This window comes from Zonotrichia leucophrys, chromosome 23 (assembly GCF_028769735.1).
Source record: "Zonotrichia leucophrys gambelii isolate GWCS_2022_RI chromosome 23, RI_Zleu_2.0, whole genome shotgun sequence".
NCBI lineage: Eukaryota > Metazoa > Chordata > Aves > Passeriformes > Passerellidae > Zonotrichia > Zonotrichia leucophrys.
This window is the reverse complement of record NC_088192.1, coordinates 2,034,289-2,174,630: the sequence shown is the minus strand read 5'-3', so window position 1 is coordinate 2,174,630 and position 140,342 is coordinate 2,034,289. Positions and strand designations below refer to the sequence as shown.

Genomic DNA, 140,342 nt, shown 5'->3' with positions numbered 1-140,342 from the left:
AACGGGGCTGTCACAACCACAAATGTGACACGCGTGGGGGTGACACGCAGCCTGCCAGACCCCCAGGACCTCAGGGGGCTGCAGAGCTGTGGTTTCACACCCAGAGAGGGAGCACAGGCAGGATAAACTCGAGGATTTGGTGGTCCATGTGCGACTGAGCCACTCCACTGCAGCTGGGATCCTGCTCTGGCTGGCAGGGGATGGGGTGTCAGGGCCACGGAGCCCCGGGCGTGCGGGAGGAGCTCAGCAGGATGCAGCAGGGCCTGGCTGCCACGCTGCGGGAGCAGCGCAGCTGGAAATGCAGCACATTCCCTCTGCTGCCTGTCCACCTCTGCCGGACACATCCTGCCCAGCGCTGCTGCTGCCAGCGCTGCTCTCAGCCCAGGGCTGCTCTCAGCTGTCTCAGCTCACAGCTGTCCCCTGTCCCCTCCATCCAGGCTGGACACCATGGATGGACAGGCCAGGATGCAGCTCTAGCACAACTTGCAGCATTCTGGGGATCTGTGCTCAGCACCAGCTCTGATCCACCCCAGTGCTGCTTCAAGTGTAGGATCTCATCCACCCCAGAGCTTCGTGCAGCTCAGCTCCTTCCCTTCCTGGCATTCCTATGCCAGGGCTGCTCTCGGCTGTCTCAACTCACAGCTGTCCCCTGTCCCCTCCATCCACGCTGGACACCATAGAAAGTCCAGGATGCAGCTCTAGGACAACTGCTCAGCACCAGCTCTGATCCAGCTCGGTGCTGCTTCACGTGCAGGATCTCATCCACCCCAGAGCTCCATGCAGCTCAGCTCCTTCCCTTCCTGGCATTCCCTATTCCCAGTGCTTCCCTGCAGTCTCTGGGTGCCTGACCCAGCGTCCCCAGACAGACACTCGTGCCCTGCAGGTCAAGGCTGGGAGGAAGCAAACCAGCTTTTCAGGCTGGTCTTTATCCCGAGGAGAAAAGCAGCATTAGCTCTGCTGGAGCTGCAGGATATTCCCGGCCCTGCCTCTGTAAATACAGCTCAGCACAGCTCTGTGGATGAACAACCCCAAAATTCACGGCTCCCTGGGCCATTCCCGGCTTCCCATGAGGTGTTTGCTGCCTCAGCCAAGCAGCCCAGTGTGGGTGAGGGAATTGGGGGTGTCCAAAGGGGTCTCCTGGACTGGCTGCCACTGCCCTCTGAGGAGTGCAGGACACGGTGTGGGATTGGTGTGGGATTGACGAAGGATGCAGGATGCAAGGTGGGATTGATGGGGAATGCAGGATTTAATGTGGGATTGATGGGGAATGCAGGATTTAATGTGGGATTGCTGTGGGATGCAGGATTTAATGTGGGATTGCTGTGGGATGCAGGATGCAAGGTGGGATTGGTGGGGGATTGATGTGGGATGCAGGATGCAAGGTGGGATTGATGGGGAATGCAGGATTTAATGTGGGATTGCTGTGGGATGCAGGATGCAAGGTGGGATTGATGGGGAATGCAGGATTTAATGTGGGATTGCTGTGGGATGCAGGATGCAACACGGAATGCACTGCAGAATGCAGCACGAGATGCAATATGGGATGCAGGATGCAATAATGGGTGCAACAGAGGGTGCAGCACAGGTTGTGGTGCAGGATGGATGCGATGCCCATGGGGACACCCCCAAAGCTGTGACACATCCTGGCTGGTGTCACCCTGTCCCACAAGGCCACCACCCCCTGTCCAGCCCAGGAATCATTCCCATCCTCCCATCCCTTCCCTGCCAAGCCCCCTCAGCCCCAGGAGGGCAAAGAGGATCTGGGGGGGCTCCATCTCTGGGGGGGCAGAGCTGTGGGAGCGGGAGGCACCCACTGTTACCAGGACAACTGGGTGCTGCTCTCGGGAGCTGCCTGTGCTGCTGCTGCTGCTGCATCCCTGCAAACCTCCCCCGGCACCGCCGCTGCCACCAAATCCTCATCAGGGGGGTGCTCATCCCTCCCAGCCCCCAGGAACAGCTCGGAAAAGCATCCCCAGGGTGAGGGGTGCGAGCCTTCATCCTCCTCCTCATCACTGAGCTGCTGGGATGTGGGAAAACAGCGATTGGGTCCTGAAGGATTGGGATTGAGGGGCTGGGCTGAGCAGAGCTCCTCGCAGGGTGTAATTAGAGCAGCACCGAGGTGGTGACACCGGGCCTTTCCGGCTCGCTGGCAATCAGAGCCGTCCATTAAGGCCACAACAACCCCGCCAGGCTGTGACACGAAGTGCCCCGGTGCCACCGCTGTCATTAGCGGGGACCGGGCACACCGGGACAGCCGAGCAGGGCAGGGCCTCCCCAGGCACCCGGCGCTGCTGCTGCTGCTTCCAGCGCAGAGCTCTCGTTTCCCCTTCATTTGGCACAGAAATCAGGGCCAGGCAGAGGCACCGAGGTGGCAGCTGCTCTGTGCCCGGTGAGGATTCGGAGAAGAGTTGAGCGCTCCTGGGGATGCTCATCCCGCTCTCTCCGGGCTCCATCCCCAGGGATTGTCTCCCCTGAGCTTGTGGATGTTCAGAAAGGTTCATCAGGAACACCTCGGCTCCAAAAAGGGGGTGAGGAGGGAGGGGATGCGGCCCCCGAGCAGCCGGTAACGACAGGCGCTTGTCGGAATCGCTTCCCGTAAACTCGGCGGGCGAATTGCTCCAGCGGGAAAACAAAACCAGCCGTAAACAGGCGAGTTTGGGGCTGCAGGATAATTTAATCCGCTCTGATGGGAGCCCTGACGGCGATGGAGGGACCTGCTCTGCCCAGGGACCTTCACGAGGAGTTCTCTCCCGCTGGTGTCAAGGGAGAAAAGCCCAGGAAATACGAGCGAGGTGATGAGAAACAAAGGACAAGCCATGGAATAAATTTCGCTTTGTGGTTGTTCCAAACCGTGGGCACAGCCAAAAGCCCTTCCCAAGTGGCTCCAGGGCCTCTGGATGTGTTGGTGTGCCCAGTTTGATGGATTTCAGCTCAGCATTCCCATTTTGGTATTCCCAGGCTCTTCAGGGATGGATCAGGGATGGTCCTTGCCATCTGTGCACAGGGCAGGGCAGCAGGAAGGACAAGCCATGGAATAAATTTCACTTTGTGGTTGTCCCAGACTTCCCAAGCCCTTCCCAAGTGGTTCCAGACCGTGGGCACAGCCAAAATCCTTTCCCAAGTGGCTCCTGGGCCTCTGGATATGTTGCTGTGCCCAGTTTGATGGATTCCAGCTCAGCATTCCCATCTTGGTGTTCCCAGGCTCTTCGTGCAGTCAGGGGTGGATCAGGGCTTGTCCTTGCCCATCGGTGCCAGGTGATGCTGTGCCACAGGACAGGGCACCAGGAAGGGCCAGGCTGGGGAGAGTTTTGGGGAAAATTGGAGAAATTTCAGCTGGATAAGGTGCTGACCTCCCTGCTGGGCCTGTAGGTCAGGGATGGATCAGGGCTGGTCCTTGCCCATCTGTGCCAGGTGATGTTGTGGCACAGGGCAGCAGGAAGGACCTGAGGTGCCAGCCTGGGCACGCTGGGGAGAATTTTGGGGGAAAATTGGAGGAATTTCTGCTGGATAAAGTGCTGACCTGCCTGCTGGGCCTGTAGGACTGAGAGATGAGCACAACACCAGTGGGATTTTCACCTCCTGCTGCTTCCTGGGCGATCCTCTGTGGTCCAGAGCAGCCTGGCAAGGAGCAATGCCACCCTCAGCCCCTTTTACACCGGAGCCATGCCACCCTCAGCCCCTTTTGCAGCGGAGCCATCTCACTGCCCAGCCCGATCACGCCTGCATTCGAGCAGCAGAAGCTGGAGGAACTTTGCATAAATATTCATGGCGATTAATAAACATGAGGGCTGCAGAAAGCCCGGCTGCAGCGGCTGCTCAGCCTGCCAGCAAGGAGCTCAACCCCCGAGACCCGATGGGTTTTTGCACAGCAGGAAAAACCCAGAGGTTGGATGTTGGGAAAGCGCTCAGCCACGTCCTTTGTCACCTTGTTAAGGAGGAGGTGGCATCTCCCCAAGGGGCTGGAGATGGAGAGGACCTAAATGGGGACACTGGGAGGCAAGGGAAGGTGTCCTGGTCACCTTTGTGACAACCCCACGGAGACAGCAGCCAGGCCAAATCCCCTTTGGGTGTGGATCTGGAATAGCCCCAGGGGGAACATTCAGGGCCAGCTTTGAGCAGTGCCAACCCTGCACAAAGCCATGGCAGTGGGGACAGGGACAGCACTGGTGACAGCCCCACAGAGATACAGGAACAGCAGCCAGGCCCAGTCCCCTTTTAGGTGTGGATCTGGAATAGCCCCAAACCCCCTGTGGCACCATTCAGGGCCAGCTTTGAGCAGTGCCAATCTTGAAAAGCCATGGCAGTGGGGACAGGGACATGCCCAGCACTGGTGACAGCCCCACAGAGGCACAGGGACAGCAGACAGGCCAAATCCCCTTTGGGTGTGGATCTGGAATAGCCCCAGAGGGAACATTCAGGGCCAGCTTTGAGCGGTGACAATCCTGCACAAAGCCATGGCAGTGGGGACAGGGACAGCACTGGTGACAGCCCCACGGAGGCACAGGGACAGCAGACAGGCCCAGAGGCCCAGTCCCCTTTTAGGTGTGGATCTGGAATAGCCCCAAACCCCTGTGGCACCAGAGGGGAACATTCAGGGCCAGCTTTGAGCAGTGCCAATCTTGAAAAGCCATGGCAGTGGGGACAGGGGTGTGCCCAGCACTGGTGACAGCCCCACAGAGGCACAGGGACAGCAGACAGGCCAAATCCCCTTTGGGTGTGGATCTGGAATAGCCCCAGGGGGAACATTCAGGGCCAGCTTTGAGCAGTGCCAATCCTGCACAAAGCCATGGCAGTGGGGACAGGGACAGCACTGGTGACAGCCCCACGGAGGCACAGGGACAGCAGACAGGCCAAATCCCCTTTGGATGTGGCTGCACCAGGATGGTGGATCTGGAATAGCCCCAAACTCTACATGGCACCAGGGGGGACATTCAGGGCCAGATTTGAGCGGTGACAATCCTGCACAAAGCCATGGCAGTGGCGACAGGGACGTGCCCACCACTGGTGACAGCTGGCACTGAGGCTGTGGTGCCAGCACTCCCTACCCCAGGGGGATGGATCCAGGTATTCCCACCTCCTGCGGGGGAAACTGAGGCACAGGGACCGCGGCAGGTGGCAGAGGCAGCGCTCCGAGCCAGGTGACGCGCGGTGACACCTGCGGCACGCCGCCTTTGTCACTCCGCCAGCAACCCGGGGCACAAACAAGTGCCTGACATTTCCACACCGCCGCCAGGCCCTGGGATTAAAGCAGAACATAATTAGCAAATTAATCAGCAGACAATAGCCGGGGATCTGAGGCTGCCGAGCTGTCACCGGCTCCGCACGGAGCTGACCCCGGCCATGTTCGGGGCGATGGCCACGACTTGATGTCCCCATGTCCCTTCCCTTGGATTTTCCCATCGGGGCAGGGGTTAACCGGGATTCCCTGTCCCGTCAGGAGCCTGGGGATGAATTTCCAAAGGGCAGCACCTCGGTGAGGCTCAGAGAGAACAAGAGGAGCAAAGGGGAATTTGCATTCCGCTTATTAGACACCCTGCAAATACGGGCGGGCCTCGTTCAAACACATTTGGGTGATAAAATGATATTGACTCTGAGTAATTAAAAATCATTTCCATATTCAAATACGCCCTGATTGAGGAGAAATAGCTTGCCTTTAATTGCCTGGAGGGGGAGAGGAGCAACTTTCGGAGCGTGCAGCCCCGGTAAATTCAGCTCCGCTTGGCAGCGTGCGAATGGCCCGGGGAGGAGGAGGAGGAGGGAGGAGGAGGAAGAGGAGGAGGAGGCAGCACAGAGGGTGAAGGTGTGACCCTGCCACCCTCGAGAGGCTCTTCCCTCTCCGGTTCCCAAGGATCAATCCCAGAACAAGGCGCTCCTTCCTCCCCCTCATCCCGGGGTATTCCCAGGAAAATGGGAGCAGGAATCCAGGCTTGGGGTCACCGGGACAGCCCCCAAAATCCTTGTGCCTCAGGAGGGGATCCTCTGGGTCATCACGGGTGGGGACAGCCCCAAAAATGCCCCTTTTCCAACCCTCCCGAGTGCCACCACAGAATTCCCACACCTCCCCGAGTGCCACCACGCTGTCACTGTCGCGGTGTCCCCGCAGCAGCGCTGGGACAGCGAGGGGCAGAGCTCTCCCAGCCTCCTCCTGGAGCCCCTCCAGCGCTTCCCTGCGGGATTTTGGGCTCTGCTTGGTTTCCTAGGGAAACGGGGCTGCAGCTCGGCTCAGCCCCCGCGCACGGGGGTGTGCGGGGAAACGGGGGTGTGAAGGGAAATGTGGGTGTGCAAAGGAAATGTGGGTGTGCAAAGGAAATGTGGGCGTGCAGGGGGGGATGTGGGTGCCCTGCACCCCCTCCCAGCTCTCTCTGGATCCTCCCAACCCCCCCAGAAAGTGACTGCAGCAAAGTCCCCACTGCTGGGTGTCCCTTGGGCACGAATCCTTGGGGATGATGCAGGTCCTGCATCCCTGAGGATGCTCCAGTGTGCAAAGGAAATGTGGGTGAGCAGGGGGGGACGTGGGTGCCCTACACCCTCTGTCTCCTCTCCCAGCTCTCCCTGGATCCTCCTGAACCCCCAAGGAAGGGATTGGAGCAGAGTCCCCACTCCTGGGTGTCCCCTGAGCAAGAATCCTTGGAGACGATGCAGGTCCTGCATCCCTGAGGATGCTCTGGTGTGCAAAGGATGTGCAGGGGGGCCATGGGGGTGCAGGGAAAGATGTGGGTGCCCTACACCCCCTCCCAGCTCTCCCTGGATTCTCCTGAACCCCCAGAAAGGGGTTGGGGCAGAGTCTGAACTCCTGGGTGTCCCCTGGGCATGAATCCTTGGGGATGATGCAGGTCCTGCATCCCTGAGGATGCCCCAGTGTGCAAAGGAAATGTGGGTGAGCAGGGGGGGGTGTGGGTGCCCTACACCCTCTGTCTCCTCTCCCAGCTCTCCCTGGAGCCTCCCAAATCCCCAAGGAAGGGACTGGAGCAGAGTCCCCACTCCTGGGTGTCCCCTGAGCAGGAATCCTTGGGGATGATGCAGGTCCTGCATCCCTGAGGACGTTCTGGCATGCAGGAGGGACCTGGGTGCAGATGTCACCAGCATGCAGGAGGGACCAGAGCTATCCCCATCCTGGGATCCCAGTGGGAATGGGGTCACCCCCACAGGACCAGGGCTATCCCCATACCGGGATCCCAGTGGGAATGGGGTCACTCTCACAGGACCAGGGCTAGCCCCATCCTGAGATCCCAGTGGGAATGGGGTCACCCCCACAGGACCAGGGCTATCCCATCCTCGGATCCCAATGGGAATGGGGTCACTCTCACGGGACCAGGGCTATCCCCAAACTGGGATCCCAGTGGGAACGGGTCACTCTCACAGGACCAGGGCTGGGATGCATACTGGGATCCACAGGATCCATACTGGGATCCCAGTGGGAATGGGGTCACCCCCACAGGACCAGGGCTGGGATACATACTGGGATCCACAGGATCCATACTGGGATCCCAGTGGGAATGGGGTCACCCCCACAGGACCAGGGCTATCCCCATCCTGGGATCTGGGAGATGTGGAAAGAGATCTGGGAGAAGATGGGGACCATGATCCTGAACATCCTGAGCACCCCAATCCTCTCCTGACCTCACCTTTGTGCTCCTGCAGCTCCAGGAATCCACAGGGAGAAAACTCCGAAGAATCACCAATTCCTTCCAATTCTCTCATCCCCAATCCCAGATCCCCATCCTGGGATCCCAATGGGAATGGGGTCACCCCCACAGGACCAGGGCTATCCCCATCCTGGGATCCCAGTGGGAATGGGGTCACATCCACAGGACCAGGGCTATCCCCATCCTGGGATCCCAGTGGGAATGGGGTCACATCCACAGGACCAGGGCTGGGATACATCCTGGGATCCACAGGATCCATACTGGGATCCCAGTGGGAATGGGGTCACACTCACAGGACCAGAACTACCCCCATACTGGGATCTGGGAGATGTGGAAAGGGATCTGGGAGAAGATGGGGACCATGATCCTGAACATCCTGAGCACCCCAATCCTCTCCTGACCTCACCTTTGTGCTCCTGCAGCTCCAGGAATCCACAGGGAGAAAACTCCGAGGAATCACCAATTCCTTCCAATTCTCTCGTCCCCAATCCCAGATCCCCATCCTGGGATCCCAATGGGAATGGGGTCACCCCCAGAGGACCAGGGCTATCCCCATCCTGGGATCCCAATGGGAATGGGGTCACTCTCACAGGACCAGAGCTATCCCCATCCTGAGATCCCAGTGGGAATGGGGTCACCCACAGGATCAGAGCTATCCCCATCCTGAGATCCCAGTGGGAATGGGGTCACATCCACAGGACCAGGGCTATCCCCATCCTGGGATCCCAGTGGGAATGGGGTCACTCTCACAGGACCAGGGCTAGGATACATACTGGGATCCACAGGATCCATACTGGGATCCCAATGGGAATGGGGTCACCCACAGGACCAGAGCTATCCCCATCCTGGGATCCCAGCGGGAATGGGGTCACATTCACAGGACCCCAAATCCCAGGTCCATCCCCTCTCCCAGGCTATCCCTGCTCAGCAGGGCAAATAAAGCGGGATAGAAAGCTGGAGCTGGATGGGGAATTAAAGCACCATAATTAAAGGGAAAAAATTTTCCAGCATGCTGAAGCCAGAAGAGGATCATTGTGTTTGCCTCCCACATCCCAGATGGATGCAGACAACGCCGGGGAGCGCGTGGAGAGGAGGAGAGGAAGGGTGTGAGTGAGACCGGGACGTGTGTGAGCAGAAATTGAATTTTTATCAGTTCCTATGTAGATTGTGTTTATTCATCTGTCTCCTCTCCATCTCCCCCTGCATCTCCTTATTTCTTTGACAAAATTACTTTCCTCCTTTGGCCTAATTTTGTTTGTACAGATAGCAGCTGCTTCCTCCCGTTCCGGCAGAAGAAATATCCCGGTAAATGAGGTGTTCCATGTCCCTGGAACAGGTTGGAGCTGCTCCCCAGAGTCCCTGGGACAGAGTTAAATCACAAAATAAAATTATGATTTTAATTTTATTGTTTATTTCACTATTTTCATTAAAAAGAAATAAAAATAATGTTAATATTGAATTAATAATAATACATTAAATAATGAATACTATTAATATTAAAAATAAATAATAAATATTAAAAAATAAAATATTGAAAAATATTCAAAATACTAGAATATTTATATTATTTTACTTTTATTATTTGTTTCAATATTTTTAATTAAAATTAAAATAATGGAAAATATTAAAGATATAAAAATATTAAAATATTAAAATATTTAAAATATTTAAAATTTTGGGGAATTTTTTCCCCTCAAAAAAAATCATTCCCAGCAGGATCTGTCACTCTCTCTCTCCCTGGCTGGGCTGGATTCTTTGGGAATCTTGAGGAGATTCCCACTGGCTCATCCCAAAAACTGGGATGATTTGGAATAAAAATAGGGGCATTTTTACCCAAAAAACCCCCCAATCCTCTCCTGACCTCACTCCTGGCAGATTTTCCCCCCAGAAGAAGAGGGAAGGGACCTGGGAGGAAATGGGGATTCTGATCCTGAGCATCCCAATCTTCTCCTTGTGGGCTTTGACCCCCTGAAGATGTGGGAAGGGATTTGGGAGAGGGAAAATCCATCAGGAGTGAGGTAAGGAGAGGATTGGGATGATCAGGATCATGGTCCCCGTCTTCTCCCAGATCCCTTCCCACATCTGAAAGGGGTCAAATCCCACAAGGAGAGGATTGGGGTGCTCAGGGTCACAGTCCCCATTTCCTCCCAGCTCACTTCCTTTCTCTTATGGGGGGAAAATCCACCTGGAGTGAGGTCAGGAGAAAATTGGGATGCTCAGGATGCTCAGGACCATGGTCCCCATCTTCTCCCAGATCCCTTTCCATATCTTCAGGGGATCAAATCCCACAAGGAGATGATTGGAGTGCTCAGGATCAGAGTCCCCATCTCCTCCCAGCTCTCTTCCCTCTTCTTCTGGAGGGAAAATCCACCTGGAGTGAGGTCAGGAGAGCACTGGGATGCTCACAGTGCTTAGGATCAGGGTCCCCATCCTCTCCCAAATCCCTTCCCACATCTTCAGGGGGTCAAAGCCCACAAGGAGATGATCGGGGTGCTCAGAATCAGAGTCCCCATCCTTTCCCAAATTCCTTCCCCTCCAGGAAAACGGGGGAAGAGGCGCCTCTGGAGCGCTGCCTGCTCCACCCCAATCCCTTTGTGCTCCCTGGCATGAGGGAAACTCGATGTTGTGATGGATTTTCCCCCAGGGCCTGCCATTAAAAATGGATGGAATTGCTCATGCACAGCCCCGCTCGCAGCCGGGGCTTTTGTCAGGACATCAAAAGCGGCGCCGTTTGTCGTTTGTCACTCACTTCCCCTCCGCTCCCAGTTTATCATCAGTAATGGGATTCTGGGTTTTGGCATTCTGGGATTTGGGATTCTGAGTTTTGGCATTCTGAGTTTTGGGATTCTGGGATTTGGGATTCTGAGTTTTGGCATTCTGGAATTTGGGATTCTGGGTTTTGGCATTCTGGGTTTTGGGATTCTGGGTTTTGCCTGAGCTCTCCCAGATCCCACCTGGACCTTGGGGGAAGCGGTTTTTGGGAATGCAGGAGAGGATTGGGATGATCTGAACTCTCAACATCATGGTCCTCATTTTTGCCAGCTCCCTGCTCATTTCTGAGAGGGGCAAAGCCCATCTGGGGTGAGGCCAGGAGGGGATTGGGATGCTCAGGATCACGGTCCTCATCTTTTCCCAAATCTCTTCTCACATCTGCAATGGGTCAAGGCCTACAAGGAGAGGATTGGGGTGCTCAGGATCAGAATCCCCATTTCCTCCCAGCTCCCTTCCCTTCTCTTATGGGGGGAAAATCCACCAGGATTGAGGTCAGGAGAGAATTGGGGTGCTCAGGATCACAGTCCTCATCCTCTCCCAAATCTCTACCCACACCTTCAGGGGGTCAAATCCCACAAGGAGAAGATTGGGATGCTCAGGATCACAATCTCCATTTCCTTCCAGCTCCCTTCCTTCCTCTTATGGGGCAAAGCCCACCTGGAATGGGGTCAGGAGAGGATTGGGATGCTCACGATCACAGTCCACATCCTCTCCCAAATCCCTTCCTTTCTCTTACGGGGGAAAATCCACCTGGAGTGAGGATTGTGATGCCCAGCTCAGAGCAGGGCAGTGCCACCAAGCAGCACCCACAGCTCAGCCGTGCCCCCAACCATGGCTGGGCCAGGCTCAGATCCCGGTGCCCTCGGTGCCCTCGGGGCTGTCACCAGCTGCCACCATGGCTGGGCCAGGCTCGCATCCCGGTGGGATCGCGCTCCCGTCCCGCGGGCTCTGACACGTTCCGCAACATTGCCCGGTAATTGCGGCTCCCGAAAAGCAATTACGGCTCCGGCAGCCCCAGGGCGGCTGAGGCGACGCTGTTATTTATTCATTCACCGAGCTGGCGGCCCTGGAGTGCTGCTGGCACCGGGGACAGGGCACTTAACCCCACATCGAGTGGCCGTGACGGTGACGCTTGGCACAGCGGGGCCGGGACATCGATTTCCACTGGCCGTGCCTCAGTTTCCCTTTCCATTGCAGCTCCTTCCCTTCCCTTCCCAGCTCGTGGGGCCTCCCTGGATGCAAATCCCGAGGAGAAAAACGTTCCAGAAGTTGCTGAAGTCATCCCGTGGTGGGTTTTCCATGGGCTGGGGACAGCAGTGGGGTCTGTCCTCGTCACTCAACCCCAAACAGGAGGGGATAACCCCAAATATGGGGGTGCAACCCCTGGGTTAACCCCAAATAGAAGGGGTTTAACCCCAAATATGGGGTTGTAACCCCTGAGTTAATTCTAAATATGGAGTGCCATATTTTTAGTGCCACTGGTGACACTTCCCTCCACCCAAATTCCCCATTCTTAGTGGCACTGGTGGCACTGGGGACACTTCCCTGCATCCCATCCCCTTCCCTCCATCCCAATTCCCCATTCTGGATGGCACGGGGACACTTCCCTGCTCCTCAGTCCCCTATCCTGGGTGGCACTGGTGACACTGGGGACATTTCCCTGCATCCCATCCCTTTCCCTCCATCGCAATTCCCCCATTCTGGGCGTCACTGATACTTTCCTCCATCCCAATTCCCCATTCCACGTGGCACTGGTGGCACTGGTGCCACTTCCTTGCATCCCACCCCTGTCCCTCCATCCCAGTTCCTCATTCTGGGTGGCACTGGTGGCACTGGGGATATTTCCCTGCATCCCATCGCCTTCCCTCCATCCCAATTCGCTCATTCTGGGTGTCTCTGGTGACACTGGTGACACTGGGGACACTTCCCTGCATCCCAATTCCCCATTCTGGGTGGCACTGGTGGCACTGGGGATATTTCCCTGCATCCCATCCCCTTCCCTCCATCCCAATTCCCCCATTCTGGGTGTCTCTGGTGACACTGGTGACACTGGGGACACTTCCCTGCATCCCAATTCCCCATTCTGGGTGACACTGGGTGGCACTGGTGGCACTGGTGTCACTTCCCTGCATCCCATCCCCTTCCCTCCATCCCAATTCCCCCATTCTGGGTGGCACTGGTGGCACTGGGGACACTCCTGTATCCCAATTCCCCATTCTGGGTGACACTGGGTGCACTGGTGGCACTGGGGACACTTCCCTGTATCCCAATTCCCCCATTCTGGGTGTCTCTGGTGGCACTGGTGACACTGGGAGTACTTCCCTCCACCTCAGTTCCCCATTCTTGATGACACTGGTGGCACTGGTGGCACTGGTGCCACTTCCCTGCATCCCTCCCATCCCTCCACCCCAATCCCCCATTCCCAGGACAGCCACATCCTCCCAAGGGGACACCCCAGGGGGACACGGCAGGGTCAGGGTGGCACCGCTGCCCTCGCAGCTGCCCCGGGGCCATGCAGAGCACGCAATTAGCAAATTAATTAATAATCGAGCGGCGAGGGGGATTTCGTAGCTCGGAGCTGTCACATCACCCGTGTTTTGTCAAGCGAGATGACGACTGGTGGAATTATTGCTGCTGTGCCGGGGCTGGGGAAAAAGGAGGAGAAAGAGAGAGAGAGAGACTTGCAGGGAGAGGGGAGGATAAAAATATAAAGGGAAGAGATAGGGAAGAACAAGATAAGTGGGTTTTGTTGCTAATGGAAGCTGGCACAGGGACAGAATCGCAACTATTAGAAGACAACACACTACACTACGAGTGGCTCTGAATGATCCTCTTAATTAACCACGAGCACAAAAGGAGCCCCTGCCCACCTCCAAAGCCGGCGGCGCTGCTGGAGGAGCAGCCACGGCTCCGTGAGGACGCCCACGGATCCGGGCCGTGCCCAGCGGTGACACGAAAAGAGCTGGCGACCCAATGGGGACAGAGAAAAGAGCTCCCTGTCCCCTCCTGCCACCTCCCAGAGGGGCTGGCAGCGATGGCAGCGCTGCTGAAGGGACACGATTCTCCCTCCCCGCCCGCCCCGCTTCCCCTCCATCATCTTCCAGGGCCAGATTTAAGCTGCGGATCCAGCGCGATGTAAAAATAACAGCCCGCCCTCCCACTTGGGAAATTGATTCCTTCGCTTCCCACCCGGCTCCGGCTTTAAATATCCCCATTTCCATGCAGATGGTGCTGCCTCCCTGCACCAGCCCGCTGCCGAGCCCGGGGGTGGCTGCAGGGGCCGTGCTGGGACCTCGTCCTGTCCCCACAGAGCACCCGCAGGTGCCCGATGCTCCTTCCCCAGCTGGGAGGTGACACGGAGCGGTGGCAGTGCCAGGGAGCGCCACCCTGCCCGCCAAGGGAGCTGCTGCTGGGTCTCATCCCAAATCCAGCGCCACAAATCCCATCCCCAGGACAAGGAGGAGCAGATGCCAGGGATGGAGGGAGGATGAGGAGGAGCCACTTTTGGGGTCTCATCCCAAATGCAACATCCCAAAATCCAACCCCAGGATGAGGAGCAGCAGATGCCAGGGATGATGGAGGGATGAGGAGGAGCCACTTTTGGGGTCTGATCCCAAATCTAACCCCACAAATCTCATCCCAAATCCAACGCCCCAAATCCCATCCCCAGCAGGAGGAGCAGCAGATGCCAGGGATCCAGGGGGGAATGAGGAGGAGCCTCTTTTGGGGTCTCATCCCAAATCCAACTCCCCAAATCCCATCCCATCCTCAGCACAAGATATCAGGGATCCAGGGGGGAATGAGGAGGAGCCACTTTTGGGGTCTCATCCCAAATGCAACATCCCAAAATCCAACCCCAGGATGAGGAGCAGCAGATGCCAGGGATGATGGAAGGATGAGGAGGACCCGTTTTTGGGGTCTCATCCCAAATCCAACCCCACAAATCTCATCCCAAATCCAACGCCCCAAATCCCATCCCCAGCAGGAGGAGCAGCAGATGCCAGGGATCTGGGGAGGATGAGGAGGAGCCTCTTTTGGGGTCTCATCCCAAATCCAACTCCCCAAATCCCATCCCATCCTCAGCACAAGATGCCAGGGAGCCAGGGGGGAATGAGGAGGAGCCACTTTTGGGGTCTCATCCCAAATGCAACATCCCAAAATCCAACCCCAGGATGAGGAGCAGCAGATGCCAGGGATGATGGAGGGATGAGGAGGAGCCACTTTTGGGGTCTCATCCCAAATCTAACCCCACAAATCTCATCCCAAATCCAACGCCCCAAATCCCATCCCCAGCAGGAGGAGCAGCAGATGCCAGGGATCTGGGGGGGATGAGGAGGAGCCTCTTTTGGGGTCTCATCCCAAACCAAACACCCCAAATCCCATCCCCACAGCACGATGCCAGGGATCCAGGAGGACAAGAGGAGGAGCCACTTTTGGGGTCTCATCCCAAATCTAACCCCACAAATCTCATCCCAAATCCAACGCCCCCAAATCTCATCCCATCCCCAGCACGAGGAGCAGCAGATGCCAGGGATGGGGAGGATGAGGAGGAGCCTCTTTTGGGGTCTCATCCCAAATCCAACTCCCCAAATCCCATCCCATCCTCAGCACAAGATGCCAGGGATCCAGGGGGAAATGAGGAGGAGCCACTTTTGGGTCTCATCCCAAATCCAAGCCCCCAAATCCCATCCCATCCCCAGCAGGAGGAGCAGCAGATGCCAAGAATGGGGACGGGGATGAAGAGGAGCCACTTTTGGGTCTCATCCCAAATCCAACCCCACAAATCCCATCCCATCCCCAGCAGGAGGAGCAGCAGATGCCAGGGATGGGGAGGGAGGATGAGGAGGACGTGGGCAGCCGTGGCTGTGCCCTACTTTTCCAGGGCAAAATCTGGAGAGGGGAAAAGCGGAGCTGTCGTGTGAGCGAACCCGGCATCTGCTCCGGCTGGCAGAGCTCACACCCACGGCCCCCAGCCCTGCCAGCCTCCCCAGCAGGCCGGGAAAAGGGGGACAGGAGGTTCTGACAGGAATTTAGGGTTCTGTAGGGTCTCAGGGATGGGATAACGCCCCCATGGAGCCGGGGATGGGAGAGGAGCGGGGCCGCGCGTTGTAACTTGTGAGGGGAGGATGGGTTTTGAAGAAGCCGCCGCAGGGCTCCCAGAGGGATCTTTGCCAGCTCCTCAAAGTGCTTTAATTCCTTCCCCTTAATTCCTTCCCCTCGGCAGCCGCGGGAGCAGCGGAGATTCATGGCAGCGCTCCCGAGTTATCCCTGCCTCGCCGCGTGAGGAGGCAGCGAGGGAGATGCGGAGCTTCTGCCTCGGCCAAAATCCAACCCGTGCCTCGGGGCAGGGCCCGATCCACCCCAAATTCCTGCCAAGAAGATTCTGGCTTCAGAGCCTGAACCCCCCCAGATTCCTGCTGGCAAGTTCCGCCCAAATTCCTTCTGGGAAGATGCTGAGTGCAGAGCCTGAACCCCCCAAATTCCTGCTGGGAAGATTCCCCAAAATTCCTGCTGGGAATATGTTGAGGGCAAAGCCTGATCCCCCCAAATTCCTGCCAGGGGGAAGATGCTGAATGCAGAGCCTGATTCCTCCCAAAACCTGAGGGAAAGATGCTGAGAACAGAACTTGATCCCCCCCCAAATTCCTGCTGGGAAGATGCTGAGTGCAGAGCTTGAACCCCACAAATTCCTGCCAAGAAGATGCTGAGTGCAGAACCTGATCCCCCTCAAATTCCTGCTGGGAAGATCCTGAGTTCAGAATTTGATCCCCCCAAATTCCTGCCAGGAAGATCTCACCAAATTCCTGCTGGGAAGGTGCTGAGTACAGAACCTGATTCCTCCCCAAATTCCTACCAGGAAGATTCTGGGTTCAGAGCTTGATCCCCTCAAATTCCTGCCAGGAAAATGCTGAGTGCAGAGCTTGATCCCCCAAATTCCTACTAGGGGGGGAAGATTCTGGATTCAGAGCCTGATTCCCCCCAAATCCCTGCTGGGAAGATCCTGAGTGAAGAGCCTGATCCTCCCAAAATTCCTGCCAGGAAAATGCCGAGTGCAGAACCCAAACTCCCTAAATTCCTGCCAGGAAGATCCCCCCAAATTCCTTCTGGAAAGATGCTGAGTACAGAACCTGATCTTCCCCAAATTCCTGCCATGAAGATCCCCCCAAATTCCTGCCAGGAAGATGTTGAGTTCAGAACCCAATTCCCTCCCCAAATTCCTGCTGGGAAGATCCTGAATTCAGAGCCTCCCCCAGCCTCAGGGTAACCAAAGGGAGCTGGTGACGGTTCTTGGCCAAATTTGGGTAAAAAAACCCCAAGATTTAGAGCAGCTTCTGGAAAAAGGGTCAATGGTGCCAAGGGGAGTTCACAAACCCATCCCACCCCCGGGCAAAGCTCCGTGTCCCGGCATTCCCTGATCCCAAACGCCTCCCCGGGCTGAGGCTGGCAGGAAAATCATCATTGCTGCTGAAGGGAAGGAGGCAACAGGGCGAGCACAAACAGCATTTACATATCCTTAATTCTATTTTAGCACCTCCCGGGCTATTTCTGGCGCGGCAGAAACACAACAGGAGTGCAAGGCCAGAGAAAGGGCAAGGAACGGGCTCGGAATGTGGGACAGAGGGAGGAAAATAAACCCCGGGCATGGGAATGGCTCTGTCCTGCTTTGTCACAGGCTCTGCTTTGCTCCTCAGCTGGGCGGGACAAAGGGACACAAATGTCCCCAAACACGCCAGTCCCGAGTGCGGTTTGAGGGTGACAATCAGCACATCCCGGCTTTCCCTGGCTGGGAAAAGCAGAGCTGGGGGGACATTCCGGGAGCCGGAGGGGACAGGCCAGGCCCGGCTCCGCAGCATCCTCGCCTGTTGCCAGGACAACGGGATGTGATGGAGCCTCCTCCTCCTCCTCCTCCTCCTCCAGCAGGGCCGGCTCCGGGGTGTTGGGATGTGGGGAGCGCAGCAGGCGGCAGGTTTGGGGTGCTGGGGGAGCCCCACAAGTCTCGGAGAACCCCCCAAAGTGCCACCTGCACCCAGCGGGCGCTGGCAGGGAGGCGGGCACGGGGCACAGCGGGATGGAACCCGCCGGGACAAGCGCAGATCCCGCAGGATCAGCCAAGCACGGCCCCGCTGGTACACGGCAGAGCCTCTGCCCCTCCGCCGGCGCAGGGCAGGGCCCCGGGGCTGGCACAGGGTGCCCTGTGCCCGGCGGGTTCCTGGAGCGCCGGGAAGAGGGGCTGGAAACGCCCCGAGGCTCCCGAGCAGCCACAAAGGTGCAGCTCCGGTTCTGTGCTCTTGATGCCATGGCAACCTTTCCCACTTGGCTTAATTACAGAGCGGCTGTGCCTCCGCGGGGGGGCCGGGGTCTGCTCCATCCTGCTCCTTGTCTGCTCCATTTGGCTCCATCCCTGCTCCATCTCTGTTCCATGTCTGCTCCATCCCTGCTCCATCCCTGCTCCTTGTCTGCTCCATTTGGCTCCATCCCTGCTCCATCTCTGTTCCATGTCTGCTCCATCCCTGCTCCATCCTGCTCCTTGTCTGCTCCATTTGGCTCCATCCCTGCTCCATCTCTGTTCTATGTCTGCTCCATCCCTGCTCCTTGTCTGCTCCATTTGGCTCCATCCCTGTTCCATCCCTGCTCCTGTTCCATCCCTGCTCCTTCCCTGCTCCATCCCTGCTCCATCTCTGTTCCATCCCTGCTCCTTCCCTGCTCCTTCCCTGCTCCATCCTGCTCCTTGTCTGCTCCATGTCTGCTCCATTTGGCTCCATCCCTGCTCCATCCCTGCTCCATGTCTGCTCCATGTCTGCTCCATCTCTGCTCCATCCCTGCTCCATCTCTGTTCCATGTCTGCTTCATTTGGCTCCATCCCCGCTCCATCTCTGCTCCTGTTCCATCCCTGATCCTTCCCTGCTCCATCCCTGCTCCATCTCTGCTCCATCCATCCATCCTTCTCCCATCCATCATCCATCCATCCATCCATCCATCCATCCATCCATCCATCCATCCATCCATCCATCCATCCATCCCCTGCACCTGGAAAAATTCCCAGCTCAACATTCCCCTCTCTTCCATGAGGAAACCAGTTTGGGGCTGGATTCTCCATGGAGGACATTGGAAAACTCCATCCCAGCAATCAAGAAGATCCCAAAGTGAATCCCAGCAAATCCTTGAGGATCCAAGGACAGGGATGAGACATCTCCATCCCCACGGGACATTCCCTGCTCAGGGCAGGGCTCCAGTGCAAATCTCTCTGTAATTAATTACACACAATTAACCTCCCGTGGCAGCTGACCCCGACCCCGTGGTGTGGGATTTAAGGATTGATTGATCCCAAAAAATCCCACACGAGCCCTGTGGGAGCAGCTCCCCATCCTGGGGCAGATCTTGGAGCTGATCGGGACATCCATGGCTGGAGAATCCCTGGAGAAATGCAATTTATGGCAATTTTTAAAAAAGGAGGTGGAAAGGAGCCCTCTGGAGCTGCAGAGAGCGTGAGAAAGAAAAAATTTTTTTTAAAAAAAGAGAGAAGGGAAAATATAAAAACCCAACCCAAGCCAGCAGCAGTGCTGGGCTTCAAAGGTCACCTCTGGGCATGAATTTTAATTTCACACAGGAGTTTTGTTCATTTGTTAATTATTTTCAGATGAAAAGGGAGATATTCCTGCGGAGGGTGAGGAAAGGGCCACGGCAGCATTTGAATTTCAAAGGCGAGGCTGTTTGCAAGGAAAACACAAGGGGAGAGAAGGGAGGGAGAACTTGGGGAGGGGAGAGAGGCTGGAGAGGTCCCCCCTTGCCATGGGGACACACTGAGGGCACGGAGGCTCCAAAAAACCTTGGAATTGCATTAAAAAAAAAAAAAAACCTTTGGAATTACATCAAAAAAAACCCAAACTGGAATTACATCCAAAAAAACCCCTTTGGAATTACATCCAGATCCTCTTTCCAGGGAATATCGTGCACACCATGGAAACACATCATGGGTTGGAGTACCCTGAGCTTCCTCTGCCCTCCAAGGAATGGGAACACCCGGGATGAGCCCTGACCCCTTGGAAAGCTCAGGAACGATCCCAAAACCAACTCCAAGAGGGATTTTTTGGCCTCTTTTTTTTTGGAATCTCCATAAGTTTTGCAACCCCAGGAGGAGGATGAGGAGGAGGAGGAGGGAGAAGAGAAAAATCTGTTGGAAAGATGCAGGCAGGAGAGGGCAGGGAATGAAGCAGGGAATGTTTTTCCTCCTCCTTTCAGCTTTTAGGGCAGCAGTTTGCTTTTTATGGAGCTGCACATCAAACACAAATGGGTGAACCAAATCCTCCCCCATCTCAAAATTCCCAGCATTTCCCAGCATCCTGCACCCCAAATCTGCTGCCTCTGGGATGGAGCAGATCCATGGAAACCCTCCTGGATGGAAGGGGAAGGGGGTCACCAACTCCCAGCCAGGCAAATCCCTCCTGGAATTTCTCCTTTCTGCTTTTCCTTTCAAGGCAGAGTCGGGAATTCCCAGGGAATCATTCCCCAGGAAGGGGCACAAGCAGTGATGGGGAAAACCAAGGATAAAGCAAATATTTCCCTTCTCCAGATAAAAGCGTTCATCCCACAAGAAGGGGTGGGAGGGAGGAATTCCAGGGAACAGGGAGAGCCTGAACAACAGGGAAATCTCCTCTTAAACCCCTAAATCCTCCCCAGGGGCCCGTGCCTCAGTTTCCCCACCCAGCTGGGCACAAGAGGAAGATTAGAGCGAGGATTCATCCTCATCACTCAGCTCCTCATTTCCCACTGGAACTGCCAGGGGAGAGGATTCCACCCTCAGCTCCTCAGCCCTGCCAAATCCAGGGAAAAGCCCAATTTCCACAGTTCTGAGCCCGTCCTGATCTCCTAAAACCGAGCGATTTTCTGCCTGATCGGGAATTAAATCGCGGAGGAGCGGACGGGGATGCAGGGAATGATCCCAAATCCCTGCAATGCTCCCACACCACCCCTCCAATGGGACAAAAAGGCAGGAAAGGGGCCTGGTGACCCCAAACCCCCTCACCTGCTCACCCACAGATACCAAGAAACCCCAAAATCCTCACTCTGCATTATTGGGCCATTCCTGGAGCTTCCCCATCCCAAAGGATTCGTGTCCCACTCCATAAATCAGCGGTTTTACCCTTCCCTGGGGGGGTCTGGCTAATAAAACAGCAATAAAATTATGGGTGAAGTTATTAATGAAGAGAAGCAGCTCCCTTCTGGCAGCACAGGGATAGATTTGGAGATTCCCAGGTGAATTCCTGCCGGAATCCCAAAATCCCGGTGGCACCGGGGCTGGCAGTGCCACCACCCCAAGTTGATGCCACCCTCTGTCCCCACCCCCGGCACCTGCGCTGAAATCGCTCCGTATTTTTGTGTGGCTGTAAGAAAACACCCAAAGATCGGCCGCATTTAAATGCAAATTGCGTTATTTCTGTCTCGGGAAAGAAAAAAAAAAAGCGTCATTAATACATTTTCTGCAATTTGGAGAAATCAGTGGCAATTATTTTTTTCATAACGAGCCATTAGCCAACTTTCATTTGAAGGGGAGGAGGGGAAAAGGGGGGAAAAAAAAGATTAAAAAAACCTCAAGGAAATCATTCAGTGACTGACACATTTCCTCGCAGGTCTTGGAGCTGCCTGCTCATCCCGGGAATAATTACAAAGGGAAGGAGCTAAAAGCGCTTCCAGGAGGAGGATGTGCAAAATTCCAAGTGTTTTTCCAAGGGGTTGATCCAGCATGATGAGGAGCATTAAACATCCTTGGGATAAATGGAAAAGGGACGCTGAGGGTTCTGGCAAGAAAAGGGTTGGACATCAGCCCTAAAACCACCCCAAAATGGCTCGTTATGAAAAAAAATAAATAATTGCCACTGATTTCTCCAAAATGGGGTGGGTTTTGGGCTGATGGATGCGATTTTGGGGCTCTTCAGGGATGATTTTAGGTTTGGAGAGGCCTTAAAACCCGTCTGGTTTCACCTTCCACCATCCCAGGTTGCTCCAAGCCCCATCCAAAAAGCTCTTGGGCATTTCCTGGGATGGGACGTGCAGGATTTTTCCTGGAGCTGAGGATGCTGAGGGTCCAGAAGCTTCTCCAGCGTTTCCTGATGTTTGTGCCCAGATGTTGATGGGGTTGGGGTGGGATTTGAAGGATCAGGACAGAGGGAAAGGCCTCGTGTGAGGTCTCAGGTACCCCGGTGGTGCCTGACTCCGGAATGTGGAATCGTGATCTCCCGCCTGCTCTGCTGATAAATGAAAGGGAGCAGAGAGGAGAAAAGAAAAGTGAGATCTGTGGTGAGATTAAAGGGAAAAAGGACAAAAAAAAAAAAAAAAGAAATAAAAAATAAAAGAAAAAAGGAAGGCGCCCGCTCTTGTTCGGATTCCTCGGGGTGAAGAGCGAATTTCCATAATGCTGGAAGTGCTCATTAAGCGCTGTTAAGTGACAGTCCCACCCCCAGAGCGCAGCAGGGGTGGCTCTTTCCCCACCAGGAAAGCTCATTCCAGCCTCTCCGGGGTGGGATTTGGGATAAACCAGAGGTGCCAGGCACCACCTTTTCTGATTTTCCTCATCCTCCCTCCCTTCTCATCCTAAAAGGAGGCAGCAACCAAAGCAAAGAGCCCCAAAACTCCCCCAAAACCGGTTGGGGAGTGGCAAAGTCAGAGCCACCAAGCTCTGGGGGATATCAAAAGTGGCATCAGAGCTTTTGCAATGCCGCCTTTCTGTTGGATAAAACATGAAAAATTCCTGAATTCTCCTCCCTGGGCACGCTGGAATGGAGGTAGCAGCCCCCCACCCTCAGCACCTGGGGGCTGGGGGGTCACCTGGGCCTGGTCCTGAGTCCCAGCGGCCTCCATCCATCAGTATCCATTGATATAAATTGATATTAATCAATATCCATCGATACCCATTGATATTCATCAGTATCCATGGATATCCATCAATAATCATCAATATCTATAGATATCCATCCATATTCATTGATATCCATTGATAGTCACCAATATCCGTCAATAACCGTCAATACCCATGGATATCCATTGATATCCATCAATAGCCATTGAAATCCATCAATAACCATCAATATCCATCAATAACCATCAATATCCCCACCCAAAATTTTTTCCACTCAATACCCCATCCAATACCCACCAATACCCAATCCAAATACCCTCATACCAATACCCGCCATACCACAATACCCCCAATACCCACCAATCACCCTCAATCCCAATCATACCCACCCCAATACCCACATACCCCATCCACCTCCAGCAGCACCATCAATACCCCCAACTCCGATCCACCAATCCACCAAGCCTCGTCCATCTCCCACAAATCCAAATCCCAATCCCATATCATCTCCCACAAATCCCAAATATCCCAATACCTCAGTACCATCTCCCCAAATCACCCCACCTCGCCATCCTCCCACAAACCCAATCCAAATCCCTCTCAACTCCCACATCCCCACAACCCAATCCCTCCATAGGCCTTGACCCTCCTCCATCCCACAATCCCAAATCCCTCCCAAGGCCTCGTCCCATCCTCCCCAAAATCCCAAATCCTTCCAAGGCCTCTCCCATCCTCCCACAAACCAAATCTCCCAAGGCCTCTCCATCCTCCCCACAAATCCCAAATCCCTCCCAAGGCCTCGTCCCATCCTCCCACAACCAAATCCAAATCCCTCCAAGGCCTCGTCCCATCCTCCCACAAACCCAAATCCTCCCAAGCCTGTCCCTCCTCCCACAAATCCCAAATCCCAAATCCCTCCCAAGGCCTCATCCCATCCTCCCCACAAATCCCAAATCCCTCCCAAGGCCTCGTCCCATCCTCCCCACAAATCCCAAATCCTTCCCAAGGCCTCGTCCCATCCTCCCCACAAATCCCAAATCCCAAATCCCTCCCAAGGCCTCGTCCCATCCTCCCCACAAATCCCTAATCCTTCCCAAGGCCTTGTCCCCTCCTCCCCACAAATCCCAAATCCCTCTCAAGGCCTCGTCCCATCCTCCCCACAAATCCCAAATCCTTCCCAAGGCCTTGTCCCATCCTCCCCACAAACCCCAAATCCTTCCCAAGGCCTCATCCCATCCTCCCCACAAATCCCAAATCCCTCCCAAGGCCTTGTCCCATCCTCCCCACAAATCCCAAATCCATCCCAAGGCCTTGTCCCATCCTCCCCACAAATCCCAAATCCCTCTCAAGGCCTTGTCCCATCCTCCCCACAAACCCCAAATCCATCCTCCAAGGCCTTGTCCCATCCTCCCACAAATCCCAAATCCTCCCAAGGCTTCCCATCCCCACAAATCCCAAATCCTCCCAAGGCCTCTCCCTCCTCCCCACAAATCCCAAATCCCTCCCAAGGCCTCGTCCCATCCTCCCCACAAATCCCAAATCCCTCCCAAGGCCTTGTCCCATCCTCCCCACAAATCCCAAATCCCAAATCCCTCCCAAGGCCTCATCCCATCCTCCCCACAAACCCCAAATCCCTCCCAAGGCCTTGTCCATTCCCCCATCAATCCTCCCAGCTATCCATCATCCCCACAAATCCCAATCCTCCAAGGCCTCTCCCTCCTCCCACAAACCCCAAATCCTTCCCAAGGCTCCATTCACAAACCCCAAATCCTTCCCAAGGCCTTGTCCATCCTCCCCACAAACCCAAACCCAATCCTTCCCAAAGGCCTCATCCCATCCTCCCCCCAAACCCCAAATCCCTCCCAAGGCTTTGTCCCATCCTCCCCACAAATCCCAAATCCCTCCCAAGTCCTTGTCCCATCCTCCCCACAAATCACAAACCCCAAATCCTTCCCAAGGCCTTGTCCCCTCCTCCCCACAAACCCCAAATCCCTCCCAAGGCCTTGTCCCATCCTCCCCACAAACCCCAAATCCCGAATCCATCCCTCCAGGTGATGGATGACCACGGGGTGACCAAACCCCCCTTCCCAGGAGGAGCTGAGCAGCTCCAGGCTCCTTTTCCCAGGATAATCCTGGGTCCTGGTGACGGTGATGGATGGAGCTGCCATCCCCGCTGGCCCTTTCCTATTGACTTTTTTTTTTATTTTAATACACATCATAACCCTGGAGGGATCACAAACACCTGGATCAGCACGGGGAAGGGATGAGGAGCATAAAACATCCCTTGAAAAATGGAAAAGGTTCAGTGAGCATTCCAGAAAGATACGGGTTGGACATCAGCCCCAAAACCATCCCCAAAATGCCTTTTTTATTTTAAAAATCAAACCCTGCATCAGCGCGGGGAATGGACGAGGAAAATAAAACATCCTCGGGATAAATGGAAAAGGGACACTGAGCATTCCAGAAGTGGAGTAACAGCAAGAAAAGGGTTGGACATCAGCCCTAAAAGCACCCCAAAACCGACTTTTTTATTTTAAAATCAAACACTTGGATTAGCATGGGGAAGGGATGAGGAGCATAAAACACCCCTGGATAAATGGAAAAGGGACACTGAGGGTTCCAGCAAGAAAAGGGTTGGACATCAGCCCCGAAACCACCCCAAAAATGCTTTTAATATTTTAAAAATCAAAATGTGGATCAGCATAGGGAATGGATGAGGAGCATAAAATATCCCGGGATAAATGGAAAAGGGACTTTGAGGGTTCCAGAAATGGAGGAACAGCAAGAAAAGGATTGGACATCAGCCCTAAAAACGCCCCAAAAAACATTTTTTTATTTTAAAAATCAAACACCTGCATCAGCACAGGGAATGGATGAGGAGCATAAAACACCCCTGGATAAATAGAAAAGGGACACTCACGGATCCTGCCCCCAGCAGGAATTAAATCCCAGCTCCTGCAATCCTCCTCTGTCACTCATTGCCACCTCCCTCCACCCCAGCACAACCAAATCTCTTCCCACCCTCCCAGAACCGAATCCTGAGGGGTTTTTGGGGGTCCCTGGGGGTGTTCCCTCTCCCCATTACTCCAATCCCAGCCTCTCCAAAGGATCCAGCCGCTGGCTCCGGGTGAAACACATTTTAAGGGCCATAAATTCCACCTGGGTTAGCTGAGGATGCTTAATCAAAGCACCATGAGTGATCTCCTCTGGGCTTTAGGAGCTTTTTTCATGTCCTCTGGCGCTCCGATATGGATCCAATACCTCCGGGGCCATAAAGATAAAAAACGGGATAATTGCAGTTATCGGGAGTTTTACGGGTGGGAAAATACAGGGAAGCACAAGGCAGCACTGATAACTGGTTTTTGGGGATGCTGGGAGAGAATCTCCTGCCATCCCAGCTCATTTATTACTTCAAAAATCAAAGTTTTTAAAACGCCTCTCTGTTGTTCCATCTCTAGGTCAGAAAAGGCCTGATCTGCCACCCTTGCTCATCCCAATGCTTTTCCCTGATATCTGATTTTGGGGATGTTGGAAGAGACTCTCCTGCATGGATACAGCCATCCCAACTCATTTTTTATTTCAAAAACAAAGTTTTTAAAACGCCTCTCTGTTGTCCCATCTCTGGGTAAGAAAAAGGCTTAATCCCCCACCCTTGCTCATCCCAACGCTTTTCCCTGATAACTGTGCTGGGAGAGACTCTCCTGCATGGATTCAGCCATCCCAGCTCATTTTTTATTCCAAAAATCAAAGTTTTAAAATGTCTTTCTGTTGTCCTATCTCTAGGTCATAAAAAGGCCTAATCCGACACCCTTGCTCATCCCAACACTTTTCCCTGTAACTGTTTTTGGGGATGTTGAAAGAGACTCTCCTGCCCAGGTTCAGCCATCCCAGCTCCTTTTTTATTCTAAAAATCAAAGTTTTTAAAACGCGTCTCGGTCTCTTGGTCATAAAAAGGCCTAATCCAACACCCTTGCTCATCCCAATGCTTTTCTCTGTAACTGTTTTTGGGGATGCTGGGAGAGAATCTCCTGCCATCCCAGCTCGTTTTTTATTTCAAAAATCCAAGTTTTTAAAATATCTCTCGGTCTCTGGGTCATAAAAAGGCCTAATCTGCCACCCTTGCTCATCCCAACGCTTTTCCCTGAGAATTCCTTGCACTTTCCACGCCAGTTCCTCCCCATCTCCATCCCCGAGTGCCGCAGGAGCTCCGCTGAGCCGCTCCCTGGATGAGGCACAGCGCTAATTAACGCACCCCCGACTACAGCTCCATTACAATTAACAGACAATTAGCAGCACAAGCTGCCGCTCGGGAGCGCCGAGCAGGAGCTGGCAGCGACACAAACCCGCCGTCCCTTCCCGGCGGGATGGCTGCTCCCGATGGGATTCGGAGATCCCGGGGCTGGGAAACTCCGGCTGAGCTCCCGGGGCCAGAACAGCGCTGGAGCTGCTCCACCACACCCTTCCCTTCTTCCTTTTTTCCCGTTCTCTTCCTTTTTTTCCCCTTTTCTTCCCTTTCTTTTTTCCCCTTCCCTTCTTCCTTTTTTCCCCTTTCCTTTCCCTTCCTTTATTTCCCACCCCTTTCTGTTTTCCCCATTCCTTCCCAATTCCTTTTCCCTTTCCTTCCTGTTTTCCCCTTCCCTTCCTTTTTTCCCAATTCCTTCCATTCTCTTTCACTTCCTTCCTTTTCCCCATTTTTTCCCTTTCCCTTCCCTTCTTCCTTTCCCCCCCCATCCGTTCCCTTCCTTTCTTTTATTTCCCATCCTTTCCTGTTTTTCCCCATTCTTTCTCCATTCTCTTTCACTTTCCTTCCCTTTTTCCCTTTTCCCTTCCCTTCCTTTTCTCCCTTCCCTTCCTTTTGTCCCATTCCTTCCATTCTCTTTCCCTTCCTTCCATTTTCCCCCACCTTCCTTTTCCCCCTTTTTTCCTTTCCCTTCCTTCCCTTCCCTTCCCTTCCCTTCCCTTCCCTTCCCTTCCCTTCCCTTCCCTTCCCTTCCCTTCCCTTCCCTTCCCTTCCCTTCCCTTCCCTTCCCTTCCCTTCCCTTCCCTTCCCTTCCCTTCCCTTCCCTTCCTTCCCTTCCCTTCCCTTCCCTTCCCTTCCCTTCCCTTCCCTTCCCTTCCCTTCCCTTCCCTTCCCTTCCCTTCCCTTCCCTTCCCTTCCCTTCCCTTCCCTTCCCTTCCTTGGTTTGATTTCCCACTCCCAATCCCTAAAATCCCAATTAACGAGTGATTAAACTGCAATATCCCAATAAATCCTCCTTGTCCTTCCCTGGATGCCATCCCGGAGGGAGGGGACAGGGCCAGCCGGGCTCGGTGACATTCCCTTTTCCAGAGATGGATTTGAGCCTGGCGATGGATTGGGACACAAACCATGGGCGGTGTGACACCCCAAATTCCCAGGGGGGTGGCAGCTCAGTGTCACTCCCCCCTTGTGCATCCTCAGGGGGGTGTGAGGACCCCGCAGACCCCACCCCCAAATCCCGCACCCCAGAGGCTGCACCCATCACATCCCAAAATTATCCTGGGTTTTCCCCACTCCATCCTCCTTCCCACAGCACTCCAGAGGGAAACGGGATCATCCCCTCTCCCTCCTGCCCCGCCGGGCTGCCCGAGGAGCAGCAGGCAGATGTTTGCTCGGTGCCAATCTGCATCCTGCTGCATCCCATAATGACACCAATTATCCCGAGCTTTCATCCACGGAGCTCGGCGTTCCCGGGGAAATGGAGATGGATGGAGCCGGGGCGGACCTGGGGACACCGGGCTGGGGGACAGATGGGGAGGGGCGGGGACAGCCTGGGGCTGAGGAGCTGCGTGCATGGCCAGGCGGGCTGGGGAGGGACACAGAGCTTCCCAGTGCATCCCAGAGCTTCCCAGTACATCCCAGTTCATCCCAGAGCATCCCAGAGCATCCCAGAGCATCCCAGTGCATCCCAGTTCATCCCAGTTCATCCCAGTGCATCCCAGTGCATCCCAGTTCATCCCAGAGCTTCCCAGAGCATCCCAGAGCATCCCAGTGCATCCCAGCTCAGCCCAGAGCATCCCAGTTCATCCCAGAGCATCCCAGTGCATCCCAGTGCATCCCAGTTCATCCCAGTGCATCCCAGAGCATCCCAGAGCATCCCAGAGCATCCCAGTGCATCCCAGTTCATCCCAGAGCATCCCAGAGCATCCCAGTTCATCCCAGAGCTTCGCAGTGAATCCCAGTTTATACCAGAGCATCCCAGTTCATCCCAGAGCATCCCAGTGCATCCAAGTTCATCCCAGTTCATCCCAGTGTGTCCCAGTTCATCCCAGTTCATCCCAGATCATCCCAGTGCATCCCAGGCCTCCCTCTCCCTCAGGGCCAGGTTTGGAGTCGGGAGCGAGGGGTGCAATGGGATGAAGGTGTCATCACCCCAAATCTCCCCTACAAACCCGGATTTTCCCAGGGCACGGTGCTGTCCCTGCTGCCCTACAAGGAGGGGGGATCCTTTTTTGCCATTCCCGTTCCTATTTTGGCAGCACTGGAGTCAAGTAGCTCAATTAAGCAATAACTGCCTCTGCACAGCTGCCCACACAGCCTGCAGTAAATAATTAAATGCTGAAATAATCCAGCAGATGGGAAGCAGCACGGAGAGGGATCCGGGAGGAATCCTCCCTCATCCCCAGCCCTGCCACATCCCCAGGACACAGAAATATTGGGGAACACCTGGAGGGGGAAAATCACAACTCCCACTGTGTGTCCCCATCCCTGAGATGGGCAGCAGGAGGAGCAGAACGTGAGGAAAACGTGATGGAAAATTTTCACCCAGCCCTGGGATTGATCTGGAGGCGAAGCACATCCCCGAGCCAGCCCGTGGCTCCTCTCCCTCATCACCCGCATTTCATCGGCTCCAACGCAGGCCAGGAGCATCCTTGAGAGGCCTAATTAGCACTGCTGATGGATAAATATTAATTACAAACCCTCAGGAATGAGGATCCGGCTTGGAGAGTGCAGGGTTTGGCACGGCAGCCCGTCCTGAGCGTGGTGCAGCAGCCACCAGGGTGGTTCTGCTGTCCTGGCAGTTCCTGGCACGGAATTGGCATCACCCCTGTGCCACCTTCCCTGTCTGCTCCCAGGGATCACCAGGGCAGCCTTTCCACCTCTCAAAAATTGAAGAGAACCCCACAAAAACCCCTTTAATGTTCCCTAAAATCAGCTCCTGGGCCTGGGGCAGCCATCACAGTGGTTCTGCTGTCCTGGCATGGAATTGGCATCACCTCTGTGCCACCTTCCCTGTCTGCTCCCAGGGATCACCAGGGCAGCCTTTCCACCTGTCAAAAAATGAACAGAACCCCACAAAAAACATTTAATCGTCCCTAAAATCAGCTCCTGCCCTTCCAAAAGGTGGCACGAGGAGCTGGCTGGGAGGGGAATGTTGTTCCAGGGAGATCCCAGCTTGCAGACGTTCCAAAGGCTGCTCCAGCCCCATTCACCTCCCAAAAAATACCTCAGAGAACCCCACAAAAACCCCTTTAATGTTCCCTAAAATCAGCTCCTGGGCCTGGGGCAGCCATCACAGTGGTTCTGCTGCCCTGGCATGGAATTGGCATCACCTCTGTGCCACCTTCCCTGTCTGCTCCCAGGGATCACCAGGGCAGCCTTTCCACCCTCAAAAAATGAACAGAACCCCACAAAAAAAAAACCATTTAATCGTCCCTAAAATCAGCTCCTGCCCTTCCAAAAGGTGGCACGAGGAGCTGGCTGGGAGGGGAATGTTGTTCCAGGGAGATTCCAGCTTGCAGATGTTCCAAAGGCTGCTCCAGCCCCATCCACCCCCCAAAAAGTGAAGAGAACCCCACAAAAACCCTTTAAAGTTCCCTAAAATCAGCTCCTGAGCGTGGTGCAGCCATCACAGTGGTTCTGCTGTCCTGGCATGGAATTGGCATCACCTCTGTGCCACCTTCCCTGTCTGCTCCCAGGGATCACCAGGGCAGCCTTTCCACCTCTCAAAAAATGAAGAGAACCCCACAAAAAAAACCATTTAATCGTCCCTAAAATCAGCTCCTGCCCTTCCAAAATGTGGCACGAGGAGCTGGCTGGGAGGGGGATGTTGTTCCAGGGAGATCCCAGCTTGCAGACGTTCCAAAGGCTGCTCCAGCCCCATCCACCCCCCAAAAAGTGAAGAGAACCCCACAAAAACCCTTTAATGTTCCCTAAAATCAGCTCCTGGGCCTGGGGCAGCCATCACAGTGGTTCTGCTGTCCTGGCATGGAATTGGCATCACCCCTGTGCCACCTTCCCTGTCTGCTCTCCAAAGGCTGCTCCAGCCCCATTCACCTCCCAAAAAATACCTCAGAGAACCCCACAAAAACCCCTTTAATGTTCCCTAAAATCAGCTCCTGAGCGTGGTGCAGCCATCGCAGTGGTTCTGCTGTCCTGACATGGAATTGGCATCACCTCTGTGCCACCTTCCCTGTCTGCTCCCAGGGATCACCAGGGCAGCCTTTCCACCTCTCAAAAAATGAAGAGAACCCCACAAAAAAAAACATTTAATCATCCCTAAAATCAGCTCCTGCCCTTCCAAAATGTGGCACGAGGAGCTGGCTGGGAGCGGGATGTTGTTCCAGGGAGATCCCAGCTTGCAGATGTTCCAAAGGCTGCTCCAGCCCCATCCACCTCCCAAAAAATACCTCAGAGAACCCCACAAAAACCCCTTTAATGTTCCCTAAAATCAGCTCCTGAGCGTGGTGCAGCCATCACAGTGGTTCTGCTGCCCTGGCATGGAATTGGCATCACCCCTGTGCCACCTTCCCTGTCTGCTCTCCAAAGGCTGCTCCAGCCCCATCCACCTCCCAAAAAATACCTCAGAGAACCCCACAAAAAACCCTTTAAAGTCCCTAAAATCATCTCCTGCCTTTCCAAAGGGCGGGCAGGAGGAGCTGGCTGGGGGAGGGATGTTGTTCCAGGGAGATCCCAGCTCCCAGCAGGCAGCCAGAGCCTCCTCTCCATATTCACATTTCCATCACATCCTCCTCAGACAGCTCCACTCCACTCCACTCCACTCCTCCATCTGCTTAAATGCCACCTCCGAGAGGGATTGGCTCCGAACAGCTTCTCCCCCTCCTCGCTCTCCTCCTCAGGATTTGCATCCTTGATCCTGGGAATTCACCAAACCTTCAGATTTGTGGGGCCAGGAAAAATGTGTCAGCCTGGGGATGGGACAGGGGGCAGGGGGTGGCCTCAAAACCTGAATTTCTTCATGGGAACAGAGGGGTTTTTGGGTCCAGAACAGCCTGGGGAAGGCTGAGGTGTCTGATCCCAATGTCACCCCTTGGGGACATCCCTGGGGAGGATCGAGGCCAGGAGTGATTTATTTATTTATTTATTTATTTATTTATTTATTTATTTTCTGAGTGTGAATTGAATCTCAGCTGGGAACAGATTTTTTCCTGCCAGATCCACCTGCCCAGTACCTGGTGAATCAGATGGAGAAAATGATCCTGGGAATTAGATGGGGAAAGGGATCCTGGGAATCATATCGGGAAATTGATCCCGGGAGATGACACCTTCCAGATCCTTATCTCTGTTATCAGCTCCCGGCCCATTCCCGACCAGCCCTGAGCTTAATTCCTCACTCAGCCTGGCCCCATGGGCAAAACACAATCCTGGGATGAACTGGGATGCACTGGGATGAACTGGGATGAACTGGGATGAACTGGGATGCTCTGGGATGCACTGGGATGTACTGGGATGAACTGGGATGCACTGGGATGAACTGGGATGCACTGGGATGAACTGGGATGTACTGGGATGCACTGGAATGAACTGGGATGTTCTGGGATGGTTTGGGATGAACTGGAATTACCTGGGCTGAACTGGCATGTACTGGAATTAACTGGGCTGAACTGGGATGTACTGGGATGCACTGGGATGTACTGGAATTAACTGGGCTGAACTGGGATGTACTGGGATGCACTGGGATGCTCTGGGAAGATCTGGGAAGCTCTAGGATGCACTGGGATGCTCTGGGATGAACTGGAATTAACTGGGATGCTCTGGGATGGACTGGGAAGGACTGGAATTAACTGGGCTGAACTGGGATGTACTGGGATGCACTGGGATGCTCTGTGTCTCTCCCAGCCTGCCCGGCCATGCACACAATCTCCTCACCGCCCTCACTGTCCCTGAATCCTCTGCCACCTCCATCCTTTGGCCAAACCCCCTTTTGTCACCTCCCGGCCTCTCCTTTGGGGTCCCCCCACGCCCGTGTCCCCCCTTTCTTTGTGCCGGGGGCACAGCACAGCTGCGGCTGGCAGGGGCTGTGACAGGGGCTGTGACAGGGATGTGACAGGGATGTGACAGGGTGTCACAGCCCCTTCCTCCCCCCCCAGCACGGGCTGTCACAGCGCGTTTTTCCCGGGAGCTGCTGGATAATTTGCATCCGCCAGGACGCGGCTCCCCGGCCGGGATTGTCAAAGCCAATCTGCGCCTCGCTGCCTGCGGAGATCCCGGAGGGAGCGCGGCATCCCAGCGAGATCCAGGGGCAGCGCTCCGGGATGGCCCCGGCACCTCCCGCCCGCCCCGGGGGCGCGAATTGCTCGGAAGAGAAATCCCTAAATTCCGTGAGAATTAATAATTAAAAATGAAGGTTGTACATTAGAGTGGAATCTTTGGTATCAGGTGTATTGGGGAGTCTGTACCTCAGCCCATGGGGAAAAACCCCTAAATTCCATAGGAATTAAAAATTAAAAATGAAGGTTGTACATTAGAGGAGAATCTTTGGTATCAGGTGTATCGGGGAGTCTGTACCTCAGCCCATGGGGAAAAACCCCTAAATTCCATAGGAATTAAAAATTAAAAACGAAGGTTATACATTAGAGGGGAATCTTTGGGATCAGGTGTCTGAACCTCTCAAGTACCTCAGAAATGGGTAAAAAACCTTAAATTCCATAAGAATTAATAATTAAAAATTAAGGTTGTACATCAGAGGAAAATCTTTGGGACCAGGTGTTCTGGGAAGTCTGAGCCTCTCAAGTACCTCAGAAAAGGGGAAAACCCCTAAATTCTGTAAGAATTAAAAATGAAGAGGGAGGGTTGTACATTAGAGGGGAATCCTTGGGAAATCTTTGGTATCAGGTGTATATCAGGGAGTCTGAACCCCTCAAATAGCTCAGAAATGGGAAAAAACCCCTAAATTCCGTAAGAATCGAAAATTAAAAGGGAGGGTTGTACATTAGAGGGGAATCTTTGGGATCAGGTGTTCTGGGAAGTCTGAACCCCTCAAATACCTCAGAAATGGGGAAAGGGAGAAGGGAAATGCAGCTGGGAAATTGGGATAAAAAGGAGGCTGCATCCTCCAAAAATTGGAGATACCCCAGGAAAATTCCCCATGGCCTCTGCCTTGATTGGAATAAAGTTCCAGGACTCCTCTGTCTCCTTTTTGGCCATAAACCTCTGCTGTTTGTGGATGAATTTCCCTCACACAAACTTCCCCAATTCCAGGGGAGTGGGGGCTGTTCTCACTTTGCTGTGCTATCTATAGCCCCCTCTATATCTCTATATATAGATTCTATAGCTCCCAGCTAAATCCCTCCGCAATCAAAAAGCCATTAAATTAATTAACCGAGGGAAAGAGAGGGAAAGGGCTGGAGCCCCCGTGAAGAACAGAGAGGTTGGTTTTTTATTATTTATTATTTCTGATATAAATAATACCCGGATTCAGGGCAGGTCAGCCCCAGGGGCTCCATGAGGAACAAATCCACGAATCCACCAGGAGGGGCTGAGCCATCACCCCAACCTCGGCTTCTCCAGATGTTCCAGATGTGGAATAGAGCAGGAAAAGAGCTGCATTTCCCGGGATCTGCATTTCCATGGGATGGGTGGGAGGGCTCCGCGCCCATCCGCGTTTTCCCAGCTGAGAATTCCAGGGAGGTGTGAAGTGGTGACGATCCAGGAGCGCTGCCAGGCTCTGGAGGAGCCCCTGGATTGGAGGGAGAGCTCGGCGTGGGCCGATCCCCTCGGGTTTGTCACCAAATTCTAGTCTGGTTCGGCTGTTTGGGTGTGGGGAGTGTTGGCACCACGAGCTGGGCACCCTTGGAGCCTTCCCTGGGAATCTGGGACGGATTTGGGGGTGAATTCGGTAGGGGAAGGATTTGGGGGTGAATTCGGTGAGGGAAGGAGCAGCCAGGTGGAAAAATGGAAAAGTGGAGAGGTGGAATTTGGGAGAGATGGAAATGGGGAGACATGGAAGAGTGGAGAGGTGGAAATGGAGAGAGACGGAAATGAGGAGAGATGGAAATGGGGAGAGGTGGAAATGGGGAGATGGAAAAGTAGAGAGGTGGAAATGGGGAGAGATGGAAGTGTGGAGAGAGGTGGAAACGTGTAGAGATGGAAATGTGGAGAGAGGTGGAAATGGGGAGAAATGGAAATGGGGACAGATGGAAACTGGGAGAGATGGAAATGCTGTGGATCCGCCTCACCTGGCCTTCCTCTGTCACCACCCTGACATGTCCCCATTGTCACATTGTCCCCTCATCTCTGCAGGTTAGGGACTGGGGGAACATGGGCTGGTGAATGCCATAAAGGGATTTTTGGGGCATTTTCGGGGCATTTTGGGGCTCAGGGGTTTGGCAAGGAGCAGGAATGACCCTTTGGAGGACATCTGGCTCTTCCCTCTTTCCACCCATGCTGCCAGCTCAGCCTGGTGCCACCACGCCTGTGACAAAGGGCAGGGACAGAGAGCATGGAGTGCCAGGAATGGGAATGCCAGGAATGGGAATGCCAGGATCGGGAATGCCAGGAACAGGAATGCCAGGGATGGGGAATGCCGGGATTGGGAATGCCAGGATGGGGAATATTTCCCTCTGATCTACCCGGCTGATGGATCTCCTGTCTCCCTGCAATCCCCGGCCGTCACTCAGCCTCTAATCCGCAGCCCTGGCGCATTCTCCTGCCTGACAAGGAGCTGACACGGTTTTCATCGCACTTAATCAGCTCTTTAAATTTAATGCCCCGATCGGCTCCATCTGCGGTGGCCACTCCGCCCCGGCTGGGCCCCCAGGGCTGGAGGGCAGCAGGAGGGGGGAAATCCCTCCCTGGAATTTCGGGATTTCAAGGCTGGGGCTCTTTGAAACAGCCAGAAGCTAAAAAAAAAACAAGTGTGGGGGGGGAGGTGCTGAGGTGGGCACAGGAATGGGAATGGGAACAGGGATGGGCACAGGGATGGGCATAAGGAATGGGATGGGCACAGGGAATGGGCACAGGGGATGGGATGGGCACAGGGATGGGCATAAGGAATGGGATGGGCACAGGGAATGGGATGGGCACAGGGATGGGCATAAGGAATGGGATGGGCACAGGGAATGGGATGGGCACAGGGAACAGGATGAGGGCAGGGATGGGCACAGGGAATGGAGATGGGCAGGAATGGGATGGGCATATGGATGGGGACGGACACAGGGAATGGGGTGAGGACAGGGATAAGAATGAGCACGAAAATGGGATGAGCACAGGGAATGCAAGGAATGGGATGGGCACAGGGAATAGGATGGGCACAGGGAATGGGATGAGCAGGGATGGGTACAGGGAATGGGATGAGCAGAAGGAATGGGGATGAACACAGGCAATGGAATGGGCACAGGGAATCGAGATGGGCACAGGGATGGGTACAGGGAATGGGATGGGCAGAAGGAATGGGATGAGCACAAGAATAAGAACGAGCACAAAAAAATGGGATGAACACAGGAAATAGGGATGGGCACAAGGAATGGGGTGAGGACAGGGAATGGGGATGGGTAATGGGGATGGGATGGGCACAGGGATGAGAATGGGCACAGGGAATGGGATGGGCACAGGAAATGGGCACAGGGAATGGGATGAGCACAAAGAATGGGATGGGCACAGGGATGAGAATGAGCACAGGGAATGGGATGGGCACAGGGAATGGGATGAGCACAGGGAATGGGATGAGCACAGGGATGCAGACAAGGCCGGAGCAGCTTCCCAGAGCCCCGGGAGCTGCTGGGATGCAGCCAAGGGCTCCCACCATGCCCAGCCAAGGCCAATGTGTCCGTGTGGAACACTCAGGACTGGAGCTGGCAGAGTGGCACCTCCTGCTCCCCTGGCTCAGCTGGGATCCCCAGCACCCTTTCAGTGCCAAATCCTTCCTGACCCGGGCTGGCACCTCCCTCCTGCTCTCCACTGCAGAGATCCAGGGAATTGGGGGGCAGGAGCGATTTTCTCCCTTCACCTTTCATTGTCCTCCTATGCTAATGACAACAATGGGAATTAAACCTCTGGGGAGCAGCAGAACAAAGGCCTCTGCTGAGAGGAGATCAGCGTGACCGAGCTGGAATAACAAACCCTGGAGCAGCAGCAGGAAGGAGGAGCAGCAGGGATGGGGGGCACCGCGCACCCCCAGAGATTTGGGGCTCATTCTGGGTGCCTCACAGCTTTGTTACCGCTCATCCAGGGCAGAAATCTTTGGGGAGGAACCTGCAGAGCCCTGGGCCAGCTGGCCGGAGCGGGAGCGTGCCGGCACACACGGATGGGCAGCGGCCCCCTCGGGCCCCCCTGCGCCCGGCCCAGCCCTCACATGCCGCGCTCCGTGCATGGCCTGGGATGCTCCAGCCTGCCCTACATTCCTCCTAAATATAGCCCGAAATGGAGCAGCCAGGTGCTGCCGCTGCTCCCGGCTCGGCAGGGAACGGGGGTCCGGCCTGGGATGCTGGGGTGGGGCTGGGTGATACTGGGATGGCACTGGGATGGCACTGGGATGGCACTGGGATGGTGCTGGGATGCTGGGGTGGTGTTGTGATGATGCTGGGATGGTGCTGGGTGATGCTGGGATCATACTGGGATGATGCTGGGATGCTGGGACCATACTGGGATGGCAATGGGATGGTGCTGGGATGGCACTGGATGCTGGGTGTGTTGTGATGATGCTGGATGGTGCTGGTGATACTGGATGGCACTGGATGCCGGTAGGGGTGGGATGGTGCTGTGATGATGCTGGGATGCTGGGATCATACTGGGATGATGCTGGGATGCTGGGATCATACTGGGATGATGCTGGGTGATACTGGGTGATGCTGGGATGGCAATGGGATGGTGCTGGGTGATGGTGGGATGCTGGAATCATACTGGGACAGTGCTGGGATGATACTGGGATGGCACTGGGATGCTGGGGTAGGGGTGGGATGGTGCTGGGATCATACTGGGATGATGCTGGCTGGTGCTGGGTGATGCTGGGATGTTGCTGGGATGATGCTGGGATGCTGGAATCATACTGGGATGATGCTGGGTGATGCTGGGATGGTTCTGGGATCATATTGGGGTTATACTGGGGTGATGCTGCAATGATATTGGGATCATACTGGGTTGATACTGGGCTGATGTTGGAATGATACTGGGATTGTACTGGAGTGATACTGGGATCATACTGGGGTGATGTGGTTTGATACTGGGATTATACTGGAGTGATACTGGGGGGATGCTGGAATGATGCTAAGATCATACTGGGGTGATACTGGGATCATACTGGGGTGATACTGGAATGCTGACCCCACTGCTCCCAGCCTGTCCCTTTGTCACCTCTCCCACCCTCCCGGTGACAGCAGGGCCGGGGGGCTGGTGGCACCCTGGGGACACAGCCAGGCACCTCCCTCACCCCAGTTTCGCACCTCCTGCACAAATCCCATCTCCCACCAACCCTTCCCCTCCCCAGCATCCCAAACCACCCAGAAATTCCGCATTTCTGGCCTGGAATCCTGAAGCGAAACCTCTACGGAAGCTGCCAGGGCAGGATCGGAGCCCCACCCTGGCACCGACACCCCCAGGGGGCACGGCAGGGGCTGGGGGTGCGTGTGGGGCACCCCGGGGGCGGCCGGGCTCGCTTGGCCGCCCATGCGGGCGATAATCGGGCGCTGGTGCGTGAGCCGAGGCGCCGCTCATGCAGAAAGTGCAGAAACGCTCGGGCTGCTCCTGCCCCTGCCCGCGGGCGGCGGCTGCGCTGGGAGCGGGCACGGGATGGGCACGGCCCGCGGGGCACCGGGGAGGTGGCACCGATGGCACGGCCAGCGTCAGCCCTTCCTCCCTGGCAGCTCTTCCTCCCTTCCAGCCCTTCATCCCTGCCGGCTTTTCCTCCTTGGCTGCTCTTCCTCCCTTCCCAGCTCTTATTCCTCCCTGCCTGCTCTCCATCCCTGCCAGCTCTTCATCCCTGTCACCTCTTCCTCCCTCCCAGCTTTTCCTCCCTGCCTGCTCTTCTTCCCTTCCCAGTTCTTCCTCCCTGTCACCTCTTCCTGCCTGCTTTTCCTCCCTGCCACCTCTTCCTCCCTCCCAGCTCTTCCTCCCTTCCCAGCCCTTCCTCCCTTCACAGCTCTTCTTCCCTGCTTGCTCTTCCTCCCTGCCAGCCCTTCGTCCGTGCCAGCCTTCATCCCTGCCACCTCTTCCTCCATGCCACCTCTTCCTCCCTTCATCCCTGCCGGCTTTTCATCCTTGGCTGCTCTTCCTCCCTTCCCAGCTCTTCTTCCTCCCTGCCTGCTCTTCCTCCCTGCCAGCTCTTCATCCCTGTCACCTCTTCCTCCCTCCCAGCTTTTCCTCCCTGCCTGCTCTTCTTCCCTTCCCAGTTCTTCCTCCCTGTCAGCTCTTCCTCACTGCCAGCCCTTCCTCCCCGCCAGCCCTTCCTCCCTTCCAGCCCTTCCTCCCTCCCTTCCTCTTCCTTCATGACAGCCCTTCCTCCCTGCTGGTTTTTCCTCCTCCTCCTGCGCTCGCTGCCCTTTTGATCTCCGCGTTTTGTTCTCACCTCTCGCTCACCCCAAACGCTGCCAATGGAGCGGCTTCTGGGCCACCGACGGGCTCTGTCCTTGTCCCTACCCAGCAGTGATTCCACTCTCTCCTTCCCTCTCTCCAAAAATCTCTTCCTTGCATCGTGTGCGACCTCCCGTCCCAGCTCCACAGCGCGGGACATCCCCAAGGGTGCGCCCCCAGGGCCTTCCCTGCTCCTGCCCCTCTCCCCTCATTCCCCTGGCTGGAATTTTCCCCTTTTCCCCCTCCTCTCATTCCCCTGGCTGGAATTTTCCCCTTTTCCCTCTCCTCTCATTCCCCTGGCTGGAATTTTCCCCTTTTCCCTCTCCGCTCATTCCCTGCCTGGGTTTTTCCCTTTTCCTCCTCCTCCTCCTCCTCCTCCTCCTCCTCCTGCCGGGGATTTTCTCTCCCCGATCCCGCCGAGGGAGCGCAGCTGCGGAATAAAGGCAGCTCTTTGAAAAGCTCCCAAAAGCCCTGGCTCTGGCAGAAAGCTGATGTTCACCTTGAAAAAGCCATTTGCTGAAGGCCAGGGAGGCGATCCCCGCTCCGCTCAAAAGCTGCTCCGGTAATGGATGGTGTGCACACAAAAGCAGCAGCACGGGGGCGGAGGGGCCCCGAGCCCTCCCTGTCCCTGCGGCACCGAGGTGGCAGCGGTGTCCCCTCCCCAAAACCGAGGTGGCAGCGGTGTCCCCTCCCTGGCACCGAGGTGGCAGCGGTGTCCCCTCCCCGGCACCGAGGTGGCAGCAGCGTCCCCTCCCTGGCACCGAGGTGGCAGCGGTGTCCCCTTCCCAAAACCGAGGTGGCAGCGGTGTCCCCTCCCCGGCACCGAGGTGGGAGCCGTGTCCCCTTCCTGGCACCGAGGTGGCAGCGGTGTCCCCTCCCTGGCACCGAGGTGGGAGCCGTGTCCCCTCCCAAAACCGAGGTGGCAGCAGTGTCCCCTCCCTGGCACCGAGGTGGCAGCGGTGTCCCCTCCCTGGCACCGAGGTGGCAGCGATGTCCTCTCCCCAAAACCGAGGTGGCAGCGGTGTCCCCTCCCCGGCACCGAGGTGGCAGAGGTGTCCCCTCCCCAAAACCGAGGTGGCAGCGGTGTCCCCTCCCTGGCACCGAGGTGGCAGCGGTGTCCCCTCCCTGGCACCGAGGTGGCAGCGGTGTCCCCTCCCTGGCACCGAGGTGGCAGCAATGTGCCCTCCCCGGCCAGGTGTCCCCATGGGTGTGTCCTGCTGCTCACTCTGCTCTAAATCGTGAAATCGTGGGGTGTGCTGGCCCTGCATTGCATCCCATAATATCCTCACACACCTTATCCCTGCCATCACATTCCCCTATCACATCCTCATCCTCGTCCTATCCCTCATCAAATCTCCTCTTTGCACTCGCCCTCAATCCCACCTCATCCCTCTCATGGCATCTCCCAATATTCCCCCATAACATCCCATAAATGCCATAACATTCCCACACTCATCCCCCTGTCATATTCTCCCTTTGAATCCCTCCATCCTACCCCCATCCCATGACATTCCCTCTTTTTATCTCCCTTTTTTATGCCATCCCATGGATCCCATCCCATCCCATCCCATCCCATCCCATCCCATCCCATCCCATCCCATCCATCCCATTCCATGGATCCCATCCCATCCCATCCTATCCACATCCCATCCCATCCCATCCTCCCATGGATCCCATCCCATCACATCCCATAATATTCCCACACTCGTCCCCCCATCATATTCCCCCTTTGCATCCCCCCATACTATCCCCATTCCATAACATTTCCTCTTTTTAACTCCCTTTTTTATCCCTTCCCATCCCTTGGATCCCATCCCATCCTATCCGATCCCATAACATTCCCACACTTATTTCCCCATCGTATTCTCCCTTTGGATCCCTCCATCCTATCCCCATCCCATAACATTCCCTCTTTTGATCTCCTTTTTTATCCCATGGATCCCATCCCATCCCATCCCATCTCATCCCATCCCATCCCATCCCATCCCATCCCATCCCATCCCATCCCATCCCATCCCATCCCTCCCACCCCATCCCATCCCATCCCATGGATCCCATCCCATCCCATGGATCCCATCCCATCCCATCCCATCCCATCCTCCCTTTTTTATCCCCCTCATCCCATTCCCACTCATTATTCCCCCACCCCATCCCCGCCATTCCCTGAATTCTGGACATTTTCTGCACCCCAGGAATTTGCGGGCTCCACCCCAGCCCCATCACCCTGGAATCCCAAAACCTCCCCTGGAATTTTCTCGGCCCATCAAGGCTTTGTCCCAGCCCCATTAATGTCCCAAAGGATCCCCGGGAGCAATTCCCACCCTTTTTCCCAGGAATGACTCGGCACTTCGAGCCACAGAGGCCTTTTTAAAGCAGGAAATAACCCATAAATCCAAATATTTCAGAACACAATTGCCTTTTTTCCCCCCCAAACCGTCCGGCCTCATAAATATGCATTTTCCCATTTTCACTTCCTACAAATCTATTATTGTTTTTGCCGGCTGCGGGAGGCCGCGGTTGGCATCGGGAGTGCGTAATTTATCATTAAAATGTAATTTATAACGTCGAGAGAGCGGAGCATAATAAAGTCTGGATGAGGTGATGGATGGTTGGGAAGCATGTGTTTAAAGGGAGTCGTGTTTACATCCTTGTAGGTCTGCGCGGAAAAGGGAATGGGATGGCTGGGAAATAATTACCGAGGGTTTTTTTTAATTAAGAAAAACCAAACCACCGTGTTTTATTGTGGGATCCTGCTGGTGCTCTCTTCCCTGGAGAGCACCTGGGAGAGGGCTTGGGGATGGAATTGCGGGGGTTTGGGGGTGTGGGGGAGAAGATCCAGGGAAATGTGAGGATCCAAGGGAGGATGGAGATCCAGGGAAGGGAGAGGATCCAGGGGAGGGAGAGGATCCAAGGGATGGAGAAGATCCAGGGAAATGTGAGGATCCAGGAGAAGATGGGGATCCAGGGAAAGGAGAGGATCCAGGGGAGGGAGAGGATCCAGGGATGGAGAAGATCCAGGGAAATGTGAGGATCCAGGGAGGATGGAGATCCAGGGAAGGGAGAGGATCTAGGGGAGGGAGAAGTTACAGAAAAGGGAGAGGGTCCAGAGAAGAGAGAGGATCCAAGGAGGGAGAGGATCTAGGGGAGGATGGGAATCCAGGGGAGGAGAAGATCCAGGGATGAGGATCCAAGGGAGGATGGGGATCCAGAAGATGGGGGTCCAGGGAGGATGAGGATCAGGAAGGGAGAGAATCCAGGAAAGGGAGAGGATCCGGGGATGAGGATCCAGGGGAGGGAGAAGAACCAGAAAAGGGAGAGGGTCCAGAGAAGAGAGAGGATGCAGGGGAGGAGAAGATCCAGGGAAATGTGAGGATCCAAGGGAGGATGGGGATCCAGGGAAGGGAGAGGATCCAAGGGATGGAGAAGATCCAGGGAAATGTGAGGATCCAGGAGAAGATGGGGGTCCAGGGAAAGGGGAGGATCTAGGGGAGGGAGAAGATACAGAAAAGGGAGAGGGTCCAGAGAAGAGAGAGGATCCAAGGAGGGAGAGGATCTAGGGGAGGAGAGGATCCAGGGAAATGTGAGGATCCAGGGAGGATGGGGGTCCAGGGAAGGGAGAGGATCTAGGGGAGGATGGGAATCCAGGGGAGGAGAAGATCCAGGGAAGGGAGAGGATCCAGGGATGAGGATCCAAGCCAGGGATGAGGATCCAGGAGAAGATGGGGGTCCAAGGAGGATGAGGATCAGGAAGGGAGAGCATCCAGGGAGGGAGAGGGTCCAGGAAAGGGAGAGGATCCAGGGAGGGATGGGGATCCAGGAGAAGATGGGGGTCCAGGGAGCATGAGGATCCAGGAAGGGAGAGAATCCAGGGAGGGATGGAAATCCAGGAAAGGGAGAGGATCCATGGAGGGATGGGGATCCAGGGAAAGTGAGAACGCGGGGCAGAGAAGGCACCAAGGGAAGGGAGAATCCCGGGAAGGAAGAACATCCAAGGAAGGGAGAAAATCCAGAGAAGGGAGAGCATCCCAGGAAGGGAAAGTAGCCTGGAAAAGGAGAGAGCATCCAGGGGAAAGACAACATCCAGGAAAGAGAGAACATCCAGGGGAGGGAAAGCAGACTGGCAAAGATCAGCAGCCAGAAGGGAAGCATTCATGGAAGAGAGAACATCCAGGGAAAAGAGAGAATCCAGGGAATGTGAACACCCAGGGAAAGGGAAAGGTGAGGGCCAGGAAAGGGACGATAGCCAGGAAAGGTGAAATCGCAGGAAAGAGATCACCCAGAGAAGGACGAGAAATCAGGAAAATATGAGAAATCAGGGAAAATGAGCACGCAGGAAAGGCGAACTCCAGGGACAGCACCCAGGGAAAGATGAGAAATGATGGAAGGATGAGAATCCAGGGAAAGGTGAGCCCCCAATCCCATTTGGCAGCAGCTCATTTTTTTTATGGAAACCGGGAAAACCATCCTTTATAAATCCCTGGATGCTGCTCCTGCTCATTGCTCCCTCTGCTTTCTCTTCCCTAAAAATCAAACCAACTCCCGGGATGCAGCAGCAGGATGGGTGCCGAAAGAAGAAATTTGGGAATTCTGTGAGAAACATCCCCTGGAACAAGCTCAGGGTGGGATTTTTGGGCTCGGGGTCCCGGTGGGTCCCTTCCAAATGGGAATATCCACCGGGATACTCGTCCCCATGGGCCGGGGCATCCCCCGGGCGCTGCCTTTGGCAATTCCAGGCTGGCTCTCCATGGGCGGCTCGGGAATCCCGCGGGGCCCAGCTGATCCCGCCGGGATCCTGGCGGCATTCCCGAGCCCAATCCGGCCCATTGTTTTCCATCCGTCTGCCTTCAAATTGCTCCTAAATAACACAGTTTATCTTTGGCTGATTGAGTCGGAGAATTTTGCAATTACCCGCAAACAAGGACATTCAGCAGCCCATGTTATTTGCATTTTTAAGGACCGAGGATTGATTTTTTTTTTTTTTTTTTCCCATCCCTCTCCACGGGATTTTAGCTAATGATGTTTTGGGTTGGAAATGAGGATTTCGAACATTTCTAACGTGATCACCTGCCCCTCTCCCTCAGACCCCAAAACTCCCTCCAGCCCCATCCCATCAGTCCTCAGGCGGCTGGGGGAGAAAATTTAAACCTAAATTCTGCTCTTTTTTTGGGGGGAGAAAATATAATCCTAAATTCCGCTTTTTTTTTTTTTTTTTTGGGCTGTTTCCCCATTATTTCCATCTCTAAACTGCATTTAGGAGGGAAGAGCATCCCTGGAGCATCTCTGGAGCCAGCAGCAAACCCAGCACTGGTGGAACTGGTCCCAGTTTCCCTCTGGCGCACTCAGCCAGGGCTCAGCGGCCGCGTTTGGGCTTTTATTCATTTTTTTATCATTTTTTTTATTCCCTTTTTTTCTTCCCTTTTTTGCTCCATTAGGCCGGGCCGCCTCCTCCAGGCCCCTTTTTCTGCTCCAATTCCCTTCCCCTCATTGATCACCTTGTCCAAACGAGGAAGAGGAGTTGGGGATGGTTTAATTACAGCCCGCTCTGGCTGCCGGGGGTCCCAGAGCTGGATAAATAATTAATTACAGCGCTGTTAATGCACGGAGCGCTCTGCCCTGTGAAATACCTGCGGGGAGAGGGGGAATTGCGGGGAAAACGCCCGGAACAGACCCAGCCCTGCCCCAATTTTCAGTTTTCAGCAGTTTCCCAAGTTCCCTGCGAGAGGAAAAGCGGATTTGTCCATTCAAACTGTTGGGAAGGATGAGAAGCTTGGCAAGGTTGCACGGATGTGTGTGCTTGGCAGAAAGAAATCAGGATTTCAAACATTTCACGTTGAAATCAGGATTTCAGACATTTCCAATTGAAATCAGGATTTCAAACATTTCCAATTGAAATCAGGATTTCAAATTGAAATCAGGATTTCAAACATTGCGAATTGAATTCAGGATTTCAAACATTGTGAATTGAAATCAGGATTTCAAATATTTCAAATTGAATTCAGGATTTCAAACATTTCCAGTTGAAATCAGGATTTCAAACATTGCTAATTGAAATCAGCATTTCAAACACTGTGAATTGAAATCAGGATTTCGAATATTTCAAATTGATTTCAGGATTTCAAACGTTTCCAACTGAAATCAGGATTTCAAACATTGCAAATTGAATTCAGGATTTCAAACACTTCGAATTGAAATCAGGATTTCAAATATTTCACGTTGAAATCAGGATTTCAAATGTTTCCAACTGAAATCAGGATTTCAAACATTGCGAATTGAATTCAGGATTTCAAATATTTCAAATTGAAATCAGGATTTCAAACGTTTCCAATTAAAATCAGGATTTCAAACATTGTGAATTAAAATCAGGATTTCAAACACTTCGAATTGAAATCAGGATTTCAAACATTGCGAATTGAATTCAGGATTTCAAACATTGTGAATTGAAATCAGGATTTCAAACATTGGTAATTGAAAGCAGGATTTCAAATATTTCAAATTGAAATCAGGATTTCAAACGTTTCCAATTGAAATCAGGATTTCGAAGATTTCAAATTGAATTCAGGATTTCAAACCTTTCAAATTGAATTCAGGATTTCAAATATTTCAAATTGAAATCAGGGATTTTACCCTGTTTTTATCATGGGTTTAACCTATAAAACCCTTTTTATCATGTGTTTTACCCTATAAAACCCCTTTTATTGGGGTTTTTATCAGGGGTATAACCCTATTTTTATCAGGGGTTTTACCCCATAAAACTGCTTTTATTGGGGGTTTTATCAGGGATTTTACCCTATTTTTATCAGGGTTTTACCTTATAAAACCCCTTTTATTGGGGTTTTTACCCTATTTTTATCAGGGCTTTTACCCTATAAAACCCCTTTTATTGGGATTTTATTAGGGGTATAACCCTATTTTTATCAGGGATTTTACCCTGTTTTTATCATGGGTTTAACCTATAAAACCCTTTTTATCAGGGTTTTACCTTATAAAACCCCTTTTATTGGGGTTTTTACCCTATTTTTATCAGGGCTTTTACCCTATAAAACTCCTTTTATCAGGGTTTTAACCTGTTTTTATCAGGGGTTTTACCCTATAAAATCCCTTTAATTGGGGTTTTTATCAGTGGTTTTACCCTATAAAACCCTTTTTGTCAGGGGTTTTACCCCATTTTTATATGGAGCTTTACCCTATAAAGCCTCTTTTATTGGGGTTTTCATCAGAGGTTTTACCCTATTTTTATCAGGGCTTTTACCCTATAAAACTCCTTTTATCAGGTTTAACCCCCCACCCCCCAAATAGCCCCAAAACCTCTCAAAAAAAAACCCCAAACCCTACAAAAAAAACCCCAAAATCCCACCCAAAAAAACCTAAAACTCCTCAAACTCCCCAAATAGCCCCAAAACGTCCCAAAAAAACCCTAACGCCCTCATTAAAAAAATCCAAAATGGCCCCCAAAAAATATCAAAAATGCCCCAAAAAAGCCCAAGAAAACCCCAAACCCCTCTCAAAAAAAAACACCAAAAAACCGCCAAAAAACCCTCCAAAAAAATAAATAAAAACCAAAAAAAACTCCAAAATGCCCCAAAACCCCACAAAAAAAACCCAAAACCCCTTCCCCAACCTCCCTCCTCCTTTCATCTTCCCCTCAGCTGAACTTTCCTTCCCTCTAATCAAGGCCCTGCCATTAATGAGGCACCAAATTAGCGCTGATTAAAGGAACCTTTCCCTGCAGCTTGGGGGGCTCGGGGGTGAGGAGCTTTTAAATCTATTTAAAATAAAAATAAAAATAAAAGAGGTTTTGGGGTGGTTTTTAAAGTTTAAAAGACACAAATCTCACGTTTTCCCCACATGAATTTGGGGGTTGGATCGGCCCTCAAATCCCACATTTCCCCCATCAAATTTGAATTTTGGATCTACTCCCAAAATCCCATTTTCCCCACCAAGTTTGGGGTTTTGGAGCCACCAAAACATGGATCCAGCCCCAAATCCCACATTTATCAACACAAATTTGGATTTTGGATCCAGCCCCAAATCCCACATTTTCCCCATCAAATTTGGGGTTTTGGGTTTTGGACCCACCAAACATAGATCCAACCCCAAATCCCACATTTTCCCACCCAAATTTGGATTTTGGATCCAGCCCCAAATCCCACATTTATCAACACAAATTTGGATTTTGGATCCAGCCCCAAATCCCACATTTTCCCCACCCAATTTTGGTTTTCAACCCACCAAATCCAGCCCCAAATCCCACATTTCCCCCATCAAATTTGGGTTCTGGATCCAGCCCCAAATCCCATATTTTCCCACCCAAATTTGAGGTTTTGGATCCACCCCAAACCCCGAATTTCCCCACACAGGGACAGAACAGGGGCAGATGGAGATTCCCCGTCCCCTCCTCTCCCGGGGTTTCCCTGGGGGGAGGATTTGGGATAATCCAGCCTGGAGGGAACTGTCTGGGGCAGAATTAATGGGGTTTTTATCCCCATTAAGCACCAGGGCTGGCAGGAATTAATTCATTTCCAGCCGTGGGAGATGAAAATTCCCCCATTTTTCAGGGAAATCCGTTCCGTGTGAAGAGGCCGGAGAAAAATCGCTCTGGCCTTGATTGAGAACGAGCTCGGCTTTGTTAAAACTGAGTCTGATTTATCTCTCCCTTCCTGCCAAACGTGCCTGGTGGGAATCCCGGGGTTTTGGGATTGGGGAATTTTGGGATCAGGCTCTGGGGACCCCAAGATTTTGGGGTCGGGTTCTGGAGATTTTGGGATCAGGGTCTGGGGATCCCGAGATTTTGGGATTGGGCTCTGGGGTTCCTGGGGTTTTGGGATCAGGCTCTGGAGACTTTGGGATCAGACTCTGGGGATTTGGGGATCAGGCTCTGGAGCTCCCAGAGTTTTGGGATCAGGCTCTGGAGATGCTGGGATTTTGGAATCAGGCTTTGGAATCAAGATTTTGGGATGGGGCTCTGGGGATTTTTGGGATTGGGCTCTGTGGACGCTGAAATTTTGGGATCAGGCTCTGGGGATCCCAAGATTTTGGGATCAAGCTCTGGGGATTTTGGGATCAGAATTTGGGGACCCCAGGGTTTTGGGATCAGGCTCTGGAGATCCTGGGATTTTGGGATCAGGCTCTGGGGATCACAGGGTTTTGGGGTCAGGCTCTGGAGATGTTGGGATCCGGCCCTGGGGATCCCAAGATTTTGGGATCAGGCTCTGGAGATTTGGGGATCAGGCTCTGGAGGTCCCAGAGTTTTGGGATCAGGCTCTGGAGATGCTGGGATTTTGGAATCAGGCTTTGGGGATCCCAGAGTTTTGGGATCAGGTTCTGGAGATCCCAAGATTTTGGGATGGGGCTCTGGGGAGTTTTGGGATTGGGCTCTGGGGATGCTGAAATTTTGGGATCAGGCTCTGGAGATCCTGGGATTTTGGAATCAGGCTCTGGGGATCCCAAGATTTTTGGGATTGGGCTCTGGAGATGCTGGAATTTTGAGATCAGGCTCTGGGGATGCTGGGATCAGGCTCTGGAGATATCAGGATTTTGGGATGGGGCTCTGGAGATCCTGGGGTTTTGGGATGAAGCTCTGGGGATTTTGGGATCAGGCTCTGGAGATGTTGGGATCAGGCTCTAGGGATCCCAAGATTTTGGGGTCGGGTTCTGGAGATTTTGGGATCAGGGTCTGGGGATCCCAAGATTTTGGGATTGGGCTCTGGGGTTCCTGGGATTTTGGGATCAGGCTCTGGAGATTTTGGGATCAGATTTTGGGGATTTTGGAATCAAGCTCTGGAGATCCTGGGATTTTGGAATAAGGCTCTGGGGATGCTGAAATTTTGGGATTGGGCTCTGGAAATTTTGGGATCAGTCTCCAGGTATCCTGGGATTTTGGGATCAGGCTCTGGGGATCCCAAGATTTTGGGATCAAGCTCTGGGGATTTTGGGATCAGAATTTGGGGACCCCAGGGTTTTGGGATCAGGCTCTGGAGATCCTGGGATTTTGGGATCAGGCTCTGGAGATGTTGGGATCCAGCCCTGGGGATCCCAAGGTTTTGGGATCACGCTTTGGAGACATCAGGATTTTGGGATCAGGCTCTGGAGATTTTGGGTTCAGGCTCTGGGGATCCCAAGATTTTGAGATTGGGCTCTGGAGATTTTGGGATAAAGCTCTGGAGATCCCGGGACTTTGGGATCATGCTCTGGAGACATCAGGATTTTGGGATCAGGCTCTGGAGATTTTAGCATCAGACTCCAGCGATCCTGGGATTTTGGGATCAGGCTCCAGAAATCCCAGAATTTTGGGATCAGACTCTGGGGACGCCGAGATTTCGGCAGGGTTGGCACGGAACGAGCTTTGTATCCCTTCCCACCCCAAACCATTCCATGAATTCCCTCCTAATTTCTCCCCTCATTTTTCCTGCCCATCAATTCCTCCCTCCTCCATCCCCTGCCCTCCTCAAGCTCCCCTCTCCTGCCGCAGATACCATTATTAACTTTTTATTATTCTATATTTATATATTATATATCCATTATTAACTTTTCCCGCGCATCCAGGAGTTTGTTTTCCTCGCTCCTGATGGATTTTTAATTGGCCCGAGCCCGCCAGGGTGGCGGGGCCGTTCCGCAGGAATCCGATGCAAATGGGATTTTCTCCTTCCCGGGCTCCCTCGGCCGCTGCCAAATATTTTAAATAAATAAACAGGATTGCGTCAATGGAGAGCAGCGGGAGCCTCGCAGGTGCGCTCCAGCTCCAATTCCAGCCCTGAACACGGCGGGATGAGCCCGAGCTCGGTCCTGGAAAAGCCGGGAATGAGCAGGGAAAGAGCGGATTAATAAAGCCCAGCGTTAATGGCCCGCAGTGCAGGCGCTAATTAATGGATGCTGGTCCCATCTCCCACATCCATTCTGGATTTTAACCATTCCTGGGCTGTGCCCGGCCTCTCACGGAGATCCTAAATCTCGGGGCTGGAAGGTTGACCTTCTGCCACCTTCTGCACCTCAAACCCCCGTGCCAGGATCCCCCAAAAACATCAGTGCCAGGACCCCTCAAATCTCCAAGCCAGGATCCCCCAAAGATCCCCCAAATCCCAAGCCAAAATCCCCCAAATCCCAGTGCCCAGATCCCAAACCCCAGTGCCAGGACTCCCCCAAATTCTCGTACCAGCATCCCAAATCTCAAGCCAGGATCCCCCAAATCCCAGTGCCAAGATCCCAAAAATCTCAGTGCCAGGACCGCCCAAATCCCGTGCCAGAACCCTCCAAATTCCCATGTTCGGATCCCAAATCCCAGTGCCCGGATCCCCAAATCCCAGTGCCCGGATCCCAAACCCCACTGCCAGGACTCCCCCAAATTCTCGTACCAGCATCCCAAATCCCTGTGCCAGGATCCCCCAAATCCCCATTCCAAGATCCCCCAAACCCCGTGCCAGGATCCCCCAATCCCAGTGCCAAGATCCCAAAAATCTCAGTGCCAGGACCGCCCAAATCCCCGTGCCAGAACCCCCCAAATTCCCATGCTCGGATCCCAAATCCCCATGCTGAGACCTCCCAAATCCCAGTGCCCGGATCCCCCAAATCCCAGTACCTGGATCCCAAACCCCACTGCCAGAACTCCCCCCAAATTCTCGTACCAGCATCCCAAATCTCCAAGCCAGCATCCCACAAACTCTCTTTCCAGGATCCCCCAAATCCCAGTGCCAAGACCCCCAAAATCTCAGTGCCAGGACCGCCCAAATCTCCATTCCAGGACCCACCAAATCCCCAAGACAAGATCCCAAATCCCAGCGCTAGGACCCCCGAAATCCCAATGCCTGGATCCCCCAAATCCCTGCTCCAGGACCCCAAAAATCTCAGTGCCAGCATCCCCTGTGCCCAGATCCCAAACCCCATTGCCAGGACCCCCAAATTCTCATACCAACACTCCAAACCCCCGTTCCAGGACTCCAAACCTCATTGCCAAGACCCCCCAAATCCCCATTCCAGGATCCCCCAAATCCCTGTTCCAGGACCCCAAAAACCTCAGTGCCCGGACCCCCCAAACCCCCTTGCCAGCATGCCCCAAATCCCAGTGCCAAGACCACCCAAATCCCAGTGCCTGGACCTCCCAAATTCTCACACCAGCACCCCAAAGCCCCATCCCAGGATCCCCCAAACTCTCATTCCAGGATCCCCCAAATCCTAGTGCCAGGACCCCCTAAAACTCTGTGCCTAGATACCCCAAACCCCAATGACAGGACCCCCAAATTCTCATACTAGCATCCCAAATCCTCAAGCCAGGACCCCCCAAATTCCCAAGCCAAGATCCCCCAAACCCCTTGCCAGGATCCCCCATATCCCAGTGCCAAGACCCCAAAAATCTCAGTGCCAGGACCGCCCAAATCCCCGTGCCAGAACCCCCCAAATTCCCATGCTCGGATCCCAAATCCCCATGCCGAGACCTCCCAAATTCCCAAGCCAAGATCCCCCAAATCCCTGTGCCAGGATCCCCCAAACCACTGTGTTAGGATCCCCCAAAATCCCGTACCAGCACCCCAAACTGCTGTGCCAAGACCCCGCAAATGCCCAAGCCAAGATCTCCCAAATCCCTGTGCCAGGACCCCTCAAATCCCCATTCCAGAGCCCCAAATCCCCATTCCAGGACCCCCCAAATCCCCATTCCAGGCACGTCCTCCCCTCAGGGGTGCCCAGGGCCGGATGATTGACAGCTGTCACTCAAAGCCATCCCTGGCTGCATCCTCCGGGCTGTTGAATATTCATGAGATGTTTTCCCTCTGCTGCCGGACCCTCCTGTGGCCTCTCACCATTAACCATTCACAGAACGCCAGGAAAATGCAAATTCCAGAGGATTTGGCCCAGGAATTGGCACCTCAGGCCTGGCATCGGCTGCCCCAATCCTCCCGGGCCGTGCCAGGTGAAGAAATGCAGGAAAAGGCAGGAAAAAATGGATTTGTGCCTTCATCTTCCCCGATTTTGGGGTGCTGGGGACAGTGGGACACCCAGGGGTGACACCTTGGGCAGTCACAATCATCAGCACCCACCTGAATTTCCCTGGAATATCCCAGAATTTCTCTGGAATTTCCATAGAATTTCCCTGAAATATCCCAGAATTTCACTAGAATTTCCCTGGAATTTCCCTAGATTTTCCCTGGAATATCCCTAGATTTTCCCTGGAATATCTCTAGAATTTCCCTGGAATATCCCTGAATGTCTCTAGAATTTCCCTGATTTTCCCTGGAATATCCCTGAAATATCCCTGAAATATCTCTGAATTTCCCTGGAATTTCCCAACCTGAGTCTCCAGGGCTTCACCCCAAGTCCAGACCCAAATTTGAAACCCCTCCAGGGCTTCATCCCGAATCCAGCACCCCATCCTGATTTCCCCAAAATTCCATCCCTAATCCAGCCCTTCCTCCTGATCCCCCCAAGGTTTCTTCCCTAACCCAGCACCCCATTCTGATTCCCCCAAAGTTTCATCCCTAATCCAGCACCCCGTCTTTACCCCTCCAAAGTTTCATCCTTAATCCAACACCCCATCCTTAATTCCCCAAAATTTCATCCCTAATCCTGCACCCCATCCTGATCCCCCCAAGATTTCATCCCTAATCCTGCACCCCATCTTTACCCCTCCAAAATTTCATCCTTAATTTAACACCCCATCCTTAATTCCCCAAATTTCATCCCTAATCCAGCACCCCGTTTTGATCCCCCAAAGTTTCATCCCTAATCCAGCACCCCATCCTGATCCCCAAGGGCTCCATCCTTAATCCTGCACCCCATCCTGATCCCCCCAAGATTTCATCCCTAATCCTGCACCCCATCTTTACCCCTCCAAAATTTCATCCTTAATCCAGCACCCCGTTTTGATTCCCCAAGACTTCATCCCTAATCCTGCACCCCATCCTCATCCCCCCAAGATTTCATCCCTAATCCTGCACCCCATCCTCATTTCCCCAGGATTTCACCCCTAATCCAGGGTCCCCTCCCGATCCCCCAGGGCTCCATCCCTAATCCAGCACCCCCATCCTGATCCCACAAAATTTCCTCCCTAATCCAGGGTCCCCTCCCGATCCCCCAGGCCTCCATCCCTATGGAATTAACCCTTCCCACGCCACGATGTCCCAAAGGAACGCGATAAATCCCCGCTGAATTCTTGGTCAATCCCTGCCGGCCCCGGGCCCCCCATCCCGCGGGGCACAGAGGGGTTGGGAGCAGAGGAGGATGATGATGATGATGATGATGAGGATGATGATGATGAGGAGGAGGCATCCCTCTCTTTCCCACGCTCCTCCCTCCCCAGCCCACCTTCCCTGGCACGTTTGATCCCGCAGAAGCCTCGGAGCGTTCCCTCCTCCCACTCCCTCCCGGCTCCTCTCTCTCAGTTTAAACACACGGACGCATGAAAAATAAATGTTGCCGAGGAAAGACAGCGGCAGAGGGCTGGGAAGCAATTAGCATCCAAAGAGGCGTAATTAGTGCTCAGAATGCGAGCGGCAGAGAAGAAATAAAGCAGCGTTCGGATGCAATCAGGGTCGTGCCTGAATTACAAACCGTTAACTGAATCGCTAATTAAGCGCGGGGTGTGAATCACGGCTTATTAAGGGCTCGGCGCGGGCTCTGCCAGCCGGGACCGCGCTGGGACAGACGGACAACGGTGGGACAATGAGGGGACAATGGTGGGACAAGGGACCGGGCTGGGACAGACGGACAACGGTGGGACAATGGTGGGACAAGGGACCGGGCTGGGACAGACGGACAACGGTGGGACAATGGTGGGACAATGGTGGGACAAGGGACCGGGCTGGGACAGACGGACAACGGTGGGACAATGAGGGGACAAGGGACCGGGCTGGGACAGGCGGACAACGGTGGGACAAGGGACCGGGCTGGGACAGACGGACAACGGTGGGACAATGGGACATGGTGGACGAGGATGGTTGGGACAGAGGACAGGGGGAGCAATGGGGATTGGGACAGGACGGGGACAAGGACGGTGGTCTCCAGGACTAGACGAAATGGTGGGACAATGGATTGGGACAGAGGACAGGATGGGACAATGAGGGGACAATGGTGGGGAGACATATGGGACAATGATGGAATTCTGAGGGGACAACGATGGGACAATGAGGGGACAGGATAATGGTGGGACAATGATGGGAAAGGGCATGGTGGGACAAAGACGGGGGACAGACGCAGTGATGGGACAGTGAGGGGACAATGGTGGGACAAATGATGGGACAAGGGACAGGATGGACATTATGGGACGTGGTGGGATGCAAGGGGACAACGTGGAATGGGACCAGGGACAATGGTGGGACAATGAGGGGACAAGGGACCATGCTGGGACACAGGGACAATGATGGGACATTACTAGGACCATGGTGGGACAATGATGGGACAAGAGATAATGATGGGACGATGATGGGACAAGGGACCGTGATGGACAGGGACAATGTGGGAGATGGGACAATGATGGGACAGAGGAAATATGGGATAATGATGGGACAAGAGATATGTAATGGGACAATGGTGGGACAAGGGACCGTGCTGGGACAGAAGGACAGTGATGGGACAATGGTGGGACAATGATGGGATGATATTGGGACAATAATGGGACAAGAACGCTGATGGGATGGAGGGACAATGATGGGACAATAGTGGGACAATGATGGGACAAGGGACCCTGATGGGATGGAGGGACAATGATGGGATAAGAGATAAAGATGGGACAATATTGAGACAGTGATGGCACAAGGGACCATGATGGGAGAAGGGACAATGGTGGGACAATATTGAGACAATGATGGGACAAAGGACCAGGGTGGGATAAGGGGATCCTGGAGGGACAGAGGGACAATGATGGGACAAAAGGCCGAGGTGGGACAAAGGAATGTCGCCCCCATCCCACATCCCTGCGTCTGCAAACCCTGGCAGCTGCACCCCTCATTCCCATTCCCTGCACCTCCAAATCCCCAAATCCCCGTGCCCTGCATCCCTGTGTCCCTGCACCCTCACTGCCCATGTCCCCAATTCCCAGCCCCATTCCCATCCCAGCTCCCGCAGCCCTGCTCAGAGCAGGGAGCGCCCAGACTGCAATCCAGGCATGGGAACAGGAAGATGAATAATTAATTAATTAATTAATTAATCCTGATTTATCCAACCCAGCCAAAGGCCTGACGAGCTTTGCCCTGGTGGAGCAGCCGCCCTTGGCCTCCTCCTCCTTTTCCTCCCCAACCTTTTCCTTTTTTTCTCCCCGGGATCGTTTTCATCTTCCCCTTTCCCGTTTTCCCCGGAGTTCCAGCACCACCTCCGAGCTCCCCAAAACCCCTCCAGCTTTTCCCTGCCGAGCTCCCAGGGATCCAGCAGGACCCTGTGGGCTCCCCAAAGCCTGGGATCCCCCACATTTCCCGGGAATGGGGAGCAGCTCCCGGAGCGGGGATGAAAGGGAAGAGCTGAGCCGGGAAAGGTCCTGCGAGCACGGGCGGCGATCAAAGGGAGCTCATCCATTTTAATGAGCATTCCAGAGGGTTCCGAGGGAGAGGAAGGGGCTTGCCGGAGATCAAAGCCCTGCCTGAGGAGCTGGGGGGGCTCGGGGAGGGAGAGGAAGGCAGAGAGGGTTGGGAATAAAAGGATGGAGAGGCCGGAGATGCGGATTTGAGGGATCTGCTGGAGCTTCCCCAGAGCAGCCAAGGAATGTCCCTGTCACCAAATTCGGTGCTTTTCCCATCCTGGCACTCCCAAATCTGGGAATAGAGGGCTCAGGATGAGCAGGGACACGGGCTGATGTCCCCACTTGTCACAATGGTGGGATGATCCCAGGAAGGATCTGGGATCCCTCCTGCGTCCCCGCCCTCCTCATCCCATTGGCACCTCCCAAAATCCCCATCCCTCATTCCAGAGGGATTTTCCCGTGCCTTCTATCCCTGCCTGGGGTGGTGGCACTTGGTGATGTCCCCAAAGTGTCACCTCCTGTCCCTGGGGCTGTGCCCTTTGCCCAGCAGACATTTCCCATGACTGTGCAAATAATACCAATTCATTAAAAGGGGAAATCAAACCTAGCCTCGTTTATAATTAGATCATCCACAGGCTTAATTAATTAAGGACGAGCTAAAGTCCATCAGTGCATCCCACAAATTCCCAAGATCCAGAATCAAATCCCAGCTCCTGTGGGACACCAAAGCCAGGGGCAGGGCCTTGGGGACATCCCCAGGCTGGGATTTCTCCAGCAGCAGGAAAAATCCATTGGGAACAGGAGGGAATGTGCAGCCAGGGGGAGAATCCGGGCTCAGATGAAGACGTGCAGCTCCAGAGCTGTTATCCATCCCCAGCTCCTCGTGGACGCTTTGGAGATGAATTCCCTTCTTCTTTCATGAAATCTCTTCTTCTTTTTATGAAGGATTTATCAAGTTTAGTTTGAAACCACCGAGGAAGATTCCCTGTTTGGATAAGCCTCTGGCTTGTGCTGGATTGGTGTCCCGAGCTGGGAGCTGGAGGATGCTCAGGAACATCCTAATGAGGAGCAGCAAACAGAGAAATGATCCCACTGCTTTTCCAGGGCTGGGAACTCCAGGATTCTTGGACAATTCCCTTTTCCTGACCCAGAAATGGGACAACAGATGCCTGGCAGGGAATCCCAGAGCTCTGCTGCCCCTTGGGATGCAGGAAAACCCCAGGGAATGCTGGAGTGATGAAAATTCCTTGACCTTTTGTAACTTTGGGATTTTATTTTTTTTCCCAGAGGATGGATCCCAGCACTGCTATAGGGCAGAGACCTGGAGCTGCAGCATCTCCACAGCCAAGGATTGCCATGGAATAAAGCAATCCCCAAATTTAGGCCTTTTATTGGGAATGGCTCAATCCAGCAGGGAAGGATAAGGAATAAACACCCCCGGAGAAAGGTGGGAAGTGCTGGAGAGGGGCTGGGAAGGGTGGAAAAGGGGGTGCTCCACATGGGGATCTGGTGTGTGCTTGTATGGGAATATCCATGGGGAATCTCTGGGAATTCCAGGACTTCATCATAGAACTGTGGAATGGGTTGGAAAGGATCCTAAACCCCATCTCCTTCCATGGACAGGGACACCTCCCACCATCCCAGGCTGCTCCAAGCTGGCCTTGGACATTCCCAGGGATGGGGCAGCCGCAGCTTTTCCAGGAATTCCTCCCCAATATCCCACCCCAACCTCCCCTTTCCCGGTTTGGAGCCATTCCCTGTGTCCTGTCCCTCCATCCCTTGTCCCCGGTGCCTCTCCAGCTCTCCCTGGATCCTTCTCCTTTCCAGGGGAACATTCCTGGAGCATCCCCACGGCCTCCTCTGGATTCACTCCATCAATCCCACATCGCTCCAGGGAGGATCCAGCAGGATCCTGGAATTCCAGGGCTGTGCCCATCACCCCTGGCAGCGCTGGATTTTCCTCATTCCGCTCGGATCCCGCCTCAGCGGCCGCCTGTGGATCCTGGAAGAATTAATCCCAACTGTTGTGAGCGAGGCGCGGCGCGCTTGTAACGGCGGGCCGCTAATTAGGGCCCTGTAATTGGATCCAGCGCTGCCTGTAAATCCAATTACCTGGGATTAGAGCTGTGCCGCGGCTCCGGATCCTTCCCACTCCTTAAACTTTATCCCAGGAAAGCTGGGAAGGTCTCCAGCTCCTTATCACAGCCCCAAAATCCTTCTCCCCATTCCTTTTCTCCTGCCGGGATGAGGGAAAATGGGAAAGTTTCCAGCTCATTATTACAGCCCCAAAATTCCCCCAAATCTTCCCCCATCCTTTCTCCGCCAGTGGAAGTCAGCAGTCCTTTCCACCCAAATTCCTTCTCATCCTTTTGCCTCGGATGGGGAAATGGAAGTTCCAGCCATTATACACCCAAAATTCCCCAAAATCTTCTCTCATTCCCTTCTCTGCCAGTTGGGAAGGTCTCCAGCCTTTTCAAACCCAAATTTTCCCCCAAAATCCTTCTCCCAATCCCAGGGAGGCTGCCAGAGCTGCACAGATCCATAAAGACTAAATAATATATATTAAAATAAATATATATTTAACTACACGGAACAATCATTGCCTTTTATTATCTGCAGATAAAACCTGGAATCGTTTCCCAAGGAGAACGAGGTAATTCTGGCTTTGCTTTTATGGAGTTTGGGGCTATAAAGTAGGAAAGGGGAAAGGGAAGGAAAGGGAAGGAAAGGGAAGGAAAGGGAAGGAAAGGAAAGGAAAGGAAAGGAAAGAGGAAAGGAAAGGGAAAGGGAAAGGAAAAGGAAAGGAAAGGAAAGGAAAAGAAGAAGGAGAAAGGAAGAAGGAAAGGGAAAGGAAAGGAAAGGAAAGGAAAGGAAAAGGGAAAGGAAAGGGAAAAGGGAAAGGAAAGGGAAAAGAGAAAGGAAAGGGAAAAGAGAAAGAGAAAAGGAAGAAGGAAAGGAAAAAGAGAAGGGAAAGGAGAGGAAGAAGGAAAGGAAAAAGAGAGAAGGAGAAAAGGAAAGGACAAGGGGAAAAGGGAAAGAGAAGGAAATTACAAGGAATGGGAAAAGGAGAAGGAGAAAAGGAAAGGGGAAGGAAAGGAATCCCATCCTGCTGTGCCAGGACAGATCCCAGCCCAGGGAAGCTCAGCCCCCGTTCTCCTGCAGGCCCTGAGCTCCCCCTGCCACAAATCCCCCTCTGGGACCCCAAACCCCATCCCGGGGTGCCCATCCCGCCTCCCAGAGACCCCGAAGCCGCGGCAAAGGCTCCGGCCGCCCGCCGTGCCCAGGCTGCTGCTGCCCTCTGCCGCGGGGAGGCTGCTCTGGGAATGCTGCTCTGGGAATGCACTGCTGCTCCTGGGAATGCTGCTCTGGGAATGCTGCTCTGGGAATGCGCTGCTGCTCTGGGAATGCTGCTACTTTGGGAATGCTGCTACTTTGGGAATGCTGCTGCTGCTCAGGGAATGCTGCTCTGGGAATGCTGCTCTGGGAATGCTGCTCTGGGAATGCTGCTCTGGGAATGCACTGCTGCTCTGGGAATGCTGCTCTGGGAATGCTGCTGCTGCTCTGGGAATGCTGCTCTGGGAATGCACTGCTGCTCTGGGAATGCTGCTCTGGGAATGCTGCTCCTGGGAATGCGCTGCTGCTCTGGGAATGCTGCTGCTCTGGGAATGCTGCTCTGGGAATGCTGCTCTGGGAATGCACTGCTGCTCTGGGAATGCTGCTCTGGGAATGCACTGCTGCTCTGGGAATGCTGCTACTTTGGGAATGCTGCTGCTCTGGGAATGCACTGCTGCTCCTGGGAATGCTGCTGCTCTGGGAATGCTGCTCTGGGAATGCTGCTCTGGGAATGCGCTGCTGCTCTGGGAATGCTGCTCTGGGAATGCTGCTGCTCTGGGAATGCACTGCTGCTCTGGGAATGCTGCTCTGGGAATGCTGCTGCTCTGGGAATGCACTGCTACTCCTGGGAATGCTGCTGCTCTGGGAATGCACTGCTTATCTGGGAATGCTGCTCTGGGAATGCTGTTCCTGGGAATGCACTGCTGCTCTGGGAATGCTGCTACTTTGGGAATGCTGCTCTGGGAATGCGCTGCTGCTCTGGGAATGCGCTGCTGCTCTGGGAATGCACTGCTGCTCCTGGGAATGCTGCTGCTCTGGGAATGCACTGCTGCTCTGGGAATGCAGTGCTCCTCCCGGGAATTCACTGCTGCTCTGGGAATGCACTGCTGCTCTGGGAATGCTGCTCTGGGAATACACTGCTCTGGGAATTCACTGCTAGTCCTGGAAATCCACTGTTCTGGGAATTCACTGCTCCTCCTGGGAATGCCGCTCCTCTGGGAAAGGCTCCTGGCAGGACCCAGCTGCTCCCAGCACGGCTCAGCTGCTGCAGGAACCATGGGCAGGCTCTGCACCCCAAAAAAAGGGCCCTGGATCCCAGGACAAGGATGCTGTGGGATCCAGGGTCAGGGATGTTTCAGACCCGGGGACAAGGATGTTCTGGGAACCAGGATCAGGGATGCTCTGGAGTCCATGGTCAGGCTGCTCTGGATCCCAGGACAGGGATGTCCTGTGGTCCAGGATGCTCCAGACTCCAGGACAAGGATGTTCTGGGATCCAGGGTCAGGGATGCTTTGGGTTCCAGGGTCAGGAATGTTCCAGACCTCAGGACAAGGATGCTTTGGACTTCAGGACAAAGATGTTCTTGACCCAATGACGGGGATGTGCTGCACTCCAGGATCAGAGATGCTCCAGACCCCAGGACAAGGATGATCTGGGATCCAGGACAAGGATGCTCTGGGATTTAGGATCAGACTGTTCTGGGATCCAGGGTCAGGGATGCTCTGGATCCCAGGGTCAGGAATATTCCAGACCCCAGGACAAGGATGCTCTGGGATCCAGGATCAGACTGTTCTGGGATCCAGGGTCAGGGATGCTCTGGAGTCCATGGTCAGGCCGTTCTGGATCCCAATTCAAGAATGTTCTGGGATCCAGGGTCAGGAATGCTCTGGATCCCAGGGTCAGGAATATTCCAGACCCCAGGACAAGGATGCTCTGGGATTTAGGATCAGGCTGCTCTGGATCCCAGGACCAGGCTGCTCTGGGATCCAGGGTTAGGCTGCTCTAAGATCCCAGCACAAGACTGCTCTGGAATCCAGGACAGGGATGCTCTGGATCCCAGGACCAGGCTCCTCTGGGATTTAGGATCAGGATGCTCTGGATTCCAGGACAAAGCTGCTCCCCACCCCAGCCAGGCCAATTTCCCAGCCCAGCCCAGGGAAGCTCTGCAGGAGCTGCAGGAGGGCTCCATGTCCCCTCCATGTCCCCTCCATGTCCCCTCCATGTCCCCTCCATGTCCCCTCCATGTCCCTCCATGTCCCCTCCTGTCCCCTCCTGTCCCTCCATGTCCCTCCATGTCCCCTCCATGTCCCTCCAGTCCTTCCATGTCCCCAGTCCCTCCATGTCCCTCCATGTCCCCTCCATGTCCCTCCATGTCCCTCCATGTCCCTCCATGTCCCCTCATGTCCCCTCCATGTCCCCTCCATGTCCCTCCATGTCCCCTCCATGTCCCTCCATGTCCCCTCATGTCCCTCCATGTCCCCTCTGTCCCTCCATGTCCCTCCATGTCCCCTCATGTCCCCTCCATGTCCCCTCCATGTCCCTCCATGTCCCCTCCATGCCCCCTCCATGTCCCTCATGTCCCTCCATGTCCCTCCATGTCCCTCCATGTCCCTCATGTCCCTCCATGTCCCTCCATGTCCCTCCATGTCCCCTCCATGTCCCCTCCATGTCCCTCCATGTCCCTCCATGTCCCCTCCATGTCCCCTCCATGTCCCTCCATGTCCCTCCATGTCCCCTCCATGTCCCCTCCATGTCCCTCCATGTCCCTCCATGTCCCCTCCATGTCCCTCCATGTCCCCTCCATGTCCCCTCCATGTCCCCATCCATGTCCCCATCCATGTCCCTCCATGTCCCTCCATGTCCCCTCCATGTCCCCTCCATGTCCCCTTCCATGTCCCCTCCATGTCCCCTCCCTATGTCCCCTCCATGTCCCCTCCATGTCCCTCCATGTCCCCTCATTCCCTCCATGTCCCCTCCATGTCCCCTCCATGTCCCCCGTCCCATGTCCCCTCCATGTCCCCTCCATGTCCCTCCATATCCCCTCCATGTCCCCTCCATGTCCCCTCATGTTCCCTCCATGTCCCCTCCATGTCCCTCCATGTCCCTCCATGCCCCTCCATGTCCCCTCCATATCCCCTCCATGTCCCCTCCATGTCCCTCCATGTCCCCTCCATGTCCCCTCCATATCCACTCCATGTCCCTCCATGTCCCCTCCATGTCCCCTCCATGTCCCCTCCATGTCCCCTCCATGTCCCTCCATGTCCCTCCATGTCCCTCCCTGTCCCTCCATGTCCCTCCATGTCCCCTCCATGTCCCCTCCATGTCCCCTCCATGTCCCCTCCATGTCCCCTCCATGTCCCTCCATGTCCCCTCCATGTCCCCTCCATGTCCCTCCATGTCCTTCCATGTCCCCTCCATGTCCCCTCCATGTCCCTCCATGTCCCTCCATGTCCCCTCCATGTCCCTCCATGCCCCATCCATGCCCCCTCCATGCCCCCTCCATGCCCCCTCCATGTCCCCTCCATGTCCCCTCCATGTCCCCTCCATGTCCCCTCCATGTCCCCTCCATGTCCCGTCCATGTCCCTCCATGTCCCCTCCATGTCCCCTCCATGTCCCTCCATGTCCCCTCCATGTCCCTCCATGTCCCCTCCATGTCCCCTCCATGTCCCTCCATGTCCCTCCATGTCCCCTCCATGTCCCTCCATGTCCCTCCATGTCCCTCCATGTCCCCTCCATGTCCTTCCATGTCCCCTCCATGTCCCCTCCATGTCCCCTCCATGTCCCCTCCATGTCCCCTCCATGTCCCCTCCATGTCCCTCCATGTCCCCTCCCTGTCCCCTCCCTGTCCCCTCCCTGTCCCTCCATGCCCTCCATGTCCCCTCCATGTCCCTCCATGTCCCCTCCATGCCCCTCCATGTCCCTCCATGTCCCCTCCATGTCCCCTCCATGTCCTTCCATGTCCCCTCCATGTCCCCTCCATGTCCCCTCCATGTCCTTCCATGTCCCTCCATGTCCCCTCCATGTCCCCTCCATGTCCCCTCCATGTCCCCTCCATGTCCCTCCATGTCCCCTCCATGTCCCTTCCATGTCCCCTCCATGTCCCCTCCATGTCCCCTCCATGTCCTTCCATGTCCCTCCATGTCCCTCCATGTCCCTCCATGTCCCCTCATGTCCCCTCATGTCCCCTCCATGTCCCCCCATGTCCCCTCCATGTCCCCTCCATGTCCCCTCCATGTCCCCTCCATATCCCCTCCATGTCCCTCCATGTCCCTCCATGTCCCTTCCATGTCCCTTCCATGTCCCTTCCATGTCCCTTCCATGTCCCTTCCATGTCCCTCCATGTCCCTCCATGTCCCTTCCATGTCCCTTCCATGTCCCTTCCATGTCCTCTCCATGTCCCCTCATGTCCCTCCATGTCCTGGGAGTGTCCCATTCCCAGGAGAGGCAGAACTGGGGCACAGGGACACAGTGAGGGCTCCGGGGGGGAAACCACAAAAAAAGACCCCAGTTCCACATTACAGACTCCAATTCCATGTTCCAGACCACACATTTTACATTCCAGACCCCAGTTTCCCATTCCATTCCCCAATTCCACACTCTAGACCCCAATTTCCCATTCCCGACCCCAATTCCACGTTCCAGATCCCAATTCAATGTTCCAGACCCCAACTTTTACATCCCAGACCCCAAATCCACATTCCATTCCTCAATTTCCCATTCCAATTCCCCAGTTTCCCATTCCAGACCCCAAATTTTTGGGGAGGTAATGATGGGAGGCAGGGAAAATTCACAGACCTTGGAAAAACCTTGGGGTGGGAAACTCCTTCAGCTGAAGGGACGAGCCTCATTCCACGGGTGGGGAAAGGACACCCACCAGTCCCCACCAGTCCCCACCAGTCCCCACCAGTCCCCACCAGTCCCCAGAGCAGGGACAGGACCAGTGACACCCCCATATGGGGACCAGCACCCCCATCCACACATCCCAAATTCCCTCTGCTCCCAATCCCGCTGTTCCCATCCCTGCACGTCTCCCCAGGCCCTATTAACATAATTAATTAAGCCTGTGGATGATCTAATTATAAACGAGGCTGGGTTTGATTTTCCCCTTTTAATTAATTGATATTATTTGCACAGTCACGGGAAATGTCTGCTGGGCAAAGGGCACAGCCCCAGGGACAGGAGGTGACACTTTGGGGACATCACCAAGTGCCACCAGCCCAGGCAGGGATAAAAGGCACTGGAAAATCCCTCTGGAATGAGGGATGGGGATTTTGGGAGGTGCCAATGGGATGAGGAGGGCGGGGACACAGGAGGGATTCAGGGATTGTCCCCTCCAGCCCTGCAAACATCCCTGGAAGTGACAGGAAAAGCAAATTTGTCTTCCCAAACCAGCTGGGAGATGAAACCAGCGCTGGGAAATAAAAGGAACAATGGGAAGGATTCCACTGATTGGTGAATGGGAAAAGAGATTTCATTTTACAAACAAACTTTAGGTTTGCTGATTAAATTAGACTTTGAGAGATGAAAGAAACAATGGGGAAGGAAAACCCCTAAATTCCATAAGAATTAAAAATTCGAAGGGAGGGTTGTACATTAGAGGGGAATCTTTGGGATCAGGTGTTCTGGGAAGTCTGAACCTCTCAAGTACTTCAGAAATGGGGAAAAACCCCTAAATTCTATAAGAATTGAAAATTCAAAGGGTGGGTTATTCATTAGAAAGAAATCTTCTGTATCGGGTGTTTTGGGAAGTCTGAACCTTTCAAGTACCTCAGAAATGGGGGGGAAAAAACCCAAATTCCATCAAAATTAATAATTAAAAATGAAGGTTATAGTTCATATATATATATATATATATATATATTAGAGGGGAATTTTCAGGAAATCTTTGGTATCAGGCGTATAGGGGAGTCTGAACCTCTCATGTACCTCAGAAATGGAGGAAAACCCTTAAATTCATAGGAATTAATAATTAAAAATCAAGGTTATACATCAGAGGGGAAATCTTTGGGATCAGGCGTATTGGGGAGTCTGAACCTCTCAAGTACCTCAGAAATGGGGAAGAAAAACCCCTAAATTCCGTAAGAATTCAAAATTAAAAGGGAGGGTTGTACATTAGAGGGGAATCTTTGGGATCAGGCATATTGGGGAGTCTGAACCTCTCAAGTACCTCAGAAATGGGGAAAACTCCCTAAATTCCATAAAAATTATAAATTAAAAGGGAGGGTTGTACATTAGAGGGGAATCTCTGGGTTCTGGGAACTCTGAACTTCTCAAGTACCTCAGAAATGGGGAAAGAGAGAAGGGAAATGCAGCTGGGAAATTGGGATAAAAAGGAGGCTGCATCCTCCAAAAATTGGAGAAATCCCAGTGGATGCCCCATGGCCTCTGCCTTGATTGGAATAAAGTTCCAGGACTCCTCTGTCTCCTTTTTGGGCACAAACCTCTGCTGTTTGTGGATGGATTTTCCTGGCAGAAGGGCCAGGCTGGGTTTGGAATGAGCAGGGACAGGGGAAGGTGTCCCTGCCCTGCTCAGACCCAGCAGCTGCCGGATTTTGGATTTTCCTTTGGAATAATCCTGCCGAGATTTCCCTAATCCCTGAGCGACTCATCTGCTGCCCCATCCCTGCCCTAATTACCACAGCTCTCCTCAGCCTCTGCTCTCTCCCTGCTCGGCCCCGTTTTCCAGAAAATTCCAGAGTTTTCCTGCCTCTCCACACCTGGGAACACTCATTGCCTTCCTTTATTGCCCCCAAAAAATCCCCATTTTCCAGCAGAAAATTCCAGAGTTTTCCTGTCTCCCATTATAACCTCCCAAAAATCCCCATTTTCCAACAGAACATTCCAGAGTTTTCCTGTCTCCCATTATAACCTCCAAAAAATCCCCATTTTCCAGCAGAAAATTCCAGAGTTTTCCTGTCTCCCATTATAACCTCCAAAAAATCCCCATTTTCCAGGAGAAAATTCCTGACTATTCCTACTTCTCTGCATCTGGGAATGCTCCTTGCCTCCCTTTATTACCCCCTAAAAATCCTCATTTTCCAGCAGAACATTCCTATTTTTTCCTGCCTTCCTAGATTTGGGAACATTCCCTGTCTCCCATTATAACCTCCCAAAAATCCCCATTTTCCAGGGGAAAGAATTAACAAACAAAAGTCCTGAAAATCAGCGAGCTCAGGGGGTGGAGGAAGCACAGGGAGGCTCTTCCTCCCTGGATGGAGCAGGAGCTGGGATCAGCACTGCTCTCCTGCAAGGTGTCCTTCAGCTGGAACCCTTCATCCCATCGGGAACCCTTCATCCCGACGGGAATCTTCATCCCAACGGGAATCCTTCATCCCAGCTGGAACCCTTCATCCCAACGGGAACCCTTCATCCCAACGGGAATCCTTCATCCCAACGGGAACCCTTCATCCCAGCTGGAACCCTTCATCCCATCTGGAATCCTTCATCCCAACAGGAACCCTTCATCCCAACAGGAATCCTTCATCCCAACGGAATCCTTCATCCCATCTGGAATCCTTCATCCCATCGGGAATCCTTCATCCCAACGGGAACCCTTCATCCCAACGGGAATCCTTCATCCCAGCTGGAATCCTTCATCCCAACGGGAATCCTTCATCCCAACGGGAATCCTTCATCCCAGCTGGAATCCTTCATCCCATCCGGAATCCTTCATCCCATCTGGAATCCTTCATCCCAACGGGAATCCTTCATCCCAACGGGAATCCTTCATCCCAGGAACCCTTCATCCCAGCTGGAATCCTTCATCCCAACTGGAACCCTTCATCCCAACAGGAATCCTTCATCCCAACGGGAACCCTTCATCCCAACGGGAATCCTTCATCCCAACTGGAATCCTTCATCCCAACGGGAATCCTTCATCCCAATGGGAACCCTTCATCCCAACGGGAATCCTTCATCCATCGGGAATCCTTCATCCCAAATCGGGAATCCTTCATCCCAGGAACCCTTCATCCATCGGAATCCTTCATCCCAGCTGGAATCCTTCATCCAGGGAACCCTTCATCCCAATGGGAATCCTTCATCCCAACGGGAATCCTTCATCCCAGCTGGAACCCTTCATCCCAGCTGGAATCCTTCATCCCAATGGGAATCCTTCATCCCAGCTGGAACCCTTCATCCCAGCTGGAACCCTTCATCCCAACGGGAATCCTTCATCCCAACGGGAATCCTTCATCCCAGCTGGAACCCTTCATCCCAACGGGAATCCTTCATCCCATCTGGAATCCTTCATCCCAGCTGGAATCCTTCATCCCAACTGGAACCCTTCATCCCATCTGGAATCCTTCATCCCAGCTGGAATCCTTCATCCCATCTGGAACCCTTCATCCCAGCTGGAACCCTTCATCCCAACGGGAATCCTTCATCCCAGCTGGAATCCTTCATCCCATCTGGAATCCTTCATCCCATCTGGAACCCTTCATCCCAGCTGGAATCCTTCATCCCAACGGGAATCCTTCATCCCAACTGGAACCCTTCATCCCAACGGGAATCCTTCATCCCAGCTGGAATCCTTCATCCCATCTGGAACCCTTCATCCCAACGGGAATCCTTCATCCCAGCTGGAACCCTTCATCCCAACGGGAATCCTTCATCCCAACGGGAATCCTTCATCCCATCTGGAATCCTTCATCCCAGCTGGAACCCTTCATCCCAGCTGGAATCCTTCATCCCAGCTGGAATCCTTCATCCCAACGGGAATCCTTCATCCCAGCTGGAATCCTTCATCCCAACGGGAATCCTTCATCCCATCTGGAATCCTTTATTCCACCTAGAACCCCTTTATTCCAGCTGGAACCACTTTATTCCTACTGGAACCCCTCTATTCCAGCTGGAATCCTTTTATTCCAGCTGAAACCCCTCTAATTCAGCTGGAACCCGTCCAATTCAACTGGAACCCTTTTATTCCAGCTGGAATCCTTCCTGCAACACCCTAATTCCAAATGGAATTCTTTTATTTCCTGCTACAGTCCCTTTATTCCACCTGGAACCCCTTTATTCCATCTGTAACCCCATTATTCCACCTGCATCCTCATTATTCCCCCTGTAACTCCATTATTCCACCTTTAACCCCTTTATCCCACCTGTAACCCCATTTTCCCATCTGTATCCCCATTTTTCCACCTTTAATCCCATTATCCCATCTCTTCCCCATTATCCCACTCCAACCCCTTAATTCCACCTGTAACCCCTTATTCCACCTGTATCCCCATTTTTCCACCTTTAACCCCTTTATTCTACCTGTATCCCAATTATTCCATCTGTAACCCCTTTATTCCACCTGTAACCCTTTTATTCCATCTCTGCTTCACCTGCAACCTCATGATTCCATCTGTCACCACTTTATTCCATCTTTAACACCTTTATCCCCCCCTGTAACCCCATTATCTCACCTGTAACCCCATTATTCCACTTTTTAACCCCATTTTCCCACCTGGAACCCCATTATTCCACTTTTTAACCCCATTATTCCACTTTTTAACCCCATTTTTCCACCTGGAACCCCATTATTCCACTTTTTAACCCCATTTTCCCACCTGGAACCCCATTATTCCACCTGGAACCCCGTAATTCCCCCTGTAACCCCATTATCCCACCTGGAACCCCATTATTCCACTTTTTAACCCCATTTTCCCACCTGAACCCCATTTTTCCACCTGGAACCCCATTATTCCACTTTTTAACCCCATTATCCCCCCTGTAACCCCGTAATTCCCCCTGTAACCCCATTATCCCACCTGGAACCCCATTATCCCACCTGTAACCCCATTATTCCACTTTTTAACCCCATTATCCCACCTGGAACCCCATTATTCCACTTTTTAACCCCATTTTTCCACCTGGAACCCCATTATTCCACTTTTTAACCCCATTATTCCACTTTTTAACCCCATTATTCCACCTGGAACCCCATTATTCCACTTTTTAACCCCATTTTTTCACCTGGAACCCCATTATTCCACTTTTTAACCCCATTATTCCACTTTTTAACCCCATTTTTCCACCTGGAACCCCATTATTCCACTTTTTAACCCCATTTTCCCACCTGTAACCCCATTTTTCCACCTGGAACCCCATTATTCCACTTTTTAACCCCATTATCCCATTTGGAACCCCATTATTCTGCTTTTTAACCCCATTTTTCCACCTGGAACCCCATTATTCCACTTTTTAACCCCATTTTCCCACCTGGAACCCCATTATTCCACTTTTTAACCCCATTTTTCCACCTGGAACCCCATTATTCCACTTTTTAACCCCATTTTTCCACCTGGAACCCCATTATTCCACTTTTTAACCCCATTATTCCACTTTTTAACCCCATTTTCCCACCTGGAACCCCATTATTCCATCTGTAACCCCATTATTCCCCCTGGAACCCCATTATTCCACTTTTTAACCCCATTATTCCACTTTTTAACCCCATTATTCCACTTTTTAACCCCATTTTTCCACCTGGAACCCCATTATTCCACTTTTTAACCCCATTATTCCACTTTTTAACCCCATTATCCCACCTGAACCTCATTTTTTCACCTGGAACCCCATTATTCCACTTTTTAACCCCATTATTCCACTTTTTAACCCCATTTTCCCACCTGAACCCCCATCACAGCTGTCCCCACCCCCCCCGAGGGTGACACTTCCCATCCATCCCTGCATCCCGATTGTTGCCATGGCAACGCTTAGGGAAGCAGGGGACCATCATTATCAGTTTCTCTACGGAATTTCAAAAAAAAAAGAAATAAAAACCCCTTTTGGATGAAATTTTGTTTCCTCCCCGCTGCTTGAAATGTCCCAGATTTGTCGCTGACCCGTCTGTGGATTATCCAGGGGCGCTTCCCAAAGTGAATTTTCTGAAATTTTAGGGAATTCTGAGGGATAATGGGAATCCCCAGCTTCGGGAATAAAGCACAGAGAGCTGGAAAAAAAAAAAAAATAAAAATCCCCTCTGGGCCATTCCAAATGCGTGAATTGTTGTTAATTAAACAGCAATCAAAGGGAAAAAAAAACTTCCCCATGGGCTGGGATCAATCCTGCTGAGGTTTTATTCTCTTACAGCCAACAGGGACTAAAAATTTGGTTCTGGGATGGGAAAAATCTGATAAATGTTGGAAATCCAAAACCCATCCAAAATCTGATAAATGTTGGAAATCCAAAACCCATCCAAAATCTGATAAATGTTGGAAATCCAAAACCCGTTTGCAAGGAGGAGATTTCTCCGATGGCAGCAGAGCAGAGCTGATCGTTATCAGGGAAAAGAAACACCTTGAAATTAATTTAAATAAATTAAACAGCTCCATTTCTGTGGGAAAAAAAAAAATCCAGGAAAAAAAAAAAAGCACCTGAAATTATTTCAATTAATTAAATAGATTAACAGCATTTCAGTGGTAAAAATTGAGAAAATATTGGTATTCAGGACCCCAAAATTCCCCTATTTTTACCCCAAAACAATTCCCCCATTCAGGTGCTGCCAGGTCAAGCTTTGTGCAGAAAAGTTTTGGCAAAAGCTCCTGGGAAAGGTCAGAGCTGTGGTTTGGGTCGGTTCAAGGTAAGTTTCCACTTTATTTTATTTTTTTTTAAGAGAGAAAAGAATTTTGAAAGAAAGAGACTTTAAAGAATTTTAAAAGAAAATAATTTAAAAGAATTTAAAAATAATTTTAAAAGAATTTTAAAAGAGTTTTTAAAGAGATAGAAGACAATTGTTCATTTTCCCCTGTTAAAATCAGCTTTTCCCAGCAGCAACTCCCACTTTCTTTAAGATATAAAAGAATTTTTAAATTATTTTTTAAGAATTTTGAAAGAATTTTAAAAAGAATTTTAAAATAATTTTAAAATCATTTAAAAAGAAATTTTAAAATAATTTTTAGAGATAAAAGAAGATAATTGTTCCTTTTTCCCTGTTAAAATCAGCTTTTCCCAGCAGCAACTCCCACTTTCTTTAAGATATAAAAGAATTTTTAAATTATTTTTTAAGAATTTTGAAAGAATTTTTAAAAGAATTTTAAAATCTTTTAAAAGAATTTTAAAATAATTTCTAAATAATTTAAAACGAAATTTTAAAATAATTTTTAGAGATAAAAGAAGAGAATTGTTCATTTTCCCCTGTTAAAATCAGCTTTTCCCAGCAGCAACTCCCACTTTATTTATTTTAAGATATAAAAGAATTTTAAAATTATTTTTTAAGAATTTTAAAATAATTTTTAAAAGAATTTCAAAAGATTTAAAAATAATTTTAAAATCATTTAAAAAGAAATTTTAAAATAATTTTTAGAGATAAAAGAAGAGAATTGTTCCTTTTCCCCTGTTAAAATCAGCTTTTCCCAGCAGCAACTCCCACTTTCTTTATTTTAAGATATAAAAGAATTTTTAAATTATTTTTTAAGAATTTTTAAAGAATTTTTAAAAGAATTTTAAAAGATTTAAAAATAATTTTAAAATAATTTTAAAATCATTTAAAAAGAAATTTTAAAATAATTTTTAGAGATAAAAGAAGAGAATTGTTCCTTTTCCCCTGTTAAAATCAGCTTTTCCCAGCAGCAACTCCCACTTTCTTTATTTTAAGATATAATTTTTAAATTATTTTTAAGAATTTAAAAATAATTTTTAAATAATTTTAAAATAATTTTAAAATAATTTTAAAATAATTTTAAAATAATTTTAAAATAATTTTAAAATAATTTTTAGAGATAAAAGAAGAGAATTGTTCATTTTCCCCTGTTAAAATCAGCTTTTCCCAGCAGCAACTCCCACTTTCTTTATTTTAAGATATAAAAGAATTTTTAAATTATTTTTTAAGAATTTTAAAAGAATTTTTAAAAGAATTTTAAAAGATTTAAAAATAATTTTTAAAGAAATTTTAAAATAATTTTTAGAGATAAAAGAAGAGAATTGTTCCTTTTTCCCTGTTAAAATCAGCTTTTCCCAGCAGTAATTCCAAGCCACGGGGCACCAACTCTTGGAGATAATTAAACCCAATTAAAGGTGATTATTGCCCATGAATGAGCTGCAATAAATGCATCGAGAGGCAGAGGAAAAAAAGAGATTTTACTGCAAGAACTTTATTGCACCAGGTTCCAGAGCTGAGCCAGGAGCTGTGCCACCCCCAGCTCCTGGGGACACCGGGATAATTTGCATTTCCCCCTCTAATTAAGGCTGGATATGATAATTAGGACATCACAAATCAAGGGGGGAATTAGGGCAGCAGGGGGAAGAATGTGAAGTTGTACATGGAGCATTTAAAATTTGGTTTATTTTACTGTTCTTCAGGAGGAGTTGGGGTTTGCGTTCAGCTCAGCGCCCTCCCCTCGCATCTGAATTCCAGAATTTGTCAAATCGGTTTAAAAATCAGGATACCTTTGGCTAAAATTCCGTTTTTTTTCTTTGCAGAAAGGTTTATTTTTATTGACTCCTCACGCTCTGAGGCTGGGAGGGGAAGGCAAAAGGGCAGAATTGGGATTTTTTTTTTTTCAGCACCATTTCCCTCCCTCCCCAGGGCAGCAGCCATCCCAAAAAACACTCCCAGCTCTCCTTGATCCATGGAAAAATCAGAATATTCCACAGGGAGGAGGGAATTCAGCACAACCTGGAGGCAGGGAGGGTTTGGGGAGCTCCCCTGAGGGGTTTTGACAAACACTGACATTTGCTGGGTCAATTTATAAAATCTCTGCCAAGGTTGGGATTCCTAAAATTCATTTTCTGTGTTCTGGAAAGGCTCCTGCAGGAGTTTGGGAAAAGGAGAAATCCTGGGATTGGAGGATGAGGACAAAATCTGCTGCAGGTACAGCCCAAAAAATCAAAATTTCAAAATATCCTGAGGGAACAGGGCCCGAAACCTGGATCCAAACCCTTCCAAGGCTGGATATTATGGGAAAAAAACATAGATATTATGGAAAAAAAATATAGATATTATGGAAAAAAATATGGATATAATGGAAATTTATCCAGAAAAAGGTGCTCAAGGTAACCCCTGTGGCAGCCAAAATCAAAAATGTGTCTGGTAGGAGCAGCCTGGCCTGTTCTTAAAATCTCATTTATTCACTGGCAGCCCCACAAAATCCAAATTTTTAGGGTTTGCTGATGAAGGGTGTCAGGATTTTGGGGTGGAAATTAGGATTTTCCCTTCCAAAAACCCCTAAAACAAATAAGAAGGCAATCAGAGGCTCAGCTGAGAAAATTCCCCCTCACACCAAGTGAGGCCTTCCCTCAAAATCCCAATTTTCTGTGCTCAGCAAGGTGGATCCAAACCCTTCCAAATGTGGATATTATGGAAAAAAATATGGATATTATGGAGAAAAATATGGATATTATTGGAAAAAATATGGATATTATGGAAATTTATCCAGGAGAATGTACAACATCACTCCTGGGGCAGCCAAAATCAAAAATGTGTCTGGTAGGAGCAGCCTGGCCTGCTCTTAAAATCTCTTCAATTTATTCACTGGCAGCCCCACAAAATCCAAATTTTTGGGTTTGCTGATGAATTATGTCAGGATTTTGAGGTGGAAATTTGGATTTTCCCTTCCAAAAACCCCAATAAAAAAGAATTGGAGGCTCAGCTGAGAAAATTCTCCCTCACACCAAGTGAGGCCTTCCCTCAAAATCCCAGTTTGCTGTGCTCAGCAAGGTGAATCCAAATCCTTCTAAAGCTGGGTATTGTGGAAAAAAATATGGATATTATGGAAAAAAATATGGATATTATGGAAAATTACCCAGAAAAAGGTGTTCAAGGTAACCCCTGGGGCAGCCAAAATCAAAAATGAGTCTGGTAGGAGCAGCCTGGCCTGCTCCTAAAATCTCATTTATTCACTGGCAGCCCCACAAAATCTAAGTTTTTAGGGTTTGCTGATGAATTATGTCAGGATTTTGGGGCGGAAATTTGGATTTTCCCTTCCAAAAACCCCAATAAAAAAGAATTGGAGGCTCAGCTGAGAAAGTTCCCCCTCACACCAAGTGAGGCCTTCCCTCAAAATCCCAATTTTCTGTGCTCAGCAAGGTGGATCCAAACCCTTCCAAATGTGGATATTATGGAAAAAAATATGGATATTATGGGAAAAAATATGGATATTATGGCAAATTATCCAGGAAAAGGTGCAAGATTGCACCTGAAGCAGCCAAAATCAAAAATGTGTTTGGTAGGAGCAGCCTGGCCAAAATGGCTCCTGAAATTCTTCAATTCACACCCCAACAGCCCCACTAAATCCAAATTTTTAGGGTTTGCTGATGAATTGGATCAGGATTTTGGGGTGGAAATCCAAAAAACCTCAATAAAAAAGAACTGGAGGCTCAGCTGAGAAAATTCCCCCTCACACCAAGTGAGGCCTTCCCTCAAAATCCCAATTTCCTGTGCTCAGCAAGGCGGATCCAAACCCTTCCAAATGTGGATATTATGGAAAAAAATATAGATATTATGGGAAAAAAAAATGGATATTATGTAAAATTACCCAGAAAAAGGTGTTCAAGGTAACCCCTGTGGCAGTCAAAATCAAAAATGTGTCTGGTAGGAGCAGCCTGGCCTGTTCTTAAAATCTCATTTATTCACTGGCAGCCCCACAAAATCAAAGTTTTTAGGGTTTGCTGATGAAGGATGTCAGGATTTTGGGGTGGAAATTTGGATTCTCCCTCCCAAAAACCCCTAAAACAAATAAGAAGGCAATCAGAGGCTCAGCTGAGAAAATTCCCCCTCACACCAAGTGAGGCCTTCCCTCAAAATCCCAATTTCCTGTGCTCAGCAAGATGGATCCAAACCCTTCCAAATGTGGATATTATGGAAAAAAATATAGATATTATGGAAAAAAATATGGATATAATGGAAATTTATCCAGGAGAATGTACAACATCACTCCTGGGGCAGCCAAAATCAAAAATGTGTTTGGTAGGAGCAGCCTGGCCTGCTCCTAAAATCTCTTCATTTATTCACTGGCAGCCCCACAAAATCCAAATTTTTAGGGTTTGCTGATGAAGGGTGTCAGGATTTTGGGGTGGAAATTTGGATTCTCCCTCCCAAAAACCCCAATAAAAAAGAATTGGAGGCTCAGCTGAGAAAATTCCCCCTCACACCAAGTGAGGCCTTCCCTCAAAATCCCAATTCCCTGTGCTCAGCAAGGTGGATCCAAACCCTTCCAAATGTGGATATTATGGAAAAAAATATAGATATTATGGGAAAAAATATGAATATTATGGAAAATTACCCAGAAAAAGGTGCAAGATCACACCTGAAGCAGCCAAAATCAAAAATGTGTTTGGTAGGAGCAGCCTGGCCAAAATGGCTCCTGAAATCCTTTAATTCACACCCCAACAGCCCCAAAAATCCAAATTTTTAGGGTTTGCTGATGAATTGTGTCAGGATTTTGGGGTGGAAATTTGGATTCTCCCTCCCAAAAACCCCTAAAACAAATAAGAAGGCAATCAGAGGCTCAGCTGAGAAAATTCCCCCTCACACCAAGTGAGGCCTTCCCTCAAAATCCCAATTCCCTGTGCTCAGCAAGGTGGATCCAAACCCTTCCATATGTGGATATTATGGAAAAAAATATGGATATTATGGGAAAAAATATGGATATTATGGGAAAAAATATGGATATGATGGAAAATTATCCAGGAAAAGGTGCAAGATCACACCTGAAGCAGCCAAAATCAAAAATGTGTCTGGTAGGAGCAGCCTGGCCTGCTCCTAAATCCCTTAATTTATTCACTGGGAGCCCCACAAAATCCAAATTTTTAGGGTTTGCTGATGAATTGTGTCAGGATTTTGGGGTGGAAATCCAAAAAACCCAAATAAAAAAGAATTGGAGGCTCAGCTGAGAAAATTCCCCCTCACACCAAGTGAGGCCTTCCCTCAAAATCCCAATTCCCTGTGCTCAGCAAGGGGACAGCAGCAAAAAAAAAAAAAAAATTAAAATAAAAAAGCCTTTTCCATCTTTCTGACAGAGAAATTAATTTTAAACCTTTGTCTGAATCGCCCCTCGCTCACCCAGGACACTTTGGAACATCAGTCTTGTGTGGCAGGATGGATTTTCTGTCTAAAATTAACATTTCAGCTGAATTTTTTGGGAAAAAAATCCAAGTGACACACACAGAGAATCACACACATTCCCAAAAAACAGATTCACCACAGGGTTTAGGCAGTGAGGGTCCTGTTCAAGCCCCCCAGGAGTCAGAATTCCATGGAAAACATCCCCAAAATCCCTGGGATGTGCCCAAAAAGGGGCTTAAGGCTCTCAAGGCTGTTCCCAGCCAGCTCCTCCTCGTGTCCCTGCTTAAAAACCCAAAAATTTCCTTTTTTTTTAAAGAGTTTAAAAAGGAATTCACATCTCAGGAATTCAATTTCCTGGCTGGGGGTGTTTTTCTCACCTTGAAAAAAATCCTTTCTGCACAAGGCAATGCTCTGCTGCTTTTCCTTAGACATAAAGTTGACTTTATTTCTTTTCTTAAAAAGTTAAAAATACAGAAGGTTCAGAAAAACTGCTTTTCTCCTTGCAGGTTGCAGCTTAAGGAGAAAACAATCCTTCACTGAAATGTTTCTCTTAATTGGCTTTTTTATTATTATTATTATTATAGAATTTTCTAATTTTGGGTTTTTTTCCTTTCAATCATCATCACCCTTTTATTTTTAAGGACAGAGGTTGAGGAGCACTGACTCCACCACTAATTTAATGCCATTTTTTTCTTATTTTTTTGTTTTTTTTGATTCCAAATTCACATTTCCAGGTGCCAAGAGTCCAGAGAAGAGCCCCCCATTCACTTTTGCCTTCTTTTTGAGATCAATATTTTGGTTTTTGTGTTTATTTATTGAACACAGCAGTGACCGTTGGCATCTTTGAAGCGTAATCTCATCTTGGGCCGGTATTTCTCCAGGTAAAGCAGCTGTTTGGAATTGAAAGCTCCCCTCCTTTTCCTAAAAAATAAATCACAAAATAATGTAAATATCAATGGGGAAAAAAAAACAAACAAAAAAGCACCTTTATGTTCACTTCAGGAAGAGTAGTTTAAATTTTAATTATTTTAATGATATTTTATATGTAGTAATATTCAAAATGTATTGAAAGCTCCCCTCCTTTTCCTAAAAAAAAAACACAAAAAAGATGGATATCAATGGGAAAAAAAACCAAGAAAAAAGGACCTTTATGTTCACTTCAGGAAGAGTAGTTTTAATTTTAATTATTTTAATAATGTTTTATATTTAATAATATTCAAAATGTATTGAAAGCTCCCCTCCTTTTCCTAAAAAATAAATCACAAAATAATGTAGATATCAATGGAAATAAAAAAAAAAAAAAACCAAAAAAAACCACCTTTATGTTCACTTCAGGAAGAGTAATTTTAATTATTTTAATAATGTTTTATATTTAATAATATTCAAAATGTATTGAAAGCTTCCCCTCCTTTTCCTAAAAAAACACAAAAAAAGATGGATAGCAATAGGAAAAAAAACAAAAAAGAAAAAAGGACCTTTATTTTCACTTCAGGAAGAGTAGTTTTAATTTTAATTATTTTAATGATATTTTATATTTAGTAATATTCAAAATGTATTGAAAGCTCCCCTCCTTTTCCTAAAAAATAAATCACAAAATAATGTAAATATCAATGCAAAAAAATATGTTCACTTCAGTAAGAGTAGTTTTAATTTTAATTATTTTAATAATGTTTTATATTTAATAATATTCAAAATGTATTGAAAGCTCCCCTCCTTTTCCTAAAAAATAAATCGCAAAATAATGTAAATATCAATGATAAAAAAAAAAAGAAAAAAGGACCTTTATTTTCACTTCAGGAAGAGTAGTTTTAATTTTAATGATATTTTATATTTAGTAATATTCAAAATGTATTGAAAGCTCGCCTCCTTTTCCTAAAAAATAAATCACAAAATAATGTAAATATCAATGCAAAAAAATATGTTCACTTCAGGAAGAGTAGTTTTAATTTTAATTATTTTAATGATATTTTATATTTAATAATATTCAAAATGTATTGAAAGCTCCCCTCCTTTTCCTAAAAAATAAATCACAAAATAATGTAAATATCAATGGAAATAAAAAAAACACCTTTATGTTCACTTCAGGAAGAGTAGTTTTAATTTTAATTATTTTAATGATGTTTTATATTTAGTAATATTCAAAATGTATTGAAAGCTCCCCTCCTTTTCCTAAGAAATAAATCACAAAATAATGTAAATATCAATGGAAATAAAAAAAAAAAAAAAACACCTTTATTTTCACTTCAGGAAGAGTAGTTTTATTTTTAATTATTTTAATATTTTATATTTAGTAATATTCAAAATGTATTGAAAGCTCTCCTCCTTTTCCTAAAAAATAAACCACAAAATAATGTAGATATTAATGGAAAAAAAAAAAAAAAAAAAAAAAAACCACCTTTATGTTCACTTCAGGAAGAGTAATTTTAATTATTTTAATAATATTTTATATTTAATAATATTCAAAATGTATTGAAAGCTCCCCTCCTTTTCCTAAAAAATAAATCACAAAATAATGTAAATATCAATGGAAATTAAAAAAAATAAAAAAAACCACCTTTATGTTCACTTCAGGAAGAGTAGTTTTAATTTTAATTATTTTAATAATATTTTATATTTAGTAATATTCAAAATGTATTGAAAGCTCCCCTCCTTTTCCTAAAAAATAAATCACAAAATAATGAAAATATCAATGGGAAAAAAAGGCACCTTTATGTTCACTTCAGGAAGAGTAGTTTAAATTTTAATTATTTTAATGATGTTTTATATTAATAATATTCAAAATGTATTGAAAGCTGCCCTCCTTTTCCTAAAAAATAAATCACAAATAATGTAAATATAAATGGAAATAAAAAAAAAAAAATAACACCTTTATGTTCACTTCAGGAAGAGTAGTTTTATTTTTAATTATTTTAATAATGTTTTATATTTAATATTATTCAAAATGTATTGAAAGCTCCCCTCCTTTTCCTAAAAAATAAATCACAAAATAATGTAAATATCAATGGAAATTAAAAAAAAAAAAAAAAAAAAAAACAAAAAACCTTTATGTTCACTTCAGGAAGAGTAGTTTTAATTTTAATTATTTTAATGATATTTTATATTTAGTAATATTCAAAATGTATTGAAAGCTCCCCTCCTTTTCCTAAAAAATAAATCACAAAATAATGTAAATATCAATGGAAATAAAAAAAAAAAAAAAAAAAAAAACCTTTATGTTCACTTCAGGAAGAGTAGTTTTAATTTTAATTATTTTAATGATGTTTTATATTTAATAATATTCAAAATGTATTGAAAGCTCCCCTCCTTTTCCTAAAAAAACACAAAAAAGATGGATATCAATGGAAAAAAGGCACAAGTTTGTCCACAGATTCGTTTTCAACTTAATTAATATTTTAATTATATTTTCTAATGAATAATATTTTGAATATTATTCAAAATATATGAAAATATATGAAAATAATCAATATTATTGAAAATATATGAAATAATCAATATTATTGATAGCTCTCATCCTTTTCCTAAAAAAAAAAGAACACCACAAAAAAGGTGGATATCAATGGGAAAAAGGCACAATTTTGTTCACAGATTCCTTTTCATTTTAATTAATTAATCTTTTAAACACTATTTTATATTGAATGATAGTTAAAATATATTAAAGAATAAATATTATTGAAAGTTCCCCTCCTATTCCTAAAAAAAAAATAATAAAAAATGTGGTTATCAATGATAAAAAGAAGCACCATTTTGCCCACTTCAGGCAGATTTTCACCTCACAAAATTCAAAATATTTGAGCTTTTTCTTCACATTTAACCCCAAATTTTCACGAAATATTCTTTATTTTAGGATAAAACTCATTAAAAACTCCTAAATCTTTTCCTTAATAGGTTCAGGCAGAAAAAAAGCACAGAATAAAAGAGGAAAAAAAACAAAAAAAAAGAGAATTTTCACTTACTGCCTTATAAACTGAACTGCATCCTCATATTTCATTCCACATTCAATGAGAGCCAGCGCCACCAGAACGGGAGCCCTGCAGGAAAAAAATCAATATTTTAAGGGAAAAGCACAAAAAATAAGAAATAATAAATGGAATTCTTCAGATTTCATCCAATTCCTCTCCCCAAACAAGCACCAAAGGGTTTTTTCCCACACAAAAGTGTTTTGTCTGATGTAAAATGAATTTTTTTTTGAAGGATTCTGCTTGTAAAAAAAATAAAAATCAATAGCAGCTCTTTAGTGGTTGGGGTATGAGAATAATTCTGGGTTTTTATCTCATTTTTTGGGTTTTGACATCTCCTGAATGCTTTGAGCTGTGCAGACACTGAGCTATGGATTTAGAAATATTTCTATATTTTGCTTTTTTAACTAATTCTGTCAAGGAGCAGCAAAAAGGAGAATTTTCTGCTGTGGGATCTTCATTTCAGAAGATTTTTTACCCCATTTTTAAGGGTAAAAAAATGAGGTTTTAACACCCAGGAATCCCCAAATAAATTGAATTTTCTCAACCCCAGAATTAAAGAGGTGCCAGAACTGGAAAATTCCTGTGGGTAAAATAAGAAAATTCAGGAGGAATAATCCCATTATTACCCTGTATCTGAATAAATTCAATTTTTCATTCTCCAGGTGTGAATTTGATCAATTCACAATACTCTAAAATTAGCAAATTCATGATTAACACAAGGTTCTTTATCAACGATGGAATTAATCAATTAATAAATATAATGTATGAATATAATACATTGTATCTATAAAATAAATTGTAATAATATAAAATAATTATATTAATTATATAATATAATTAATATTTTTAAGGTGCATTAAGTCCCTGTTGTTTTCCTGACATAAATTTTTTGGGACAAAACAGAGAAATTGGATTTTGTTGAACGCTTTCCTGCCAAATAAATGAAGTTTATTATTATATGTATTAATTCTATTATTCAATATAATTAAACAATTAGTTGATCCACTATTAATAATTATAGTAATTTATCAATATAAAATTATTAATGATCGCATTAATTTTGGTTCTACATTCATTATTTAATTAAATAATTAGTTGATTTCCTATTAATTATTACATTAATTATATGGATTTATTGACATAAAATTATTATATAAATTAAGCATCTAAATTTATTATTTTATCTGATTAAATAATTATTTTCTTTACCATTATTATATTAATTACATTGATTTATTAATATAAAATTGTAAAAAATTCTATTCGTTCCATATTTAAACTTATTATTAAATCCAACACGAAATTATTTAATTATTTTAACCAATAAATTTAACTTGAATTTAATATAATTAATAATTAGTTGATTTACTATTAATTATTAAATTAATTCTATTGATTTATTCACATAGGATTGTTAAAAATTATATTCGTTCCGTATTTAAATTTATCAACAAACTTAATATGGAATTATTTATTTAATTATTTTAACTAATAAATTTAACTTAATATAATTAAATAATTCTTTGATTTACTATTATTATATGAATTATATTGATTTATTAATATAAAATTGTTAATAATTATATTCGTTCCGTATTTAAATTTCTCAATAAACTCAATACAAAATAATTTATTTATTTTAACTAATACATTTAATATAACCAAACAATTAGTTGATTTACTATTCATTATTAAATTATATTAATTCATTAATATAAAATTGTTAATAATTATATTTGTTCCGTATTTTTATTTATCAATCAACTTAATATGGAATTATTTATTTGATTATTTTAACTAATAAATTTAACTTAATATAATTAAATAATTCTTTGATTTACTATTATTATATGAATTATATCGAATTACTAATATAAATTGTTAATAATATATTAGTTTCGTATTTCAATTTATTAGTAAATTCAATACAAAATAATTTATTTATTTTAACTAATACATTTAATATAACTAAATAATTAGTTGATTTACTATTAATTATTAAATTATATTAATTCATTAATATAAAATTGTTAATAATTATATTCGTTCCGTATTTAAATTTATCAATCAACTTAATGTGGAATTATTTATTTAATTATTTTAACTAATGAATTTAACTTAATATAATTAAATAATTCTTTGATTTACTTTTATTATATGATAATAATAGTAAATATTTACTAATTTACTATTATATTAGTAGTAGTATTCGATATTAATACACTGATGTATTAATATAGAATTGCTAACAATATAATATGTTGTTAATTAAAATTATTATTTAATAAAATAATAATGATGAAAAGAAGACATTTCAGAATAAATTTAACAATAATTTAGGAATATTTTTATTAAATTAATTATATTTGAAGCCAATTTGCTGGCACTGACCTTCCCAGCCCGGCCACACAGTGCACGGCCACGCAGCACCCGGGCTCCTCCCGAAATTTGCTTTTCAAAAGGTTCAGCCAATCCTCCACGATCTGGCTGGGGGGCGGCGCTCCGTCATCAAACGGCCAGTCCTGAGGGGAGAAAATCCTTTAAACCCACAAATTCTGCATTTAGTCAAAAAATAAAAGGATAATAAACACAATTTTTGGGTATTTTTCAGGTTTGCATCTTGATAAAAAGCACCACTGAATGTTTAACAACCATTATCTGGCTGAGGGGTGGCGCTCGGTCATCAAACGGGCCAGTCCTGAGGGGACAAAATCCTTTAAACCCACAAATTCTGCATTTAGTCAAAACAAAAAAGGATAATAAACACAATTTTTGGGTATTTTTCAGGTTTGCAGGCGGATAAATTGCACCATTAAGTGTTTAACAACAACGATCTGGCTGGGGGGCAGTGCTCCTTCAGGCCAGTCCTGAGGGGAGAAAATCCTTTAAACCCACAAATTCTGCATTTAGTCAAAACAAAAAAGGATAATAAACACAATTTTTGGGTATTTTTCAGGTTTGCAGGTGGATAAAATGCACCATTAAGTGTTTAACAACCATTATGTTCAACAACCATTATCTGGCTGGGGGGCGGCCCTCCGTCATCAAACGGCCAGTCCTGAGGGGAGAAAATCCTTTAAACCCACAAATTCTGCATTTAGTCAAAAAATAAAAGGATAATAAACACAATTTTTGGGTATTTTTCAGGTTTGCAGGCAGATAAATTGCACCATTAAGTGTTTAACAACCACGATCTGGCTGGGGAGGGGGGCAGTGCTCCGTCAGGCCAGTCCTGAGGGAAGAAAATCCTTTAAACCCACAAATTCTCCATTTAGTCAAAAAATAAAAGTATAATAAACACAATTTTGGGTATTTTTCAGGTTTGCAGGCGGATAAAATGCAAAATTGAATGTTTAACAACCATTATGTTTAACAACCATTATCTGGCTGAGGGGCAGCGCTCTGTCATCAAACAGCCAGTCCTGAGGGGAGAAAATCCTTTAAACCCACAAATTCTGCATTTAGTCAAAAAATAAAAGTATAATAAACACAATTTTTGGGTATTTTTCAGGTTTGCAGGCAGATAAATTGCACCATTAAGTGTTTAACAACCACTATCTGGCTGGGGGGCGGCGCTCTGTCATCAAACGGCCAGTCCTGAGGGGACAAAATCCTTTAAACCCACAAATTCTGCATTTAGTCAAAACAAAAATCCTTTAAACCCACAAATTCTGCATTTAGTCAAAACATAAAAGGATAATAAACACAATTTTGGGGTATTTTTCAGGTTTGCAGGTGGATAAAATGCACCGTTGAATGTTTGACAAACATTATCTGGCTGGGGGGCAGCGCTCCGTCATCAAACGGCCAGTCCTGAGGGGACAAAATCCTTTAAACCCACAAATTCTCCATTTAGTCAAAAAATAAAAGTATAATAAACACAATTTTTGGGTATTTTTCAGGTTTGCAGGCGGATAAAATGCACCATTAAGTGTTTAACAACCATTATCTGGGTGGGGTGATGACGGCCAGTCCTGAGGGGAGAAAATTCTTTAAACACACAAATTCTGCATTTAGTAAAAAAAAAAATCCTTTAAACCCACAAATTCTGCATTTAGTCAAAACAAAAAAGGATAATAAACACAATTTTTGGGTATTTTTCAGGTTTGCAGGCGGATAAAATGCAAAATTGAATGTTTGACAACTATTATGTGGCTGGGGGGCAGTGCTAGTCAGGCCAGTCCTGAGGGGAGAAAATCCTTTAAACACACAAATTCTGCATTTAGTAAAAAAAAAAAATCCTTTAAACCCACAAATTCTCCATTTAGTCAAAACAAAAAAGGATAATAAACACAATTTTTGGGTATGTTTCAGGTTTGCAGGCAGATAAATTGCACCATTAAGTGTTTAACAACCACGATCTGGCTGGGGGGCGGTGCTCTGTCATCAAACGGCCAGTCCTGAGGGGACAAAATCCTTTAAACCCACAAATTCTGCATTTAGTCAAACCAAAAAAGGATAATAAACACAATTTTTGGGTATTTTTCAGGTTTGCAGACAGATAAAATGCAAAATTGAATGTTTAACAACCATTATCTGGCTGGGGGGCAGCGATCGTCATCAAACGGCCAGTCCTGAGGGGAGAAAATCCTTTAAACCCACAAATTCTGCATTTAGTCAAAAAAAAAATCCTTTAAACCCACAAATTCTGCATTTAGTCAAAACAAAAAAGGATAATAAACACAATTTTTGGGTCTTTCTCAGGTTTGCAGGCGGATAAAATGCAAAATTGAATGTTTAACAACCATTATCTGGCTGGGGGGTGGCGCTCCGTCATAAACGGCCAGTCCTGAGGGGAGAAAATCCTTTAAACCAAACGGCCAGTCCTGAGGGGAGAAAATCCTTTAAACCCACAAATTCTGCATTTAGTCAAAAAATAAAAGGATAATAAACACAATTTTTGGGTATGTTTCAGGTTTGCAGGTGGATAAAATGCACCATTAAGTGTTTAACAACCATTATCTGGCTGGGGGCGGCACTCCTTCATCAAACAGCCAGTCCTGACGGGACAAAATCCTTTAAACCCACAAATTCTGCATTTAGTCAAAAAAAACCCTTTAAACCCACAAATTCTGCATTTAGTAAAAAAATAAAAGTATAATAAACACAATTTTTGGGTATTTTTCAGGTTTGCAGGCAGATAAATTGCACCATTAAGTGTTTAACAACCATTATCTGGCTGGGGGGCGTCATCAAACGGCCAGTCCTGAGGGGAGAAAATCCTTTAAACCCACAAATTCTGCATTTAGTCAAAACAAAAAAGGATAATAAACACAATTTTTGGGTATTTTTCAGGTTTGCAGGCGGATAAAATGCAAAATTGAATGTTTAACAACCATTTCATTGCACTTGGCACTGCAGCCTCCCCTGAACTCCTCTGCAATGAAGAGGAGTTTTTTTAAGAGAAAATTTCCGGATTTTTAAGAGAAATCCCTGTCCTTGAAATGGTATTTTATTAAAAAAAGATGTGAAAATCAATAGGTATTTTCGGATAAACACAGGAGAGAGGAGAACTCTGCTGGTGGCTGAAAATCCCATTTATGCTCCAGAAAATCCCATTCTGAGGGGCTGAAAATGCTCCTAAAAATTCCCAATTCCAGGGGAGCAGCTCCTCCAGGAACTCAGGGAATTTTCAATTTGGGGAAAAAAACAAAAAAAACCCCTCTTTTATGAGGAGAAAGGCTCTTAAATTATGGCAGAAATTCACATTTTCTGCTGTTGAAGGGGCAGCCACCATTAAATCCAGGCTATATTTATCATCAATAATCAAAAATTGATTTTTTCCTCTGAAAATCCCATTTATGCTCCAGGTTCTGAGAGGCTGAAAATGCTCCTAAAAATTCCCAATTCCAGAGGAGCAGCTCCTTCAGGAATTCAGGGAGTTTCCAATCCCCTGAGTGTTTTTAATTTGAAAAATATAAAAAAAAATTCCAAAAAATCCCACTTTTATGAGCAGAAAGGTGCTCAGATAATGACAGAAATTCACATTTTTTGCTGTTGAATGGATAGCCAGCATTAAATCCAGGATACATTTAATATCAATAATCCACCTCTGGAAGCCAAAAAGTGCCCAAAATCCCCTCAGAAAAAATAAACTGAAGATTAACAAAGTCACCTGTGGAAGGCAAAAAGTGCTAAAAATCCTCTCAAAAATAAAATAGTGAAGATGGACAAAGTCACCTGTGGAAGGCAAAAAATACCAAAAATCCTTTCAGAAAAAAAATAAAAAATACTGAAGATGAACAAAGTCATGTCTGAAAGCCAAAAAGTGCCAAAAATCCCCTCAGAAAAAAAGAAAATATTGAAGATGAACAAAGCCACCACAGCCCCTCTAGAAATCAAAAATCCTCAGGAAAAAAAACCCCAAAATTCCTGATTTTTCCTGAATTTTCCTCATCCCCGATTTTTTGCCATCTGTATAAAAAAACACCACATTTTACCCACTCCCAAATTTACCAAAATATTTCCATTTTCAGGAGGTTTCCACCTCATTTTTGACCTCAGCAGTGCTAAAATTGCCATTAAATGGTGCTAAAAGAAGCATTAATCTCGCCCCAGGCTGTGTTTTTAATGTTAAATGTTCTTTTTCACAGGCAAATATTAACTTAAAATAGCCAGGTGTTATTTTCTCAGCTGGGGGTTACTCAATCCCATTTCAGAGCAGCAAGAGGACGATTCTGGCTGGAAAATAAAAAGCAGGAATTCATGGAAATAAAGGAGCTGGATTTATTTCCCTCCTGGAGCAGCATCCTGAGGTTTTTTAGGCTAAAATATCTTCAAAAATGAGATTTTTCTCTCCAAACACCAACAGCTGCAGCAAACCCCATTTCCAGTTTTATTTTTAAGCAAAACTTCCTCAAAAGTGCAGCTTTCAGTTCAAAAATTGAGGTTTTAAAAGTTCCTGAGAAGCAAAAAACTTGAATTATTTTAGAAATAACTAGAAATTTAGAAATAAAACCCCAAGGCCTGGAGAAGGAGGGAATTCCATCCCTGGCTGCCCTGGGAGGAATTTCCCTTCTGGAATAGGAATTCTCTCCCAAACCCCAGCTTAATTTTTCTTTTCCTCACAGAAAACTTCATTTTTCCTGTAGAAATCAAGAAACCTGACTGATCTTCACATGGAATTTTCACTGATAAACCAGAATAAAATTTTCTTTTCCTCACAGAAAACTGCATTTTTCCTGTAGAAACCAAGACACCTGACTTATCTGCACATGGAATTTTCATTGATAAGCCACAATAATTTTATTTTTCCCTCGAGGAAAAACTGCATTTTTCCTGTAGAAACCAAGAAACCTGACTCACCTGAATGTGGAATTTTCATTGATAACCCACAATAATTTTATTTTTCCCTCATGAAAAACTGCAGGAGTTTTCCTGTGGAAGCCACAAAACCTGACTGACCTGCATGTGGAATTTGAAATGCCAGGATAAAATTTTCTTTTCCTCATGGAAAAGTGCATTTTTCCTGTAGAAACCAAGAAACCTGACTGATTTGCACATGGAATTTTCCTTGATAAACCACAATAATTTTATTTTTCCCTCATGGAAAACTGCAGGAGTTTTGCCACAAAACCTGACTGACCTGAATGTGGAATTTTCATTGATAACCCACAATAATTTTATTTTTCCCTCATGAAAAACTGCATTTTTCCTGCAGAAACCAAAAAACCTGACTTATCTGCACATGGAATTTTCATTGATAACCCACAATAATTTTATTTTTCCCTCATGAAAAACTGCAGGAGTTTTCCTATGGAAGCCACAAAACCTGACTGACCTGCACATGGAATTTTCACTGATAAGCCAGAATAAAATTTTCTTTTCCTCACAGAAAATTGCATTTTTCCTGTAGAAACCAAGAAACCTGACTCACCTGAATGTGGAATTTTCATTGATAAGCCACAATAAATTTATTTTTCCCTCATGGAAAATTGCATTTTTCCTGCAGAAACCAAAAAACCTGACTTATCTGCACATGGAATTTTCACTGATAAGCCAGAATAAAATTTTTCTTTTCCTCACAGAAAACTGCATTTTTTCTGGAATTTGGTATTCCAGGATAAAAATTGGAATTTGAAATGCCAGGATAAATTTTTTTTTTCCTCACAGAAAATTGCATTTTTCCTGTAGAAACCAAGACACCTGACTCACCTGAATGTGGAATTTTCATTGATAACCCACAATAATTTTATTTTTCCCTCATGGAAAACTGCAGGAGTTTTTTTCCTGAGCCACAAAAAGCTGCAGGAAGGCTGAATTGCAATAAAATACCAGGCTGTTATTACTCACATTACAAAATAAACTGATTTTATCAGTTTTGGGATGAATTTTTCACAGAATTTGTGCTGCCCATGGGATTTTTGGGATGGATTTCCCACAGAATTTGGGGCTGCTCCAAGAGAATTCAAGGCCAGGTTGGATTAATCTGGAGTGGTTTTTAATTAATTGGGAGTGGTTTTTAATTAATTGGGAGTGTCCCTGGTGTGGATGAGATTTAAGAATTCCAACCCAAAATATTCCAGAATTCCATGTTTTTCTCCTGGCACAATAATTTGTGGCAATTTGTCACCCACAGGCTCAAAAGTGACATTTTCTATAAGATATTTTTATTATTATTATAAAGATATATCTTTATATATAATATATATTATATATAATAATACTATTATTATAAAGATAATAAAATATAATTCTATTTTAGAGAATTTTATAAAAATATAAAATTATATAGAATATAAAATATTATATAGAATATAAAATTCTATAAAATAGAATATTTTATTATCTTTATATATTTATATATAAAGATATATATATCTTTATATATCTTTCATATCTATAAATATTTATATATTTATATAATATATATATTATATAATAATAATATTATTATTATAAAGATAATAAAATATAATTCTATTTTATAGAATTTTATATTTCTATAAAATTCTCTAATTTTATCCACATGCTGAGAAAAACCAAAAAATGCTGTCAGCCCAGAAATCACCAAAATAATCCCTCAAAACCACACAAAAATATCTCAACAAATCCAAAACCACACCAAAAAATCCAATTTTTTAAACCCACCTTTACCTGGTTTACATTTTTTTGGCCATGCTGGACCATCCCCAAGCACTGAAGAGAGATCCCCACAAGTTCTAGAGGTGAAAATTCACATTTTTTTTTAGCCAGTTTTAAAGGCAACTCACTAGAACTTGGATTCCTTCTTTCTCGATTGGAGCTTGATCATAAGTGGCGTCACAAACTCGCACCAAAGTTGTCACCCCGTATTTCTTCAGCTCCTTGAAGAGAAATAAAACATTGAATAATGAGAAATCTCAATTTATCAGCCAGAAAAATCAATATTTTCCACATTTTTAGGGTTGCAAAGTGAATGAACATGGAAGGAGCAAGGGATAAAATTTGTGAGGAAATTTAAAAATGAGAAATGTTTCTGAGGGGAAAAATGTCACCCCATACTCCTTGAAGAGAAATAAAACACCTGAGCATTAAATAATGAGAAATCTCAATTTATCAGCCAGAAAAATCAATATTTTCCACATTTTTAGGGTTACAAAGTGAGTGAACATGGAAGGAGCAAGGGATAAAATTTGTGAGGAAATTTAAATATAAAGGGGGGAAAAATGTCACCCTATACTTCTTCAGCTCCTTGAAGAGAAATAAAACACAGAATAATGAGAAATCTCAATTTATCAGCTATAAAAATCAACATTTTCCACATTTTTAGGGCACCAAAGTGAGTGCACATGGAAGGAGCAACAGATAAAATTTGTGAGGAAATTTATTTCTGAGGGGAAAATTTCACCCTGTACTCATTGAAGAGAAATAAAACATTAAATAATGAGAAATCTCAATTTATCAGCCAGAAAAATCAACATTTTCCACATTTTTAAGGCTGCAAAGTGAGTGAACATGGAAGGAGCAAGGGATAAAATTTGTGAGGAAATTTAAATATAAGAAAAGTTTCTGAGGGGGAAAAATTTCACCCTGTACTTCTTCAGCTCCTTGAAGAGAAATAAAACATTGAATAATGAGAAATCTCAATTTATCAGCCAGAAAAATCAACATTTTCCATATTTTTAGGGCTACAAAGTGAGTGCACGTGGAAGGATAAAATTTGTGAGGAGAAAAATCAACATTTTCCACATTTTTAGGGCACCAAAGTGAGTGAACATGGAAGGAGCAAGGGATAAAATTTGTGAGGAAATTTAAAAATGAGAAATGTTTCTGAGGGGGAAAAATGTCACCCTGTATTTCTTCAGCTCCTGAAGAGAAAATAAAATACCTGAGGCACTGAATAATGAAAAAAATCTCATTTTATCAGCTATAAAAATCAACATTTTCCACATTTTTAGGGCTGCAAAGTGAGTGAACATGGAAGGAGCAAGGGATAAAATTTGTGAGGAAATTTAAAATATAAGAAATGTTTCTGAGGGGAAAAAATGTCACCCCATACTCCTTGAAGAGAAATAAAACATTGAATAATGAGAAATCTCAATTTATCAGCCAGAAAAATCAACATTTTCCACATTTTTAAGGCTGCAAAGTGAGTGAACATGGAAGGAGCAAGGCATAAAATTTGTGAGGAAATTTAAAATATAAGAAATGTTTCTGAGGGGGAAAAATGTCACCCTGTATTTCTTCAGCTCCTTGAAGAGAAATAAAACATTGAATAATGAGAAATCTCAATTTATCAGCTAGAAAAATCAACATTTTCCACATTTTTAGGGTTGCAAAGTGAGTGAACATGGAAGGAGCAAGGGATAAAATTTGTGAAATTTAAAAATGAGAAAATTTTCTGAGGGGAAAAATGTCACCCTGTAAACCTTGAAGAGAAATAAAACATTGAATAATGAAAAAAATCTCAATTTTTCAGCCAGAAAAATCAACATTTTCCACATTTTTAAGGCTGCAAAGTGAATGAACATGGAAGGAGTAAGGGATAAAATTTGTGAGGAAATTTAAAATATAAGAAATGTTTCTGAGGGGAAAAAATTTCACCCTGTACTTCTTCAGCTTCTGGAAGAGAAATAAAACATTGAATAATGAGAAATCTCAATTTATCAGCCAGAAAAATCAACATTTTCCACATTTTTAGGGCACCAAAGTGAGTGAACATGGAAGGAGCAAGGGATAAAATTTGTGAGGAAATTTAAAAATGAGAAATGTTTCTGAGGGGGAAAAATGTCACCCTGTACTCCTTGAAGAGAAATAAAACATTGAATAATGAGAAATCTCAATTTATCAGCCAGAAAAATCAACATTTTCCACATTTTTAGGGTTGCAAAGTGAGTGCACGTGGAAGGATAAAATTTGTGAGGAAATTTAAAAATGAGAAATGTTTCTGAGGGGAAAAAATTTCACCCTGTATTTCTTCAGCTCCTTAAAGAGAAATAAAACATTGAATAATGAGAAATCTCAATTTATCAGCCAGAAAAATCAATATTTTCCACATTTTAAGGCTGCAAAGTGAGTGAACGTGGAAGGAGCAAGGCATAAAATTTGTGAAATTTAAAAGGGATATGAAAAAATGAGAAACATTTCTGAGGGGAAAAAATGTCACCCATACTCATTGAAAAGAAATAAAACACTGAATAATGAAAATCTCAATTTATCAGCCAGAAAAAATCAATATTTTCCACATTTTTAAGGCTGCAAAGTGAGTGAAAATGAAGGAGCAAGCATAAAATTGAAATTTAATAGGGAATATTAAAAAATGAGAAAATTTCTGAGGGGAAAAATTCAACTCATAATCATTGAAGAAAAGAATAAAACACTGCAATAAAAAAATCACATTTTATCAGCTATAAAAATCAACATTTTCCATATTTTAAGGCTGCAAAGTGAGTGAACATGGAAGGAGCAAGGCATAAAATTTGTGAAATTTAAAAATGAGAAATGTTTCTGAGGGGGGAAAAATTGCAATTATAAAACTGGAATGATGAGAGTAAAATTGGAATTCTAAAAGTAAAATTGCAATTATAAAAAAATTCTCAATAATTGGGGTGTTGGAAGCCTAGATGATATTGTGGGGAAAATGTGAAAAATAAAAGACAAAAAAAATTCTAAATTTCCTTCCAGAGATGAAGAAGGAGAGTTCAGCAAATTCCTGGCCAGGAATTTTGAGGAATTTGGGAATTTTTTGACTCAGAAATTAACCCTTGGTGGCAAGGTTTGTATCCCAAAAAATTCAGAAATTGGGGAAAAAATCAGCATTGATTCTCATATTGTGAGGAGAATGTGAAAAATAAAAGACAAAAAAATTCTAAATTTTTTCCAGAGATGAAGAAGGAGAGTTCAGCAAATTCCTGGCCAGGAATTTTGAGAAATTTGGGAATTTTTTGACTCAGAAATTAACCCTTGGTGGCAAGGTTTGTATCCCAAAATTGAAGTTGATTGAAGCCAAAAAATGCAGAAATTGAGAAAAAATCCTAAATTTCCTTGCAGAGATGAGGAAGGATTGCTCAGCAGATTCCTGGCCAGGAATTTTGAGAAATTTGGGAATTTTTTGACTCATTTTTGTCCCAGGAATTAACCCTTGATGGCAAGGTTTGTATCCCAAAAAATTCAGAAATTGGGAAAAAAAATCAGCATTGATTCTCATATTGTGAGGAGAATGTGAAAAATAAAAACCAAAAAAATTCTAAATTTCTTCCAGAGATGAAGAAGGAGAGTTCAGCAAATTCCTGGCCAGGAATTTTGAGAAATTTGGGAATTTTTTGACTCAGAAATTAACCCTTGGTGGCAAGGTTTGTATCTCAAAATTGAAGCTCATCCAAGCCAAAAAATGCAGAAATTGAGAAAAAATCCTAAATTTCCTTGCAGAGGTAAAGAAGGACTGGTCAGCAATTCCTGGCCAGGAATTTTGAGGAATTTGGGAATTTTTTGACTCATTTTTATCCAAGGAGCAAATCCTTGATGGCAAGGTTTGTATCCCAAAAAATTCAGAAATTGGGGAAAAAAAACCAGCATTGATTCTCATATTGTGAGGAGAATGTGAAAAATAAAAACCAAAAAAATTCTAAATTTTTTCCAGAGATGAAGAAGGACTGGTGAGCAGATTCTTGGCCAGGAATTTTGAGAAATTTGGGAATTTTTTGACTCAGAAATTAACCCTTGGTGGCAAGGTTTGTATCTCAAAATTGAAGTTGATTGAAGCCAAAAAATGCAGAAATTGAGAAAAAATCCTTAAATTTCCTTGCAGAGATGAAGAAGGAGAGTTCAGCAAATTCCTGGCCAGGAATTTTGAGAAATTTGGGATTTTTTGGACTCATTTTTATCCAAGGAGCAAATCCTTCATGGCAAGGTTTGTATCCCAAAAAATTCAGAAATTGGGGAAAAAAATCAGCATTGATTCTCATATTGTGAGGAGAATGTGAAAAATAAAAACCAAAAAAATTCTAAATTTTTTCCAGAGATGAAGAAGGACTGGTGAGCAGATTCTTGGCCAGGAATTTTAAGAAATTTGGGAATTTTTTGGGCTCCTTACCTCGATGAACTTGCTGAGGGTTGCATTGGTTGGGTTGTGAGTGATCAGGAAACGCAGATTTTCATAAGTAATTTCCACTGGGGCTGGACGGTTCATAATGGCAAAAAAAAATCGTTTGAAGGGGCCAAAAAATAAAAATAAAAAGAAAATCCTCCCCAAAAAAAATTAAAAAAAATCAAAATAAAGAGGGGAAAAATTAAAAAAAAAAAATTAATGACCTTGGAAAGGTTTCACAGCAGAAAACATCAAAAAAAATCAAAAATAGGATTGATCAGAGCTTGCTTGGATGGGTTTGTTGGTAGAAAAAATCAGATTTTTGTGTAAATCCTCAGCTGGTTTCCTTCAGGCTCCCCAAATTGCCAGGGCAGCCTGAACTGCATGGAGGCACTGGTGAGGTGAGGAGGAAAAATCCCAAAATCCCATAAAAAAAAAAAAATCTGAGCCAGCTCCAGGAGTTTTGGAAAAAGGGAGGGAAAAAATAATAATCCAAAAAAAAAAATAAAAAATAAAATAAAAAATGGGGAAAATTGTGGCAGCACAAAGAGGTTTTTGGGGAGCCCCCTGTGAGCTCACTTGGCAGCCAGGGTGCTGTGCTGGGCCTGGCAGAATTCTGCCCTGACGCTCAGAATCGCCATAAATGTGCCAAGGATCCTCCAACAGAACACCTGGAATGGGGAAAAACACAGGGAAAAGGGTTGGTGAGGTGTGTTCACAGCCAGAGAAAATTAAATTCAAATTAGCATTAAAAATAAGCAAATAAATCCAAGTTCGGATAGGTCTAATCGCAAATATTGTGAATAAATTCAAATTAAAACCCAAAGTATTAATAGGCCTAATCATAAATATCGTGAATAAATTCAAATTAAAATAATTTTAAAATAACAAAAAAAAAATCAATGTCCTGATAGATCTAATTATAAATATTGCGAAAAAATAAATTATAAATATTGTGAATATTCTATTCAGATAGGTCTAATCATAAATATTGTGAATAAATTCTAATTAAAATAATCATAAAAAAACCCCAGATAAATTAAAGTCCTGATAGGTCTAATTGTAAATATTGTGAATAAATAAATTATAAATATTGTGAACAAATAAATTGTAAATATTGTGAATAAATAAATTGTAAATATTGCAAATAAATAAATTATAAATATTGTGAATATTCTCTTGGGAAAAGTCCTGATAGGCCTAATCGCAAATATAGTGAGTAATTAAAATTAAAATAATCATTAAAAAATAACAAAAAAAAAAATCAAAGTCCTGATAGATCTAATCATAAATATTGTGAATAAACTCAAATTCAAATAATCACTAAAAAAATAACAAAAAAAAAAATTCAAAGTCCTGATAGATCTAACCATAAATATTGTGATAAGCCTAATGATAAATAATCATAAATAATGGAAACACCTGGAAAAGTGGAAAAATTGTTGGTGGGTCAGTGATCCCCCCATAGAAAAACTAAAAAAAATTAAAAATTATTAAATTAATTGAAGCCCTGATAGACCTAATAAGAAATATTGTGATAAATAAAAATAAAATGATTTTATGATGTTTTCAGTCACCTCTGATCAATCCAGCTGTTATCTATCAATCCAAGTGTGATCTGATCAATCCAGATATGATCTGATCAATCCAGGTGTGATCTGATCAATCCAGGGGCCCCCTGATCAATTCAACTGTTATCTGATCAATCCAGCTGTTATCTATCAATCCTGGTGTGACCTGATCAATTCAGGGGCCCCCTGATCAATCCTGGTGTGACCTGATCAATCCAGATATGATCTGATCAATCCAGGAGTCCCCTGATCAATTAAACCATTATCTGATCAATTCAACTGTTATCTGATCAATCCAGGTGGGATCTGATCAATACAGGGGCCACTTGATCAATCCAGCTGTTACCTGCCCCATCCAGCTTTTATCTGATCAATCCAGGTCCCACCTGATGAATCCAGGAGGGATCTGATCAACCCAGGGGCCCCCTGATCAATTAAACTGTTATCTGATCAATCCAGCTGTTATCTATCAATCCTGGTGTGACCTGATCAATTCAGGGGCCATCTGATCAATCCTGGTGTGACAAGATCAATCCAGATATGATCTGATCAATCCAGTGTAATCTGATCAATCCAGGGGCCCCCTGATCAATCCAGGTGTGATCTGATCAATCAAACCGTTATCTGATCAATCCAGGTGGGATCTCATCAGTCCAGGGGCCATCTGATCAATCCAGATGTGAGCTGATCAATCCTGGGGCCCCTGATCAATTAAACCGTTATCTGATCAATCCAGCTGTTATCTATCAATCCTGGTGTGACCTGATCAATTCAAGTGTGACCTGATCAATCCAGATATGATCTGATCAACCCAGGGGCCCCCTGATCAATCAAACCGTTATCTGATCAATCCAGGTGGGATCTGAGCAATCCTGGAGGGATCTGATCAGTCCAGGTCCCATCTTACCAGTCCCTGCCAGTCCCTCCCAGTCCCTGCCAGTCCCTCCCAGTCCCTGCCAGTCCTCCCAGTCCCTGCCAGTCCATCCCAGTCCCTGCCAGTCCCTCCCAGTCCCTCCCAGTCCATCCCAGTCCCTGCCAGTCCCTCCCAGTCCCTCCCAGTCCCTGCCAGTCCCTGCCAGTCCCTCCCAGTCCCTCCCAGTCCCTCCCAGTCCCTCCCAGTCCATCCCAGTCCCTCCCAGTCCCCCCATCCATCCCAGTCCTACCCAGTCCATCCCAGTCCCTCCCAGTCCTCCCAGTCTCTCCCAGTCCCTCCCAGTCCCTGCCAGTCTCTCCCAGTCCTCCCAGTCCATCCCAGTCCCTCCCAGTCCCTCCAGTCCCCGCCAGTCCCTCCCAGTCTCTCCCAGTCCCTCCCAGTCCCTCCCAGTCCCTCCCCAGTCCCTCCCAGTCCCTTCCAGTCCTCCCAGTCCCTCCCAGTCCCTCCCAGTCCTCCCAGTCCCTCCCAGTCCTCCCAGTCCATCCCAGTCCCTCCCAGTCCTCCCAGTCCCTCCCAGTCTCTCCCAGTCCCTCCCAGTCCATCCCAGTCCCTCCCAGTCCCTCCCAGTCCCTCCCAGTCCCTCCCAGTCCCTCCCAGTCTCCCAGTCCATCCCAGTCCCTCCCAGTCCATCCCAGTCCCTCCCAGTCCATCCCAGTCCCTCCCAGTCCCATCCCAGTCTCTCCCAGTCCATCCCAGTCCATCCCAGTCCCTCCCAGTCCCTCCCAGTCCCTCCCAGTCCATCCCAGTCCCTCCCAGTCCCTCCCAGTCCCATCCCAGTCCATCCCAGTCCCTGCCAGTCCCTCCCAGTCCCTCCCACTCCCTCCCAGTCCCTCCCAGTCTCTCCCAGTCCCTCCCAGTCCTCCCAGTCCCTGCCAGTCCCTCCCAGTCCCTCCCAGTCCCTCCCAGTCCCTCCCAGTCCCTCCCAGTCCATCCTGACTCTCTGCTCTCCCCTGCAGATCCGGATCTGCCCCAGCAGGAAGGAGAAGCCTCAAAGTCAGGACATGGTGACAAAATTGGCACCTGAGCGAGGGCACAGGGCTGGGGGAAAGCTGCCAACGGCGGGCTGGAGCCCTGAGGGGAAATCAGCTGGGAAATCAACCTGGATGGGAAATTCAAACTGGGAAATTCAAACTGGATGGGAAATTCATCCTGAATGGGAAATTCATCTTGAATGGGAAATCAGCTGGGAAATTCATCTGGATGGGAAATCAACTGGGAAATTCAACCTGCATGGGAAATCAGCTGGGAAATTCAACCTGGATGGGAAATTATCCTGGGAAATTCATCCTGGATGGGAAATTCATCCTGGGAAATCAGCTGGGAAATTCAACTGGGAAATTCATCCTGGGAAATTCAAACTGGATGGGAAATTCATCTTGAATGGGAAATCAGCTGGGAAATTCATCTGGATGGGAAATCAACTGGGAAATTCAACCTGCATGGGAAATCAGCTGGGAAATTCAACCTGGGAAATTCATCCTGGATGGGAAATTCAACCTGGGAAATTCATCCTGGATGGGAAAATCAGCTGGGAAATTCAACCTGGATGGGAAATTATCCTGGGAAATTCATCCTGGATGGGAAATTCATCCTGGATGGGAAATTCATCCTGGATGGGAAATCAGCTGGGAAATTCAACCTGGGAAATTCATCCTGAATGGGAAATTCATCCTGGATGGGAAATCAGCTGGGAAATCAACCTGGATGGGAAATTCAACCTGGGAAATTCAACCTGGGAAATTCAACTTGGATGGGAAATCAGCTGGGAAATTCAACTTGGATGGGAAATCAGCTGGGAAATTCAACCTGAATGGGAAATCAGCTGAGAAATTCATCCTGGATGGGAAAATCAACCTGGGAAATCAGCTGGGAAATTCAACTTGAATGGGAAATTCATCCTGGATGGGAAATTCATCCTGAATGGGAAATCAGCTGGGAAATTCATCTTGAATGGGAAAATCATCCTGGATGGGAAATTCATCCTGGGAAATTCACCTGGATGGGAAATTCAACCTGGATGGGAAATTCATCCTGGATGGGAAATTCACCTGAATGGGAAATTCATCTTGAATGGGAAATTCACCCTGGGAAATTCACCCTGGGCATAGCTGGGCACTGCCACAATTCCTCCAGGAAACACTTCATGCTCTTCCCTGTTAGTGCTGCTCTGCCATTGGGATTATTCTTTATAAAAACACAAAACACCTTCCCCACACCCACATTTAACACCATGGTGTTTGCATTCCATACCCAAAAAGTTGAAAGTTGCTAAAAGTGTTTGAAGTCCAAGTTGTTCAACGTGTTTGAAGTCAAAAGCAAAAGACTCTGCTGCTAAAAAAAAATTAAAATTTGAGCTCCAATCCACGGATTACAGCCAAGTAAAATCAAAATAACTTGCAGCAATTTGTTTGCAACATCAAGAAGTATTTTGCTAAAAATCAGAGGGCTTTGAAAACAAGGCCCTGCCTGAATATCCTCACGTGAAATCTCAATAAAATCCCATTAACAGCGGAGCAGGAGTTGAAAGCAGCCCCAGAAATCAGCAGAGCTGAGTTTCCATCCCTGCCCTCCACAAAGCCCCCATTGTTCCCAGGCTCATGAAATTTGGGAAGAGGAACAAGAGATAACAAAAAGCTCCAAGGAACAGCAGAGCCAAGCCCAGAGCTCGGAGGGCCGGCAAAAAGGAGATTTCACCAGGGCAAAGACACTCGGAGGGGATTTGGGATTTCTCATTTCAAGCTGGGGTTTCATTTCCAATGTTCTCAGGAGCTGCCAGATGAATTTTCAGGGTGAGAGGGAATTTTCAGGATGAATTTCCAGGGTGAGAGGGAATTCTAGAATGAGAGATAATTTCAGAATGAGAGGGAATTTTCAGGATGAATTTTCAGGGTTAGAGGGAATTTCAGAATGAGAGGGAATTTTGGGGTGAGAGAGAATTTCAGAATGAGAGGGAATTTTCAGGATGAATTTCCAGGGTGAGAGGGAATTTCAGGATGAGAGAATTTCGGGGTGAGAGGGAATTTCAGAATGAGGGAATTTCGGGGTGAGAGGGAATTTTAGGATGAGTGGGAATTTCAGAATGAGAGGGATTTTCAGGATGAATTTCCAGGGTTAGAGGGAATTTCAGAATGAGGGAATTTCAGGATGAGAGGGAATTTTCAGGATGAATTTTCAGGGTGAGAGGGAATTTCAGAATGAGGGAATTTCGGGGTGAGAGGGAATTTTCAGGATGAATTTCCAGGGTGAGAGGGAATTTCAGAATGAGAGGGAATTTCGGGGTGAGAGAGAATTTTGGGGTGAGAGAGAATTTTGGGGTGAGAGGGAATTCTAGAATGAGAGGGAATTTTGGGATGAGAGGGAATTTCAGAATGAGAGGGAATTTTCAGGATGAGAGGGAATTTCAGGGTGAGAGGGAATTTTCAGGATGAATTTTCAGGGTGAGAGGGAATTCTAGAATGAGAAGGAATTCTAGAATGAGAGGGAATTTTGGGGTGAGAGGGAATTTCAGGGTGAGAGGGAATTTTGGGATGAGAGGGAATTTCAGGATGAGAGGGAATTTCAGGATGAGAGGGAATTTTCAGGATGAATTTTCAGGGTGAGAGGGAATTCTAGAATGAGAAGGAATTCTAGAGTAAGAGGGAATTTTGGGGTAAGAGATAATTTCAGAATGAGAGGGAATTAATCCCAGCCCTCATCACCTCCCTGGGAATTCTTCCCGCACCTCCAAACTCCTGTCAGTGGTTTTTGGGTGGAAAATGGAAATCCCGAGGTGGCTGTGGAGGGTGAAGGGTTTGGTTTTGTGTTCAGGGCTGGAGAAATGTTCAGCACTGAGGGGGGGCATTGCCCAGGGGGGAGGGGAAGGGAAGGAAAAGGGGGGGCAGGATGGGGGGGCTTCTCTCTCATCCCAAAATTCCCTCATTCTGAAATTCCCTCTCACCCTGGAAATTCATCCTGAAAAATTCCCTCTCATTCTAGAATTCTCTCTCACCCCAAAACTCCCTCTCATTCTGAAATTCCCTCTAACCCTGGAAAATTCCCTTTCACCCTGGAAATTCACCCTGAAAATTCCCTCTCACCCCAAAATTCCCTCTCATCCTGAAATTCCCTCTCACCCTGGAAATTCATCCTGAAAATTCCCTCTCATTCTGAAATTCCCTCTCATCTAAAAATTCCCTCTCACCCCAAAATTCCCTCTCACCCTGAAAATTCCCTCTCATTCTAAAATTCCCTCTCATTCTGAAATTCCCTCTAACCCTGGAAAATTCCCTCTCATCCCAAAATTCCCTCTCATCCCAAAATTCCCTCTCACCCTGAAAATTCATCCTGAAAATTCCCTCTTACCCTGGAAATTCCCTCTCACCCTGGAAAATTCCCTCTCACCCTGGAAATTCATCCTGAAAATTCCCTCTCATTCTAGAATTCCCTCTCATCCTGAAAATTCCCTCTCATCCTGGAAATTCCCTCTCATCCTGAAAATTCCTTCTCATCCTGAAAATTCCCTCTCATCCCCAAATTCCCTCTCATTCTAGAATTCCCTCTCACCCTGAAAATTCATCCTGAAAATTCCCTCTCATCCCAAAATTCCCTCTCATCCCAAAATTCTCGCTCACCCCAAAATTCCCTCTCATTCTAGAATTCCCTCTCATCCCGAAATTCCCTCTCATTCTGAAATTCCCTCTCACCCTGGAAAATTCCCTTTCACCCTGGAAATTCATCCTGAAAATTGCCTCTCATTCTAAAATTCCCTCTCACCTTGAAAATTCATCCTGAAATTCCCTCTCACCCTGGAAGTTCCCTCTCATCCCAAAATTCCCTCTCATTCTGAAATTCCTTCTCATCCTGAAATTCCCTCTCATTCTGAAATTCCCTCTCATCCTGAAAATTCCCTCTCATTCTGAAATTCCCTCTCATCCTGAAATTCCCTCTCATCCCAAAATTCCCTCTAACCCCGAAATTCCCTCTCACCCTGGAAATTCATCCTGAAAATTCCCTCTCACCCTGAAATTCCCTCTCATCCCAAAATTCCCTGCCGGCCCCGCTCCCCTCTGGAGCTGCAGAGGGGCCCAAGTGCAGCAGGAGCACCCCGAGCTCTGCCCTGCGCTGAGGAAGAGGAGGATGCACCTGCAGGGATTCTCCTCCCTGAGCTTCATCACTTCGGGGCTTTTTTTTTGTTTTATTTTTAATTAAAAATCCCAACCAGACCCACATTGCTCACTCCTACCGAGTTGATTAAATCCAAGTTGAGTCATGAGGAGACAGAGTTTTCTGGCTGCAGCTACTGGTGGGTTTATCTTTATTTATTTTAATTTTTTTTATTTAATTTTTTTTTTCTTTCCTTCAAATCCTATCTGCAGCTCTGAGTCAGCCCCCTGCCTGCTTCATTCGAGTTTCCATTTCTACAGGAGCTTTTCAAAGCCAAATTTCTGCCTTCCTCCTCCTCCTCCTCACCCTGAAACCAGCAGAGAGCACACACACACAGTGCCCCGGAAGAAAATGCAGAAAATGGTGATTAATCACATCCCAAAGCCCCCAAATCCCAGCCCTAAACACACATTAAAAAAATCCCTTTATCCTTTAGAGGTTGCCTCGAGGTTTCCCTTTCTCACCCCCAAAAAATCCCCCCAGGTTTTATCAAACGTGTTCCTCATGCACGCAGGGATCGGTAATAGCACTGTCCTCAAAATACTGATGAAAATGTCCCTCAACAGCAGATAAAAATAAAATAAAAACCAGATAAAATTCCCACCAAAACCAGGTGCAAATTCCCCCTAAAACCAGGTACAAATTTCCCCCCAAAATCAGACATAAATTCCCCCCAAAACCAGGTGCAACCCCTTCAAAAACCAGGTGTAAATTCCCCCCAAAACCAGGCGCAAATTCCCCCCAAAACCAGGTAAAAATTCCCCCTAAAGTCAGGTACAACCCCCTCAAAAATCAGGTACAAAGTCCCCCCAAAACCAGGTGCAAACCCCTCTAAAACCAGGCACAAATTCCCCCCAAAACCAGATAAAACCCTCTCTAAAACCAGGTGAAAACCCCTCTAAAATCACGTATAAATTCTCCCCAAAACCAGGTGCAAACTCCTCTAAAACCAGGTACAAATTGCCCCCAAAACCATGTAAAAATTGCCCCTAAAGTCAGGTACAACCCTCTCAAAAACCATGTACAAATTCCCCCCAAAACCAGGAGCAAACCCCTCTAAAATCAAGTATAAATTCCCCCCAAAACCAGGTGTAACCCCCTCTAAAACCAGGTACAAACTCCCCCCAAAACCAGGCACAAATTCCCCCCAAAACCAAGTGCAACCCCCTCAAAAATCAGGCACAAATTCCCCCCAAAACCAGGCACAAATTCCCCCCAAAACCAGGCACAAATTCCCCCCAAAACCAGGCACAAATTCCCCCCAAAACCAGGTGCAAACCCCTCTAAAATCACGTATAAATTCCCCCCCAAAACCAGGTGTAACCCCCTCTAAAACCAGGTACAAACTCCCCCAAAACCAGGTGCAAACTGCTCTAAAACCAGGCACAAAGTCCCCCCAAAACCAGGTGCAGCCCCCTCTAAAATCAGGCACAAACTCCCCCCAAAACCAGGTAAAAATTCCCCCTAAAGTCAGGTACAACCCTCTCTAAAATCAGGTACAAATTCCCCCCAAAACCAGGCACAAATTCCCCCCAAAACCAAGTGCAACCCCCTCAAAAATCAGGTACAAATTCCCCCCAAAACCAGGCACAAACCCCAAATTCAACCCTCCTGCAGCCTCCCTGTTTCAGTGCCCCCCTTTCCTGAACATCCCCCCAAAAGCGGCTGCAAGGGGAGGACTTGGGGGACCCCACAACGCTGGGGGTGGGCACTGAGCCCCCCAAATCCCATTGGTGAGAGAGGACCCCCCAAAACAGCCCTACAGGGAAATGGGACCCCCAAAGCTGCAGGTCAGGGCCACTGTCCCCAACCTCTGAACCCCCAAAGCTCAGGAGGGACCCCAAGGTCTGAGCTGCCCCCAAATCCCCTCCTGGCACACAGCGAGCCCTCAAAGCCGCCCAGCCAAACCCCACAGGCCGGGAATTTCCTCCATAACAGGAAGGAATCCCCGAGTCCCAGGCAGAGCCTCGTGGAGCCCCAAATCCCCCTCCAAAGGAGCCTTTGAGCCCTCAGGGAGCCTCCTGCGCCCTCAAGCTTTGTGGAGCCCCAAATCCCCCTCCAGATCCCCCCGGAGCCCTCAGGGAGCCTCCTGCGCCCTCAAGCCCACCCCAAACCAACGCCTCAGCCTCCCGCAGCCCTAAAACCCTTCCTAGAACACAAAACCCTTCCAAAGCACCCGCAAGGCCTTGAGGAGACTCTCCAGGCCAGCGAGGCCCCCTCAGGGCAGGGAATCCCCTCCAAACACACCCGGGATTCCCTTCCCGGTTCCCCAGGGCCTCCGGCCTGCCCCGATCCCCCCGAAGCGCCTGGGCTGCCGCCTCACCGTGGGCATTGAGCGGGCCGGGGGCCGGGCGGGGTCGGGCAGGGTCGCGGGCGGGCGGCGGGGCCCGTGACGGGGCTGGGGCTGCGCTGGGCCCGGTCCGGCCGGAGACACCGAGAGCCCGCGCGCCGCCACACGGCTCAACGCGCACAGGCCGCGCCCCCCCCTCCCGCCCGCCGCGCCGTGGTACGGCCCGCCCCTCACACCCACGGCCGCCACAGTGGTACGGTCCGCCCCCACACGCCCCGGGGCAGCGCGCTGGGCGCGTCCATTCCAGGCGTGGAGAGGGGGGAGGGGGGAGTGAGAATGGAGGGCTGCGTGAGGAACTGGCAGGGCTTTGCAGTGTCTGGAGGGGCCTCCAGGGAAATCTTTCGTCACGAGCTGCAGTGATAAGACAGGCAACAATAGAGGTTAGGTATTAGGAGGAAGTTCCTCTCTGTGAGCGTGGCGAGGCACTGGCACAGGGCGTGGAATGCCCCGAGCCTGGAATTGTTCGCAGCCAGGTTAGATAATACCTTGAGCAACCCGTTCTAGCGGGAGGTGCCCCCTCTCCACGCATCCTTCCATCCCGCTGCTTTTATGGCAACACCCCCTTATATCCCATGGTACAGACCTCTCCCCCCCATTTGGGCATTGGTATAGCCTGGGGGCGGCTCGCCCTGACCGTCCCGCAGCCACCCTTGGTACATCCCGGACCCCCCCGCAGCCCCCGCGCACTTGGACCGGCCCTCTGGCCGCACGTGCACACGGAGCCTTCCACGCCAGCATCCCCCCCCACCAGTGGAGTGGTACAGCCCGCTCCTCCCCACTGCCGTCAGTGGTTCGGTCCGCCCGGGGGGTTCCCAAAGCTTCCGCTTCCCTGAGCCCGCGGCGGGACCGGGATCTGGGAACCGGGACCGGAACTCGGAACCGGGAACGGGATCTGGGAACCGGGATCTGGAGACCGAGGAAACACGCTGAGCCCTCACAGCAGCACTTCCCCTGTACCTCAGGGCAGCGCTGTGACCCGGGCAGGCCAAATCTCGGTCCCCATGGCCCGGTGCCGGTCCCGGTTCCCCCTCAGCCCCTTCCCGCCCCTCAGCGCCGCCGCCTGGCGGGAATGCGGAGCGCGCATGCGCGGCACCGGCCGGGTGCAGTGCGGGCAGAGCCGCCGGTTCGAATCCTGCGGTCGGGTTCGAATCCCGCCCGCGCTCCCAATGCCATCGTCGGCTCTCTCACAACTTTGATTTTATGATTCTGTGGATAAATATAATATATATAAAGATAATAACTGTACTCTAGTACACTTTTGGGCCCCTCAAAGGTTCGTGAAAGATCGAAGAAAATGCCTTGTGAGGAGCGGCTGGGGGAGCTGGGTTTAGTCTTAAGAAGAGGCTTAAGGGAAACCTCATTGCTCTCCACAAGCACCTGTCAAAACCACGTACAAAACCAGGCACAAAATGCCAGGAGCTTGTGGTGAGGTGGGGCCGGTCTCTTCTACTGTGTGAAGAGTGAGAGGAAACGGCCTCAAGCTGAGACAGAGCAGATTCACAGCAGACATTAAGATTTTTTTCGCCCTCCGGGCGCCCAGACATTGGGAGGGGCTGCTTGGGGACGTGATGGAGTCCCCGCGTTTAGAGGCGCGGTTGAGGGATTCCAACTGGACTGGATGAATTATTCTCTCCCCACATCCACAATTCCCTGCCTCCATCACCCACAGCTCCCCTCACGCCGCCCCTCTCGCTCCGCGCCATTCCCGCGGGGGTCACGCGGCGCATGCGCGGGGGCGCTCCCGCCGCGGATCCCCCTCACACACACAGAGACACCGACACCGGGAGGGGGCGGAGCTTCCGGCGCGGCACTTCCGGCCCGGGCGCTGCGCGGGCGGTGTGGCCGCTGCGCTCCCGCCGCCGCCGCCGCCGCCGCCGTCCCCGGCCCGGCCCGGCCCGGCCCGGCCGCCGCTTCCCTTCCCCGCCACCGCCTCATGCAGCGTCGCGACGACCCCGCCGGTCGCTTATCGCGGGGACAGGGCCCCGGTGGCCGCGCACCGTCGCGCCGAGCGCCCCGTGGCGGAGGGGCCCGAGGGACCGCCAGCGGAACGCAGCCGCCGCCCGGTGGGGCCGCAGGCGCCGGTAAGATGGAGCCCGAGAACAAATATCTGCCCGAGCTGATGGCTGAAAAGGACAGCCTGGACCCGTCCTTCACGCACGCCATGCAGCTGCTGACCGCAGGTACCGGCACCGGGCACGGGCGGGGCGGCGGGGCCGTTCTGGCTCCGGGGTTAAATGAGCTACTTCCCTCTTAAAATGAGATATTTCCCTGTTAAAATGAGATATTTCCTTGTTAAAATCATATATTTCCTTGTTAAAATCATATATTTCCTTGTTAAAATCATATATTTCCTTGCTAAAATCATATATTTCCTTCTTAAAATGAGCTACTTCCCTCTTAAAATGAGCTATTTCCTTGTTAAAATGAGATATTTCCTTGTTTAAATGAAATATTTCCTTGCTAAAATCATATATTTCATGAAATATTTCCTATTGTTAAAATGAGATATTTCCTTGTTAAAATCATATATTTCCTTGCTAAAATGATATATTTCCTTCTTAAAATGAGCTATTTCCTTGTTAAAATGAGATATTTCCTTGTTAAAATGAGATATTTCCTTGTTAAAATCAAATATTTCCCTGTTTAAATGAAATATTTCCTTGCTAAAATCATATATTTCATGAAATATTGTCTATTGTTAAAATCATATATTTCCTTGCAAAAATCATATATTTCCTTGTTAAAATCAAATATTTCCCTGTTTAAATGAAATATTTCCTTGCAAAAATCATATATTTCATGAGATATTGCCTATTGTTAAAATCATATATTTCCTTGCAAAAATCATATATTTCCTTGCTAAAATCATATATTTCCTTGCTAAAATCATATATTTCCTTGCTAAAATCACATATTTCCTTCTTAAAATGAGCTATTTCCCTGTTAAAATGAGCTATTTCCTTGTTAAAATGAGATATTTCCTTGTTAAAATCATATATTTCCTTGCTAAAATCAAATATTTCCCTGTTAAAATGAGGTATTTCCCTGTTAAAATGAGGTATTTCCTTGTTAAAATCAAATATTTCCCTGTTTAAATGAAATATTTCCTTGCTAAAATCATATGTTTCATGAAATATTGTCTATTGTTAAAATCATATATTTCCTTGCAAAAATCATATATTTCATGAGATATTGCCTATTGTTAAAATCATATATTTCCTTGCTAAAATCATATATTTCCCTGTTAAAATGAGCTATTTCCCTGTTAAAATGAGATATTCCCTTATTAAAATGAGGTATTTCCCTGTTAAAATGAGGTATTTCCCTGTTAAAATGAGGTATTTCCTAGTTAAAATGAGATATTTCCCTGTGTAATCGCAGCTTAATCCGCAGAGCCGCGAGTTTTGCGTGTGTTTTATCGGTGGTTTTGCTGGATTATATTGTGTTAGCTGTGGTGTGGCCTCAGGCAGACGGGAGAATGAGGAGAATCAAAACCCTTGAGAGAAGCGTTTAATAATTGAAATAAAACGTGATGGTAATGATAAATACGCTGATAAATAATAATTGTGATGTCGGCAGGGAGTAGATGCCAAATTCTTCATCACCCCAGATGATGGGTGATCATCAGATCCTGGGTGGCAGTGAGAGAACCATTTATTAATTGAAAACCTGTGAGAAAACCGTTTGATAATTGAAATAAAACGTGATGGCCATAATAAATATGCTGCTAATTATGGTAATTATGATGTTTGGATGGAGAAACAAGCGATGCCAAATTCTTCACCACCCATCCCCGAGCTCCTTGCAGATCCAGGGTAACAGTGAGAGAACCATTTAATAATTGAAAATCCATGAGAGAACCATTTATTAATTGAAAATCCATGAGAAAACCGTTTAATAATTGAAATAAAACCTGATGGTAATAGTAAATATGCTGCTAATTATGGTAATTATGATGTTTGGAGGGAGTGGAAGCATTGATGCCAAATTCTTCACCACCCATCCCCAAGCTCCTTGCAGATCCAGGGTAGCAGTGAGAGAACCATTTAATAATTGAAAATCCATGAGAGAACCATTTATTAATTGAAAACCTGTGGAAAATCCATGAGAAAAGCGTTTGATAATTGAAATAAAACCTGATGGTAATGGTAAATATGCTGCTAATTATGGTAATTATGATGTTGGGATGGAGAAACAAGTGATGCCAAATTCTTCACCACCCATCTCCAAGCCCCTTCCAGATCCAGGGTAGCAGTGAGAGAACCATTTAATAATTGAAAATCCATGAGAGAAGCATTTAATAATTGAAATAAAACCTGATGGTAATGGTAAATATGCTGCTAATTATGGTAATTATGATGTTTGGATGGAGAAACAAGTGATGCCAAATTCTTCACCACCCATCCCGTCGTGGACCCGTCCTGTTTTGGGGACATTTCCTCTCCTTTCCCCGCAAGGGTTAAACGCAGCCGGCACACCAGGGCTGTTGGGAACGTGATTCCCATCCAAATCCCTGCAAGCAGCTGTGGGGAAGAGCAGGAGGCGAAATCAGGGCAGCCCTTGCAGCCCTGGGGACTGAGGAGCTAAAATAGAACCTGAAAGAGCCGCGCGGGGAATTTTCCCTGCTGGAAATGCAGGCTGGGATGGAAAGATGGAGCATTTGTCTGTCCACGATTATGGTCAGCCTTTTTCTGTGCCCATTCCGAGCCTTTCCTTTCCTTTTTCCTTTTCCTTTTCCTTCCTTTCCTTTCCTTTCCTTTCCTTTCCTTTCCTTTCCTTTCCTTTCCTTTCCTTTCCTTTCCTTTCCTTCTTCCTTCCTTCCCTTCCCTTCCTCTTCCCTTCCCCTTCCCTTCCCTTCCCTTCCCTCTCCTTCCTTTCCCCTTCCTTTCTTTTTCTTCCCTCCTTTCCTTCCCTTCCTTTTTTCCACCTTCCGTTTTTCCCAATTCCTTTTCCCTTTCCTTCCTGTTTTCCCCTTCCCTTCCTTTTTTCCCAATTCCTTCCATTCTCTTTCACTTCCTTCCTTTTCCCCATTTCCCCCTTTCCCTTCCCTTCTTCCTTTTCCCCCCCATCCGTTCCCTTCCTTTCTTTTATTTCCCATCCTTTCCTGTTTTCCCCATTCTTTCTCCATTCTCTTTCCATTTCCTTCCCTTTTTCCCTTTCCCTTCCCTTCCTGTTTTCTCCTTCCCTTCCTTTTGTCCCCATTCCTTCCATTCTCTTTCCCTTTCCTTCCATTTTCCCCCACTTCCTTCCTTTTCCCCCTTTTTTCCCCTTCCCTTCCCTTCCCTTCCCTTCCCTTCCCTTCCCTTCCCTTCCCTTCCCTTCCCTTCCCTTCCCTTCCCTTCCCTTCCCTTCCCTTCCCTTCCCTTCCCTTCCCCTCTCAAAAACAAGAATCAGTTCAAAAATTCAAAAATTCCCAATCTCTGCTTGCCATGCAAGGATCTGTTCAGATTTCATCTCCATCGGTGATTTTTTAAGTTATTTTTTCCTATTAATATTTGTTATCATTATTATTATTACCATTATTATTGTTTCCTACCTGTTGTTGTTATTATTTCCGCCACTGCTTAAATTTTCCCCACTTATTATTATTATTATTATTATTGCCATTATTATTATTTCCACCGGTGCTTTTAAGAAAAATTTTTCCCCCCTGCTTTTAAAATTATTCTTATTATTACTATCATTATCATTGTTACTATTTAATTTATATTATTTTAATTTTATTCACAATATTTTAACGTTAATAATGTTATTACTATCATTACTATTATTAATAAGAGTATTAGTAATTTATTTAATTGTATTACTTTTTATTGTGATTTTTAAAAATATTTATTGGAATATTTACATTATTTTAATTAATTACGTTATTAACGTATAATTAATTAATAGTATAATAATTAATAATTAACTTTAATTAATTACGTTATTAACTTAATTATATATAATTAATTAAATTATTTAACGATAATTTATTATATAGTAATTTATTCAACTATAATTTATTCAATAATTGTTTGATAGTGATTTATTTAATGATAAACTATTTTATAATTATTTCATTCAATTCTTCTAATTAATAATTTAAAAGCTATTCATTTGAATTTTTAAAATTATTTCTTTCTCCGCCTGCTTTTTTTTTAAAAATCATTTATTGTGTCAGGGCTTAAAAATGCAGAGTTTTGATTCTTCATCCAGCTCAGCTCTGCTGCCTCCCAGGCAAAGGAAATCCAAGGAATTTACAAATTCCCCCACAAAGAGCAGCATCCTGCAAAGCCTCAGGGGTGTAACAAGGATTTAGGAAGGTTTTTAATTAATTAATTAATTTTTAATTAATTTATTAATGTAATTATTGCAGCTGGGGGGGATTTAAAATTGGAGCGGCTCCAGCTGTGGGTATTTTGAAAATCACTTTTTTGAGAGGATAATATTATTATATATTGTAATAATTGGGATAATATTACTGTAAAATGATGATGATGATATAATAATAATGATGATAATAATTGGGATAATACTGCTATAAAATGATGATGATATAATAATAATGATGATGATGATGATATTATTATATATTGTAATAATTGGGATAATACTGCTATAAAATGATGATGATGATATAATAATAATGATGGTAATGATAATAATAAAATAATAATAATGATAATGATAATATAATGATAATAATGATAATAATGGTGATGATAATAATAATAACAATAACGATAATAGTAATATTAATAATAAATAATAATAATGATGATAATATAATAATAATAATAATAATAATAATAATAATATTCCCAGTGCAAGGTGAGCTGAACAGGAAAACAATGAGGAAGAATTTGAGGTAAAATGGTGGATTTAGGTGATTTTTTTGGCCCCAGATTGCTCTGGATTCCTTGGAATTTCAGCCTGGGCCAAAGCTGTGCTGCACAAAATCATTTCCATCATTTCCATTTTGCATCCAGCAAAATCATTTCCAATGCTCCTGAGTGTCAGCAAAATTCTCATTCCATCCATTTTTCCCTTCCCAGAAGTGGAAGCTGCTCAGGCTGCCTCAGGGAGGGAACCCTGCTGAAATTCTGCATTTATTTCTTTAAACAACATTTTAAAGCTGTCTAAAATACTGTGGTGGTTCTGTATTTTTAGAGGGGAAAAAATTGTAATTTTTTGGCTTTTTTTGGGAGCAAGGGCCTGGCAGTGTTGGGATTCTTATTGATTCCATGGACTCTGGTGTGGAAGTGGCTGCATTGAGAGTTCTGTGATCCTAAAGGAACTAAAATCTGGGATTTCTTGCATTTTCAAAATAATCCACATTTCCCTCCTGGGATTTGGGGTCTGTGTGATGTTCCTTTTCCATAGGAACAAGAAAATCCTTTTTTTGAAAGGGCAGGGGAGGTGTGAAGGGCACGGCTGTCTCTGCTTTCCCTTTGGGAAAACGGGAAATATCGCAGCTGTGGGATTTGGGATTTTGGGGGGATTTTGGGGATTTTAGCCGGGTTTATTTCAGGGAGAAGCTCCAAGCTGGGTTTCCCTGGGATGTGGGAGCTGGGAATGGGAGCAGGGAGGGGCTGGGGGGGTCCCCAGGAATTCCCTGCTGGATCCAGGCTGGGGACTCTGAGGGGACACTGAGGGGACACTGAGGGGACACTGAGGGGACAGTGAGGGGTCACTGAGGGAACAGTGAGGGGACACTGAGGGAACAGTGAGGGGACACTGAGGAGACCCTGAGGGGACAGCTATGGGACAGTGAGGGGTCACTGAGGGGACACCGAGGAGACACCGAGGGGTCACTGAGGGGACAGTGAGGGGGCTCTGAGGGGACTCTGAGGGGACAGTGAGGGGACACTGAGGGGTCTCTGAGGGGACACTGAGGGGACACTGAGGGGACTCTGAGGGGACACTGAGGGGTCACTGAGGGGACATTGAGGGGACTCTGAGGGGTCACTGAGGGGACACTGAGGGGACACTGAGGGGGCTCTGAGGGGACACTGAGGGGACAGTGAGGGGACTCTGAGGAGGCTCTGAGGGAACAGTGAGGGGACTCTGAGGGGACAGTGAGGGGACTCTGAGGGGACTCTGAGGGGACAGTGAGGGGACACTGAGGGGACACTGAGGGGACAGTGAGGGGACACTGAGGGGACTCTGAGGGGACAGTGAGGGGACACTGAGGGGTCACTGAGGGGACTCTGAGGGGACACTGAGGGGACTCTGAGGGGACACTGAGGGGACACTGAGGGGACAGGGCTCACCCTGGAGCTCCTTCCCGTGCAGTGCAGCCTCTCCTGATGGACATTCCCTCCATTCCTGTCCTTCCACGTGGAAATGCTGTCCCCAAACTGCCACCTCACGCTGTCCCCTGCTGTCTCAGGCCGGCTTGTTCTGAAACCATTTCAGTTTGCGCTTTTCAGTTTCTGTTTTGTTCAAGCATGGCACTGCTGTGGCCACTCCTGTTCCCACCTCAGGGGCCAATTCCCATTCCCATCTTTGTGGCTATTCCCAGAGCTGTGGGGCCATGCCCATTCCTGCTGCTGTGTCCATGCCCGTTCTCTCAGTGGCCATTCCCACCTCGGTGGCCATTTCCCTTCCTGGTGTTGTGGCCATTCCCAGAGCTGTGACCATTCCTGTTCCACCTCTGTGGCCATTCCCATTCCCAGAGCTGTGGCCATTCCTGTTCCTGCCTCAGGGGCCATTCCCATTCCCTCAGTGGCCATTCCCACCTTGGTGGCCATTCCCCTTCCTGGTGTTGTGGCCATTCCCATTCCCAGAACTGTGGCCATTCCTGTTCCACCCCAGTGGCCATTCCCAAAGCTGTGGCCACTTCCATTCCCACCTTTGTGGCCATTCCCATTCCTGGTGCTGTGACTATTCCCCTTGCCAGAGTTGTGGCCATGCCCATTCCCACCTTTGTGGCTATTCCAGCTGCTGTGGCCATTCTCACCTCAGTGGCCACTCCTTTCCACCTCAGTGGCCATTCCCATTCCCAGAGCTGTGGCCATTCCCATTCCCCCCTCAGTGGCCACTCCTATTCCACCTCTGTTGCCATTCCCAGAGCTGTGACCACTCCTGTTCCACCTCAGTGGCCATTCTCACTTTTGTGGTCATTCCTATTCCCACCTTTGTGGCCATTCCCACTTCAGTGACCATTCCCAGAGCTGTGGCCATTCCTGCTGCTGTGACCATTCCCATTCCCACATGAGTGGCCATTCCCACCTCTGTGGCCATTCCTGTTCCCAGAGCTGTGGCCATTCCCATTCTTACCTCAGTGGCCATTCCCAAAGCTGTGGCCATTCTCGTTCCCCCCTCAGTGGTCACTCCTGTTCCACCTCTGTTGCCATTCCCAGAGCTGTGACCACTCCTATTCTACCTCAGTGGTCATTCTGATCTTTGTGGTCATTCCTATTCCCACTTCAGTGGCCATTCCCGCTTCAGTGGCCATTCCCAGAGATGTGGCCATTCCTGCTGCTGACCATTCCCATTCCCACATGAGTGGCCATTCTCACCTTTGTGGCCATTCCTCTTCCCACCTTTGTGGCCATTCCCACCTCAGTGGCCATTCCCATTCCCAGAGCTGTGGCCATTCCCCTTCCCACCTTTGTGGCTATTCCAGCTGCTGTGGCCATTCTCACCTCAGTGGCCACTCCTGTTCCACCTCAGTGGCCATTCCCAGAGCTGTGGCCATTCCTATTCCACCTCAGTGGTCATTCTGACCTTTGTGGTCATTCCTATTCCCACCTCAGTGGCCATTCCCACTTCAGTGACCATTCCCAGAGCTGTGGCCATTCCTGCTGCTGTGGCCATTCCCACTCCCACATGAGTGGCCATTCCCACCTCAGTGGCCATTCCCATTTCCCAGAGCTGTGGCCATTCCCGTTCCCCCCTCAGTGGCCATTCCTATTCCCACCTTTGTGGTCATTCCCGGAGCTGTGGCTATTCCTCTTCCCACATCTGTGGCCATTCCCATTCCCAGAGCTGTGGCCACTCCTATTCCACCTCAGTGGCCATTCCCAGAGCTGTGGCCATTCCTGCTGCTGTGGCCATTCCCATTCCCACATGAGTGGCCATTCCCACCTTTGTGGCCATTCCCACCTCAGTGGCCATTCCCATTCCCAGAGCTGTGGCCACTCCTATTCCACCTCAGTGGCCATTCCCATTCTTACCTCAGTGGCCATTCCCACCTCAGTGGCCATTCCCACCTCAGTAACCATTCCCATTCCCACCTCTGTGGCCATTCCTGTTCCAGAGCTGTGGCCATGCCCATTCTTACCTCAGTGGCCATTCCCAAAGCTGTGGCCATTCTCGTTCCCCCCTCAGTGGTCACTCCTGTTCCACCTCTGTTGCCATTCCCAGAGCTGTGACCACTCCTGTTCCACCTCAGTGGCCATTCCCAGAGCTGTGGCCATTCCTGCTGCTGTGGCCATTCCCACCTTTGTGGCCATTCCCATTCCCAGAGCTGTGGCCATTCCCCTTCCCACCTTTGTGGCTATTCCAGCTGCTGTGGCCATTCCCACCCTCAGTGTCCATTCCCATTCCCGTTGCCATTACAATGTATATTATTAATTATGCATTATTTATAATACTATCATTTATATATAGTAATATATTTATTTTAATTTATATTATTATTTCTATTCTTTTTACCATTTTACAATATTACTATTTATGTTTATTTTATTTTTATATTATTATTTATATTCTTTTTACCAGTTTATAATATTATTGTTTATATTTATATTTTTGATTATAATATATTGATGTTATTTTAATTTTATATTTTTATTTACATTATATAATAAAATTTCTATTTATATATTTATATTTATATTACTAATTACAATGTATATTATTAATTATGCATTATTATTTATAATACTATCATATATATACTAATATATTAATTTTGTTTTTATTTTATTTTTTATATTCTTTTTACCAATTTATAATATTATTATTTATATTTACGATTATAATATCTTGATGTCATTTTAATTTTATGTTTTTATTTACATTATATATTAAAATTTCTATTTCTATTTATATTACTAATTAAATTGTATATTATAAGTTATGAGTTATTATTTGTACTACTATCATATATATACTAATATATTTATTTTACTTTTATATTATTATTTCTATTATTTTTAACCATTTTATAATATTATTATTTATATTTATTTTATTTTTATATTATTATTTTCTATTCTTTTTACCATTTTATAATATTATTATTTATATTTATATTTACGATTATAATATCTTGATGTTATTTTAATTTTATATTTTTATTTGCATTATATAATAAAATTTCTATTTATATATTTATATTTATATTACTAATTACAATGTATATTATTAATTATGCATTATTTATAATACTATCATTTATATATACTAATATATTTATTTTATTTTTATATTATTATTTATATTCTTTTTACCATTTTACAATATTACTATTTATGTTTATATTTACAATTATAATATCTTGATGTTATTTTAATTTTCTATTTTTATTTACATTATATAATAATATTTATATAATGATATTTATGTTATTTATATTAATTTTTTTTTTTTTAGAAATTGAAAAAATTCAGAAAGGAGAGACAACAAAAAAGGATGAGGAAGAAAATTACCTGGATTTATTTTCCCACAAAAATATGAAGCTGAAGGAACGAGTTCTGATCCCTGTCAAACAATACCCCAAGGTGAGGCCAGAAAAAAAATCACCCAAATCTCTGAGATTTTGTGGCAGCAGGAGTTAAATCTTCATTTTCAACCAAAATTCAGGAGATTTCTTTGGAAAAATGAGGAGTTCTTTGGGTTTTTATTGGTAATATATTGAATTTTTGGAGGATTTTGGTGATGCACAGCTGGGATCTTGCATTGCTGGAACAGACAATTCCATGGGTGGAGCTTTTTTTTTATATTTATTTTACATTTAATTCCTAAAAGATTTGCTGGAAAGCTGCTGAAGGTGTTGGGGTTGAACAACTTAATTTAACTTGATTTTTCTGCTGAAGCATTTGGGGTTTTTTCATGAAAAGAATGATTAAAACTTGAATTTTCCTTTTGAAAGTTGAATTTTCCTTTTAAAATTTGGATTTTCCTCTTGAAACAACTTGAATTTTCCTTTCAAGGCTTGATTTTCCTTTTGAAACTTGAATTTTCCTTTTAAAATTTGGATTTTCCTCTTGAAATTTGAATTTTCCTTTCAAGGCTTGATTTTCCTTTTGAAACTTGGATTTTCCTTTTAAAACTTGAATTTTCCTTTTAAAACTTGAATTTTCCTTTTAAAATTTGGATTTTCCTTTTGAAATTTGGATTTTCCTCTTGAAACTTGAATTTTCCTTTTAAAATTTGGATTTTCCTTTTGAAACTTGGATTTTCCTCTTGAAACTTGAATTTTCCTTTGGAAATTTGGATTTTCCTCTTGAAACTTGAATTTTCCTTTGGAAACAACTTGAATTTTCCTTTCAAGTCTTGATTTTCCTGGTGAAACTTGGATTTTCTTTTCAACACTTAATATTTCCTTTCAGAACTTGAATTTTCTCTTTCAAAACTTAAATTTTCCTTTTGAAGTTTGAATTTTCCTTTTGAAACTTAAATTTTCCTTTGGAAACAACTTGAATTTTCCTTTCAGAACTTGAATTTTCCTTTTCAAACTCTGAATTATCTTTTCAAATCTTAAATTTCCCTTTCAAAACTGAATTTTTCCTGTTCATTTTTTTTTGCTAATGCGAGAAGAAAATGGAATGTGATTTTTTTTAATCAACAACACAACATTAAAAAAAATTTTTTTTTTTATATTTTTGAGCTCTGGGGCTGATTTATTTTATTTATTTTTGTTTTTTTTTTTTTTTCTTAATTTCCAGTTTAACTTTGTTGGGAAGATTTTGGGACCTCAAGGCAACACCATTAAAAGACTTCAGGAAGAAACTGGTGCAAAAATCTCTGTACTGGGCAAAGGCTCCATGAGGGACAAAGCCAAGGTAAAGAAAAACACCAAAATTCCATTTATTTTGGAAGCATTTTGATTCAAAATTAAACTAGAAAAAACTTTAATTAAAAAGTAATTTAAAATTTGTTAAAATAAGGATTATTCTCCTCAAGAGCCATGCATTAAAAGGATATTTTTCCTCTCTATAAAATGATAAAAATCCTTTTTTTAGATGCTCTGAAATCTTGAAATTCTTCTGGTTCAGTGGGGATGTTGGAGCAATCTGTTCCTGGTAATTTTTCAACAAAAAATTTGATATTTTGCTGGTAATATTCAACAAAAATGTTGAATAATTTTGAATCACAAAGTACCAGGAGGGGTTTTCAAACAGCAAAAAAATATTTTTAAAAATGGGAAAAATATTATTTTTAGTTTTTCCTACTTCTTTTGAGCAGAGCTGTAGCTTAATTCTGATTTTACTTGAGCAGCACAAAAAGGTTTTATACTTTCAGATTGTAGCTTCTTAAATAACTGCAAAACAGCCTGAAAAAGAGAAATATCTTTAAGGTATCTTGAAAAAAATAAAAAATAAAATTAAAAAAATAAATAAGAAGTAAAATAATATAAATTAAATATAAAATAATAAAATAAAAAGAATAAAAAGACATAATTATAAATAATAAAAAATTAAATAAAAATTTTAAAAATAAAATTTAAAAATAAAAATCTTACCTCTGTGTTTACACAGAGATGTACAAAACAATGCAAGCTTCTTATAAAATTCAGGGGGAGGGGATCCCAAATAAAAATAAATATAAATAAAATAAAAAATAATAGATTATATTTTAAAATAAAATATTTAAAAATAATTAAAATAAAAACAAAAATGAAAATATAACTTTTAAATTTAAATATTTTAACATTAAAAAATACAAAATCTTACCTCTGTCTTTACACGCAAATGTACAAAACCGTGCAAGCTTCCTATAAAATTTAAAAACTCCTTAAAAATTCCATTTTTAATAAATTTATGGGGTTTCTGCAGGAGGAGGAGCTCTGTAAAGGAAGGGATCCCAAATACAAATATATCTCAGTGTTTACACGCAGATATACAACACCATATAAAATGGTTTCCTATCAATTCTCATTCCCAATTCCTATAAAATTAAAAACCTCTTTCCAAATTCTATTTTTAATGAATTTGTGGGGTTTCTGCAGGAGGAGGAGCTCTGTAAAGGAAGGGATCCCAAATACAAATATATCTCAGTGTTTACACGCAGATATACAACACCATATAAAATGGTTTCCTATCAATTCTCATTCCTAATTCCTATAAAATTTCAAAACCATATAAAATGGTTTCCTATCAATTCTTATTCCTAATTCCTATAAAATTAAAAAACTCCTTACAAATTCCATTTTTTCTGGTTTTGTGGGGTTTCTGCAGGAGGAGGAGATCCCAAATATATCTCAGTGTTTACACACAGATATACAACACCATATAAAATGGTTCCTATCAATTCTCATTCCTAATTCCTATAAAATTAAAAACTTTTTTCCAAATTCTATTTTTAATAAATTTGTGGGGTTTCTGCAAGAGGAGGAGCTCCACAAAGGGGATATCCCAAATACAAATATATCAGTGTTTACACGCAGATATACAACACCATATAAAATGGTTTCCTATCAATTCTCATTCCCAATTCCTATAAAATTTCAAAACCATATAAAATGGTTTCCTATCAATTCTCATTCCTAATTCCTATAAAATTTAAAAACTCCTTACAAATTCCATTTTTTATGATTTTGTGGGGTTTCTGCAGGAGGAGGAGCTCCACAAAGGGGGAGATCCCAAATACAAATATATCTCAGTGTTTACACACAGATATACAACGCCATATAAAATGGTTTCCTATCAATTCTCATTCCTAATTCCTATAAAATTAAAAACTTCTTTCCAAATTCCATTTTTTATGAATTTGTGGGGTTTTGCAGGAGGAGGAGCTCCACAAAGGGAGGGATCCCAAATACAAATATATCTCAGTGTTTACACGCAGATATACAACACCATATAAAATGGTTTCCTATCAATTCTCATTCCTAATTCCTATAAAATTTCAAAACCATATAAAATGGTTTCCTATCAATTCTCATTCCCAATTCCTATAAAATTAAAAACCTCTTTCCAAATTCCATTTTTTATCAATTTGTGGGGTTCTGCAGGAGGAGGGGATCCCAAATACCAATATATCTCAGTGTTTACACGCAGATATACAACACCATATAAAATGGTTTCCTATCAATTCTCATTCCCAATTCCTATAAAATTAAAAACTTCTTTCCAAATTCTGTTTTTAATTAATTTTTGGGGTTCTGCAGGAGGAGGAGCTGCGCAAGGGGGGCGACCCCAAGTACGCGCACCTGCACATGGACCTGCACGTGTTCATCGAGGTGTTCGGGCCCCCGTGCGAGGCCTACGCCCTCATGGCCCACGCCATGGAGGAGGTCAAGAAGTTCCTGGTCCCTGTGAGTGCCCTGCTCCTTCAAATTTCAAATTTAAAATTAAAATTGGGTGTTAAATTAGCAGGGGGGGAAATGGGGAGGTTCGCATTTCTGGTGGGAGATCATCACTGGGATCTTCGGGGAGCTCTGGGGTGGTTCTGGGATCGCTGAGATGGTTCTGGAATCTCCAGGGAGCTCTGGGATGGTTCTGGGATCACTGGAAACCACTGAGATGGTGGTGGGATCACCAGGGATCACTGGGATTGTTCAGGGATCTCCAGGGAGCTCTGGGATGGTGCTGGGATCACCAGGAACCACTGGGATGGTGCTGGGATCTCCAGGAATCACTGGGATGGTTCTGGGATCTCCAAGGAGCTCTGAAATGGTTCTGGAATCACTGGGAACCACTGGGATTGTTCAGGTATCTCCAGAAATCACTGGGATGGTTCTGGGATCACTGGGAACCACTGGTATGGTGTGGGGTCTCCAGGAACTGCTGGGATCGCTGGGAATCACTGGGAGGATTTTGGGATCTCCAGGGAGCTCTGGGATGATGCTGGGATCTCCAAGGAGCTCTGGGGTGGTTCTGGGATCACTGGGAACCACTGGGATGGTTCTGGGATCTCCAGGAACTGCTGGGATGGTTCAGGGACCACTGGGATGGTTTTGAGATCTCCAGGAATCACTGGGATGGTTCTGGGAACCACTGGGATGGTGCTGGTATCACTGGGATTGTTCAGGGATCTCCAGGGAGCTCTGAGATGTTTTTGGGGTCTCCAGGGAGCACTGGAATGGTTCAGGAACCACTGAGATGGTGCTGGGATCTCCAAGAACTGCTGGGATCACTGGGAATCACTGTGATGGTTTTGGGATCACCAAGGACCACTGGGATGGTGCTGGGATCTCCAGAAATCACTGGGATGGTTCTGGGACCTCCAGGAATCACTGGGATGATTCTGGGATCTCCAGGGAGCTCTGGAATGGTTCTGGGATCACTGGAAACCACTGGGATGGTTCTGGGATCTCCAGGAACTGCTGGGATGGTTCAGGGACCACTGGGATGGTTTTGAGATCTCCAGGAATCACTGGGATGGTTCTGGGATCTCCAAGGAACTCTGGGATGGTTTTGGGATCACTAGGAATTGCTGGGATCGCTGGGAATCAGTGGGATGGTTCTGGGATCTCCAAGAAGCTCCGGAATGGTTCAGAGAGCACTGGGATGGGTCTGGGATCACTGGGATGATTTTGGGATCTCCAGGGACCTCTGGGATGGATTAGGAATCACTGGGATGGTTCTGGGATCTCCAGGAATCACTGGGGTGGTTTTGGGACCTCCAGGGATCACTGAAATGGTTCTGGGATCTCCAGGGAGCTCTGGGATGGTTCTGGGATCACTGGGATGGTTCTGCCATCTCCAGGAACTGCTGGGATCACTGGGAACCACTGGGATGGTTTTGGGATCTCCAGGAAGCTCTGGGATGGTTTTGGGATCACTAGGAACTGCTGGGATCGCTGGGAATCAGTGGGATGGTTCTGGGATCTCCAGGGATCACTGGGATGGTCCTGGGATCACCAGGAAGCTCTGGAATGGTTCTGGGATCACTGGGATGGGTCTGGGATCACTGGGATGATTTTGGGATCTCCAGGGATCTCTGGGATGGATTAGGAATCACTGGGATGGTTCTGGGATCACCGGGAACCACTGAGATGGTTCTGGGATCCCTGGGAATCACTGGGGTGGTTTTGGAATCTCCAGGGATCACTGGGATGGTTCTGGGATCTCCAGGAACTGCTGGGATCACCAGGAATCACTGGGATGGTGCTGGGATCTCCAGGAACTGCTGGGATCACCAGGAATCACTGGGATGGTTCTGGGATCTCCAGGAAGCTCTGGAATGGTTCAGGGAGCACTGGGATGGATTAGGAATCACTGGGATGGTTCTGGAATCTCCAGGGATCACTGAAATGGTGCTGGGATCTCCAGGGAGCTCTGGGATGGTTCTGGGATCACTGGGATGGTTCTGCCATCTCCAGGAACTGCTGGGATCACTGGGAATCAGTGGGATGGTTCTGGGATCTCCAGGGAGCTCTGAGATGGTTCTGGGATCTCCAGGGATCACTGGGATGGTGCTGGGATCACCAGGAAGCTCTGGAATGGTTCGGGAGCACTGGGATGGGTCTGGGATCACTGGGATGATTTGGGGATCTCCAGGGACCTCTGGGATGGATTAGGAATCACTGGGATGGTTCTGGGATCACCAGGAACCACTGAGATGGTGCTGAGTGATCTCCTCTGGCCCTCTGGTCCCCAAGGAAGGGATCTGCAGGGATCTGCCAGGCACACTGTCCATCCCTCAGGATCTGAAAAGCCCCCTTGGGTTTGGGAAGGGCTGTCTGCATCCCACCCTTTCCTTTGGGAGTGGGAGCACGGCAGGGTCACCTTCCATGGGCTTTAAACAGGAGCTGTGGGCTCAGACCTGCCTGGGCTGTCCCCACAAATCCTCCCGGCATTCTGGGAACTCCACCTGGAGCTGCAGGGCTGGAATCTTGCAGAAAGCTGCAGCAAATCCCACCGAAAGCAGATTTTCCTGAGGCCCACGCAGTTATTTCATCCCAGGCTGGATATCCCGGAGCTGTTCCTTTATCTCCTTGTTTACCCTCATTTTTATCCCCATTTCAGGACATGATGGATGATATCTGCCAGGAGCAGTTCCTGGAGCTCTCCTATCTCAACGGGGTCCCGGAGCCCAACCGCGGCCGAGGCGTCCCCGGGCGGGGCCGGGGGGCAGCGCCGCCTCCCCCTGTGCCGAGGTATTCCCAAAATGCTGCCTGCGCCCTCAGCTGGGCTCCCACGGGGTTAAAGTGCTGCTGGGCCAGGCCTGGCATCGGGCTTCTGGCTCGGGGCGTCGTGTTTGGGGGGTCATCCAACTCTGGGGGGGATTTGGGGTGGGTGCCATCCGTGGTTCCATCCGTGGTTCCATCCGTGGTTCCATCCGTGGTTTCATCCATGGTTTCCATCCATAGTTTCCATCAATAGTTCCATCAATAGTTTCATAAGTGGTTCCATCAGTGCTTTCATCCATGGTTCCATCCATGGTTCTATCAATGGTTTCCATCCGTGGTTCCATCCGTGGTTCCATCCATGGTTCCATCAATGGTTTCCATCCATGGTTCCGTCCGTGGTTCCGTCGGTGATTTCATCCATGGTTCCATCCGTGGTTTCATCCACGGTTCCATCAATGGTTTCTTCCATGGTTCCGCCAATGGTTCCATCCATGGTTCCAAGCATGGTTCCATCCATGGTTCTATCAATGGTTCCATCAATGGTTTCATCCATGGTTCCAAGCATGGTTCCATCCATGGTTCTATCAATGGTTCCATCACTGGTTTCCATCCGTGGTTCCATCTGTGGTTCCATCCATGGTTCCATCCATGGTTCCATCCGTGGTTCCATCAATGGTTCCATCCATGGTTCCATCCATGGTTCTGTCAATGGTTCCATCAATGGTTTCCATCAATGTGTTTCGTCCATGGTTTCCATCCATGGTTCCATCCGTGGTTCATCCACGGTCCATCAATACGTTCATCAATGGGTTCCATCCACGGTTCCATCAATGGTTTCTTCCATGGTTCCGCCAATGGTTCCATCCGTGGTTCTACCAATGGTTCCATCCATGGTTCCATCCATGGTTTCCATCTGTGGTTCCATCAATGATTCCATCACTGGTTCCATCAATAGGTTCATCCATGGTTCCATCAATGGTTTCCATCCATGGCTCCATCTATGGTTCCATCAATAGGTTCATCAGTGGTTCCATCCATGGTTCCATCCGTGGTTCTGCCAATGGTTCCATCCATGATTTTGTGCATGGTTTCCATCCGTGGTTCCATCCGTGGTTCCATCCATGGTTCCATCAATGATTCCATCACTGGTTCCATCAATAGGTTCATCCATGGTTCCATCTATGGTTCCATCCATGGTTCCATCCATGGTTCCATCCGTGGTTCTGCCAATGGTTCCATCCATGATTTCATCCATGGTTCCATCCGTGGTTCCATCCATGGTTCCATCAATGGTTCCATCCATGGTTCCATCCATGGTTCCATCAATAGTTTCATAAATGATTCCATCCATGGTTTCTTCCATGGTTCCACCAATGGTTCCATCCGTGGTTCTACCAATGGTTCCATCCATGGTTCCATCAATGGTTTCTTCCATGGTCCCATCAATGGTTCCATCCATGGTTCCATCAATAGTTTCATAAGTGATTCCATCAATGGTTTCCATCCATGGTTCCAAGCATGGTTCCATCCATGGTTTCATGCATGGTTCCATCCATGGTTCCATCAATGGTTTCTTCCATGGTTCCATCAATGGTTTCCATCCATGGTTCCGTTCATGGTTCCATCCATGGTTCCATCCTGGAAAACATGACAGTGACACACCGACACACCCCCATCCTGGGCAAAGGGGATTTTTCATAAAAGGTGACAATGCCACATCCCCATGCTGAGACTCTCCAGAAAACAGGACAATGCCCCATCCCATGCTGGGTCTCCCCAGAGCAGCAGCAGCTCCTGCCCAGCCTCTCTGTGTCTCCGCAGGGGCCGTGGGGTCGGGCCCCCTCCTCCTCCTCCCCCCAGGGGTGCCCTGGTGCGGGGCGCCGCCGTGCGCGGGGCGCTGGCGCGGGGCGCTGCCATGGCCCGGGGGGTGCCCCCGCCGCCGGCCGTGAGGGGAGCCCCTGCCCCCCGGGCACGGGCAGCTGGCATCCAGAGGATACCCCTGCCCCCGCCGCCCGTGCCGGAGAGCTACGAGGAATACGTGAGCTGGGGTTCAGCGTGGGGAGCAATGGGTTAATGACGGCGGGAGGGGTGGGTGAGGGAGGGTGGTGGGGTGGGGATCACTGGGGTGGGGCTGGGGTCACCAGGGATCACTGGGATCACCAGGGATCAGTGGGATGGGGCTGGGGTCAGTGGGGAGATTCTGGGATGACCAGGGGTCAGTGGGATGGTTCTGGGATCAGATAGGATCACCATGGATCAGTGGGGTCACCAGGGATCAGTGGGATGGGGCTGGGGTCACCATGGATCACTGGGGTCACCAGGGATCAGTGGGGTGGTGTTGGGATCACCAGGGATCAATGGGGTGGGGCTGGGGTCACCAGGGATCACTGGGATCACCAGGGATCAGTGGGATGGGGCTGGGATCAGTGGAGAGGTTCTGGGATCACCAGGGATCAGTGGGATGGTGTTGGGATCACCAGGGATCAGTGGGGTCACCATGGATCAGTGGGATGGGGCTGGGATCAGTGGGGAGGTTCTGGGATGACCAGGGATCAATGGGATGGTTCTGGGATCAGCTAGGATCACCATGGATCAGTGGGATGGTGCAGGGATCACTGGGATCACCATGGATCAGTGGGATGGGGTTGGGATCACCAGGGATCAGTGGGATGGGGCTGGGATCAGTGGAGAGGTTCTGGGATCACCAGGGATCAGTGGGATGGTGTTGGGATCACCAGGGATCAGTGGGATGGGGCTGGGATCACCATGGATCAGTGGGATAATGCTGGGATCACCATGGATGAGTGAGATGGTGTTGGGATCACCAGGGATCAGTGGGATCACCAGGGATCAGTGGGGTGGGGTTGGGATCCCACTGACTCCTGGTTCTGGGATCACCAGGGACCACTGGGATGGTTCTGGGATCACCAGGGATCAGTGGGATGGGGCTGGGATCAGTGGAGAGGTTGTGGGATCACCAAGGATCGGTGGGATCACCAAGGACTGCTTGGAATGGTGCTGGGATCACCAGGGGTCAGTGGGATGGGATTGGGATCACCAAGGATCAGTGGGATCACTGGGGATCACCAGGGATCAGTGGGATCACTGGGGATCACCAGGGATCAGTGAGATGGTGTTGGGATCACCAGGGATCAGTGGGGTGGGGTTGGGATCCCACTGACTCCTGGTTCTGGGATCACCAGGCACCATTAGGATGGTGTTGGGATCCCACCAACTCCTGGGATGGTTCTGGGATCACCAGGGACCACTGGGATGGGATTGGGATCACCAGGGATCACTGGGATGGTTCTGGGATCACCAGGGATCACTGGGATGGTTCTGGGATCACCAGGGACCACTGGGATGGTTCTGGGATCACCAGGGATCACTGGGATGGTTCTGGGATCACCAGGGATCAATGGGATGGGATTGGGATCACCAGGGATCAATGGGATGGTTCTGGGATCACCAGGGATCAGTGGGATAGGGTTGGGATCACCAGGGATCAGTGGGATGGTGCTGGAATCACCAAGGATCACCAGGGATCAGTGGGATGGTTCTGGGATCACCAGGGATCACTGGGGTGGTTCTGGGATCACCAGGGATCACTGGGATGCAGTTGGGGTGTGACACTTTGCTGTCCCCGCGCTCTCAGGGCTACGATGACACGTACGCAGAGCAGAGCTACGAGGGCTACGAGGGCTACTACAGCCAGGGCCAGGGGTGAGTGCGATTCCCTCTGCCCACAGCAATCCTGCGTGGCCTTTTCCCCTTTTTTCCCCCTTTTTCCCTTTTTTCCCCCCTTTTTCCCCCCTTTTTTCCCCTTTTTTTTTCCCTTTTTTCCCCTTTTCTTTCCCCTTTTTTCCCCCCCTTTTTCCCCCTTTTTCCCCCCCTTTTTTTCCCCCCTTTTTCCCCCTTATTCCCCTCTTCTTTTTCCCCTTTTGTTCCCTTTTTGTTCCCCTTTTCTTTCCCCTTTTGTTCCCCTTTTGTTCCCCTTTTGTTCCCTTTTTGTTCCCCTTTTCTTTCCCTTTTGTTCCCCTTTTGTTCCCCTTTTGTTCCCCTTTTGTTCCCCTTTTGTTCCTCTTTTGTTCCCCTTTTGTTCCCCTTTTGTTCCCCTTTTGTTCCCCTTTTCTTTCCCTTTTGTTCCCCCTTTTTCCCCCTTTTCCCTTTTTTCCCCCCTTTTTCCCCCCTTTCCCCCCCTTTTTCCCCTTTTTTCCCCCTTTTTCCCCTTATTCCCCCCTTCTTTTTCCCCTTTTGTTCCCTTTTTGTTCCCCTTTTCTTTCCCCCTTTGTTCCCCTTTTCTTTCCCTTTTCTTTCCCCTTTTCTTTCCCCTTTTCTTTCCCCTTTTGTTCCCCTTTTTTTCCCCCTTTTTTTCCTTTTTCCCCCTTTTTTCCCCTTTTTTCCCCTTTTTTTTCCCCCTTTTTCCCTTTTTTTTCCCCTTTTTTCCCCTTTTTTCCCTGTTTTTTTCCCCTTTTTTTCCCCTTTTTTTCCCCTTTTTCTTTCCCTGTTTTTGGTGACAATGTGGGAATGAGATTTCCCTGTGTGTAACCACCTCATTGTTTTTGCAGGGATACAGAATATTATGATTATGGACATGGGGAGGCACAGGAAACCTATGAAGCTTATGGTATGTCTGGGAATTTTGGGATCAGGGAGGAATTGGGAATTGCTTGTGATCAATTTTGCTGTTTTCCAATGTCTGGATATAAAAAAACTGAGGAAAAACTCATGGTGGTTTTTTTTAATTTAAGTTTGAACAAGCTCTCTGTGGGTTTAGGTTCTTCTCAAGCTTGATTTTCTCAAAATCAAGATTTTTTTTTTTTAAAATCCATTTTTAATCTTTGGAAATGTTTTAAATTTTTTTGGAGCTTTAGAATATTTCAGGAGGTCTGGATTTCCTCCCACAGCACTTGTGCTGCAGTCTGGTTTTTCATGGGCTGGGTTTTTTATGGTTCCATCTGCTTCCTTTATCCTCACAAACCCTGAGCCTGACTGGGAATCTGCTCAAAAATTGGATTTAAATGTCATGAGGGAGCCTCTCGAGTAGGCAAAGCTTAGCTAATCTCAATTATTATATAATGAATTTTTTATAATTATTTATATATAATTATAATATATATAATTTAATATCTAATTTTTATATGGTTATAATTTTAATATATAATTATTTATTTTTTTCTAATTATTTTTATTATTATTAAAATTTAATTTAAGCTGGGCTGAGCCAAAATTTGGTGATTTAACCCCACCCTGCTGTCACTCCCCACCCATGGGACAGGGAGAGAATTGGGAGGGTAAAAATGAAGGGAGGAATGAGCTGGGATAAAATTCACCAAAAAAAAATCAAAATAAACCAAGGAATTCCTTGGGAAGAGATTCCAGAGGTCCCTCCCTGCCTCCTGCTGCCTTCAGCCAGTTTTGCTGGATTTTGGGGCACCAGGAGCTGTTTTAGTCCAGCTGTTTTGCTGGATCACAAACTGGATTTTTGGGGATCGGGCGCTGCTTTTGGGGAGCTGGTTTTGGGGATCAGGAGCTGTTTTGTGGGTCCTGTTTTGGGGAGCTGTTTTGAGGAATCAGGAGCTGTTTTGGAGGATCAGGACCTGTTTTTGAGGAGCTATTTTTGGGGATCAGGACCTGGTTTTAGGGAGCTGGTTTTGGGGATCAGGAGCTGTTTTGGGGGATCAGGAGCTGTTTTTGGGGACCTGATTTTGGGGATCTGGACCTGTTTTGGGGGAGCTGTTTTTGATGACCAGGACCTGGTTTTGGGGAGCTGTTTTGGGGGATCAGGACCTGTTTTGAGGAGCTATTTTGAGGAATCAGGAGCTGGTTTTGGGGATCAGGACCTGTTTGTGGGTCCTGTTTTGAGGAGCTGTTTTGGAGAGCTGGTTTTGGGCATCAGGAGCTGTTTTTGGGGAGCTGTTTTGAGGAATCAGGAGCTGTTTTGGGGGGATCAGGAGCTGTTTTGAGGAGCTATTTTGAGGGATCATGAGCTGGTTTTGGGGATCGGGAGCTGGTTTTGGGGAGCTGTTTTGAGGAATCAGGAGCTGGTTTGGGGGATCAGGAGCTGTTTTGGGGGACCTGATTTTGGGGAATTGTTTTGAGGAATCAGGAGCTGGTTTTGGGGATCAGGAGCTGTTTTGTGGGACCTGTTTTGAGGTGCTATTTTGAGGAATCAGGAGCTGATTTTGGGGATCAGGACCTGTTTTTGGGGACCTGTTTTGAGGAGCTGTTTTGGGGGATCAGGAGCTGGTTTTGGCGTGCTGGTTTTGGGGATCAGGACCTGGATTTGGGGACCTGTTTTGGGGGATCAGGAGCTGGTTTTGGGGATCAGGAATGTTTTTGAGGAGCTGTTTTTGAGGAGCTAGTTTTGGGGGATCAGGAGCTGGTTTGGGGGAGCTGTTTTTGATGATCAGGACCTGTTTTGAGGAATCAGGATCTGCTTTTGGGGATCAGGACCTGTTTTGAGGAGCTATTTTGAGGAATCATGAGCTGGTTTTGGGGAGCTGGTTTTGGGGATCAGGACCTGTTTTTGGGGGAGCTGTTTGTGATGATCAAGACCTGTTTTGATGAGCTGTTTTGAGGAATCAGGAGCTGGTTTTGGGGAACTGTTTTGGGGGAATCAGGAGCTGTTTTGGGGAGCTGTTTTGAGGGATCATGACCTGCTTTTGGGGACCTGTTTTGGGGGTCTGGACCTGTTTCGGGGGAGCTGTTTTTGATTATCAGGAGCTGGTTTTGGGTACCTGTTTTGAGGAGCTGGTTTGGGAGATTGGGAGCTGATTTTGGGGATCAGGAGCTGTTTTGAGGAGCTATTTTGAGGAATCAGGAGCTGGTTTTGGGGATCAGGAGCTGTTTTGGGGGACCTGTTTTGGGGATTCAGGAGCTGTTTTGAGGAGCTGGTTTTGGAGATCAGGAGCCATTTTTGGGGGATCAGGAGCTGTTTTTGATTATCAGGAGCTGGTTTTGGGGAATTGTTTTGAGGAATCAGGAGCTGGTTTTGGGGATCAGGACCTGTTTTTGGGGAGCTGTTTTGAGGGATCAGGAGCTGTTTTGTGGGAGTTGATTTTTGGGAATCAGGAGCTGTTTTTGAAGAGCTATTTTTGGGAATCAGGAGCTGTTTTGTGGGACCTGATTTTGGGGATCAGGACCTGTTTTGAGGAGCTATTTTGGGGGATCAGGAGCTGGTTCAGGGATCATGAGCTGTTTTTGGGATCTGATTTTGGGAATCTGGACCTATTTTGGGGGAGCTGTTTTGGATGATCAGGACCTGTTTTTGGGGAGCTGTTTTGAGGACCTGTTTTGGGAGATCAGGAGCTGATTTTGGGGATCAGGAGCTGTTTTTGGGGGCATCAGGAGCTGGTTTTGAGGAGCTATTTTGGGGGATCAGGACCTGTTTTGAGGAGCTGTTTTTGGGGCATCAGGACCTATTTTGAGGAGCTATTTTGAGGAATCAGGAGCTGGTTTTGGGGATCAGGAGCTGTTTTTGAGGAGCTGTTTTTGGGAATCAGGAGCTGTTTTGTGGGACCTGTTTTGAGGAGCTGTTTTGAGGAATCAGGAGCTGGTTTTGGGGATCAGGAGCTGTTTTTGAAGAGCTATTTTTGGGAATCAGGAGCTGCTTTTAGAGACCTGTTTTGGGGGATCAGGACCTATTTTAAGGAGCCATTTTCCTCAACCATTCTCCCCCATTCCCACCTCCCTCCGTCCATCCCTGACCTTTTCTCTCTCTTTTTCTCCTTTCCCCCAGGCCAGGACGACTGGAACGGAGCCCGGCCCTCCCTGAAGGCGCCCCCAGCCCGCCCGGTCAAGGGGGGCTACAGGGAGCACCCCTATGGCCGCTACTGACCCCAAAAATGGGGCCAAAAACCCCAATTTAGGAGCAAACTCTTATTTCTGGTTCTTGTATCTCCCAGGATTCCCCCGTTGCTTTAAGCAAACAAGTAATTGTCTCCCTGTTTTATTTCCCGGCCCCTTTTTTATTTCTCCATCCTCACCCCTTTGCATTTTGGCTTCTGTATGTAGTGATGAATTTTAAATACATTTAAAAAGGAAAAAAAAAAAATTAATTTTTATTATTTTCAATTTTTTTTTCTTCTTTCAGTGTGTAGATGGCTTTTTTTCTTTGTCATTTTTAGGTTTAAAAAAAAACAAACAAACAAGCTGTACCTTTTTTTAAACAAAAAAAAGGCAAAAAAAAATATATCCTAAAAAGCAAGTAAAAAAAATAAAAAAAAAAAATGTTAGTTTCCAAAAGTGACGTGCTATGCTTAGTGCTGAAATTAAGGTTTTGTTAAAAGTTTTAAAGTTTGTTTTAAAGGAACCCATAAAGGTTGTAGTTGCAGAATCCCAAAGTAGGCTACATTTCAAAATTCAGGGTTTATTTTTTAAGAATTAAAATCATAATGTAACAGTAGTGGCTGCCACCGTTAAAAAAAACAAAATACAAAAAAAAAAACCAAAAAAAAAAATAACTTCAGATGCCAAACCTTTAAATGGAGATTGCTGGTGAATCTTGAAGTTTAAATTTTAACCCAAAGGATCCTCCAAAACAAATTAAATAGCATTTTCTAAAGAGAATTGACTTAAAAAGAAAAATTAGGTTGGTAAAAAAATTGACTTTTCTTATGTGGATTTTGAAATCTAGCCCCCCCTGCAGTGTTGAGATATGCTTGGGAATATTTTTCCAGTGGAAAGGGGTTTTGGTTTAATTCTAAATTAACAATTTTTAAGGGAAAAAAAACCCCAAAATACGGCTCTGATTACCCAGTGTTTGATAAAAGAATATTCCATGTGTAGACCTGTAAAATTCTGATTTTTTTGTAGCCCTTTGGGGCAGAAAATGATGAAAATTTCAACCTCACCCTAAAAAAAATCTCATTTTCAAGCAGTCCCAGCCACTTCTTCAAGTGTATCTCAGCACGAGCTTTGCATAAAAAGGGACACTGCAGCTGTAAAACAAAAAAAAAAACAAAATTTAAAATAAAACAGACAAAAACCAACCCAAAATTCACTTTGTACATAAGATAAATTGGATTTATTACACTGTCCTCCCACTCTGTTCTGGAAGAGAAAAATGCAACATTTTGTGTAAAGTCTGCCTAACTAGGTAGCTCAAAAATTGTCAAAATGTCTGTCTCAAAATCTGTCAATAAAGTTTAGTCCTTTTTTAATCAAAGTAAATGTGATGAATTGTCATTTGTTTTTGGAGGTTTTCTTTTTTTTTTTTTTTTTTTCCAACAACTTTAAATCCATTCTAAACTTGTCTTTTTTTTATTATTATTTTATTATTATTATTATTTATTTAAAAATGTGGAGGCATTTCTAAAACATGGTGGTTTTTTGGTAATTCTCGTGACAAAACAAAAAATTTTTTTCGAGCTTGTCGAGCTTAAATTTATTTTTAAAAAAATATGAAAAATACAGAAAAAAAAAACAAAATTGTTTTTCACCCCCTGGAAGTTGCTGAAAGCAGTTTTGGAGCCAGAAATCTGAATTAATTTGGGAAATTTGATTGTTCTTTGCTTGATGATTCAGATTTCAGGTGGCCTCAGAGAATATTCCAGAGGCTGGTTTAAGTAGGAATGCTGAGAATTCCAAGGAATTTCTTTTCTGTAACCCCCCCTTTGCTGCTTTTTCCTTGGAAAAAAAACCCTTAAAAAATGAAATTTTTTTGTTGGTGAACAGTGCTGCAGCTGCTCCTTAAATCCTTTGTGAGAGGGGTGTGGATGTAGAGATATTTCATTAAAAAAATATTTCTATTTTTAAAAAAAAAAAAATCAATGCTTCATGGTTTATTTCCCATCCAGCAGATGAATTTGGAATTTTAAGAGGATTAAACTGCTCGGGGGTGAAAAATAAAATTTTAGGGGAAAAAAAAAAAACAACAAAAAAAAATTACAAAAAAAAATGCAGCGCATGAATGGAGGGGAATATTTAAAATTAATTAAAAAAAAAAAACCACACACAAAAGTTGTATTTGTAGATTGTTATTAAAATGCAAATAACTGAATTTTCAACACTGGTTTGGAGTCAGCTTTCAGGGCATAATGTGATGAAAAGCTCAGCCTATGCCCCCCCTTTTAAAGGAAAATTCTCAGCAGGAGAATTCAGGATGTGTAAAACAGGCACCGCAAAGCCCAAAAGGTAAAAACCATAAATGTCTGATTTTAATCCAGCACATTTCTCTTTTCCATAAACCTGTGACGTAAACTTCTTCCCCAGCCGACCCTTCAGATGGTAATTTCATGTAAAAAAGGGGAAAAAAACAACCCAAAAAAAGAAAAAAAACCAAAATATTTTAAATATAAACATTTAAACCAACCCACGTGGCATAAATTAGCAATAACTTTTAATAACGTGCCCTTGGCAGATGCACTGGGGATGGAATTTATTGGGCCAAAAGGGATCTTTAAATATCCTGCATTTTGAAAGGATAAAAGATGTAAAATGAATCCAAGCTAGTCCTGCTACTGCCAAAACAACAACAAAAAAAAACCAAACCCAAATTCTGCTCAGTTGTTTGAAAATCTCAATTTTTAGCCCCCCCCAGAATTGCTGTTTGCTGTGAAATGTCCATAGCTCAGCTGAAGTTGCATGTTTTTCCTCCATGTGTAATTGCATGCAGGAATCTCTCTCTTTCTTTTCCCTTTTTTTATTTTATTTCTAATTATTTTATTTTTGTATCCCTTTGTGAGGATCCTCACAATTTTTTTTTCCTTTTAATTTGCAGGAATTTGGGGCTGTGACTCAACAGGAGGAGGAGGAGGAGGAAGAGCAGGGCCAGCACCAGCTGGGTGAGTTTTGAATTTTGGGGGATTTTTTTTATTTTTTACAGCCCCTTGTTGAGTTCCCAACGTGGGGGTGGCACCATCTGAGCTGCTAAATTCCAATTTTTTCCCTTGGATCCACACCAAAAAAAAATAAAAAGGGAAAAGCTGCTTCCCTGAGGCTCCTGAGCTGAGTTTTTGGGGCATTTTAAGGGATTTTTTTGGGATGAGATTTGTGCCTTGGGATGCAGGAATTTCATGGAATCCCAGAGAAATCTGGAAGGTTCTGTGCTTCCCAAATTTTGGGATTTTTTTTTTTTGGAATTCTGCTCCCCAAGTGCCAGGGATTTTTTTTTTTTCCTCTCCCTGTTTTCCCATCCACATCTTGTTATTTTTGTAGGATTTTGGGCAAGACCCCATTCCAGAGAGAATTCCCCCATTGTTCTTGGCTCTGTTCACATTTCTGGAAGTTTCCCAATATTTATTTTCCCAATAAAATCCTGGTTTTATTGGCCCTGCTCCATGGTTCAGCATTCCCAGGTTTGTGGTGTTTGTGAGGTGAGAAATTGGAATTCCACTCCACGTTTTCAGAAGGCTGATTTATTATTTTATGATATTATATTTTTAAAAAATTATATATTAAAACCATACTAAAGAAAAAGAAAGGAGACATTAGAAGATTAAACAAGAATGATAATAAAAACTCGTGATTGACCAGAGTCTGATACAGCTGGACTGAGATTGAACATTAATTAAAAATAATTAACATGGAACTAATCAAAGATGCACTTGTTGGTAACCTCCAGATTACATTCTAAGCAATCAGATAATTATTGTTTATATTTTTTCCTGAGGTTTCTCAGGGGGAAAATCCTGGCAAAGGGATTTTTTTAGAAAATTTCATTTCATTTTTTCCCTGGGTGGGAGCAGCTCCAGTGTAAAATCCCAGCCTGGCCTTGCTCTGAGCTGGCCCAAAGCTGCATTTTGTCCTTTGTGGGGAGTGAATCCAAGGAAAACAGCTGGAATTCCAGAGGTGTCCCCAGCAGGAACCTCATCCCCTGCCCCTTCCTCACCCTTGCTTTCCATTTTCTGTTTGCATTATTTCAATAAATTCAATGGCTCCGAGCTTCATTTGATGGAATCGTGGATTTAGGGAATGCTCTGGGGTGGGAGGGACCTTAAACTGCTCCAGTGCCATGGCAAGGCCATTTCCACCATTCCAGCACTCCAGGGATGGGAATTTCACAGCTTTTCTGGGGTTTTTTATCTCTCAGCCTCATTGAAAGCACACTGGGTTGATATTTTACCCCCAAAATTCCAGCTGGGATCAGCAGAGCTGGAGAGCACAGCTGGATTCCCTGTCCAGAGCTGAAACAAATCTGAATTTTAGATGAGAGCATCTGCCATGAGCAGAGCCAAGAAAAAAATGTGCATTTTTACCTCCTTAACCCCTCCTGCTGCTGTCCCAAAGAAAATTTGGGATCAGGGGGATTCCAGCAGCCTGGAGGAGGAGGAGAGCAGGAAAGGCTCCAGCTGGAGCTTCTGGGGAGGAAAATTTATCAGGAAAATTTCTCAGGGAAATTCTCCCTCATGAGTCAGGGAATTTCTCCCTCATGGATCAGGGAATTTCTCCTTCATGGATCTGGGAATTCCTCCCTCATGGATCTGGGAATTCCTTCCTCATGGATCTGGGAATTTCTCCCTCATGGATGAGGGAATTTCTCCGTGGATTTGGGAATTTCTCCCTTACAGATCAGGGAAATTCACCCTCATGAATCAGGGAATTCCTCCCTCATGGATCAGGGAATTTCTCCTTCATGAATCGGAATTTCTCCCTCATGGATGAGGGAATTTCTCCTTCATGGATCTGGGAATTTCTTCCTCATGGATGAGGGAATTTCTCCCTTATAGATCAGGGAAATTCACCCTCATGAATCAGGGAATTTCTCCTCCATGGATCAAGGAATTCCTCCTCATGGATGAGGGAATTTCTCCGTGGATTTGGGAATTTCTCCCTTACAGATCAGGGAAATTCACCCTCATGAATCAGGGAATTCCTCCTCCATGGACCAGGGAATTCCTCCCTCGTGGATAAGGGAGTTTGTCCCTTATGAATCAGGGAATTCCTCCCTCATGGATCAGGCAATTTCTCCATGAATCAGGGAATTCCTCCCTCATGGATCAGGGAATTCCTCCAAGAATCAGGGAATTTCTCCACTGTGGATAAGGGAATTTCTCCTCCACGGATGAGGGAATTTCTCCCTGATGGATCAGGGAATTTCTCCTTCATGGATCAGGGAATTCCTCCCTCATGGATCAGGGAATTCCTCCCTCATGGATCAGGGAATTTCTTCTCCATGAATCTGGGAATTCCTCCTCCATGGATCAGGGAAATTCTTCCTCATGGATGAGGGAATTTCTCTGTGGATCTGGGAATTTCTCCCTTACATATCAGGGAAATTCACCCTCATGAATCAGGGAATTCCTCCTCCATGGATCAAGGAATTTCTCTCTCATGGATCAGGGAATTTCTCCTTCATGGATCAGGGAATTCCTCCCTCATGGATCAGGGAATTTCTTCTCCATGAATCTGGGAATTTCTCCCTCATGGATGAGGGAATTTCTCTGTGGATCTGGGAATTTCTCCCTTACAGATCAGGGAAATTCACCCTCATGAATCAGGGAATTCCTCCTCCATGGATCAGGGAATTCCTCCCTCATGGATCAGGGAATTCCTCCTTCATGGATCTGGGAATTTCTCCCTCATGGATGAGGGAATTTCTCTGTGGATCTGGGAATTTCTCCCTTACAGATCAGGGAAATTCACCCTCATGAATCAGGGAATTCCTCCTCCATGGATCAGGGAATTTCTCCCTCATGGATCAGGGAATTTCTCCTTCATGGATGAGGGAATTCCTCCCTCATGGATGAGGGAATTTCTCCTTCATGGATCAGGGAATTTCTCCCTCATGGATCAGGGAATTCCTCCCTCATGGATCAGGGAATTCCTCCCTGATGGATCAGGGAATTTCTTCTCCATGAATCTGGGAATTTCTCCCTTACAGATCAGGGAAATTCACCCTCATGAATCAGGGAATTCCTCCTTCATGAATCAGGGAATTCCTCCTCCATGGATCAGGGAATTCCTCCCTCATGGATCAGGGAATTTCTCCTTCATGGATCTGGGAATTCCTCCCTCATGGATCTGGGAATTCCTCCCTCATGGATCTGGGAATTCCTCCCTCATGGATCTGGGAATTTCTCCCTCATGGACCAAGGAATTTCTCCTTCATGGATCTGGGAATTTCTCCTTCATGGATCAGGGAATTTCTCCTCCATGGATCAGGGAATTCCTCCCTGATGGATCAGGGAATTTCTTCTCCATGAATCTGGGAATTTCTCCCTCGTGGATGAGGGAATTTCTCTGTGGATTTGGGAATTTCTCCCTTAGAGATCAGGGAAATTCACCCTCATGAATCAGGGAATTCCTCCCTCATGGATCAGGGAATTCCTCCCTCATGGATCAGGGAATTTCTCCTCCATGGATCAGGGAATTTCTCCTTCATGGATCAGGGAATTTCTCCCTCATGGATGAGGGAATTTCTCTGTGGATCTGGGAATTTCTCCCTTACAGATCAGGGAAATTCACCCTCATGAATCAGGGAATTCCTCCTCCATGGATCAGGGAATTCCTCCCTCATGGATCAGGAAATTTCTTCTCCATGAATCTGGGAATTCCTTCCTCATGGATCAGGGAATTTCTTCTCCATGAATCTGGGAATTCCTCCCTCATGGATGAGGGAATTTCTCCTTCATGGATCTGGGAATTCCTCCCTCATGGATCTGGGAATTCCTCCCTCATGGATCAGGGAATTTCTTCTCCATGAATCTGGGAATTTCTCCTCCATGGATCAGGGAATTTCTCCTCCATGGATCAGGGAATTCCTCCTTCATGGATCAGGGAATTTCTCCCTTATAGATCAGGGAAATTCACCCTCATGAATCAGGGAATTTCTCCTTCATGGATCAGGGAATTCCTCCATCATGGACCAGGGAGTTTCTCCTCCATGGATCTGGGAATTCCTCCCTCATGGATCAGGGAATTCCTCCCTCATGGACCAAGGAATTTCTTCTCCATGAATCTGGGAATTTCTTCCTCATGGATGAGGGAATTTCTCTGTGGATCTGGGAATTTCTCCCTTACAGATCAGGGAAATTCACCCTCATGAATCAGGGAATTCCTCCTCCATGGATCAGGGAATTCCTCCCTCATGGATCAGGGAATTTCTTCTCCATGAATCTGGGAATTCCTCCCTCATGGATCAGGGAATTTCTTCTCCATGAATCTGGGAATTTCTCCCTCATGGATGAGGGAATTTCTCTGTGGATCTGGGAATTTCTCCCTTACAGATCAGGGAATTTCACCCTCATGGATCAGGGAATTCCTCCTCCATGGATAAGGATATTTCTCCTCCATGGATCAGCCTCCAGCCCCTCGGATGAGCCGTGGGCGGTGAGGGGGAGGAATTCCTGCGGGCTGGGCAGTGTCCATGGGGCTCCCAGCTGGCATGGAGATGTTTTTCCCTCATTTTTCCCCTCAGGAATCTCCCTGGTGTGAGCACAGCTCAGCTGAGCCCTCCATATGTTTCCATGGGAATGTTTTTCCACGCTCCTTTTGCTCCTTTTGCCAAGAGGGAGCTGATTCCAGAGGATCGGTTCAAGCTCTGTTTGCTGTGAGTGGAAAATGGGAATCTGCCAGGTTTTTTTTGGGAGTGTTGGAGAACACCAGAGCCTCCCTTGGATCCTGGGAACTCCCCTGGATCTCCAGCTGCCTGTTGGAAAACTGCAATATAAACTGTTTCCCGATGGAGGTGTTCATTTTACTGCTGAATTTAGAATTTTACCACTGATTTTGGACCAAAAAAACGTTCATCCATCACGTTCCAGATGCATTTTTTGGCCTGACTGGGTTTTTAGGGATATCCTGGTACCTTTAGAGGATTCTCTTAAACATCAGGTGTGTGGCCACTCCTGATTTTTTATGCTTTTGTACAGAATCAATATAAGTTGGAAAAGCCCTCCAAGCTCTGTCCAAGTCACTCCTTGGACACCTCCAGGGCTGGGCACTCCAAACCAGCCAAAAAAATAAATACCAAAAATCCAGCAACTTTTGTCTTTGTGCAAATCCATTCATTCCAGGGCCGATTTTCCCTACCCTAGGCAGGGCTGCCTCTCATCTTTGTGTAACCATCAATGCTGAACCACCAACCCCACAAAACCAAACAAATAATTGGGGTAAAAACCCCAAAATTGCAGAGATGCTGAAACCCCTCCAGGAGCGGAGGTGGAGCCAGGATTACTCATCCCTTGCCATAACGGGCTGCCGGGACATCTGGCGGCTGCGATTGCCGCCGTTCCCATCGGTGACACCGGGAGGCGACACCGGGAGGTGACACCGCGCTGCCCGCTGGGCGTGGCCACACAAAGGGGGCGTGGCTTTCCGCGCGTTCGCGCCCCGCATCAGCTTGTCCCACGCCGGCCGCCGTCGCGCCCCGCCCGCCATATTGTGCCCGGCGCAGGCGGAGCGGCGGCCGGCGATGGGTGAGGGAGGCCGGGCCGGGGGCAGCGCGGCCGGGAGGGGAACGGGCGGAACGGGCTGAGGGGGGGAACCCGCCCGGCAGCCGGCGGGGAGCGGCCCGGGCGGAGCGCGGAGCGCGGGAGAGCCCCGCGGTTCGCCCCGCCCCGCCGCGGGGATGGGGGCGGCTCCCGCGCTGCGGCCTCGCCCGGAGCCCCTCAGAGCCCCGCGGGCTCGGGGAGCGCTCATGGAGCTTTCCATGGCGCTCCCGGGCGGCTCCGGAGTAGCTCGGTGGGGTTTTCAGAGCCGCTGTGGGTCCCGGTGCGCCCTCAGAGCGCCAGGGCCCCTCTGAGCTTTTGTGCAGCCCCACGTGTGCCCCCAGATTTCTCCCTCACAGCTCCTGGGGTCCCCAGAGTTCTCCTGCAGCCCCACTTGTGCCCCCAAATTTCTCCCTCACAACTCCCCCAGAGCTCCCAATGCTCTCCTCAGAGCCCCCAAATTTCTCCCTCAGAAATTGGGAGCTTCACTGGGGGCTTCTGTGGCCCCCATTGTTCTCCTGCAGCCCCACCTGTGCCCCCAAATTTCTCCCTCAGAGCTCCCAGTGGTCTCCTCAGAGCCCCCACATTTCTCCCTCAGAGCTTCTGGGCTCTCATTGTTCTCCTGCAGCCTCATTTGTGCCCCCAAATTTCTCCCTCAGAGCTCCCCCAGAGCTCCTGTGGCTCCCAGTGTTTTGCAGCCCCACGTGTGCCCCCAAATTTCTGCCTCAGAGCCCCCACATTTCTCCCTCAGAGCTCCTGTGGTTCCCAGTGTTCTGGAGCTTCACCAGGGCCCCCAAATTTCTCCCCCAGAGCTCCCAGTGCTCCCCTCAGAGCCCCCAAATTTCTCCCCCAGAGCTCCCAGTGCTCCCCTCAGAGCCCCCACATTTCTCCCTCAGAGCTTCTGGGCTCTCAGTGTTCTCCTGCCGCCACATTTGTGCCCCCAAATTTCTCCCTCAGAGCCCCCAAATTTCTCCCTCAGAGCTCCTGTGGCTCCCAGTGTTCTGGAGCTTCACCAGGGCCCCCAAATTTCTCACCTAGAGCTCCCAATGTTCCCTGTACCCCCATTTGTGCCCCCAAATTTCTCCCTCAGAGCTCCCCCAGAGCTCCTGTGGCTCCCAGTGTTTTGCAGCCCCACCTGTGCCCCCAAATTTCTCCCCCATTGCTCCCCTCAGAGCCCCCAAATTTCTCCCTCAGAGCTCCTGCGGCTCCCAGTGTTTTGAAGCTTCACCAGGGCCCCCAAATTTCTCCCCCAGAGCTCCCAATGTTCCCTGTACCCCCATTTGTGCCCCCAAATTTCTCCCCTAGAGCTCCCAAAGCTCCCCTCAGAGCCCCCAAATTTCTCACCTAGAGCTCCCAATGTTCTCCTCAGGGCCCCCACATTTCTCCCTCAGAGCTTCTGGGATCCCCAAAGTTCTCCTGCAGCCCCACCAGTGCTCCCAAATTTCTCCCCCAGAGCTCCCAATGTTCCCTGTACCCCCCATTTGTGCCCCCAAATTTCTCCCTCAGAGCTCCCAGTGGTCTCCTCAGAGCCCCCACATTTCTCCCTCAGAGCTCCTGTGGCTCCCAGTGTTCTGGACCTTCACCAGGGCCCCCAAATTTCTCACCTAGAGCTCCCAATGTTCCCTGTACCCCCATTTGTGCCCCCAAATTTCTCCCCTAGAGCTCCCAATGCTCCCCTCGGAGCCCCCAAATTTCTCCCTCAGAGCTCCCAATGCTCTCCTCAGGGCCCCCAGATTTCTCCCTCAGAGCTTCTGGGATCCCCAAAGTTCTCCCCCAGAGCTCCCAATGTTCCCTGTACCCCCCATTTGTGCTCCCAAATTTCTCCCTCAGAGCTCCCCCAGAGCTCCTGTGGCTCCCAGTGTTCTGGAGCTTCACCAGGGCCCCCAAATTTCTCACCTAGAGCTCCCAAATGCTCTTCTGCAGCCTCATTTGTGCCCCCAAATTTCTCCCCCAGAGCTCCCAATGTTCCCTGTACCCCCATTTGTGCCCCCAAATTTCCCTTGCACAGCCCCAGCTGCTCCCCCAGACCCCAAATTTTACCCCCAAATTTCCAATTTCCCTCCTGGACCCCACATTCCCCCCATTGTTTGCCCTCCCAGAGCTCCCCAAAATCCATCCCAGCATCTCCTAAAATCAGCAGCTCCTTCCAGATCCAGCTCCAGGATGGGAATTTTGGAGAACTCAGCTTTAAAAACCCCCCTTGGGATGGATTTCTAAACCTCCAGCACACATTTTGTGGCTCCAGCTGCAAATTCCAAAGCTGGAAATGATCCCCCAGGAGCAGGAATGTGCCTGAGTTCCCCTCCCAGCTCAGATTTCACTGGAAAATTGGGATTTTTTTATCTGCTGTGGATTCTCCTGAGGTTAACAGGATCCAGAGGAAGTTTGGGAAAGCTTGGGATGAATTTTTTGTGTGGCAAACAAAAAAGCTGAATTTGGGCTCACCCCATTGACCTCAGTGCCATCGAAACAAAAATCAACAAATACCCTAAAAATGTGTTGTTTCTTCCCATCCTAAAGAGCCAAAAATAAAATAATAATTTTAAAAGCTGTGACCTTCAGTTCCAACACTAAATGATACCAAAATATCCCAAAATTCTGAATTTTTGGGGCAAATTGTTGAGCATTTCTTGAGTCTGGAAAACTGGGATGACACCACAGGGATGCAGAGGGAATTCCTTGTACAGTGATGAATTCT

General features: G+C 47.3%; 3 protein-coding genes and 1 long non-coding RNA gene across 6 annotated transcripts in view; 3 read left to right on the top strand and 1 right to left on the bottom strand.

Annotated features, from left to right (window-relative positions):
* Positions 1 to 53,906: 53,906 nt before the first annotated feature.
* Positions 53,907 to 57,775, top strand: LOC135457314 (uncharacterized). Its single transcript, XR_010442694.1, has 3 exons — positions 53,907 to 53,925; positions 56,759 to 56,918; positions 57,299 to 57,775. It is a non-coding gene; the product is annotated as an uncharacterized LOC135457314 (long non-coding RNA).
* An 18,219-nt stretch (positions 57,776 to 75,994) lies between these two features.
* On the bottom strand, positions 75,995 to 103,165 carry PTP4A2 (protein tyrosine phosphatase 4A2). Of its 3 annotated transcripts, none has more exons than XM_064731695.1 (6): positions 103,013 to 103,163; positions 93,049 to 93,713; positions 88,748 to 88,840; positions 81,927 to 82,057; positions 79,530 to 79,604; positions 75,995 to 76,497 (listed from the first exon to the last, which is right to left on the bottom strand). In XM_064731695.1, the coding sequence occupies exons 2-6, from the start codon at positions 93,142 to 93,144 to the stop codon at positions 76,389 to 76,391; spliced, it is 504 nt and encodes a 167-aa protein (XP_064587765.1). In that variant the 5' UTR covers positions 93,145 to 93,713; positions 103,013 to 103,163; the 3' UTR covers positions 75,995 to 76,388. The 3 variants fall into 3 exon arrangements, with proteins under 3 accessions (XP_064587765.1, XP_064587766.1, XP_064587767.1); XM_064731696.1 differs by lacking the exon at positions 103,013 to 103,163 and adding an exon at positions 97,798 to 97,839; XM_064731697.1 differs by lacking the exon at positions 75,995 to 76,497 and adding an exon at positions 78,840 to 78,885 and having other exon boundaries at positions 103,013 to 103,165.
* Positions 103,166 to 104,860: 1,695 nt separating this feature from the next.
* KHDRBS1 (KH RNA binding domain containing, signal transduction associated 1) lies at positions 104,861 to 130,445 on the top strand. Its single transcript, XM_064731462.1, has 9 exons — positions 104,861 to 105,219; positions 114,626 to 114,753; positions 115,921 to 116,037; positions 118,365 to 118,511; positions 121,168 to 121,298; positions 123,093 to 123,309; positions 124,927 to 124,994; positions 125,840 to 125,898; positions 129,013 to 130,445. The coding sequence occupies exons 1-9, from the start codon at positions 104,973 to 104,975 to the stop codon at positions 129,108 to 129,110; spliced, it is 1,212 nt and encodes a 403-aa protein (XP_064587532.1). The 5' UTR covers positions 104,861 to 104,972; the 3' UTR covers positions 129,111 to 130,445.
* A 6,375-nt stretch (positions 130,446 to 136,820) lies between these two features.
* The window catches only part of TMEM39B (transmembrane protein 39B), a 20,865-nt gene continuing 17,343 nt past the window's right edge, over positions 136,821 to 140,342 (top strand). Inside the window, exon 1 of the mRNA XM_064731463.1 lies at positions 136,821 to 137,632. The gene's annotated coding sequence lies outside the window, so the exon portion shown is untranslated. The remainder of the gene's footprint in view (positions 137,633 to 140,342) is intronic.

Bases quoted from the DNA above. Each gene is read 5' to 3' on its own strand.
- KHDRBS1 (XM_064731462.1), top strand. From the start codon at position 104,973: ATGCAGCGTCGCGACGACCCCGCCGGTCGCTTATCGCGGGGACAGGGC. The intron at 105,220-114,625 runs GTACCGGCACCG...TTTTTTTTTTAG, and splicing joins CATGCAGCTGCTGACCGCAG to AAATTGAAAAAATTCAGAAA. The intron at 123,310-124,926 runs GTGAGCTGGGGT...CCGCGCTCTCAG, and splicing joins CGGAGAGCTACGAGGAATAC to GGCTACGATGACACGTACGC.
- PTP4A2 (XM_064731695.1), bottom strand. From the start codon at position 93,144: ATGAACCGTCCAGCCCCAGTGGAAATTACTTATGAAAATCTGCGTTTC. The intron at 79,605-81,926 runs GTCAGTGCCAGC...TTTTTCCTGCAG, and splicing joins TGTGTGGCCGGGCTGGGAAG to GGCTCCCGTTCTGGTGGCGC. The intron at 76,498-79,529 runs GTAAGTGAAAAT...TTTATTTTTTAG, and splicing joins GCAGTTCAGTTTATAAGGCA to GAAAAGGAGGGGAGCTTTCA.